We start from the raw sequence: 143326 nt of genomic DNA, 5'->3' as shown, positions 1-143326 counted from the left end.
ATTGGCTTTCACTGTCATTTTCAGAAATGAACTAGTTGAGGGGTTAGTATAATAGATCAAATATTGTTACACTGACATGTTTGAAGTTTTGTGTCCGAAAATGCTCGAAAAAAACAAGAAAAACAAAAATGTTCAAGTAGTCTGGTTCCCTGACTCCACTAAAGATGAAATGGATAAATTTATAGATGCCGGAAAATTGTAAGGTAAGGGAACCAGTCTAGCTGGCCTGCACCCATTCATGAACATGTAACCAATAGCAAACACAATTTGAACTGAAACAAATATGGAGCAGTAGTTGAACAATAGTTAGGTTTTTCCAACGGTGGTCAGCTGACCACCGTTGGAAATGTATACAAAAATACCATTTTCTTGAAAATGACTTCACACCAGGTGCCGTAATTTTACAGAATGCTTGTGACTGTCATTTACCAACATCCTAGTAAGGTATTTCGTAAAAACTTATTTATTTTTCGATGTTTGCAAATGTTGTATATTCCCTTTAAAAACAAAGAGATTTTAGGAGCTAAACTGACCTGTGTTCCTAGCTCTATGTACTCTCCAGATCCGTGCTTGATCGCTGTGTCCAGGGCCACTGGTCCGATCGCCGCCTGTCAAATTATGTAAATTGAAACATTTGTTTATATTTAAACAAATAAAAAAAATACTTGGCTTTTCAAACTTATGTTTTAGATTTTTCCACTGGAATGGGTCATATTTTGTGCTTGGACATCAAATTTTTTTTGGGGGGGGGGGAGAAGGGGCAGGGGGTATAGCAATAAAAATATCAAGTTTATTGAAATAATTTAGCAGCACTACTTCTATCTTAATGAAAAGATTGTGTTCGAGTGAATTGGAATTCTGTATCAATTCGGGCGATTCACAATGCAGTGCGCCACCAAGAGTTTACCACGGAGAGTTCATTTTTTCCCAGTGCATTGTGGGAGATGGTCGACAATTGACAGCACGGGCTATTTGAAATTGTAAGTTTGTCCGATCAGTAGTTTCGTAAGCGTATGATTCGAGGATCTGTTTGCCCTTTACTTTTCTTTTGATCAATATGGTGTTTTTTGTAAGGCGGCAGAACGCTATGCCCCAATCCTTCACAAATTAGCTCAAGTTGCCTACTGACACTCAATCAAATGGGCCATGTTTTGTCGACCGTAAACTTGAAAACTGAACTCTCCATGGCAAGCTCTTGGTGGCGCACTGCATTGTGAATCGCCAAATTGAATAGAATGTTTGTGCACTCTGGGACCAGCTTTACTAGACTTGCCTAGTCTTGTTTTGATCAACGAGTTAGCGGTCTCATACCTGTACAGTTGCTTTAGGCAGCCAAGCGAGGGCGATAAACAACTTCTCCTTCAGATTCATCTTTGCTCTGCAGACGGCTAGGAACGACGCAAGTAGCCTGGCGGCCAGCCCGATGAACAGCGTTGCCAGGCCAAGCCCTAATGACAAGAAAAACAAGAAGTCAAACAGGACTGTCATCCAGGCTATGGGCTCCGTGCACAAGTACCCCCTCAACGGTGAGAAAGGGAGAGTTGGGGGAGACCACTGGGAGAGACATTCAAACATTGCTGAAGACACCCGATGCTCAAGCGAAGACGGAAAAAAACATGTGTGTGCTTCACTTCATACGAGTAAGGACAAGTGGTTACGAAGCTCAGTGGTCAAGTAAGACGTCTGCACTAGTAAGCAGGAGGTCGTAGGTTCGAGTCCCACCCGAGTACGCTTGTGAATTTTTGTAGCAAGCCCTTGGACAACAGCATACAGTGTTTTTAAAAAAAATGTGTCGGTGAAGGAAAAAAAAATTGAAAATACAATGTCGGCATTATTGACTTACCAATGGTAGCTGGCTGCACTGTTTCTATGGCAACTTCTGCACCAATCAGACCGAACAGCAAGGGTTCAAAGATGATCCACAGCAAATCAATGTTCTTCACAATAGGCTCCTATAAACAAAACAAGCATGTAAATTATGATAACAATAATGCAGCAATCTGCACAACAGTTGTTCAACAATGTAGAAATATGTGGACCTATAGACTCCATGCATAAGCACCCCCTCAACGGTAAGAAAGGGAGAGTTGGGGGAGACCACTGGGAGAGACATTCAAATGCATTGCTGACGACGTCTGACGCTCACGTGAAGACGCTATTAGTTTATGTACATTTAAAATAAAATTAGTGGTGTGTACTTGACGCCATGAGCATGAACCACAAAACATGCAAATCAAAAATTTGTTAGGAGAAAAAAACAACCATTTGAGTATGTTAAAGAGCAAGGTTAGAGATATTTTTTTTTTACATTTCTAAGTAATTATTTGTTGTTACTTTTCTGAACAAATGAACGAACCTTATTCTTTTTCCAGCCATGTCCGGCTACAAACGCCATCGTCAGGCAACCGAGGGCTCCCGCACCGGAAAACTTCACTGCAGCACTGCCGAAGACGGCAAAAAGCCCCCCACCAAATAGCAGCACGGTGCGTCGCAGAACAAATGCATTCTGGAAATTTGGATAAATCAGAGAAAAAAATTGCTAAAACTTTGACTCTCAAAACTCGAGCTGTTTGGGTGCTAGTCGTGTTCCATTCGCACGTATTCTACCAGTGCATCACATTCAGCAGATGAACGGGAAACAACATGTTTTTTTTGTAATTCACTACCTTACGGAGACATGCGTATAATAGGGAACAAAAGATTGAATTCGTCTCCACAGAGCAATTTCTATAGGTGAATACGTCTCCACAAGATTATCACGAAATAGATATATGGATTTTACTAAAAAACTAGGAATTTCCAAGGTGTGTTGATCGGTCGCAAATTGGAGTATTTTATGTAAGGGATATTAAGTTCGAATTTCAGCTCAGGAAATTAATTCTGGTTAAAATAGGAGCATTTTGAAACTAGATTTTCAAACCTTAAAAATGTTTGTACACAAGAACAAAGAAATGACTGTGTGTGCAAGAAACAACGTATGTGTATTGGTGCTGTGAGTACTTGTACATTATGTGAATATACGGTACACACACAGCAGACGTGTACTTAACATTAAATCGTCTGACATCATGGTCACAGAAGCTAGGGACAACGTCCAAGAAGGACACTTATAATCACCGCTGGAAATACATATGCGTATGCTTCAAAATGTCTTTACGACCCAAAAAACCTTCCCCATATTTTTTATAGACTGCCCTTTTCCATTCAAATGCCCCTTTTTTTCACCAGAAGAGTGCCCTTCTTTTGTTAACAAGTGCCTTTTCCTCACCAAGTGCCCTTTAAAAAAAAAAAAAAAAGTTGTCGCCTTTATTGTGCCATCGGCCGTTATAGGTTCCCTTTTAAAAAATTTGGGCTCATGTTTCGCCCTGAAAAGCACCATTGTTCGTTAGTGTGCATGATCGTCAGTTCTGAACAGCGTCCCCATCAACAAATGCTTCCATCCCCCCCCCCCCAATTGATTTTACGAAAAAAAACAAACATGTTTACATTTCAGCACGGATGTGCAAGTGCCCTTTTCATGAAATTATCACCACCCCCCACCCCAATAAAAATGACCTTGCTACGCCCCTGTCCTTACCTGAAACCGGTCTGGTAGGTACCACAGAACTACCCCACCGAGACAGCCAAACGCAACACCGACGACCAACTCCAGTGGCCCTCGTAGAATATTGTAGACAAGATCACCTTGACAAGAGAAAAGGCAAATGTATTGCATAAAATCTTATGAACAAGGAAAGATCCACAACTTCGCCTTGGCTGCCATTTTGCACCCATGGACCTTATTCAAGAGAAAGCCATTTTGGTTGTGTTCCCTGAATCTATTTTATAAATTGTAAACTGTTGAATGGGATGGTGCCAGACTATTTGATGATTGGAGTGCACGCCAAGCCTCACTTTCAAATTTTTTTTTTTTAAATGTGGTTTAAAACATTAGGGTATGTTTAAATCACAAATTTAAAATTATTTATCAGAGCAGACTGGTATTAATTTGTAATGAACACTTTTATTTCATTGTTTTTATTTCGACTCGCAAGTTCCAAAAATGATGAATTTAATTCGCTTTCAATTCAATATGGCCTTCTCGTGAATAAAGTCTATTGGGTGTAAAAAAAAACATCACGCCGGGAAATTATGTAATGGGTTTCAGCAGAAATCTTAAAATGAAATTCAATGACTTTTCCGTGACTTTTCCAGGACAAAATTAAGGCTTTCCATGACCAATTCTTGAGCTGTTTTGGCATCTTAGGAGCCTATTTACAATACACTGGCCAGTCATCACACTGAAAACAATGATCTATGCAGTGTGCGTTACCATAAGATGGCCCCCACCTCCCCTGATAGCAATCCTCCTACTTTTTCATGTTCAACTTAGGTGTCATTAAACACTTACAAGGCCTCTTATCACCACATTCCTAGCATTTGTAGTAGTAAAGTCTGTTGTGAGCCAATGTGGCCCATCAGGCCAGCGTTCATCTCTGGTTTCAGTAGCATGAAACGACTGAGAATATTTCTATTCCCCCTGGATGGGATGCCAGTCCATCGCAGGTTACTCCCCAGCTAATGCCAGTACCCATTTATACTCCTGGGTGGAGAGAGGCAAGTGGGGGTGAAGTGGCTTGCCCAAGGACACAATATATGACCAGCTGGATTCGAACCCCGGACCCTCTGATCATGAGTCACGAACCCTAACCACTAGGCCACACACTTCCCAAGCATGTATAGAGCACATGCATAAAGAGGAAATACAGGGTGAGTAAAAAAAAAAACGAAACCCAAGTGTCGGGACCATTGTTCTACATGTAGCACTTTCAAAATCTAGGATATGAAAGCCCAATTCATATGCTTTCTTTTAGTACAAGAATCATTCAAATCACTCATGTACTTTTCATGTTAACGATTTTTAAACACAACCACCGTTTTAAAGTTCTGTCCACGTATCACAAGAAGGTAAGTGTTCTTTCAGCAAAACGAAAACAAATCACATGGGGATGTGTGTGAATTGTTTTCGTTTTGCTGAAAGGACGCACACCTTTTTTTGTGAGTTTTTTCTTGGAATATTAACTTTCCATGACTTTCCAAGATAGCTTTAAATTCCACGATTTTTTCCCAAGATTTTCCCATACCTGTTGCAAAGGCAGCACCCAGTATCACTCCGAAGGCACTTATTGCAAGGACGTCATCACAGCTTGCCGCCGCGATCACTAACGTAGGAATGCCCTTATCGATACCGTAACCTCGCTTCTGGAGGGACAGCAATGAAGGGACGATCACGGCCGGTGTGACTGCGCCGAGAACAAAGCTGGAAGAAAAAACAGAATTTAAAGAAAATGATGAAATTTGGCCAATCCATTTAATTTAACCCTCGCCTGTGGCTGGCAATTTCAACAAGGCCAGCCCAGCAGTCAAAATAAATCAAGTGACTGTTTGTAACAGTTGAGTGCTCCCTGCCTTCATAACGCAGGATTGACTGGCTGTGATTGTTATGAAACCTGATAACAGCTGTACTTTGACTGTAGGAGATTGATAAGCTGGCTGTGCCCACCAGTCGCCTGCTTTTGTCAGTTGATGGAATTTGACTAGTCACAGTGCTTGCTTGAAACATGATCTGACTGTTGGTGACTAGCTTGTGTTAAAGCCGGAGTCCATCATTTGCAGCTATCCAAAAAAGTAACTGGCGTAATTATTGTTGAAAAACAAACTTGGTTGAAAGGTAGTAAGGGAACTAAACTTCCTGTGAAATTATTCCTTCTGGGAAGCTGTCATTTTGAAGTAATCAACGAAAAAGGCATTTCCAACGGTGATTCTTAAGAAGCTCCGTAGGAAAATTTAAATTGTAGTTCATTTTGTTATTCAGCGCAGCGCACACAAGTATTGGAACGACGCACACGCGCGCGCGGTTGTTATAATTCGTCGGATCAGTGCGCTACGTCGCGTATGGCTGCAATTCAAAACAATTCAAAACATGATTCAGTAACTTTTGATTTGAAATTGAGATCTTAGAATGCTGTTTTTCTCGATATGTACAGCTGAAGCTTAGCTGAAACTTCATCAGGTTAGTTGTTCAGTATCCTTCATTAGATTTCGAACCCTTTTGTTGCTTCAAACGAACAAAATGCACAAATTACAAATGATGGACTATAGCTTTAAGCAGCCCTACCTTGGGAGACTTTTAAGGCTTGTAAATGGAGACTAGCATTAAAATACAAAACAAAATCTACCCTTACCCCAACATAAAGCCCCAAACCCATGGTAAACCAAGTAGGAAGTGCGACACCACCCCAGCCACGCAGGCCTCCACCAGACACGGCAAGAAGCACAGCCGGACGCACACCATGCTCAGGCTCCGTAACGCCTTGGCGTCCAGCCCCAGACCGGCCTGCATCAGGATCACGACCAGCGCCACGCTCCGGAGTCCCGACGACCACTCCTTGTCAATATCCACGGCGATGTTGATGCGCGGGACGTTGCGAAGGATGAAACCGACGATCAGCATACCTGAATAAATGTCACCATGGGGGATCATTAAAACTTAAAATTTTCTTTTAAAGGGTATTTTTTCATTTTTAATTCATGTTTGAAAGCAAATCACAATTTGCAAACGGGCAATCCCGTAAATTCGGACGTATAAGTCAGACACTTTAATGAGCTGCTGTTGGAAACGTGAATGTGATACATCATTAATAATGTGACATCTAATGAGTAGTAAACAACTACAGACCATGTGGTCGGACGTACATTTATGGAACTTCCCCAACGTTTGTTTCTCAAGTAATAAAAACGTTTAGCTAGGTATGTTTTTAATATTAACGTAACACAAATATTTTGCCATCAATCAAACCGTGACCAACTTCATTGTTTGAATTCGTTTCATGCAAATTTGCAGCGCATATACTTGCTGTAATGTTACAAATTTGCATAAATTTGCATTTACGTTTTTGCAGACTATGAACTGATCTTAGATCATTCCATAAATCTGCGGTCCAAAAGTGTGATATTGGTTTGTGTCCCTGTTACACCTAGCTTGGGTAATTTGCCATGCAAGTATTATTAAAATTGACTTTAACCCCAACTCCCTAGCATAATTTACTAGGAACCGGGGCCAATTTCATAGAGCTGCTTAAGCACAAAATTTGCTTAAGCACAAAAACGTCTTGCTTAATAAAATCAGGTTACCGGCCAAAACGTCATGCGATTGTTATGCTAAGTAAACAACAGCTAAATACCAGTCACAAGCAATGTACATCACATGGAGTTTTAGCCGGTAACCTAATTTTACTAAGCAATGTTTTTTCGTGCTTAAGCAAATTTTCTGCTTAAGCAGCTCTATGAAATTGGGCCAAGGGCTTCAGCTGGCAAATTCCAACACCCCCATGGGAAATCGTACGCACACACTGTTGGACTTGGTTTCTGGAGGTAAGCCAACCCCAGTGTAAAAGACCATCAGTTTAGGGGTACTGTGCCTCTCTCAACAGATTTCAACAAAACCTGTTGTTGGGCTTTGACGGGTTGAGTTCAGTTAGGGTTAAACTATTTTTTATATGTTTGGCAGGCACGTTTCTTTACACAATCACTCTCGGAGAGAGATTGCATTAAAGAATGTGCCTTGAATTTACAAAATCTTATATCAGATGTAAGGCCAAAAAAAAAAATATACGGTCTCTGGTCAGACCAAAGTTCCGGAATTGACGCGGCCACGCGGCTTTTCTTTCTTTTTTTCTTCAAGCTTGGATTGTACAGACAAGGTGGGGTACTATTTTGCTTTTTTGGTGTCCTCATGTACATTGGTGTCCTCCATAATTTGCCTCGGTGCTTTCGATCATTTGCCTTGGTGCAATTTCCCATTCCTTGGTGCTCTGTGGTAAAAAAAATTGAGGTGCGGAAATAGAGGGCGCTGTTGGAGCTACCGCGGAACATTTTGGAAAAAAAAAAGATCGACATGCATGATTAAAATCGACGAGCGTGCTGACCATAGACCGACTTATTTTTTTTTGGGCCTAACAGGGACATGAAAAAAAATGGACCCAACTTTGTCGAATGATCCTTTTATACCTAGTAAGGGCGGCAGTCGAACAAGTTTCACCAAAAATCCTCCAAGAATGCAGCAAATGGTCAGCACGTACAACGCGAAGAAGGTTCCCCCTGGCAGAGCCGCATCCCCCGTCGCACCCCACACCACACCCCAGGACAGAAACACCAGCAGAACCAACGTCAGATCCCTAGACATGCGCCCGTGGGGTGGGCACAAGAGGGCGTGCTTTAGGCGAACGCACAGGGACGGGTTGTCCGGCAGTGGATTATACTGCGCCATGCATGGCCGCAAGACGGCTTTACACGGTTCGCAGCGACCAGGACAACATTCGCCAGAGTCCTCATCGGAGTCGGTTTCGCGATCGTCCGAGTCCAGATCAAAATGGGGGATTTCCGGAGGGGTGCGGTCCCAACGCTGGCTGTCCCGCGACGTCTGAGTCTGGTACCCGTCCCACTCCATGACGGGCGAACCAGGCTTGCTGCTGTGCACCGGACTAGTTGTCCGACTGCTCTCGTCAGGTGTTGCGTACACATTGGCCTGTTGCGGAGCATCGTACACGTTCGCTTCGCCCGGTGTGGCATATATGACTTCTTCCTTCACATGCTTCGTGTCTTTGGGTTCTGAATACTCGGAAGTCTTCGGCATAAGACTAGTGGCACCAGCGGCGACTGGGGACGCTGCGGCACCACTGGTCCGTTTGCTGGGTCGTGGTTTCGGCTGTGGTTTTAATCTCACAGGGGACGCCATGATGTTGATTATCTGTCAAAAAAAAAATTAACTAAAATGTATACGGCAATGATTCAATTTGATTGTAATTTGTATTTCTGGATTCTAGGGACCCAAATTGAATTGGGTAAAAAGTAGTGAATTGAGAAATAGGCCTGGTCAGGCTTTAATGTAATATATAATTTCATCGAAGAAAAAAGAATTTAACAGTTTAATTATTTGTTTTCTAAACGTTGAACTTGTTTTTGACACACTCTGTACCGACTTTTTTGTACTCCAATCTGCGCTCTACTAGTACCACGCACGCATGCATCACGTCTACGCGTCTAACGTTTACAGTTTCACAAAAATCAGTACACCATGAAAGTTTACCAACGTTGTTTACGTGGCCCCAAAAGATACCATCTTACAATTAATAATACTTTGAAGGACTACATTACTTATGCTTAACATCATTGGTACATTTCTCAGCTGTATTTTCATTAATTGCCAGAATAAAAGATTTTAAAAATGAAATATTTAATACCAGGAAACAAGATGACCATCACCTCACCTGAATGCGCTCGATGTTTAGAACCAGACTAAACACCTCGTCCACATAAGTCAGTGAATAAAAAAACGAGAAGAACAGGATACCATACTTTGCTAGTCTTCATTGCAGCCGTCACCTTTTTATCGTTTACTTATTAAAAAAATCGTAGTTCGTTGTTTACAAACTTTGTTTACAACAAATAAGAATTACCTAAATTTGTCGTAATTTTGATTCGTAAACCTTAAGGGATTTTGAATGAATACTTAATGTAGGCCTGTCACTGAGTGGTGGTGGGTTAAAAAAAAAACCAAAATAGCACAAAATAAATTAAATAAGATTGATTTAAAACTTTAAACTTGACTTTCTATAGCCCTTTTTCTCAAGAAATTTTCCAAAATAAAAAAAAAGCCACAAAGAAAGTGAAACTGTCTGAATGCACGTGTACTGTAATTTTTATGGTTCAAGTTCTGACTAGCACACTTTGAACAAAGATATTGACAAAATGGAGAACCACAAACATTACGGGTAGAGCACCGAAACGGCACTCCACAAGTCTCAGGTTCAAACCCCGCGCCAGCAGTTTCTTCGTTCAACTTCATATTTTTTTGTCCAGAAAGTGTAAAATCAGTGTATAAACTGCAATCTAACCCTTTGCATGGACCGGTAAAAGTACTGAAAATGTGTATTTTGTGGCTTGACGCTTTAAAAAAAAATGTGCCCATGTCAAATTTGAGAGTGGGTCTTTCAACCTCTGACACTGACTCCCCCCCCCCCTGCCTGAGCTTATCCCCCACTTAATCAAGGGAATTCTATTTTTGGACATATGTGGAGGGGAAGGAGGGGGGGGGGGGGATGGCAAGGGATGTGACCCCCCTCCCCCGCAGCTGCGCCCCTGTCTTTTCGCCATCTTCCACAAAACGGCCCATACAAACGGAGGAAGGTACTTCTCAAGATGAAATCTCTTCATCGTCATGGTTACAGGCTCATCTGTAACCTTCCACGCCCATCTCTTTTTTCAACTCCCTTGTTAAATTTGATCCTAGCCTGAGATTCAACTGTTATTGTATTCTCCCGTATTTGTATGCTTATTTCAATCCTCAGATTTTTAATTTGATATTTATATAAGCATGGAGCTAAGTAAGGAAATTCTTAAAGAAAGCGAAAATGTTTCCCACGATGTGTAGATGTAGCAGTGTATCTCATGTTGGTTGCTATTAGAGATTACCATCCGGGAGCTTTACAACTCGGCCCATATTTTTCAGCTGGTACTCTTCCATAGTTTAATGCACATTAACATGATTAGCGAACCAGTGAACTCAAAAGTACGGGAAAACATTCCGCAGCGATTTCACCGTATCTACGTGCGGGAAGCCAGCGAGCTCGAATCCATGACACTACTTCCGCAGTAATTTCTTACATTTCTTGGACGAAAATAAGGAAATAATGTGCGACTTCATATCATGAGAGTGTTCTTGGCCTCGTAACAGAATGTGATAGGAGTAAAAAGGACGTTTGGAGTGGTAAACGGGTGTCAAACTGGCGTGGGAAAAATGACACCGACCCCTGAAATCGACTCCGAGAGAGAATTCATTCCCACACAGGCAGCCGAGCTGACGCGGCGGAGCACTTTGATGTCGACAGCCAACATGGTGCCTCATTTAAATGCCACATTTTGGGTCAGTTAAGGGCACCTTAGCAGAGCCATGGATTACTTTGAGTACCCGGAATACGCAGACATTATGGAACTCTTTATAGAGACTCTGACCGGCACGGTTTTTGAGCTGCGGGTGTCGCCTTTTGAGACGGTGATTTCGGTGAAAGCCAAGATTCAGAGATTGGAAGGTATGAAATTGGAGATGGATGAATGAATGTTTCTGTTGCTGTTGTGAAGGTCCTTCAGTGTAATGCTAATTAGCTACTTATTATAGTTGTTAATATTACCTGTATCCCTGTATGTTTTGTTTTGATTAAAAACCTGATGTTTATGTACCATGCGTAAATTAAGTTAGGTGATTCTCTGACTGGTGTAGTAAATTGACACAATTGATTGGGGGTCAGACAAGTCGACCGTTGAGACAACTCGACTCGGGACAAGTCGCCCGTTGAGACAACTCGACCGTTGAGACAACTCGACCGTATGTGCGATAAATGAAAAGACAAGTCGACCGTTGATACAAGTCGCCTCGCATGTTTTTGGGCCTAGTTTTGGGGATAGCACCGGGGATTTTGACGGCGGCTGATCGCCGTTTGGGAGTTATGACACGTAACAGAGCAGAGCCGATATAGCGCAGCGTGATTGTCCGTGCACATCGTTCGTTTTTGCCGGGCCTGTGCGCGCATCTCCGGTCAACCGCGTGGCCGTACCGTGCACGTGCCGTGCACGTTAGCTGTCTCAACGGTCGAGTTGTCTCAACGGTCGACTTGTCTCAACGGTCGAGTTGTCTCAACGGTCGACTTGTCCCGAGTCGAGTTGTCTCAACGGTCGACTTGTCTGACATTCCAATTGATTTACCTATGATTATTTTAAGTAGGCCCTATTTTATTAATTTTTACCATGTCCATGTTCATGTTGGGCGATCGGTCGATTGCGTTGTGCGATGGGTCAATTCTGTAGGATATCTCGGACTTTACTTGCCTTTTAAAAGTAAAAAAAATAAATAATCCTCCAGAGTTGTGAATTAGAAAGAAAAGGTGTTCAACTGGAGGCAGCGGGATCGACCGAAAGCGTCATGAATACTCGACCGATGGCGCAATGCGATCGACCCATGGCGCACATCGAATGAACGCACCCAACATTCACACTATTATAATTATTCCTGTCATTTTAAATGTATTTTAAATACGGTAATCTTATAATTTTGTAGACTGCAGACGATTAACATAATTTGCGTGGCAATTGTGTAGAACTGTACGGGCCCCTCAAAAAGAGTCAAAGGTGTTTTTTAGCAATCAAAAATGACCTTTTTAACCTTAAGCAGACTTCTCTTAATAAGACTAGTGCAGGGCCAGTCGAAAATGTGCGTGTTGGGAAGGGGCAGTTGAGAACTGCAGCTCAATGGTGTGAACGCACACTCGCAAGTTAAACGCACAAAATGTCGTCACCCCCCGGCACTGATATTTACCCCTACTGGACAATATGGTATCGCCCAGACAGGGCTCTGGAGTGCTCTGAAACGTGCAAAACTAAATCAGGCCAACTTTACTCACAGTTTAGCCAGCAAATTTCTCCAAAAATTCCACGTGGGCAAAGAAAATGTCCTCAGAATTTCACCAACCAAGTTTGCAGACCAAATTCAATTTTTAAAGGAGACATTTCTTCAATATTTTACACATGAGAGGGAAGTCAACTGATTTCAAAATGGGGCTAAATACTAGACTGGTACATGTCCAACCATGGTCCAACTATTTGAAAAGACTGACCTCTTCATTCAGTGTCAATAGACAATAGTCTGGTGGCTTGACTATGGAGAAATGTGTAGTAAATTGAGACTAGTTCCCGCTTCATGACACATGTTTCTTAAATTCTTTTGGCATGGTTGATTGATGCAGTACTGAAGCTGTGTTGGACTGGTTGTTTTAGGCGCCAATCTATTTTCTTGTTTTGCATGTTTTCAATACCTTAAGTTTTGGGACTCTCATACACAGTATTGAGAGTCCCAAATTTTCGGACTAGGTATCGCCCTACAACTGTAGGGCGTAGTTGTAGGGGGATACCATATTGTATTTGCTCAGTCGACCGCCTACATACAGTGCAGTGACGGTTGACTACAAAATCCATGTGCCCGTGCATGCCACTCACGTATTTTATGTACGTACATGGTGTGCAGTGCTATCGCCCTACAATGTGCCCGTCCTTTTTGCATTGTTGCCGTCATATTAAGCACGCGCGCTTTAGCTCAAACATGACGTAAACAATTGAAAAGAACATCAGTGCGCGGAGTTCTAGGCTATATTCTGGCGCACTAGGCTTCAGAAAATACTGCTTTTTGCAGCTTTTTCGATAACCCCTCGTCCAAACCACTTCAAACTTGGCACTGCACATTCTGTTGTCCCGAGCAACACACCCGCCGATTTTCAACTTCATACGGTGCCCGGTTCTAGGTATAATCGATGGACAGACAGACGGACAGACAGACAGACAGAGATTCCTGGAATTATAGTAAGGACTAGTGCAGGGCCAGTCGAAAATGTGCCTGTTCGGAAAGGGCAGTTGAGAACTGCAGCTCTGCAAGCAACGCACATTATTCAATGGTGCTACCACAGGTTGAACGCACACTCGCAGGTTAAACGCACACATGTCGTCATCCATTTACCCCTACTGGACAATGGTATCGCCCTACAGTAAGGGTTACTTAGTCGACCGCCTACACCGTGATGGTTGCTCAGTCGACTGCAAAATGCAGTTAAACGTCACCCCCCCCCCCCCGGCACATACAGTGCAGTGATGGTTGCTCAGTTGAGTACAAAATGCATGTGCCCGTGCATGCCACTCACGTATATGTACGTACGAAGACATAGTGTGCAGTGCTTATCGCCCTACAATGTGCCCGTCATTTTTGCAGGGCCCGTCAAAAAAATGCACCTGTTCGTTAGGGGCAATTTCAAAATGCTCATATCATGCAAACAACGCACACGATTCAATTGTGTTGTTTTCACATGTTAAACTCACACTCATAGGTTGAGCGCACTTTGTACATGTCGCCAGGCCATCCCCGGCACTGATATTCACCAATACGCCCGTGCAGCTACTCACCTACGTGAGTAAGGTTGCTCAATCCACCGCCTACAATAGTGGTTCAATCGACTGCAAAATGCATGTGCCCGTGCAGTCATCACGTACGGAAACATATGGTACGCAGTGCTATTCACCCATACTGGACAATGGTATCGCCCTACAATGCACGTGCGCGTGCTCGTCCTTTTTGCATTGTTTGCGTCATATTGAGCACGCGCGCTTTAGCTTGAACATGACGTAAACAATTGAAAAGAACAGCAGTGCGTGGAGTTCTAGGCTATACTCTGCCACGTTGAGTCTCAAAAAATGCTGCTTTTTTGCAGCTTTTTCGACAACCGCTCTTCCAAACCCCTTCAAATTTGGCACTGCACATTCTGGTGTCCCGAGCAATACACCCGCCGATTTTCAACTTCATACGGTGCCCAGTTCTGGAGATAATCGGCGGACAGACAGACAGACAGACAGACGGACAGACAGACAGAGATTCCTTGAATTGTAGTATAGATGTTTCACGGTAATATGCGCCATCTTGCCGATGGGGAAATTTAACACGCGTTGCTGTGTATGCATCGTCAATGGAAAACTTTGGCGCTTCCAAGTCATCATGCGGTCATTCCAAAATGTGCCCGCGCCTAACAACGCTTTTTCTTTTTGCACTGTGAACAAGATGGCACATAGACTTACCATGAAAAAGTCTAATGACACCTTAAAAAAAAAAGAGTTTGAATAGTTTCTTGGGGTAGAAATTACAATTTTCGTGCGTGGTTTACAGACACGGTTATCAGTATGACCGATCCAAGCCAAAATGCCAAAAAAATGAGTTCTAGCGCCCCAGTTACTGGGTACAGGAGCCACAACGTGTGTAACGTCCTTAGAAAAGAAATAAAAGAAAGCAGTACAATTTTGGCCTGATAACATATTAAAAGGAGACATTCTCTATTCAAGTCCGAGAGCCACAATTCGTTGTAGACACGTTAGTCGTTGATTCGCGTTTGAATGGTGAAGCAGTGACATCGTGCAGAATGTGCCCAGTGTTATTGTGAGCCCGAAGAACAAGAACGTAAAGTGATCGCGGACGCGTCTTTCTATTGTGCATTTCTACATCACTATCCATTTCAAATAATTGTTCTTCCCGTCATTTTAATATCCAGGAATCCCCATAAGCCAGCAACACCTTATATGGCAGTCGGTGGAACTGGAAGACGACTACTGCTTGCATGACTATGGGTATGTTGAACTAACACAAGCTCAAATCCCTGGTTTACCCCAAGGCCAAAAAAACAACAATATTTCTGCTTCCAGTTTCCCTACCTACCCTATTCTGACCACCCTTACCTTAATTTTGTTATTGGAAAAATGAGAAAAAAACACCCAAAACCATCAATTTCTACCTTTTACCCTTGACTACACGCAGACGCCTCCATATGATCGTACACAAAAAAATGGCCTCCCCCCAAAAAAATCCCTACCTACCTACCCTATTTTCAAATGCCATGTAATCGGAAGCAGAAATATATTTTTTTTGGCCTACCTCCTAGGCCTTTTTGCTAGGATGCATCTTCAATCCTTCAAAACCCTCCAACTGCATCCGTGTTAATATTGGATACTGCCTCAGTCCTCCAAAATCATCCGTTATTTCTAGATTTGTTTAGTAGAGGGATGACCTCCATCCTTCAAAATCCTCCAACAACCACTGTAATTGACCTATTGCGCTAGAATGGCGTCAGCGCAGCTTGTGAAATATTGTCCAATTGCATGTATACAAAATGGATGCGGAACGCGCAAAATCTGAGACACACAATTCTTAACGTAGAAAATTCCAAAGGGTTGTCTAAGGGGCGTGGCTAACTCGCAAATGGCCATATGTCAATACAATGAGGCAGTACGGAATATATCCAGAAGCAGTGTGGACGATATCCAGTATAAACTGGGCCTCAATTATGCATGGCTGAACATAAACAATGCTGGGTACAGCCTATGAACTCGATACATTGCATCCTCCAAAATCAACCGACAGTTTTTTTGCCATTCAGCTTCAGTACTCCAAAATCCTCCAAAACAGCCTGGAGGATTTTGAAGTATTGAGGAGGGTTAGGGTTGATCCAAAAAACACCACCAAATTTGTTGAAGAGCGTTATGAACGTAAATAAGTAAAAGGTATTTGAATGGAAACGCACATTAGAAAAAAACCTGTAAGGATAAGTTTGGTGAATTGTAGTTGAAGAAGCATTCTTTTCTAACAACAATCAAACAATGGCAACACTTTAGTTCTTGGTTTGATTGAATGATTAGGCCCCCCAAAAATAATAGTTTTACCCTACCTACCCTATTTTGACAGCCCCTACCTTAATTGTTTTTGGGAAAATGAGGGAAAAAAACCCAGAAAATCATCAATTACTACCTTTTACCCTTGACTACATGCAGACACCTCCATATGATCGTACACAAAAAAATTGGCCCCCCCCAAAAAAAAAATCGCTACCTACCTACCCTATTTTCAAATGCCATGTAATCAGAAGCAGAACTATTGGTTTTTTTTGGCCTTACGATTGAACTTATGAAGTTTGTAAATTATTCCTAAGCAAACATTCTATTTCTAAGCCCACTGTGTTTACATTGTACATACAGGTACACGCAAATCCACACCCAAGTTTTTGATACAATTGTAATCACTTTTGTATCATTTAAAAGCCAGTCAAACCATGGTTGATCATTTACATGTTTATCGTGGCTCGCATTGTACACTTAAGCGTTCAACCTCATACATAAGGGTAAAATACACAGATTTTTTTTTGTTGGTCATTATCAGTTATTTACAAAAAAAAAAATGCATAAAAGTGCACTGTGTCAGTAGGTTGGAGATTCAGTGTATCCAAAGTGTGACCAGTAGTGCATTTGTTTGAGTTTGTGGGTGGTCTTGACATATTATGCTTCCTGCTTTTTTTTTTGTATTTTTTTTCCTGGTATTTTGTTTCCTGCATTTTGTTTTGTTTTGTTTTGAAGTTAAAGCCTGCCGAAACATGATGTTAGATCGTTTAAATGGGGAAAAGTATTGCCAAAATTTGTCACATTTGTTTGGAATAACTCATTTGATTTTTTCCTTCTTTTGTGTGTAAGTCTAAGTCTGAGAAAAAAATTGTGTTTTAGGATAACGGCCTAAAAATTATTCAGGTACATGTAAGTAGGTCGGAAAATAATTTTATTTTGTAACTTATAAAAAAAAAAGTGCAAACATTCAAATATTCGATCATCAAGTAAATATAATATTCGAATAGCTTTTTGCGGGTTTGAATATTGGAATTTTTAAAATAAAATACGCACATACATGTATACATGCATGTGATGTTGTTTTATTGTAATGATTTATTGGCACACTTTATTGTTACATGCTACTTTTTTGTCGACGGTAAACAAAAATAAGAAGAAGAACAAGAATTTATAAAGCTTCTTTGCCAAAGGATACAAAGCGTTATTGTTGGTAACTTTTTTGTCGGCGACAGTAGATCGTATACAAAATCCATACTTCACTTTAAATTATTCACGCGAACACATGCGGGATATTGGCAATTTTCCACTTAATTATGCAAAAGATGACAAATGTCAAGGTAAACGTTGAGCATTTAACATTGATGTATTCTGTGTATGTAACCAAATTCCAGTATTGACACTTGCACACAATACATGTAGGTGGTAAAAGAAATTATCGGTAAATTCGTGTCAACTGCACACACATTGCACAATGCAAAAATGTCAAAGGCCGCTTTTTTTAATTGAGGCGCAGCGCATCCCCAACGCGAGGGAGCCCTTTGTCTGCGAAGAAGAGAGAGTCATTTATCAAGTCCGCGCCCGGACACCCTTCAAAACCCGGATCATTTGTCATTCTTCACACATTCTTCACACATTGTGCGGCAATGCGGGACGGTCACATTAGCCTATTTGTCACGTTAACCCATCAGCGGAGTTTATCAGAAAAAAGAAAGAAAAAAAAAAAATCTCAGTATTTTCTGCAGATTAGATAAAACTCTCTGAGAGAACCCAGGTGTGTGACATATCTGTGCTAGTGTTAAAATTGCTTAAAATAGATGTGGTGTGATGTTTAAATTGGGTAAACCGAGTTGGTATACATATAATGAATGTTTATGAGTGTAGTGGTAAGAATTATTTCATGAGGTGACAGACAGAAAGTTTCATTTCACGAGGCAAAACTGAGCACGTTGTAGTTGAGCACAGCTCTGTGCTGTCAAAGACGACAAAGATTTAGAAACAGACATTTTGAATTGAACTGAGAAGAAAAGTATGCTTTCCTTAAATTACAAGTTGTGAACTTTGCTTTTCTGATTCAATTTGCCTTGAAAGATGAGGAATCTACACAAGGGGTAAACTGCTCAATCCAACAGGCTCCATCGGGTATGTGACATAGTTGGATCCTGTTGGATTCAGCAGGGCTAGGGTGTCACATATGAGCTGGCAATAGTATAAATATCACTCACACTCACTCACTCGGTCGCCCACAGGCGGGCTAAAATTCAAATGTCTGAATTTGTGCAATCTTTAAAATGATTCTTCTCCGTTCTTAGAATTCCTCCTAGCAGTTCACTCAAGTTGGTTCTAGCCATGAGAGGTGGGCCCATCAACACCAGGAGAAGTAAGTGTCAAGTGATCATTGAAAAGCCATCATTTTTGGACTAGCATATCTGAGTTTTTGTGTTCTAACTTCATTTTAAAGTTGTCAACCCAAGTTACGCTCAGCTAGTGTTTCTCACAAACTACATGTAAGTTGATACTGCCTCAATCCTCTAAAATCATTCACATGCAGTATGAACCGGCCATGAAAGGATTAGAGATTTCAGTATTAACCAAGGTGACAAGTACGGCCACTGATTTTCCATTCCACCAAAAAAAAAAAAAAACACCAAAAACTGACAGAGTGCACCTCTTTAATTTTATTAGGCTTTCAGAAAATACCCATTATAATGTGTGTACAAAAAGACATTCAAAACATTGTTCAATAAATGATTCCTGTAAACATTTAAATTTCAGTCATCATTTGCAGCTTTGGGCAGTTTTTTTAAAATTCTGTTTAAAAATCCTCTTGTAATCCTGCTTTTTCCCCTATTTCAGTTCCAATGGAGGATCCGGCCATACGCGAGATGGCCGAATACATGGAAGCCAACAGGGACGAGATCTGGGAGAAGCTGCCCGGTAACCGTCAGGTCACGCTACTGGTGTTCAGGGAGGGGGACCAGCTGAATTTCTTCCGGGTGGTTGACCGGGGCGACGGCACCCTGACGCCGCTGTCAGAATCATTGAGGTGAGAACTCTTAAAGAGTTAAAAAAAAAGAGAAGTATTTTCAAGATTTGTCCACTTAACCCTGACTCCCTAGGCCTTTTTGCTAGGATGTGGCCTCAATCCTGCAAACTCCTCCATTATTTCTTGATTATGGTCCGTGGAGGGGTGATCACTGCCTGAATTCTGTAAAATCCTGCAGCAGTGACTGTCAGTATGTTGAGGCATGGCCAGTGACATCCTGGAGCAGTACGGAGGATTTCAAGCATAATCCAGGCCTATATTTATGCATGGCTGAGCAAAAACAACACAAGGTCCGGCCCAAGACCTTCACAAAGTGCATCCTATGAAATCAGTAATGCACTTTGGCCATGTAACCTCAATCCTCCATATTCCTCCACTTCGGCAAAGAGGATTTTGAAGGATTCTTGGTGGTTAGGGTTAAAGGTCTATAGGAACATTTGTTTTTTGTGCATCTATGCATTTGAAGCAACAAAACTGTTTAAAGCTGTAGTCCATCATTTGCAGCTATCCAAAAAGTAACTGGCGTAATTATTGTTGAAAAACGTACTTAGCTGAAAGATAGTAAGGGGACTAAACTCCCTGTGAAATTATTTTTTCTGGCATGCTGTCATTTTGAAGAAATAAACTAAAGAAGGCCTTTCCAACGGTGCTTCTTAAGACGCACCGTTGGAAATTTCTGTTAGTAGTTTGTTTTTTTGTAAGAACGTGTCTCGGACGCTGAATTCAGGCCTAATTCAAAACATGATTCAGCAGCTTTTGATTTGAAATCGAGATCCTAGAATGCTGTTTTTCTCGAAATATACAACTGAAGCTGAGCTGAAACTTCCTCAGGTTAGTTGTTCAGCACCCTTCTTCAGATTTTGAGTAGGTGTGTTGCTTCAAACGAACAAAATGCACAAATTACAAATGATGGACTATACCTTTGAAAGCTTAAGAACGGTGTATATAACAACTACCTTGTTGAAGTTTCAGCTGTGTGGATACTATACATGTTGAGAAAACAAAATTTTTGGGTCTTGTAACTGGATTCCTTTGCTACATGTAATGCACGTAAAAATGTGTGTCTGTGGGCACACTTTTTTAAAAATCACCTTGAATCACCTTCAGTATTTGTTTTCTTTCAAAATTTAAATCATTGGCAATTCCCCGTAAACGCACCTACTAATTTAATGCGAAAACCCTTGCTCAAAGTGAAGATAGGGAGAGTACCAAATACCCTGTGAAATTATTCCGCCTGATATGGTATCGTTCAAAAGAAAAGAAAAATAAATGATAAAGGTGATTTTAAAAAAGTGTGCCCGTGGACACATGAAATTTGGCCGGCACCAAAGAAAGCCTCAACTGTTGATCTTGATTCGGTAAGAATTGTACATTAGTTTGCATTTTATGGTTGGTTTTACTTGCGGTTGAAATTACTAAATTTTCTGTCACCGTGTAAAAAAGAAATGGGTGAAATTAGCAGGGTGTTTAAAAATGAAGCTTGATTTTATAAATTTGACTCCTTGAGATATTCATGGCGATTTTCTGGTTCGCCAATGTTTGTACCACAATTTTCTTCTTCGCCAGCCAGAAACTAGAAGTTAATTGAATAAAAATCATCTTGTTTGTCCTGCATAAATGCATGTTTGCCAATGGGATTTTATTTGGTGGAAAACACCATGTTATCTCAAATTTAAGATTGCAAGGTTTGCAACCACTTAACCATTGACCCTTTTTACGGCCACCTCCGAAAGAGTTACATGTAGGTAATACACTGGTCACTCTGAGGAGTCCATTTGCCTTTTGTTCTCCACACCTTGGGGTCCTGGGGGGTGTTTGACAGAATATTGATTTTCCTTTTGTGTGCGGGATAAGATTAGGCTCTGTTGGCCATTGTTTGTCGTAACCTAGCGATATGGCGGGATTTGTTGTGGCTTTGAAGTGGGTTGTTTCTATGTGCGGGGCAAGCGGCCCATGTGTTTCTCATTTGAAGCATTTGTGAGCAAGAAACTTATAAAAAGTATGATAGCACATGTATTTTTTTTTTTATTGTGGCCCATTCATGTATTCCTCAACTGTTTTCCTCAGTTGAAGTGCAAAGAAAAACTTTCATATAATTTGGTCATAATTGGCTAATGCTTAGGCCAATAGATTTGCCTTTTTTAAAATATACATTAAATAAAACAAAATATTTTTAACTAGTAGTAATTAAAAGATACTGAATTAATTTATTTTTAAGTTTTATATAATGATGAAGGCTTTTAAAAAGGGATCTTAATCATTAGAAAAGCAGTTGTATATAAACATGAAATATTTACTGAAAGGAAATTTAAATAAACAATAGGGGAAACAATTTAAAAGTTGTTCTTTAAAAAAACCTAACAGTGTTCGTCAATAAAGTTGAAAAAAAAAAATATTCTGGGATATCATATCATAACGTTTGAAGCAACAACAGTATAATATTAGTTTTTGTTTTGAGGTTTTGTACCTCAAGTATGCACTCGTAAGGGCGGGGCTTTGCTGCGTCATGTTCCGTTTTTGAATGTGATGGCTACAAGACCTAAGATTTGTCAGAATAGTCGGGATCTTTTGGTCTGGGAACCAGACTAACAGGTCTTAATTACCATGCGCAGAAAGCATTCCCGATGCCTCACAGGTCTCAATTACCATTGGCCTTTATTTTTACCATTAATTGATGTATTGCATTGTGTTGTTTTCAGTGGCGCGTCGATGTACAATAACATGTATGATGAGGAGGAGGAAGAACGAGTGCCGTCCCAGGAGCAATCGGTAGAAAACGACGTCACTATGAGTAAAATGAAACTCCTCCGTGCCAAGATGGAGACACTATCAATCGGCAAAAAGGTCAGTAAATGCTTCTTTAACCCAAACCGCCCTGAATCCTCCAAAAGCCTTTTTGCAAATTGGAGGAATTTGCAGGATTGAGGTTACATGGCAAAAGTGCGTTGCTGATTTCGGAGTACGCACTGTGTCAAGGTCTTGGGCCGGACCTTGTGTTGTTTATGCTCAGCCGTGCATAAATTTAGTCCTTGATTATACTTGACATCCTCCGCACTGCTCCAGGATGTCACTGCCTCTGCCTCAGCCTATTGACAGACATAGCCGGAGGATTTTGCAGGATTCAGGCAGTGGTCATCCCTCCATGGACCATATTCAAGAAATAACGGAGGAATTTGCAGGATTGAGGCTATATGCTATTTTTCCATGAGGCCAATTGGAGGATTTTGCAGGATTGAGGCTACATCCTAGCAAAAAGGCCTAGGGAGTTAGGGTTAAAGGTATAGTCCATCATTTGTAATTTGTGCATTTTGTTCGTTTGAAGCAACAAAAGTGCTCAAAATCTAAAGAAGGGTACTGAACAACTAACCTGATGAAGTTTCAGCTCAGCTTCAGCTGTATATTCCGAGAAAAACAGCATTCTAGGATCTTGATTTCAAATCAAAAGTTGCTGAATCATGTTTTGAATTGGGCCTGAATTCAGCGTCCTATACATGTTCTCACTGAGCCGATTGCAGCTACGCGATGTCGCGCACTGATCCGACGAATTATAGCAACCGCGTGCGCATGTGCATCGTGCCAATGCTTGCGTGCGCTTCGCCGAATAAAAAAACGAACTATTAATTTAAATTTCCTACGGTGCTTCTTAAGAAGCACCGTTGGAATGGCCTTCTGTTGTTGATTACTTCAAAATGACAGCTTGCCAGAAAGAATAATTTCACAGGGAGTCTAGTCCCCTTATTATCTTTCAACCAAGTATGTTTTTCAACAATAATGACGCCAGTTACTTTTTGGATAGCTGCAAATGATGGACTCTGGCTTTAATAACCCATAATTTGTACCTGTTCTACATTGAGTTTATTCACTCAAGATTACCTTCAACTCCCTAGGCATGCTTGCTAGGATGCAACCTCAATCCTGCCAAATCCTTCATCTGCCTACATGTGAAAATAGCAGGAAACCTCAATCCTGCACAAATTCTCCGTTATTTCTTGAGTGTGGTCCTTGGAGGGGTGACCACTGCCTCAATCCGGCAAAAGCCTCCGGCAATCACTGTCAGTATGTCGAAGCAGAGCCAGTGACATCCTGGAGCAGTGCAGGGGATTTCAAGTATAATCTAGGCCTAAATTGATGCACGGTTGAGCTTAAACAACACAAGGTCCGGCCCAAGACCTTGACACAGTGCGTCCTCTGAAATCAGCATCACATTTTTGCCATGTAGCCTCAATCCTGCAAATTCCTCCAATTTGCAAAGAGCATTTTGGAGGATTTGGGAAGGTTAGGGTTAAAAATCAATAAAAACCATTCAGTGCTCGGGCAGTTTTGGATTCAGTCATTGAAAATCCTTGAATTAATGCACTGACATGGAAAGTCATGATATTTTGCTCTTTAAAACAAGGAGTCGTGGAAGGTTGATATTCCAAGGAAAAAGTCATGGAATCCTACACAACCCATGCGTGATGATGGCTATGGCCGTCTTCCAGTTTGCATTCCAGTTTGCTATACTTCCTATTTATGCGTGTATGCTCTATACTTGTTGAATGTTCAGTGCACCATTGTGATGCCTTTGCGGTGCTCAGTGGTCTTGTGTCAAACAGGAAGGCTGAAAGGGAGTGGCGTCCCTTGCCTCAGGGTGATGACTGGCCAGTGTATTGTAAATTGGTTCCATAGATGCCAAAACAGCGTACGAATTGGTCATGGAAAGCCCTAATTGTGTCCTGGAAAAGTCATCAAAAATAAAATTTAAGATATCTGTGGATACCTCGATTTGAAGTTGTAGCACTGACTATTTCATCAGTTACAGCAAATTTGTCTTTTTCAGAAGCATAAAACGCCCCATCCACCTACCACCACCCGGCCAAAGAGCACGGCCGTCAGAAGGCGTCTACCAGTGTCAAAGAAGAAATCGCCCCCTCTACTCAACAAGAACAATCCCCTCCCGCCCGTGGGTGCACTCAGTGCAGCAGCGCATCATTCCATGGACGCCAGCGCTAAATTAGAATCCCCGAAAGGCAGCCTGGACTGTGAGTTGGCAGGAGGGTCCGCCAGTCGGGCGGAGCGACGGCTCCTCACCGCCGATAAACGCCACAGCCCGGCCCCGCCTGCTACTTGCCGCACCCTCGAGTCGCTAACAAGCGCCCGCCTCCACCGATCCTACACCAATCTAGGGAACATGTTACCCCCCTCAACGGCCACGGTCGTGCCCGATATGCGTCCCAACACTTCTTCCAAGGTCCACCAACAGGTGCTAACGTCGGCGGACGCCCGCGGGAGGGAGCGAAGCGGCGTCAAGGCCGAGGCCCGCCTGGTCACGGAGCTCGTCAACCAGGCCAACAGGGACGGCAAAATCAATGACATTGTCTGCGGTGCTCCTAGGGACTTACACACGGCTAAGGGGAGCGGTAGGGCAAGGGGTGCGTCGGGGGCGTTGGCTCTCAGCCAGGCTTTGAACACAACGTCGTCGGCGCTGAAGAGTGCCAGTAACGGGGACCGGATTCGCACCCCTGATGGACGAACTGCTCTCATTGTAAGTTTTAACTTTTCCAAATATAAATTCAAAAGTGGGCCTTGTCCTTCACTGACATATTTTCATAAACACTGTATACTCAAGTGTGGTCCCCAGTGGTTGTGAGCAAAAATGTCACCAGCTTACTCTGGTGGGACTCGAACCCATGACCTCCTGCTTACTAGTGCAGACATCTAACCACTCGACCACCGAGCTTGCTGGGGTCGGCTGGCTGGTTCCAATCTGATATAGTAGGGGTTACTGGAATCAAATTTTCTGATATACATGTACCTTGTGCTATATCACTATACACTGACAACTTGACGAATATGTTGGGCATGGTCGATGGATTTGCTCGATTGTGCAAAAATGCACCCTGTACAAAATCTCAGACTTGACCTCCCTTTTTTAAATCGCAAGTGCGATCGACCGATGGTGGCATAACCGGCCGATGGTGACATGGTTGACCGATAGTGCGGCGCGATTTGACCAATCGCAGAAAGGCATTTCTGCGTGATAGCTTAAATTGCGCAGTTCCACCGATCACGCCCAACAAATACACTTAAAGTGGGATTTGCTTTTTATGTGTCTATCGTTCATGTCTTGTTTGTCCTGCTTTCTTACTTTCCTGCAGTCTGCACATAATATACGAGGTAGAATATCGGGAACACGCGACGGAAGGCTTTGTAAGTAAAAACAGTTTTTGTCAATCCGTTTGCATTTATTTTAATAGTTTGAATAGTTTTTTAAATAATAATGCCTGTATGGTCTAATAGTCATGTTTAATAAGAGATGTCTGTTTTCAATTTTTTTACAACTTTGTTTTAAATTTAGTTGAATTTATTTATATAAAAACATTTCATAGTCGTCCATTGTTTATTCTACATGGACGTGTATAACTGACTCCATTCAATGGGAATTTTGATGCATTTTGAACAAAAAACCATGAAGTGAAATATAAGGATCAATTTTTGCCATTTTCTGACCAACAGTAAGTTCGTAAGTCAATTTGACACTCAAGATTTGACAGTTCAAATCTTGTTCAGTTTGCCAGAGCAGTGTTGTGTCTAATGTCAATTAACACCTCTACATAAAAAAGGCAAAATACAGAACTTGCCCAAATGGTATTTAAATTACATGTAGATGATCCAACCTGTATTTGTGTCATTGTCTCTCGTCCCTGTTTATACATAGATATCTGTGATTTTGTCATTCTGATGCACTCCTTAATGCAGTCATCCTCCAAGAGTGATTATGAATAGCAAACTACCCACCCAACAAATAAGAAATAATTTGAAGTCATTCTTAATGATACTTGAATGGCAAATTACAAAGTACAACTGTACCAAGGTAACAGGGACAGGAAAAATATCACACTTTGGACGCAAAATTTATAGAATGACGTTTATTTTCTATTTGCCTGCAGTATCACCGAGTCACCGGCTCCCACCAGTCAGTAGTAGTAGTAAGCCAACCCCGCTAGCAACGACCAAGAAAAAGACAAGTAAACGGTGCTCATTTTGCAACAAAAAGACTGGTCTGGCAACCAGTTACCAGTGCAGGTAAACTCACAATTCCAGATCGTGGCTAGTTTGAGTTGTTTGGCTTTAAGGCATATAGGATCATTTGCGTTTCATGTGTTTTGTTCGTTTCCAATAATAACACCCTCTCAAAATCCAAAGAAGAATGTTCAAAACCTAACCTGTTGAAGTTTCAGCTCAGTGGATATTACACTTTTCGGAGAAAACGGTGAAAAACCATGCCCAACATTTTGATCACGAAACACGAGTTTGTCCATAGCTCTCTTTATTTCCAAAAATCAGTCAATTGACTGATCGTTGCAAATCACCTACATTCCTTGATTTCTTCTAAATGACAGCAAGCCAGACGGAATAATTTCAGGGGGTGTTTAATCCAAGTAAGCATTTTGATAATAATTTGGTAGGTTACGTTTGGGATAAATGCAAATGATCTTATATGCTTTTAAAATCTGAGAACACAATTATGATAATATTTTAGAACTTTTTACTAAATGTCTCATAGCGTTTCACAATTATTACCCCTGTTCACCAGACCATGATATCAGTTTTCGGCAACAGCTCGAGATCAACACAATCTGGTTTCTATCCTCACAGGTACACATTTACAGATGGAGAGAGACAATTGTAGTAAAGTGTCTTGCCCAAGAACACAAAAATCATATTCGTGTCAGGGTTCTAACCCACGGACCATTGCACATGCGTTGGCCACCATAATCGTTTGACCTCAACACTCCATTAACTTCAGCGAATGATAGTCTTCAATAATTAGTGCTAATTAATTAGTGCTAAAATTGACTAATTAATGCTAATTAGTGCTAATTCAACTTGCCACTTGATTTTGCAGATGCGGACACAACTTCTGTGCAACCCACCGCTACGCCGAGGCACATCACTGCGGCTACGACTACAAGACGGAAGGACGCAAGATCCTCGAGCAAAGCAACCCGCTAGTCAGTGCCCCAAAGTTGCCCAAAATCTAGGCCTTAATTGTCCACATTTTTAACAAAAAATGCAAACGATAATAGTAATTTTGTTTTTATTGATCGATCACTGAAGTAGAGATAATGTGTAAGACACTTGTATACCTGTGTGTGAACGAAATTTGAACATGGGGTTTCGTGAAAAATTCATGGCACTGAAGTCTGTTTCTATTGCTTTGGGAAAATTTCTCGGTTTTCAAATGGCATTTCATTTGTGTTGAATTTTTATCAATTATTAAACATTTTAAACGAATAACATCGTTAGATATAGACAATACCACTGCTGTATCTGGGGGGGGGGGGGGGGTCGTACAGTAAATGTAATTGAAAAGTGCATTTCCAAGATAAATGCAAAAACTAAAATGTACAAGATATTTTGGTATTTGTAGTTTCTACAGAACACATTATTGTTGAAATAGTCGAGTAACAAAGTGCCAGTAATGTTTTTTTTACATTGCATGCTTCCTGAATTCTGAACCACCCTCAAATGTAGAATAAGGCTTTATTATTACTCTGAACTTTTTACATGGACGATAGTGCGCACTCAACGTGCATCTTGTCTCTACTTCAGTCGATGTGGTCATCCTAAAATTGAAATAGTGTACATTATATTTGTACAGATACAAGCCTATTACGACTACCTTATCTTAGCCAATTTTCAAGTTCGTATTTTATTCCTTTACAATTCCTACAGCGATTTTCTTTTTAATTCTGGTTTTTATTGTAAAGGCAAAAACAATGACATTAATCATTTTTTGAATTTTTTTGGTGAATTCGGTACATTTTTGGCCCAAATGTGTGGCATTCTTCAACTTTGCGGTTCGCGGTATTTCAATCTAATCATGTTGTGTAATTCAAGGCGGAGTGGTTTGCGTTGAAATGTAACCAAAAAAAGGCAATCATAATTTATTGATATATATTGGTTTCAAACAGTCTACATAGCCCACGTGTTTGTACATTCAAAAATATAAGCATTGAGTTTAATATAAAAGAAAATTATGTTTTTCATGACAAATCTTTGGGAAAAATTATATTGTGCATCAGATTAAATTGGTTAAAAATTCTCGTTATTCTCAATTCAATTTTAAATGAAATCGAGCAGAAACAAATGGAGATTCTTCTTTTCTTATCGTTGACACCAGTTGCAAATGGTTCAGAAAAGATGAAAAATCAAAACGGATCTTAAGTTTCCACGTCTTATTTTGTATAGATCGGGGCGGAGTGATGTCATCCGATGAAAACATGTATTCATTGCGCACCAGTTTTCATCAGTTGCTATGCGTTACCATTCAGCACTCCAGACGCGAGAACCATTGAGTTTCAAGAACATAGGTCTGGGAGCTAGACGAGCCAATGTAAAAAAAAAATCTGGGATGCCCGCGCATACCTATAGGCTGCAAAACTAGCAAAACAACAAAAGATGCAAGTTATGTTTTCTAAATTCTGCTTATAGATTTCAAATTAAAAATTCTGTCTCATTTTAAGAATGCACAAACACCAAATAAATCGTGTATTTTATTTTGACATACACTAATCCATGCATTAAATTTTAATTCTCTATACTTCAAGAGATGTTGTTCCATTGAAATCATTATTTCTTCAGTGACAAGTTTTTTTCTTCAAAAAATTGAGTTTCTAGTCAGTTGGTATTACTTTCATTCAGTAATCATGGCATTTGTTACGAGAGCGGCCTTTTTAGGTTTTGAAACTGTTTACATTGTTTTCCATGTAATGTCACAGAATATGCGTTTTAAAAGTACAAAAGAGCTTCACAAAAGGTGTTTAGTTTTTCTGTTTTAGTCCAAAAATTATTTGGATCCAGTGTTTTTTTTTCTCAGTATTAATTCTTGAATTGATTGGAATTTTAAATTGATTAATAAAAGCAAGGCCTTTTATACTAAAAAAAAAATGTGGTCTCTGTGTGGAAAACTTTTTGTTTAGTCCTCGGTTACCCAAAGAAGGTGGGGTGGGGTGGGGGTGGGGTGGGTGGTGCTGGGGGAGGGGCTGACTGAGGGGAGGGGCTGGCTGGGGGGGGGGGGGGCGTTGGGGGTTCACACGCAAATGTCGAGAATAGGTTTTGTTACTTTTTTATTCAACATGCTGACAAAAGATTCTGACCATAAAATCTGACCTTAAGATTGGACAGAAATAGTCAGAATCTTTCGGTCTGGTAGCCAGACTACCAAGACCTGACCTCAGTGAGGGCGCCCTACACAACGCCTGGGGTGGATAACTAATAGACTTGTTCCAGTCCCTCCATCATAGATTCTAACTTTAGAGTAATTCACTAGACAACTTTAGGGCACACATTTTCCCATCACGGAAATCTTAACTGAAGAAAAATGGGAGGAAAAAGTCTGCGCTGACGGAATACAGAATCCATCCCTTTATTTGTCACTTTTATTTGAGAGCGTTAAAAAATGACAGCGCCACCTTCAACATAAATTGTGTCTTTGGCTACGGCTAGGCTACGCACGAAAAAAAATCGTGTGTTGCCTAGCCGGCCGGCCGTAGCCAAAGACGAAATTTATTACCTTTGATTTCGCAATAACTAGCCAGTCTGATCCTAGTCTGAGCCCAAGTCAGTTTTATTATATACAGCTTATTCGATGCGATGAAGTACCAGACCATTATGCTGGTAATCGAATGCTCCGTGCTTTAGCGTATGTGTACGCGACAAGTACCAGCAGTTTTCTATAAAGTGATGACAAACACAATGACATCATCACCACTCGCGCAGAAAGCGAATTCGACGGCCAAAATTTACGATTTTCTTGAGTTCTTCACACTTTTGTAGACGGCAGTATATTGCTTTGGTGGTGAGTAACTGTTCAATTGTTCCTCTGTATTTGAGCTTTTTAACTCCTTTTAATTCCGTACTTTAGTTTCGTAAAATATCAAGTGGTTCAGCGTTTGGGCCCAATTGGGGATTTCCTACCAAATGAAAGTGACATAGGCGCAGGTGTCGGATTTCGGCCTTGATTTTGGAAAGATTTAGGTAGAAATTTGGAAAGAATAAAACCGCCTATTGCCGGTTATTAGCCCCACTAGTGTGGCCGTCGGTATGCTGCGCTGAACCTCTAGCCACACACCGTGGTACCGCGCGCTACTGAGGACGAAGTTTCATAAAAGGCAGTGGCTATTGTTACGGCAGCCGTAACGCATTTCCCATTTTCTATCGTTACGGTAGACTGCAACCTGGCAACTTTTATAAAAAAACATGACAAGAAAATATAAAATTAGAAGGAAAAAAGTGAATTTGAACTTTATGAAATTCGGACTTTATTTCCCTTTTAAAAAAATCCTCCAAAGCCTCAGGTTAGAAAAGGAAACAAATTCGAGTGCAAAACTGAGATTCGAACCCGCAACCTCGCGGTGCAAAATCCTACCCTCTATCGGCTGAGCTGGCGCACTGCTCGATAAAACGTGGGGAAACAAATAATTATATACCTGCGTGCGTATCAAAAAAATATCGTAGAGGGCGCTAAACAACGAGTGCCGTAACGATAGCCACTTCGTTCATAAAATCTGCGGTCCGTTTCTTACATTCTCAGTTTCTTACTTTCTTATGGTTGTATTCTATGATGTTTCACCTATCACTTCTGGGATGCTTAGGTCTAATGATGTTCCATTTTCCGAGATATTCTTCAATCTTTCTGGAGCCCATATGCACTCGTGAAACGTCTGGTGATGGCAGCCATTTTGAATGGGACAAGAGATGACCTCAAGCTGTGACGTCGCGTTTATGCAAATTGCTTGTCGAGCGCGCGAGGGCGCGAGTTGCAAATGCGACGGCTGTTTCCTGTGCCGTAGATCCTGAATAGAGATCGGTGCACGTGGCCCCCTGACGATAAATACATGGTACAGGAAACAGCCGTCGCATTTGCAACTCGCGCCCTCGATCGCGCGCTCGACAAGCAATTTGCATAAACGCGACGTCACAGCTTGAGGTCATCTCTTGTCCCATTCAAAATGGCTGCCATCACCAGACGTTTCACGAGTGCATATGGGCTCCAGAAAGATTGAAGAATATCTCGGAAAATGGAACATCATTAGACCTAAGCATCCCAGAAGTGATAGGTGAAACATCATAGAATACAACCATAAGAAAGTAAGAAACTAAGAATGTAAGAAACGGACCGCAGATTTTATGAAACTTTGTCCTCAGTAGCGCGCGGTACCACGGTGTGTGGCTAGAGGTTCAGCGCAGCATACCGACGGCCACACTAGTGGGGCTAGCCGGTTATGTGCCCCAGTTTCGAACAATGTAAACCCAGTGAAGGTTGATTGATTACCTTCATTGTTAATGAAAAAAATAAGACTGGGTCTACTTCTGAAATCAGAAGGCTTCAGAAGTAGCCTGGGTCTTGGCTGTAAAATAAAAATAAATAAAGGCCTAGGGCCAGGGGCCTACTCAAAATTTTCAAAATTACTGTGTGTGACTGTGACATTTGACAAGTGACTAGAGACTCGCTGAAAATTCAACATTCACAAACCTTTCTTTTTAATTGTATTGTGATTGTTTACAAATAAATATGTCTGTTGAATTCTTTCTCCATCTTCTCAACCCTGTACAGTGTCATTGTTTTGTTTGTTAGGCCTATATATTTCGTCTAACTTATCCAATTTAATTTACATTATCAAATAGAGGAAAGGGTTTGAATTTTTTAGAGAAATGTGAGGGTAAAATGATGACGACAACAACAAACGCACCACGAAAATAAAGATGGCGATCACTGCGATGTATCGGGAACACACAATACCGCGCCGAGTCGCGTGACACCAATGGTATTAAACGCGTACAAAAATCACAATTTCTATCCCAAGTCAGAGAGTGTTCAAAATGACAAAAAAAGTTGTCATTAGGCTACTCCATTAGAATTGAGAAAAATCTGTTTTATGTTGAAAACATCATTTTGGAACGATAAAAACACTCTTGACTCTAAGTCTAAGGCCAAAAAAAAATAGTTCTGCTTCCGATTTCATGGGATTTGAAAATAGGGTAGGTAGGTAGGGAAATAATTTATTTTTGCCAATTTTTTTTGTGTATGATCATATGGAGGCGTCTGCGTGTAGTCAAGGGTAAAAGGTAGAAATTGATGGTTTTGGGTGTTTTTTTCCTTATTTTTTCCATAAAAAAAATAGGGTAAGGGCTGTCAGAATAGGTTAGGTAGGGAAATCGGAAGCAGAACTATTATTTTTTTTGGGCCTAATTTGATCATAACTACATGTACAATGTACAAATACATGTGCACATGTACATGTACGGTAAAGAGGGCCCTACACTACACGATCACCCCACCCTGCAGGTATATGTACGGTGGACTATTGAAATTTGTAAAAAGGAAATCTACGCTTGACATACATACCGTAACCCTGCTGAATCCAACAGGATCCAACTATGTCACATACCCGATGGAGCCTGTTGGATTGAGCAGTTAACCCCTTGTGTACATTCCTCATGCAAAATGTTGGATTCAGCAGGCAACTGAACCGCATTATAACGCACTGTTGGACTCCATTGGAGTCAGCAGACAACTGAAAGTGAGGCACAGTGGATTGAACAGGAAAGTCTGGTTGGACTCTGTTGGATTTAGCAGGGAAGTCCTGAGGAAGTACTAGGAAAAAATCCTCTTTGTCAAAGTGGAGGAATTTGAGGCTTTAGGTTACATTACACGGCAAAAGTGCGTTACTGATTTCATAGGATGCCTTTCGTTAAAGGACTTGGGCCGAACCTTGTGTTGTTTTTGCTCAGCCATGCATAAATAAAGGTCTGGATTATGCTTGAAATTCTCCGTACTGCTCCAGGATGTCACTAGCCAAGCCTCAAAATAATTTTTGACAGTCACTGCCATGCCGCAGCATTTTGCAGGATTCAGGCAGTGGTCACCCCTCCACGGACCATATTCAAAAAATATTGCAGGATTGAGAGTACATGTACCCTGGTACATCCTAGCAAAGAAGGCCTAGAGAGTTAGGGTTAAGAATAATGTTATTGCAGTTTTTTAATGCTTTGTAAATGTTGATTGGATGAACAGAATGAATTAATATTCCTGTTTATACATGTATACAATGTTTGCAAGTCCGCAAGTCTGCAAGTCTGAAAAATGCTATCACCGTTTTTTAATGCTTTTATTTTATATCAGGTTTAATAGTGAACACAGGAATATTTATATTTTCATTTTATGGACGGTGACACAAAACGATAAACATTAACCTAAATACACATGTAAGCAAGCATTTTTCGTCAACACTTCAGACTCTCGTAAACTCCGAACTACATACGTGTACAAACATCCTGTTTGTTTTTGATCGAGCGATTAGTTCAGTTTCATTTTCCCATTGACCGTGTGGTATTTCAAAGAACAACTGCAACTGGATTCTTCTATACTGACTCATAAAATATTGTTTTGTCTGTTTATTTGTCTTTCTGATTTTTGGTTATCTTTTATCTCCATGTACGTGTTTTTTTCACCTCATATGCGTACATCTTGTTACCAGATGGCGTAATAATTTGCATATATCTTGCATGAAAACAAGTTGTTGATTCCTCATTGTGTTTACATGTATGTACAGTACAGTAGTACACAACTGTGTTTTATAGGGAAAATATAACATTTTCAAACATCAAAAAATAAAACTACCAAATCATTTTGAAATACATGTACCTTGCTGTACTGTGTAAAGCATCCTGTAAAACCATGGCACCTGGTATATTGTCATTTTCAAGAAAAGTGGTATTTTTTCCAACGCGTTGGAAAAAAACTGGCTTTTTTCAAATACTGGCCCCAATTGACCATCGCACTTGTTTGCAATCGATTACACATCTATGAACGGGTACAAGCCAGCTAGACTGGTTCCCTGACCTTACAATTCCCTAATGTATGTAAACTGCTCTGTTTCTTCTTAATGGAGTCAGGGAACCAGACTACAGGAAAATGATTGTTTTTCTTGGTTTTTATAGCATTTTCGAACCCAAAACCTTAAAAAAGTCAGTTTAAGGCCGTCTCTGGTCAGCGCGCGCGTTGATTTTAATCATGTGCGTCGATCTTTTTTTTTTCAAAAATGTTCCATGGTAGCTAATCTAATTTTTACATTCTCTTACTAACGTCTTGGTCATTTTATAGCTCTGGGGGCATGGCCATTTTGTGTAAATAGGACCGTCTGTATAAATTCGAACAAAACGGCAGTTCCTACATGTATTTGCCGCAGTGGTCGCGCCCTCACACGGGCCGGGGGTGTCACTGCGTCGCAAGTGTTTACAACCACCGGCGAGCCGTTGCAATTTCTCGATCGCTGATTGGTTCCCTAGGAAAGCGAATGATGCTGGGTCGCCGCAAGTACATGTGTACATGTATAGCCTAGCCCGTACTATCGGGCAAGCCATTGAACCATATTTTCTCGATCGCTGATTGGTTCCCTAGGAAAGCGATGATGCTGGATCACGGCACATATATCCCCCGTATGTTTACAACCATTGGACGAGCCATTCAACCATTCCTTGATCGCTGATTGGTTCCCTAGGAAAGCCTAAGGAGAAAATGAAGAAAAAGTTAAACCGCTGATACAAAATGGCCAAGATGTTAGTGCGAGTAGGCCCGCTGGTCCAATTGTTGTGCCATTAGAGGGCGCACCACCGTCCACTATCGATCACTAGCGCCTTGGGCCAAGACTAGGAATCAAACTGATCGTGTTTCTAATTGGTCCAGAAGGCAAGTGGTAAAATGCCTTACCCGTCGCAGGGCTGCCAACTTTGAGTAAAAGCTGAGAGAATTTGGCGACGGAGCTTGATCAGAACTAAAGCGAGCGCAAAGCCGGCACGAAGCCCTAAGCCCCATTGGTGTGGGTTTGGGGCTCGCGTAAGGCCCCCTAACAACTTTGGATTCTAGATGGATCTTTGGATTGCTCTGTTGTGCGATCTGAGGCAATTTCTTACCACTTTAACAAATTGTTGTTGAACAAAAGATGATTTAAACATCATTTTCGAGTTTTATCTATTTAATTGTTTTAGCGTGAGAAATCTCATGTGTGTGTGAGAGCATGAGAATAACCTGAAATGCGTGAGGCTCACGCTCAGCGCATGAGAGTTAGCAGGCCTGCTGTAGTAACTCTCCTTTTGTTTGATTAGTCACAGACAGTCAAAAATTTAAGGCGCAGCTGGCCTATCAATCTTCTACAGTCAAAGCGCAGCTAAATGTACAAAGTATATCAGATTTCATAACAATCCCAGCCAGTCAATCCTGCTTTATGAAGGCAGGGGGCACTCAACTGTTAAAAACAGTCACTTGATTGATTTGGACTGCGGGGCTGGCCTTGTTGAAATTGCCAGCCACAGAGAGAGAGAGAGAGGGCATTTAGATTCAAAAGCTCATACTGGTTTGACCTTGGAATTTTGCCAAATACTGTTATACATTTGTATACTATTGTAACAACTGGAATTTTCCGTTGGTCATGCTTAGTTGATTCTCAGTAGGACAGATCTATTGAAAGCGCCGCTGATCAGTGCTGTTGGGACTGATCGCAGCCTTGACGGTCTGACATGCGTGTTCAACAGTCCGTCATGTGTGCACGCGTGTATGACGCACGCAGCTTCAAACTGTAGTGTTGCGCAAGAGAGGTGCACATGTTGTCGCCCACATGCTAGTGGGCGGGGCTGAATGGGTCGGGCTACTTGTGGGCGGGTCCAAATCCATTAATATACTAACTTTCAAGTGTACATGTAAATGTCGCCAATGTGTAGGCAGCGAAGCAGATAATAGGCCTAATGCTGGTATTAAAATGAAAGTTTGACTTTCAGTTGCATGTTTGTACACATACATACACGTACGTACGTGTACATGTACGTACACCTACAAGACAGCTACATTGTACATGTACATGTACTTTGTACATGTAGGCTTGTAAAAGTAACAGACAAGAAGTCGTCACGTGCCAAGGAAAAGGACCCACCTTCTATGCAAACATTCTGTGCCAAGTTGTCCTTTCACTTTCAGTCAAAATCAATCAAGTGACTTTTTCAACAGTTAAAAAATTCCAAGCCTACATAAAGCAGGATTGACTGGCAACTTACAAAATGTGCATGTAACTTGATACAGCTGTGCTTTGACTGTAGGTGATTGATACGCCAGCTGTGCCTACCACTGCTTTTGTCTATTGACTGAATTTGACCAGTCACGGTGCTTGCGTGAAATATGATCTGACTGTGGGTGACTAGCCTGTGTAAAAGGCATGGCAGGGGAACGGGATTGATTTTTTTCTGTGACTGTTCAGATACATGTAGCAGGAGGATTTTAATGTCAGTACTAATAATTGAACAAAAAAAGAGTCATTAAAAGAAGCAGTACAGCACCAGACACAAATTTACATTAAAGGGAATGTACATCATTGGCTTTTGCTGTAATTTTCAGAAATGAACTATTTGAGGGGTTAACATTATAGATCAAATATTGTTAAACTGACATGTTTGAAGTTTTGTGTTTGAAAATGCTGGAAAAACCAAGAAAAACACAAATGTTCAAGTAGTCTGGTTTCCCTGACTCCACTAAAGATGAAATGGACCAATGTATTGATGCCGGAAAATTGTAAGGTAAAGGAACCAGTCTAGCTGGCCTGCACCCGTTCATTAACATGTAACCAATAGCAAACAAAACTTGGACTGAAAAAAAATTGTAAATTTGGAGCAGTAGTTGAAAATAGTAAGGTTTTTCCAATGGTGGTCGGCCGACCACCGTTGGAAATGTATACAAAAATACCATTTTCTTGAAAATGACTTCACACCAGGTGCCATAATTTTACAGTATGCTTTAGACTGTCATTCACCAACATCCTAGTAAGGTATTTCGTAAAAACTGAGTAGTTTTATTTTTCGATGTTTGCAAATGTTGTATTTTCCCTTTAAGTACATAACCAGCAAGTATTTGTAATCCACAAGTGTGAACATGTGTACATGTACATTGTCCATGATGAACGCTGTACGTTGCATGTACCTTCCTCCTAATATTTTTTTTTTTGAATCCTATAATATTCATGAGCAAACAATTCATACTACCAGGACGATGTTTGCAGATATTAATTTTCTACGTCACGAAAGCCTTGAACAAATCCATTAATCAAACACTGAGATCCACGGCTGTACATCGGGTAAAAACCAGGCTAAGTTTAATTGCCCTATTTCCAGTATTGACTTTATAACAGCCAAATTTCCTGTAGGACTGTTTACTACAAACAAGGGCACGGTTTCAGCATATTTCAAGGGGAAAATGTCTGCTTTTGACCCTGATTATACATGTCAGTGTGTCTGTCACGTTCTGCCATATCAGGTCATTGTGCAGATTTGACACGAACTATGTGATATTCAATTTTGTGGAATGAGGTCACTAGTTTTAAAGGAGGTCATGCTTTGTACACATGACGGGTAAAGGGAATAAAGCGTGGTTGTATTTCATTTTCAGGGAATTGTCAAAAGAGATTCTGGTGGGTGAGTGAGTAATGATTTACTTGTGCCTCAGATTTTGATTTGGAAAAAAAAATAGTAGGAAAGAATGAATGTGAATTTATTTTAAAGATATAGTCCATCATTTGTAATTTGTGCATTTTGTTCGTTTGAAGCAACAAAAGTGTTCAAAATCTAATGAAGGATACTGAACAACTAACTGATGAAGTTTCAGCTCAGCTTCAGCTGTATATTCCCAGAAAAACAGCATTCTAGGATCTCAATTTCAAATCAAAAGTTGCTGAATCATGTTTTGAATTGTTTTGAATTGCAGCTACATGCGATGTCGCGCACTGATCCGACGAATTATAGCAACTAATAGTACATTGGTAACTAATAGTACATGTATCTGTATTTCATTGAAACATACTTTACTTCTGACAATGTTATGATCGGCGCATAACATACATGTACCGGTAACAGCCAAAAAGTTGAATGAACAATATTTTTTTTCTTAATCATTGTACTAACTGATAGGTTTTATCAAAATTGAAATTCACTTAATGACTTTTTATTATATGCACACTATTGAATTGTCAAAAATGTACATACACATGTTGTATGCGAAACTGCCCTGCGTTTTATTTGTATTGTACAATGTACATGTACATGTACATGTACAATAATGTACATGGTTCTTGATTGTACACAACATGACCAATGTACATGTACACGTTACCTAAATTGAATGTCCCTGTACGTGTATGATTTTGGTGAACATGTATGTCTCCAATTGTACAATGTGTGTAGGGCAAATGGAGAAAGTTCAGACTGAAATTCGCATAGAATTGAATACCCTATTCAATCAGTAAAAAAAAAAAATGGCCAAAAAAACAAATAATAATAATCCGACCTACATTTGTACCTAACCTATTTTTGAAAGGCATGTAATCGGTAGCAGAACTAAAAAATTTTGGCCTTATCAATTTCCTACGATTCTGGATAGACCAGTACAATCTTCCTGTATTGCTCATGCATTGAACAACAATTAAATATAAAATGAAAGATGTATCCGTGTAGTGTATTTATTTATTTCCTGTTTTATTTTACCAGGGTAGCCCCATCAGTTATCTAAGAACTGTTCTCCCTGGGGGCCCTGGATTAAAACAATACAAATTACAGGACATTAAAAACTAGTTAGTTATTCAAAAAAATATAGTTTACACATGGATAGTGCATACATTAACATTTTCCCCAACTGAATATTTGAGTAAGTGGAAGGCCCTAATTCATGATTTTAATTTCCCCCAGAATACATGTGTATGTATATGTGGCAAGTTGTATAAATATTTATAAGAAATTTATTTCTTAAGGTTATATGTCGCGCCGCTCAAATGTAAATCAACAATTTACAGGTTAAACCTTGACTTAAAGGGAATATACAACATTTGCAAACATCGAAAAATAAAACTTCCAAGTTTTTACGAAATACCTTACTAGGATGTTGGTAAATGACAGTCTAAAGCATCCTGTAAAATTATGGCACCTGGTGTGAAGTCATTTTAAAGAAAATTGTATTTTGGTATACATTTCCAACGGTGGTCGGCCGACCACCGTTGGAAAAACCTAACTATTTTTCAACTACTGCTCCAACTGTACACTTTTTTCAGTCCAAATTTTGTTTGCTATTGGTTACATGTTCATGAACGGGTGCAGGCCAGCTAGACTGGTTCCCTTACCTTACAATTTTCCGGCATCTATAAATTGATCCATTTTATCTTTAGTGGAGTCAAGGAACCAGACTACTTGAACATTTTTGTTTTTCTTGGTTTTTCCAGCATTTTCGAACACAAAACTTCAAACATGTCAGTGTAACAATATTTGATCTATTATACTAACCCCTCAAATAGTTCATTTCTGAAAATTAAAGCAAAAGCCAATGATGTACATGCCCTTTAATATTCTCATATTCTGAAGCTCATAAACCATGTATATAAAATTTAACTGTTGACAGTATTTGTACACTGTACAAGACCTTTCATGGTATAGGGTCCAACCTGTACATATACCGGTATGTACAGGTGTATGTAATAAATTATTCACAACACTGGTAGATTTTTTTTGTAGGAAAGTACAGAAACTGCTTCGTTCTGTAAAATGTCAAACTTGTGAGAAATCGGCCACCATTAACCCTAACCCCTCGAGCACTTTTACTGGGAAGTATCCTGAATTCCCCCAAATCCACCAATTTGTTCATGCAAAAAAAATGTTGGTGTCCTGAGTCAATCAGAACCCGCCAGTGAGTCCATCAAAATCCACCAGTGTAGTATCGTACATATACCTCACACAAATGTACAGACCAAACATACATGTATAGCCAAGGAGTTAAAAGTGTTGAGATCCTGAATCCATCAAAGTACCCTAACTACTCAATGTGGAGGTATCCTGAATCCATCAAAATCCTGCAGCACCGCTTGTTGTCCTTAATCCATCAAAATCCCCTAATTCTTTTAAGGGATTCCCAGAACTTATACTTTGGCTCTCGTTTCAGCTCCAGAAGATTTAACATGCGACTAGTTTGCACAAAATGAGTCTTAACAGCTTCAGGATTTGCTTTTACTTTTAGGTTTTGCATATGCAGTAGAGAACATTAACTGCTTAAAAGTGCAGTCCATCATTTGTAATTTGTGCATTTTGTTCATTTGAGGCAACAAACGTGCTCAAGATCTAAAGAAGGGTGCTGAACAACTAACCTGATTAAGTTTTAGCTCAGCTTCAGCTGTATATTTCGAGAAAAACAGCATTCTAGGATCTCGATTTCAAATCAAAAGTTGCTGAATCGTGTTTTAAATTGGGCCTGAATTCAGCATCCGATGTCGCGCACTGATCCGACGAATTAAAGCATCCGCGCACACGTGTGCGTCGTGTCAACACTTGCGCACCTTCGCTGAAAAGAATAAAATGAACTACAGTGTACTAACGGAAATTTCCAACGGTGCGTCTGTAGACGCATCGTTGGAAAGGCCTTCTTTCGTTGATTTCTTCAAAATGACAGCATTCCAGAAAGAATAATTTCACAGGGAGTTTAGTCCCCTTACTATCTTTCCACCAAGTATGTTTTTCAACAATGATTACGTCAGTTACTTTTTGGATAGCTGCAAATGATGGACTGTAGCTTTAGAGACTCATTGTTAGGTAGATGAAAATCCTGACTTTTCAATTGAGTTCCATTTCTTTCTTTTTTTGCCCACAGTTACTGCGTGCGTACACGTCCTTGACTCGACTTTGAAGCAGATTATCACTCCATTTACCACAAAACATCTTGGGAGCTCCGTTCCGCAGGACACGGAAGACATCTTGTTTTGTCCCTACGTGCCCTAAACGTAGCCATTAGAGATGAGGTTTCCAACAGCATGCGTGTGCTTGCTCTTAATAGCTGGTAAGTGTTTCCTCAAAGTTTGCCACAGAAACGGTCCCCAACCCATCTGATAAATTTTGATGGAGTTCCACTAATAAAATCATGTCATTGCATTGACTGATGAAGGCAGATTTATTTGGAAATTTGAAACGGGAGCTTGTAGTATTCCCGAGTTCATACAGAGTGAGTAAAAAAAAAGCAGAACCCAAACCCCCCAAAACAGATTTCATATGTAAAAAAATGTAGCACCAAAAATAATAATGACTGGAAAGCCAATTTCATTAGCTACTTTTTGATGTAAAAATTACTGAAATTGATCAATCCCTTCAAAGAATATCACCTTTTCAACGTAATGACCAAAAACCTGTCTCGTCCCAAAAAAAAAAATTGTGTGTTTTGACTGTTTGGAACAACAAAGAAAATGACACAAAATACTGTTTCAACAACTTTCAACAACTGTAGTACACAATATCTTTATAAACAACCCTGGTTAGGCAAACAATATGATTTATAAAATCCACTCTTTGTAAAAGACGGGCCTTCAAAAGGACTTTGTTGAATATTTCTATCTTTTAAACTGAGGTTTTATCGCTGGTGATGTTTGAAGACAATTGTGACGACGATTCTTGAAATCGCATTTTTGGACGAGACAGGTTTTATGGTCATAGTGTTTGAAAGGTGATATTCTTTGAACGGATTGAGCAATTTCAGTAATTTTTTCATCTAAAAGTAGTCATTATTACATATTTTGTTTAAATATGAAATATAATTGTTGGGGTTTGGGTTCTGCTTTTTTTTACTCACCCTGTACCTGCTCAACTGAAATGGCAATTGCACAGAGCGAATACTTGTTGTGGTGTCATAAATTTGTGTTGATGTTCACTATTGCGGCAAGTACTAACAAGCGTCAATACATGTTGGGAAAATGTTACCGTGTTTTGATTTTGATTTTACTAGTTTCCTCGAGGGGAGCTGCGCAGACGACTCAACCGCCAACAAAGCCACCCACTGTAACGCCTGCACCGGCTGGTACATCAGAAGCAGCAATACCGACAACGGCACCTAATCCAGCGCCGAACCCGACCGTTGCGGCACAGACTCCAAAAGCAGAGGTACCGACTCCATCGGCAATGGTTACACAACCGCCAAATCCACCCGAAACGGCGGCACCGACTTCGCCCGGAGCAGCGGCAACGGATCCGCCTGCGACAGCAGCGCCCCAAGTGCCGACAACAGCGGGACCTACCGCAGCGGCATCTGCGGCACCTCAAGTACCATCTTCAGAGGTACCAACACCAACTCCAGCGGCACCGACTGTGCCAACAACGGCAACGCCCCCGCAACCAACAACAGAGGTACCCACACCGACCCCATCAACAGCAGCATCACCGGCTACATCAGCAACACCAACACCAACAGGGACACCGACAACTGCTGCGCCGAATCCATCATCAACGCCGACACCCTCTTTGGCATCAACAGCAGTTCCTTCTGTCCCAACAACTGCAGCGGTGACGCCGCCCGCAACGGCCACACCCCCTCCGGCATCCACAGAAGTACCAACACCAACACCAACAGCGGCACCACTTACACCATCCACAGCAACAGTGGCTCCGTCAAAAACTGCTGCACCCCCGACAGCTTCAGCACCCCCAACAGCTTCAGCACCCCAAACAACTGCAGCACCTCTACCATCAACAGCACCACCTTCTCCACCATCAACGGCAGTACCGACTCCGACAGCGACCGCAGCACCATCCCCGAAACCGACGGCGTACCCCTCAGCGACACCCACTCCACAGACCCCCACCGGTGGCCCGGACAAGGACCCTAAAAACCCTGGCTCCAATTCCACGGGCGCCATCGTTGCCGTAGTGGTTTGCGTTGTCATTGTCCTCGGGCTGATTGCGGCATTCTTTGTCTACAGGCGGTAAGTACGCGACACAAGTTTCGCTTTTCTAGACCGTGACGTCATGCCGTGTTGCAACAGGCAACAAAGCCACTCAAGCAATTTTAGTGCAGTGCAGAATATACCGATTGTTCAAATTTTTCGGTTATTAACCCTAACTCCCTAGCATGATTTAATTACTAGGAACCATACCCATCCTGGCAAATTCCAACACCATATTGGAAACTGCACACACATATCTCTGACTTTGATTCTGGAGGTGTGCCCAACCCAATGTAAAAGACTGTCAGTTTAGGGGTACTGTACCCATCCTGACAGATTCCAACAAAAATGCCATTGGGGTTTGATGGGTTGAGTTCTGTTTGGGTTAACTGAATATCTGATTAGCATTTTTTCCAAATGTATTCATAAGTTCGAAAAATGTGAGTGGTCTCAAAAGATGATGAATAACGTCAACCGAGTGATTTTCAAGGTAGAGTGGGCCATTTATAATTTGTGCATTTTTTTCGTTGGAACCAACAAAAGTGCTCAATATCTAAAGACGGATGCTTAACAACTAACCTGATCAAGTTTTATCTCTGTGAATCCGTATATTTCGAGAAGACAGAACAAACATTACACAGTATTCTGGATCTTGATTTCAGTACTAAGTTGCAGAGTCATATTGCACCCTCTTGTGACGCAATCTTGAAATCAGCATTCGGGACATGATTCTCATTCAGGCCGTTGTCACCCATTCACAGACTGACCCAATTGCCATCGACCTACAACTTAGAATGCACGGGGACAGTTTCCTGAAAAAAAAAAAAAAAAATGTGTCTCTTGACACATCTTTGGAAATGACTTTTTGTTGCTGTTTTCTTCGAAATGACAGCATGCCAGAAGGAATAATTTCACAGGGAATTGTAGTGTCGTTACTGTCTTTAAAGGGAATATACATCATTTGCTTTTGCTGTAATTTTCAGAAATGGATGGAATTGGTGGGTTGGAAATATATAGCAAATATAGTTACACTGACTTTTTTGAGGTTTTGGGTTCGAAAGTGCCATAAAAACCAAGAAAAACGATCATTATCCTGTAGTCTGGTTCCCTGACTCCATATAAGAAGAAACAGCAGTTTACATACATTGGGGAATTGTAAGGTCAGGGAACCAGTCTAGCTGGCTCGTACCCGTTCATAGGTTTGTAAACGATTGCAAACAAGTGCGATGGTCAATTGGGGCCAGTATTTGAAAAAAAAGCCAGTTGTTTCCAACGCTGATCGGCCGATCAGCGTTGGAAATTGATACAAAAATACCACTTTTCTTGAAAATGACAGTATACCAGGTGCCATGATTTTACAGGATGCTTTACACTGTCATTCACTAACAGTCCAGCAAGGTATTTCAAAATGATTTGGTAGTTTTATTTTTTGATGTTTGCAAATGTTGTACATGTATTTTCCCTTTAAACCAAGTAACTTTTTTCACAATAATTTGGTGGGTTACTTTTGGATAGCTGCAAATGATCTACTCTGCCTTTAATCTTATAAGTTGCGTGCCACGAAACGTTGTTTTGTACTGAACCAGCATTTCCTCTGTTATTAGTTATAAAATGCAATATTGGCATGTGAAATATTATTTTAGAATTCCAGGATTCAGGAGTGAACCTCATATGCAACAATATATACTTTTTTATTTTCCTTCATTAGGCACAAACTGAGAAATAACTACGGTCGTTTGAACGAAGACACAGAAGAAAGTGGCTGGTCGGCCTTTTCCAAGAACCCCATCTACAGAGGGGACAGGGTGAGTACATTTGTAAATTATTTCCCACCTCTAGATTTCCATGTTAAAAAATGTGTTTTCCACGTCGGGATAATCGTAAATTCAGTTCCAAGCATAAAACTGTGCAAAAAAATGTGTTTCCATTACGTGTTTTATACTGTCATGTAGTTAAAGATATAGTCCCTCATTTGTAATTTGTGCATTTTGTTCGTTTGAAGCAACAAAAGTGTTCAAAATCTAATGAAGGATACTGAACAACTAACCTGATGAAGTTTCAGCTCAGCTTCAGCTGTATATTCCCAGAAAAACAGCATTCTAGGATCTCAATTTCAAATCAAAAGTTGCTGAATCATGTTTTGAATTGTTTTGAATTGCAGCTACACGCGATGTCGCGCACTGATCCGATGAATTATAGCAACCGCGCGCGCCTGTGCGTCGTGCCAATGCTTGCGCGCGCTACGCCGAATAGCAAAACGAACTACTAATTTAGATTTACGCACCGTTGGAAAGGCCATCTTTCGTTGATTACTCCAAAATGATAGCCTGCCAGAAAGATTAATTTCACAGGGAGTTTAGTCCCCTTACTATCTTTCAACCAAGTATGTTTCTCAACAATAATACGCCAGTTACTTTTTCGGATGGCTGCAAATGATGGACTATAGCTTTAATTTTGCTTGTGTTTCTATCATCAACAGGATTATACACCTCTTTGAAGACCGCCATCACCATAGAAACAACAGCAGTGTGTTGCGTTTGGAGCAAAGTCGCAGTCTGCAAAGGATTGGGTGTGAGATACGATGGATCTTTGCAACGGGAGGTTCGGGTCTTGTATTTACTGAAAAGATTTTTTTTAAAAGTTGGTCCAGATCTGTGATCAGGTCCAATGCCTGTTCCATTTTTTGGGGGGTGATTTTTGTTTTAAGGATGCAAACAGTGCCTTTTTGGAGAGATGGATGTGTGTGCCCAATTATAGAATGATTTTTGTGATGTTGGTCCTTTAAAAAAAACAAAAAATATTCTCTTTTGTGTATGTCCTTAATCGTTCGTCTTATTTTGTAATTTTTTTTGGTCAAGCAGCTTTTGCGTAGGGGTGTGTGTTGGAAACGGGTACCCGAGTACCCGACCGCTGATGTCAGGAACCGGTTCCGGATTATGGGATCGGGCACCCGCAACCAACTTTTTAAATTACTTAGTAGCTTCTCAGACAATGAAAAAGGAAGGTTTTGAACGCCATTTGTGGGGAGTTTTCGAAAATGAAAACCAAGCTAAAACGGAAAACCAAAGCACGTCTGTGTGCGTTTTAACACGCGACAGATGACGCTCGCGAAAGTTGCAGTTTACACCGTAAAGCTATAAAGCCTTCGGACACCGCCCTTCGGACTGTTAAAGTTTTATTAATACGGACTAGAGTTCCTGAAAATCGAAGGAATTTGATAGGACCGTCTTTTACGTATACCCGGGTACCCGTGTTTATTTCAGTAGGGTACCCGGTTGCCACACTACCCGTAAATGCACACCACTAGTCTTGCAACACCTGAATTAATATACAAAATCACAGGTGTTATGTTGTTACATTTTTGTCTTCATGTGTTTGTCGTCGTATTTTATTGTTTTGCTGTGCGTACACCATTGGTTGAAAATTTCAAAAATTCTGAAACTTTGCGTTGTTTATATTGTTTTTTGTTTGCTATACACGAAAGTATCGGTGATATTTTGTCATTGAGAAGTTCCTTCTCGAAATTTTTCTTACATGTAAGAATATTCTGCTGCATATATGTAAATTCTATGCTAATCTGTGTACATGTACAAGTACTTAAATACGTGTACTGGTACATGTTTGACTATTTCTTCAAGTCTCTATCGCGTTATGCGTATTTTTTGTTATTCGTTACCAGCTCCAGCAAAAGTTAGAAACTTAATGAAACATTAACAAAATATATGAGATTTTAAGCCTGTTAGATTAAAGGGAATATACAACATTTGCTTTTGCTGTAATTATCAGAAAATGATGGATTTGGTGGTTATTTTATAGCAAATATTGTTACACTGACTTGTTTGAAGTTTTGTGTACGGTAGATGCTGGAAAAACCAAGAAAAACAATCATGGTCTTGTAGTCTGGTTCCCTGACACCACTCATGATGAAACGGAGCAATTTATAGGCGTTGGGGAATTGTAAGGTCAGGGAACCAGCCTAGCTGGCTTGTACCCGTTCACAGGTGTGTAATCGATTGCAAACAGAATGCGGACTAACTAAATATAGTAAATTGGGTGCACTATTTGAAAAAAAAAAGCCAGGTTTTTTCCAACGCTGGTCGGCCGACCAGCATTGGAAATTGATACAAAAATACCATGTTTCGTGAAAATGTCGGCACACCAGGTGCCATAATTTTACAGGATGCTTTAGACTGTCATTAACCAACAGTCCAGTAAGGTATTTGATACTAATTCGGCAGTTTTGTGTTTTTTGATGGTTGCAAATGTTGTATATTTCCTTTAAAGCATATCTATGATGTCGTCAGAAAAGAAACAGAAGAAATACTTTAACTCCGGTTTAATCAGATTTCGAAATATTTGATGATTTCAATATTTGATCTTATCTCACACGTAATGGAAAATCTTGAAAATCGTCAAGTTTTACTGGAGCAGTTCACATTTTTTGTTCTGCGGGAAATTTTGTGAGTTTATTTTCTCGTTTTCAGTATTGTATTATGGCTAATATTCGTACATGTATTCTATAATTAGATGTTCGAGTTACGTTTTCATGTTTAACCATTTGTTTTTGTTTTTAAAGTCTTCTTTCTGTGCAGTTGATTGTTAACTTCCCGCAGAATTTGCAACAGATTCTTAATCTCATTGAGGCTGTACAGTATTAATGCAACGCGTTATTGGATTAATGCAACTTGATGGGAAATTATTCTCGTCAAGATTTTAAGGGGGAAGAATTAGAAGTAAACGGTAATGCATGTATATTTGGGGGTTTCATTTTGTTCGTAAGATGGAATTTTGTATCGGAGTGATGTAAATTCAACTTTGGATTTTTGCTCGTTGCGGTGTATTTTGCATTACTCGATGTTGTCCTTGGTGATTATGAGAAAACAAATTCATAAGCTAATACTCGGGTGGGACTCGAACCCACGACCACCTGCTTACTAGTGCAGGCGTCTTACCACTCGGCCACCGAGCTTGCTTGTATGATTTCATTCAGTACGAGTATTTCAATGGTGGTGCCTCCCCCCCCCATTACATTATATTATTAATTACTTATTTGTATTCAATATGTGCTTGCATGCTCAATGGAGTAGCATGTTTGAAAACTCTATATTTTTAAAATATTTTTGTCTTGAAAAAGTTTGTTTGGTAATTCTTTGGCTGATGTGCACGGCCTTTTCATTTTCATACATTGCTGCAGTGGGGTACAGTGGCCTATATAGATTGTCAGATTATCTAAAGACAGAAAATTAACTACATTAAAGACAAGTAATGAAAGTTTATGAGTGCAGTGGTAAGAATAATATTATAATGTGACAGATGGAATGGTCCATTTGTCTCATGGAGTGGAACAGTCCGTCTGTTACCTCATGAAATTATTCTCGCCATTGCACTCATAAAAATGCATTACTTGTACAATACATCGCCTGAAATTGAATAAATCCTCGTCATCTGATTGGTGAAAGTGTGACCGTGCAATGGAACTTCTATTTACCGTTGGATAAAAACTTATATTTTTGCTGTGCGGCTGAGCTGTAGGTTGGAATGAATAATTCAACGGCATGTGATCAACGACCCACCAATCAGCTGATGGGGATTTATTCAGGCGTGGTACAAATTGAAAATACTACATGGAGTGTTAAGTAACACACTGCAGATCATATGTAGATTGAGAACTAAAAAAAATTAATGTTCATAAAGTAGATTTTATAGTGCTGTTTATAGCTTCGTTTTTATCTAACAGAAAACATTATCGGGCAAAATAGCTGCATTTTATAGGATGTATTTAAACTTGTGGGATGAGTGAAAGAACAAACCAAAAACTATTTTTGACTTGCTTCTAATTACATGTAGCTAATTGTTCAATCTTTGATATTTTGTTCGCTCAGAAAATTCTTTGATTGAAATTTGAGAATTTAGTAGAAAAAAACCCACTTTATTTCAAGGAGTGAGCGTTTTATAGCAATAGTCCATTTTTGTCATTGTCTTTGTGAAATTGATATAAATTTAATGTATGGTGATTGTTCTTCGGTGGCTAGTTCACGGTGAAAGTAAAAGAATCTGTCAAAAGAGGGACAAGTTTAGAGCTAATGCCTCTTAGACATTTAATACTTGAAATTTGTGTTTAGGAGTCGTTTGAGAGCTAATCACCCAAATAATGAGTGATCTTGGTAAGGTAGATTTTCAAGAAATTAACATAATTATGCATCCGTAATTTTTGTAAATATGTGCAGTACGTAGATACATCTTGCCTTGCTCATTAGTATAGAGTACTCAGTTTCAGCCATCTTTGTCTGATTCCCTGAAGCCAAACCTTAACAATCAGTGGAAGGGCTCTTGACGTGTTCAGCACCAGACTGTTTTGGTTGATTAGCGCCATTGAAAGTTTCACAGGATGTTTAAGAAACCTGGCCTTCATCTCCAGGTTCGCCTCTATCTCTGGTTTATAAATAAATTAGAAGCTTTTTTAAAAAATATGATTGAGTGAAAGAACTTAAATGTCCAATAATCGCATGAATGAATTTCTTTAAAACCTGCATGTAATGAAAAAAAAATTGATTAATTTTGTTTATTAAGGAAGTAACTAAGTTACATATTTCTTAATTTCTCGTTAATGTTTTGTTCCAATTTATGTTGACTTCAAAGTTCAGAGTTCTTTTCAGATTCACTTATAATTGTTATAAGGCAAAGTGAAAAAAAAAAATAGTTTCTCGTCTGGGTTTTTTGAAGAAATGAAGACGGCGGCCTTTCTTTTTTGAAAAAAAAAATCCAAAAAATTCCAAGATGGCCTGTGGATTGTACCATTTTCAAGATGGCGAATGGATTGTACCATTTCCAAGATGGCCTGTGGATTGTACCATTTCCAAGATGGCCTGTGGATTGTACCATTTCCAAGATGGCTTGTGGATTGTACCATTTCCAAGATGGCCTGTGGATTGTACCCTTTCCAAGATGGCGGGTGGATTGTACCATTTCCAAGATGGCGGGTGGATTGTACCATTTCCAAGATGGCGAATGGATTGTACCATTTCCAAGATGGCCTGTGGATTGTACCATTTCCAAGATGGCCTGTGGATTCTACCATTTCCAAGATAGAACACGGATTCTACTATTTTCTCAACTCGTTTGCTGATATATTTTTGATATTTTTTGTGTAGAAAGGAGCTGTCCCGCTTTCTACCAGATTTTGAACTTGCATACTTCACTATAATTTTGTTGAAAATGAATAAAAATTAAACTATTATCGCAAAACTATGATTTTAAAAAAATGAAGGCTTGCGGGAAAAGGAAGCGAGTGGACGCAGAGACTCATTTTTTTTTTACTTCGCCTAACTCTAATTTAGTTTACGTAGTATTACTGTGTTATTCTTTAAAATCTTTAAGCCTTTAAGGCGATCTTTCTCCGCATGGAAATTTCAATTGTTTGTTAGATAATTTAATAACAGTTAACCCAGAACAAAAAAGTGCAAGATGTATTGATAATGATTAGTATATGCCAAATTGTAACAATGAATGTAATGTACTCGGAATTTATTATACCAGGGCTCGTATGAATGATTAATACAGCTGGATTTTAAGTGATTAACATCACAGTGTATGTAAAAGTAATAATAAAAATAATAATAATAATTTCCCAATTTCAATAAACTAATGAATGTATTAATGGTAATTAACCTAGAAGTCATGTTTTTGTTTGTATAAATCGGTTTAAGCTAGGTATATTCATATCATAATCAAATAATACAAAGAATGATAAAAAAAACCCTGGTTCACAGCTGAGTGTATTGCATTGGGGAAAACTGGAAAATGGCTTCAACTTTTAAGGTAAAAAGGGAAGAAAGCAAAGTTTTTCAATATTTGTTTAAATAAAAATTCGTGAAAAACATTATGCATTGACTTCATGCAAATTCATTTTACATCCAGTAATTTGTCTACTGTCCGTGCTGTTTTTGAGTTTTCACCCCGAAAAGAAAGATTTTGTTTTCAATTTTTTTTCTGGCAATACAAAAGTTATTCACTTTTTAATGAGACATCGACGGAAAATTTCAGAACAAGTTAAGTCATGCCTGTCATGGAATGATTAATCACTTGGCAACTTCAAGATATCGCGGCCCGACAATGAACCGAACCAGTAAGCACCGCCCTATGGTGTTCTGACCAATCACAGCCGTCATTTATGTCCGACGTGCGTGCAGAAAAGTCCGACATGCGTGCGCGCGCGTATGATGCGCGCGGCAGGAAAATGCAGTGTGGCATTTGCACGTGTTAATTTGCTCAGTACGCAGTGGGCAGGGCTTACTGGATCGGTCCATAATTCATTTCTTGCAGGGTACACAGATTTACGAAAGCCCATTAGCGCCACTGCAAGTATATATGTTGCGGATTATTTAATTCGTTATTACGGATTATTAATTCGTTATTGCGGATTATTTAATTCGTTATTACGGATTACTAATTCGTTATAACGGATTATTTAATTCGTTATTACGGATTACTAATTCGTTATAACGGATTATTAATTCGTTATTACGGATTATTTAATTCGTTATTACGGATTACTAATTCGTTATAACGGATTATTTAATTCGTTATTACGGATTATTAATTCGTTATTACGGATTATTAATTCGTTATTACGGATTATTTAATTCGTTATTACGGATTACTAATTCGTTATAACGGATTATTTAATTCGTTATTACGGATTATTAATTCGTTATTACGGATTATTTAATTCGTTATTACGGATTATTAATTCGTTATTACGAATTACTCATACGTTCTGAGTCATTACTCGGCAAGTATGGCACAGGAGTGCAAACGTTGTATGCAAAGATAGCGCCGCCTAGCGGCGCTATATACACAGGCCCCTGGTCACGTGCTCTCCACGTGTGAGAACATCAGACCTAATTCGTAATAACGAATTAATAATCCGTAATAACGAATTAAATAATCCGTAATAACGAATTAATAATCCGTAATAACGAATTACACAATCTGTAACATATATACTTGCAGTGGCGCTAATGGGCTTTCGTACAGATTCGTGGCGTCCCTCGACCGATTTTGAAGGGGGGGGGGGGGGCAAGAAATTTGCCGAACGTGCGAGTACACAATAAGCTCTGGCCGTCTTACATAAAAGTCTTGCATGAAATCTGTGAAAAGGATCCCCGCCGGAGCTTAAAAATGCGACACCCAAAAATGCGACCCTGATTGCACATTATGGAACACCACTCTAACCTAGATTTAGCGATTTGTGATAAATACCACGTGACCATAACATAACTGCACATATTTTGCCTCCGTTTACAATCTTTTCATAAACCTCTTTTTTTTTAGTTATATTTTATGGGAAACTTGGGGGCATTTTTTGGGTAAATTTTCAAGGAACATGCAGACGTACAGACGGGCTGACCGACCACCAAGTGACATGGAGAAGCTTCTTCCAGAGCTTACAAAGGAGGGGGGGGGGGGAGTGGAGTTGGAAGGAACTTTATCATGTATAGGTGGCGCTGTTCAAAGCGGACGATCTTTGCTCGGACAAGAACACGAATTTGCCGACAAAACAAATATGGTGGTGGGGGGGGGGGGGGGAGGAGGCATAATAGTGCATTCCATTTTTCATCTAACTCCTGCACCGCACGATTCAGTGCAAACCTAGAAGAAAACAAATAGTGGTTGGCTTTTCATCCATTTATTACTTTGTTAGGGAGTAAAGTTCGCTACATTAATTTTTTGAAGTCCTTTGATGTCTATTGACATCAGGAGGGAAACTGGCGTAGTATTGTTTTCATTGTAATGTTTGTGAAGAAAATGTGTCTAAGGGTTGCTCCAACCTACGCGTTGAGGTAGGGACTTTGCGCCCTGAAATTGTGAGTGGCATCACTTTTCTTGATACCTACGCATGTGTATCAAGCAGATTGCGGTCAATCAAATTATGACCACCCCCGCCACCAAGTGAGTTGGTCCACAAGTTATCGGAATCGCACAAAGCGGTGCAAATTCTAAAAGATAAAATATGATAATCCTGTCTGAAAAACAAACAAACAACTATTTACGATCAGTCTCCAAATGCACTGACGTATATCAAGCAACATTTTAGACAGTTTATTTGAAAGGAGATTCAGACGTGAGACGTTTCGGGGCAGGTAAGTGCACCGTCGATTGGAAATCATAAATTTGTGGGGAACCCCTTTTTGAAACGAAAACCTATGGTAATAAAATTTCACAATAGAGGACATTTATCAAAAGTTTTATGAGTATTGCTTGGTCTGGATTGGGCATTGCAAAACTTACAAAAACACGAATTGTGAATTCAAAAATCTAGATTAATATCAACGTTGCGATATTAATACTCCGAGTCAATCATGATTCGAGATATTTTAATATAACAACAAAATGTACCGATTGTATGTTTGCCAATTATTTTGTTCTAAACATTCAAGCCACGTTTAACTTAGTTTCTTTGTTTTTTTTATCATTATACACAGTGGCGAACTTTCGGGGGAGGGGGGGGGGGGTTGAGTCCAATATTTGTCAAGGGTGTGAACATTGAATCCAACGCACGTCCTGAATTAGCAACCAATCATCAGCAACTATTGAGTTGGCGAGTTTAAAGTTTTTTTTGTTTTTTGGTTTTTGTTTTCAATTTGAACAATCGAGCATTGACAAAATCGAGCCTGCGTGGGGAGGGGGGGGGGGGATCAGGCGGCCACCTAACCTTGGATTCGTCCCAATTTTATACACCTGACGACACTGGAACGCAAGTTTTTGTTTTCTTTTTTATTGCAGCGAATGCAAGTTCGACAGAAGGTACACGACTATTGCAGAAAAGTTCCCACTTTCTGGTTTGGTTGATTTCTGGGCACTCTGCCACTATTGTGTTTGACAAGGTAAGTGTAATATTCCCAACAGCTGTTTCGTGGATAAATTGATATTCGTGGAAACCAATGATGATACGATGTTTGGACTGAAGCCAAAAGGTTGGAATTAGTCAATAAGTTTTAACCACTCTCCTTGACCCTTTAGTCAGAGTAAACACTGGGGAGGGACGAATTAGGAACAGGGCATTGTTTACGTCCCGCAGGAATTGAACACGTGTTGTTTTTATCATTAGAAGTTGTTTTGACGTAAGAGGTGCACTGTTGGCAAAGGAATACCTCTTGGAATAATAGATAGGTCAATTAAGCCCCGCCCAATGGTATTGACCAATCACGGCTGCGATTAATGATCGACAAATGCGTGCACGCGCGTATGACTCGCGCTGCTATCATGCAAGTGCTGCATACATGCATTGGGGAACTTACACGTGATGTTGCCCACGCGCGTAGTGGGCGGGGTCTAAATGGATCGGTCTATTAACTCGCAGGTTTCGATGTAATTATTCAATAAAATAAAGGAGGAAAATGATAATGTAGAAATCAGTTTTGGCGAAAATCCTTGGGAGTGTTCCTCGCTAAATCAAACTGAAGTCAATGACTGAATTGCTTCTACTTTTTAACCACAATTCAGTTTTCCGAAATTTCCAAAACACAGGTAAGTATATTACTTTTTGCAAGAAAAAAAGTTCAATTATCATTTTGTAAACTTTGATATTTACTTTTAAGATTCGAGACAGGAAGAGTACAGAGTCATGGCTTAATCTTGTTAACAAACAAAATCTGTGTTTGGACTTTTGACTTTAAAAGTTCAAAAACACTGTCAAGGCTATAGGCCCATTGATAAGAGGGTCTCTACAGTGTAAATGTCAGTTTTGTTATACATTTTTTTATTCGGACAGTTTTTCTTTTGGAGAGTCGACAAGTCAGATCCGAGACTATGAAGACTCTGTTCTTGCTGGTGGTTTTGGGTGTGGCGTCCTCATCCAACGGACAATTTGAGGTACGTAAAAATGTGTTGAATGTTTAATTACTTTGATTTTCTTCTTTAGTTAAGCGCTCTAAAAATGTTGAACCCCGACTTTCAAACGAAATTCTAAATATAACTGTTCTTATATCTTGAGATTACAGACCCTTACAAAGTCTCGCCAAAAACAGACCAGAAACCTGAGGGGAAAAACAGACTTAACTGGGCCTTAACAGTTTACACCCGGGCGAAAGTCTCAAGATACTTAGCCTAGGTCAAGGCGCTAGTTGTTTTTTATCCGGCCGTAGCGCGGTAAGGCCAATAAAAGATGATGTTTCAAAACCACCAAACTCACTGGTTTGACTGGAATCATGCTGCTGCACAGTTTTAACGTGTTTAGATGGGGTTATGATCGAGAATAAGCTTTATGTGGCCTCTCTGGACTCCCATATATTTACACTAAGTTTAGTCGGGCACCATTTGCAGTCATCAGCCGACATTTGAAGCAAAACAAAATCAGGTAAAAAAAAAAGGCCGCGTCGCCGCACCACTTTTTTGGCAAGCTCCATACCAGAAACCGGAGCCTTTTTTTTTTACCTACAGTAATTCATGATTTGAATTTCCCCCAGAATACATGTATATGTGGCAAGTTGTATAAATATTTATGCATGCAGTCATCGTTTACGCGCCACGGCCGGGATGAATAACATTTAGCGCCTTGACCAAGGCTACAAGAAACTGAAAAATTCTGAAACAGTCTTGCTTCACTGCGCATTTATCGCCAAGTGGTGGCGTCCTATTTCTAAAAACCAAAACATCTGATCCAACGCCAGCGGCGCGGATAACTTGAAATTTGACGGCCTGAATTTTAGGTTAAGTAAAGTCATTATTTTCCTCTGTTTTTCTAATTTTATGTTTTGTATTAAGGCTGTGCGTGTAGTGGAAAGGAAACAGCTGAATGACATTGACATTCAAATTGGAAATAATAAATCGAGACGCCACTTCACTTCAGCGCGGCGGTTGTGACATGAAAAATGCCAGTCAAGAACATTTTTTAAGTATTTCCTAACAAAATTTGAAATATTTCTCAGATTCATGTCTTCATACTCATAGAAATGATGAAGAAAAAGGTGGTGTCAGGTTGCAACATTCTTTCTGTATTGTTCTTTTTATAGCTCCATGGCTGGTCTAACAAAATTGGAAACGTTTCTCAGTCCCACATTCATGTCTTTCCAACATTTTTGCAATGACTGACCTTCATTGAGATTTTAAAAGAAGTGGCATCAGGATGTTGAAAATTTTTTTCCCCCAAACCATTCAATATTCAGAATTAAATTTAAAACCCCAATGACTGTGTTCCTTATCATGTACCAACATTTTCTTTGGTTTTCTTTGCCTTCATTTGAACAGATACCTGAGCCTGAGGAGGAATGGGCAGGTAGGCCCTAAATATTGGTTGCAAGATCAAAATCTGAAAAACTTGAAATAAATTATGCGGTTATTTAATACAGTCATAGCTCCATGATACAGTAAATGCTATGTAGTCTTGTTCCCTAACGTGGCGCACTTCGAAGCTTACCCGACTTTCCTCGTGTAGTGTTGCCAAACCTCTTTGTTGACAAACCTCAAATTCATGCAGTAAAACTGGTACTTTTACCTTATTAATGCTTGCTATTTAACCTCTGTGAACAATTTTGGTTTCATAAAATTTAATCCGAAATTCAAAAGCGGTGGCGTCCAGAAATTGGGCACAAATTGGTGGGGTGTTCCCTAACGTGGTGCACTTGAATGAATCTCGGCAAATTCCAAATTAACATTTAAGAATTTCTGTATATAAACTTGATAAATTCTGATAAATTATTATTATCTCTACTTACATGCCCAGCCAGATGTGTTTGTCAGAAAATTATTTTCTTATTTTTCGGGGCATTTTCAAAGGGTTCACTTTGCACTTGAAAATAAAATGGGAAAATCAGGCCAAAATAAACTTTTCTTCTAACTTTGTTACGGGTAAATATACTTGCGATTTATGAACAGGAGTGTTTAGAACTTGATGAAATTTCCCTTTCTGTGAAATTTCAGTTAAAACTTTTGCTCTAGGTAGGCGCAACAGGGGGAAAATCAAAGTGCGCCACGTTGGGGACCGCGCCACTTTAGGGTACATCAACAATAATCAAAAAGAGAAAATGGTTGCCGACATCACAATGAATTATGTAAGGCCAATTGCTAACCATTAAAGAAGACAATTATTAAAAAAGGGATTAAAACCAAATGGAAACTATTTACACTTTAGAATCAGACTCCAAACCAAAACAATCTTCCCATGTTTAGTTCATGGAATGATTACTTTACAAAGTTAGTGTAATTGCCATAATGATTTTTGAGACTTTTGTCTGAAATCAGACTTTTTGAATCTGAGATAAAGACATTATCAGTATAGAGAGGAATGCATCTTTCAGACCTTTCATCCAATTTTCAGATCCAATTTTTAAAAAGCAACTCTCATCTTTATATTTAGGTGGATTGTCAGTTTTGGCTTTTAAGACACATAAGACATTGTAAGAGGTGCAAAATCAACTCAAAATGTTGGGCACTTCCAGGAGCCATGAACAGAAAATTAACATGCGAAAATTAAAAAAATTGCAATTACATTGGTGCATTGATTTCTCAAAAAAATCACCCTCGGAAGAGGCCTTTGTAAAATTGTTACTAGTTTCTCAATTTATGGAAACTGAAAAATCCCATGACATGCAAGAGAAATATCGTGCCCCAAAATGACCTCTCACTTCTGAAAATCTAACATACGTGTGGACTGGTGGAACTCAGAGCACTCGTACAAAGATGATAATTTATGAAATAATTTTATGGCGGTTATCGGGCGAACACTGAAAGTTAAATAGGAGACTAAGATGTCTTTAAGAATTATTCAGTTGTTTTGGAATAAACTTGAAGGACTCATTAGCATTTACAAAATAATCTAAAATGACCCCTGATAAGGACTGCATTCAAGCCAGCCCGACTAAATCTAGAATCCATTGGCTGTTTACGTCAGTATACATTTTCTTTCTCACGCAAGAACACGGTGTGAAAACAAAGGTGAATGAACAAGGAGAACTAGGAACAAACACATGAAGGTTTTTTGAGGTGATTATGGTTGAGAAATCATCCTTTCAAAAATTATAGCAAGAGAAAGGGCAAGCCGGGGTAAAATGCCCATAGGTGGGCCGAACCATAGTTCCAGAAGCTCATCGCATGACCTTTTACTTCCACGCTCTATTGAACAGAAAATTAACTGTGGAATTTTGTTGGTTCTCAGGTCCTGTGCCACCATGTCAGTTAGAAGTCAATGCGGCCGAACCTTGGGATGTCCTGCCTGACTGCGATGAGTCTGGCTTCCACGTCCCCAAGCAGTGCAACGCTGACCGCACCTTGTGTTGGTGCGTGTCTCGCTGCGGTGACCCGTTCATGGAAACCAAAGGCGGACCGGATATCGTCTGTGGTAAGTGACGAATAAGCTGGAAGAGCCGTAGTCTTAGTTCCAGTCTGGAATTATTTTTTTTAATCCCATTAACAGCCGGTCCTGGAAAGCGTGGGCAAGCCAATGCAGCGATAGCAGTTGCTGTCAACAAAAAAAGACTCCAAGCTAGTCTTGAGAACTTCGGCAACGTTACCCGGGAAATCCCGCGCATTCCTCACGCGTGCTGTATTCAAGCTAATGATGATCTGGGTTGTTGGCATTGAATTTCCCGGGTAGCGATGCCGAAGTTCCCAAACTTTTGATTATCTTGTTCATACATGTACTACTGCTGCATTAGCTTGACTGTGCATGCCGGGGTCCGGCTGTATTGAAGGAATAGAAAACAAATCGAGACTTGGATCAAGACTAGGAGAGCCCAAAAACGTCTATTCTGTTTGAATATTTGGTTAACTCTAACCCTGCTCAATCCAACAGGATCCAACTATTTTACATACCTGCCTGGTCCTGTTGGATTGAGCTGTAAACCCCTTGTATATATTCCTGTTGAAATCTGTTGGATTCAGCAGGCAACTGAAAACATTCAGAGTCGGATTCTGTTGGGCGCTGGTAAATAACGCCAAGTTGGACTCTGTTGGATCCAGCAGCAAACAGAAAAATAAGCCACAATTGGATTCTGTTGGAATGAGCACGCCAGTCATTGTATATTGTCAGGTACCCAACAACTTGGCAAGTTGGATTGTGTTAGACTGTGTTGGATTGAGCAGGAAACTCATTGAGTAACTGTCAGACTCTGTTGGATTTAGCAGGGTAGTCCGGGGAACTATATTTTGATCCAACTAAGCTATTCGAATATTTGGTTACTTGATCGATTATTCGGTATTTTTGGGACAGCCCTGCCATTGAGGGGGTGCTTGTACATGGAGCCCATTAGGGTGCACACCGGTAAATAGTCCTAAATCCATCCGCCAAGCTCATGAATAAAAGTTATACCCTCAAAATATTTATTAGAGAGTTCTGAGCGCCGTAAAATTGGGGAATTGAAGAGATATGGTAATGAACCTCTGGCCCGGACTTAGGGCTTCCAATTCTGAGCATTTTGGATGCTATTGGGCTCGAAAATGGCGCTATTTTGCCATGTTGTGGAGGGATCGTTTTTCAAGATGGCTACTTTTCCGCTTTGGGGAAAATAGGGGTCGTCTTCTTTGGGTGAGAATATCTCGAAAAGTCAATGGTCAACCCACCAAAAAATGAAAAGAAAACGAAAGATGACATGTTGATCATCATTTTTCTGTGCAGCTTGAATACCTGTGAGAGTTCTGAGTAATTTTAAAAGAATTTTGAAGTATGGGCATTTAGCACTAGTGTCTATGGGAATTTATTTTCAGGGTTGCATCCATTAGGTTTTGAAAAGAGATTGACTGGGGTGGGACTCGAACCCACGACCTCCAGAAATATTGTATCGAGTCTTCACATTTTTTCCCCCCATCAATTCAGAGCCGGATGACCCTCCCTGTACAAAGGAATTGGCAAGCGCCACCGGCACCGGGATGAGGTTCGGTAAATTTAAGCCCCGTTGCCACGCCAACGGATTCTACCATCACACGCAGTGTAGGGGGTCCGTTTGTTGGTGCACGGACCGCTGTGGTAACCAGATTCCATCGTCCAAACACAGCATCGGGACAAGGGGAGTTTGCGGTATGTATATAATGAGGGAATAAATGTGTGCTCCGGAGGTTTTTATCACTCTGTTTAAGACCACTTAGAGTCTGGGTGCTGAGCGGAGGCGAGGGTAATTATCAGCACCCAGACTCTAAGCGGTCTTAAATAGAGTGATAAATACCGACCGAGCACATATTTATTCCCATTCATAAATACCTTTCGGTAAAAAAATATCAAATAATTTGTTAAAAATATCCCAATTTGTTCAACAAGTTCACTTCATGCTTTTTGAAACATCCCTCTAGCAAAATAATGGAGTGTTCAGCTGGCGAGTAAGATGTAAACAACCCTTTTATGGAGATTGACGCGCGCGTAGCATGCTCTGCGCGTGGGGCGTTGCGTTTTGAATTAAGAACTATAAAATTCTGACTCGCTGGTAGTGTTGCGCATGCCTACGTGAGGATTGTGAACGTTCAACCAATAAAACGGTAACAGGCACTGGTTTTTTAGGAGTCCACATTTTATGTGACACTGAAAAAGTGTTTAAGACCAGCTAGCCATGTCTTTATCATCCGTTTAAGACCGGCCACGTGACGGGCTCTCGACTAATAGGAATAGCTAAACTGTCTGAGGTATTTATGAATAAGGGAATAAATGTGTGCTTGGGAGGTGTTAAACACTCGGTTTAAGACTGGTTGGAGTCTGGAATGCTGGTAATTACCTGAGGCGAAGTAGAGGGTAAAAATGCTCTCATTGGCTTAATACGGCCACATACTGACACAACAACGAATCACCAAAGAAAAACAAATTTACAACAGCGAAAAAATATCCAAAATTCTGGCAACTTTTTTGTGCTGAAATAGCTGTAACATTGAGGTTTCAGCCTGAAATGACATCACACTTTTGCTCAAGGAATATAGAAATTTGCATTGTTAAAACCTAAAAAAGGCATCAAAGTACCCTTGAAAATGGCAAAATGAAAATTGAAAATAGGTTAAATGGGACATAAACCTGCATTTTCAAGGATTGCATTTAAAAAATTACATTACATCAGAACTAAAAAATTACAGATGTTACATGTACCAGGGACAGGGGCAAAAAAGTGGACCCCAAATTTATAGCATAAAAACCTAAAAAAGGTACCAAAATACCCTTGAAAATGGCAAAACGAAAATTGAAAATTGGTTTAAATGGGACACAAAGGTGGATTTTCAAGGATTGCATTAAAAAATTACTTTGCATCAGAATTAAAAAGTCACAGATGTTACATACATGTACCAGGGACAGGGGCAAAAAAGTGGTCCCCAAATTTATAGCATAAAAACCTGAAAAAGGTACCGAAATACCCTTGAAAATGGCAAAACGAAAATTGAAAATAGGTTAAATGGGACACAAAGGTGGATTTTCAAGGATTGCATTGAAAAAATTACATTGCATCAGAATTAAAAAATCGCAGATGTTACATGTACCAGGGGCAGGGGCAAAAAAGTGGACCCCAAATTTATAGCATAAAAACCTAAAAAAAGTACCAAAAAATACCCTTGAAAATGACAAAACGAAAATTGAAAATAGGTTTAAATGGGACACAAAGGTGCTTTTTCAAAGATTGCATTAAAAAATTACATTGCATCAGAATTGAAAAAACCTCGGGTGTCGGATGTAACAAGGACAGGAGAAAATAGAATGGACCCAAATTTATAGAATAAATTTGGGAAAAGTCAAACGACACTGCAATAATGCACACAGCATAAGGGTAAAGAGCACAAATAAAATCTTCAAAATATCAAATATTATCACTCTATCAGCTGTCCAAAAAGTTTTAACGCCCCAGCCCCATGCGGACTCCTTTGTATGCAAATTTATGACTTAAACCAGCTCCACTTGTTTTTGGTAAACACGTTATCCCTGGAAACTGGGTCGCAGTGTCAAAGGTCAAGTTGGGATGGATTTGCCAGCTTGAGTCTGTGTAATTGATGGTATAAAAATGTGTCATTCCTATGGTCCATGTAGTGTAAATTTTTTTTAATGCAATTCTAGAAAATGCACCTTTGAGTCATATGTAACCTTATTTTGGACTTTGGACCCTAAATTTATAGAACGATCGACCCGAATAGATTATAGGGGGTAATGGTCCTGTTTTTGGCATTCGTATCACAATGTTGCATGTGAAGGCATTTAGGATCGTCGGGACATATCCAGAAAAAAAAAACCGTAAAGCTCAAAATAAAATTATTTTTTTTTCTAGCAACACAAAAGTTATTCACTTTTTAATGCGACATTGACCAAAAAAAAAAATCGACCCATGTTTAGTTATTGAATTTATAGTACTTTGCAATTCCAAATTATTGGCTGCCTGATAATGATTCTGTTCTCGTTGGATAGGCTGGTTCCCGCCCCACAATCAGTATTGATAATGTATGGACTGGGGGCTAGTCGCCTCTCAAAACGTATCTGTTCGTGCTCAAAACAAAAACATTTTTTTTCCCCAGAGGGTTGCAGACGGCCACAAAAAAAAAAAAGGGAAGATTTTTTTTGTTGGAATGAAATATCTTATACAAGGTGAAAATTTATTGATAGAACAAAAAAAAAATAACTTGTTGGAGAGTATGGGGAATGCAACTTTAAATTGAAAAGGCCTAATTAAAGGGAATATACAACATTTGCAAACACCAAAAAACATAACTACCAAATTATTATGATACCTTACTGGACTGTTTAGTGAATGACAGTCTAAAGCATCCTGTAAAAACATGGCACCTGGTGTGCTGACATTATCAAGAAAAGTGGTATTTTCGTATCAGTTTCCAACGCTTGTTGGCTGACCAGCGTTTGAAAAAAACTTTTTTTTCTTCAAATAGTGCTACCAGTTTATCATATTTAGTAAGTTCGCATCTTCTTTGCAATCGGTTACACAACTGTGACTGATTCCCCGACATTATACAATTCCCTGACATTTATAGATTGCTCCGTTTCACCTTAATTGGGTCAGAACCAGACAACATGAACATGATTGTTTTTTCAAGGTTTTTCCAGCATCTACGAACCCAACACGTCAAACAAGTCAGTGATGAAACACTAACCCCAGAAATCCATCCATTTCTGAAAATTACAGCAAAAGCAAATGTTGTATATTCCCTTTAAAGGTCACGAATGCAGTGTCGTAATCTGTTTTTTTCTTTTGAATATTCATGTTTCTGTCTTGTATCACGCTCGAGGACAGACACACAAAGGGAGAACAAAAGATCCTTTCAGTCCTCGAACGACGGTGCTTTTGTTCGAAACTGTCCTCGATCGTACGTTTATGTGTTTAGTCTATGGGAAAGTGTTAAAGTACAGGGACAAAGGGAAACACAATAGGTTGTCCTCAGGCGTATAGTAAAACACGACTTGTTGATCTTGTTTGTGTTTCTTGATGTGTACAGAATGCCCAAATGACGACTACGCCTGGAAGTGTACTACCAACCCATGTGACCTGGAGACTACTAGATGCCCTGCCCACCCCGACGCCGTTTGCAAGCCCTCTATGTGCGGAGGATGCGTCGCCAAGTTTTATGTTGAAGATAAGGAAGTCGAGTGTGCATTGCCAGATCCAGAGACGTTGCGTATGTACACCGGAAAAAAGGGTTGTGTTTGAAAAAAAATGTTGTGACGGTCTTGTGTAGTATTGTGAAGGTCTTAGATGGTCTTGTGTTGGTTTTGTGATGATCTTGTGATGATCTTGTGATGGTCTTGTGATGGTCTTGTGATGGTCTTGTGATGGTCTTGTGTTGGTCTTGTGATGGTCTTGTGATGGTCTTGTGTTGGTCTTGTGTTGGTCTTGTGATGACTTGTGATTGACTTGTGACTGACTCGTGATTGACTCGTGATTGACTTGCGACTAACTTGTGATTGACTCGTGATTGACTTGTGACTGATTTGTGATTGACTCGTGAATGACTTGTGACTGACTTATGACTGACGTGTGATTCACTTGTGATTGACTTGTGACTGACTTGTGATTGACTTGTGATTGACTTGTGATTGACTTGTGATTGACTCGTGATTGACTTGTTACTGATTTGTGATTGACTTATGACTGACTTGCAATTGACTTGTGACTGACTTGTGACTGACGTGTGATTGACTTGTGAATGACTTGTGGCTGTCTTGCCAGTGGCTTGTGACGAACCTGACCAGAACCCTAATGTCACATCTTTGCCATCTCGCAGAGTCCCAATGCACTGACTACAACGGCAATAAACACGAACCCGACGAACGATGGAAAATGGACAAATGCACGCAATGCGAGTGCATGGATGGGGAAGCGGTCTGCATGTCGCCCTCGTGTGCCGGTCCGCCGATGCGCTGGGAATACTGCTTGGTCAAGCCCGGGATGGAGGACGTCTGCTGCCCAGACTTCGACTGCATAGGTGGGTACCGATTCGGACATTTTGCTCTCAGAGGTTGGCTCCCTGTGGGAATAAGAGAGGGTGTACGTGTTCTACATAACCCCTGAGGACCGACACACAAAGGGAGAACAACAGATCCTTTCAGTCCTCGGGAGTTGGGTCTTTTGTTGGAAACGGTCCTCTGTAGTAGGTTTGTGTGCTTAGTCCAAGGGAGAGTGTTATATTACAGGGACAAAGGGAAATTAAGACAAAGCATTGTCCTTGGGAGTATAGTAAAACATTACTTTGTGTGCTTTCGAGTACCCCGTGAATGGGACATGCACACCATGTGCACGTTCTGGATGGGGCAATTCTATTTTGAGTGTGCAGAAAGACAGCGTGCCTTAGTTTTAAGAGAGGTAAAAAGTTGCACAAACAACAAAATGTGTTCCTAAGATAAAATTCATCTCACAGACAATTTAAACGGATGCCTGAGTTAAATTTTCAGTGTGATTGGTTCCCATCTCAATGTTTAGGCCAAAAAAAAAAGTCTCCGGTTTCTGGTATGCGCGTCGGCAAAATGAAAAAGTTTTTTTTTCAATGAAAGATGATGTCTCAAAACCGCAAAACTCACTGGTTTGTCTGGATTCCTGCTGCTGCACAATTTTAACGTGTTTTTAGATTGGGTTATGGTCGAGAATAAGCTTTATGTGGCCTCTCTGGTCTCCCATATATTTGCACTAAGTTTAGTCGGGCATCATTTGCAGTCATCAGCCGACATTTGAAGCAAAAAAATCAGGAAAAAAAAAAAAAAGCCGCGTCGCCGCACCACTTTTTGGGCAAGCTCAATACCAGAAACCGGAGACTTTTTTTGGGGGGCCTTAGAGTCATATTTTTGGCTGTTTTCAAGATACTAAAAAGGTTCATTCCCCCCTCGAGAAAAACCCCCATAGAATAACCCATTCTGTTTTAACCAATCATGAACTGTAACTGAGTTCTTCTCTCCCCTCTGATAGGTTGCCTGGACTCTGATGGAAGGACCCATTATGATGTAGGGGAGACATGGAGCGAGGGTGGTCCCAGCAGCTGCAATCTCTGCACGTGTAACGACAACAACAATGTGTCCTGCGTCAGGGAGCTCTGTCCCGGCGTCAATCGCTACATCCCCCCTCTCTGCCGATGGGTCATTCGGACCGGGGAGTGCTGTCCGAGGGACGATAGCCAAAACGGCATTGTTTGCGACGAACGTGAGTTGAGAAAACGTTGGTTGTTGCTGGGATTAAACCTGGGTTAAAGGGAATTTTCAAAAATACATGGATTTGCAGGATTAGTATGTTATAGTATACAAGTATTGAGTGGCTCAGCGTGGAATGGGAGGAATATTATTGCAAGGTAAAATCTGGACTTCTCCATTTCACGAGGCGAAGCCGAGTGAACTGGAAAAGTCCAGATTTTACCGAGCGATAAGATTCCTCCCATTTCACAATTTAAAGCCACTCAATATTTGTTTTATATAACTGACATATAGATCCTTGTCATTTGATATATTTGAACTTTTATTTTAGAATAAAATTGGTGGAAAATGTATTGCCCTCTTCCAAACCACCCCTTCACGAAAATGTTTGAACCCAACTCTGTAGTGCTTGGCTCTTTAGAACAATACGCGCTACCCGCAACGCTGAACGCGCACACCAGCATGCATTTGCACGCAAATACCACGTCACGGAACAAGAATGATCCAAACCGTTGAATAGTATTTCCCATTCCCAATGGGCGAATGGGACTTTTTGTGGCCCGGCATGAATGGGAGTAATAACGAATGTCACGTGATGTGAGTTCCACCAATCAAATGCTAAAGATCTGTATGTCAGTTATATGATGTCTAATTTGACCAAAACCAAATTTTGCCAAATTGGAAAACGGTCTCTCTTGTCTGTTTACAGCCATCTCTGCCTGCGAACCGGGCAGTGTCGTGATGCAAGACTGCCCCTCGGATCTCTGCCTAACAGCGACCTGCGACGGACACCCCGACGCTACGTGTAAAATCAGCCACTGCGGGACGTGCCACACCGTCTTCTACGACGGCGACGGCGCGAAGGTGGCATGTCAAAATGAGGCTGTAGTCATGGGTATGTATACATTGTATAAAACTGGTAAAAATCATGTACCGGTTTCACCGGGATTTTTTCATACCGCAAGTAGGGTGAACCATTCTGCGCTCAGAACGCACAGTCTCAGTTTTTCCAAATCGCTGCCAGATAAATCTGTATTCTGACCAATGACGGTGCATGGTTTAATTATACGCTATGAGCTTGCATAAATTTACATAATTCTAAACGGTTCTCTGTCTATGTGTAAACGTTTACTACGCGATACTAATGTTGTGTGTGCTTTCTGTTTCCACATTTTTGTGTGTTAAAATAAGCCCAACACTCCAATCTGACGTAAGTGGCAACTTTTTTCATCTTGTCTAGAGACATATGTTGAGCAGCGGAAAAAAACCCATTGGATTACAAGCCACAGTTAAAATAATTATTATTATTTTAATTTCTGGGAAATGAAACCAATGATTCCTCAAAAGCACCCTAGGCACTGTAGCTCGCAAGCCTGAGCGTATGTTGGCCTCATGGTTAAGGGCATTGGATTCGTGGTCTGTGGGTAAAGCTGCAGGTTGTGGGTTCGAGTCCAGCCCGGGGTCATGGTGCGTGTGCCCTTGGGCAAGGCACTTTGTCACTCATTGCTTATCCCCACCCAGGAGTAAATGGGTACCTGTGAGGGCAGAGATGGTTATTGTGATTGAATTAGCTTCCTTGCGCCTAACAGGCTGCATCGAGCTGTATACTCCCCAGGGAGCTGAGATGGTATATGGAATGTTTAATTGGCCCAATGATTAGGGGTAATAATAATGTAAAGCGCTTTGATCTTAGTTAAAAGTGCTATATAAGAACCTGTTATTATTATCATTAGGCCAAAAAAATATATTTCTGCTTCTGATTACATGCCTTTCAAAAATAGGGTCGGTCGGTTGGTCGGAATTTTTTTTTTTTTTGCCAATTTTTTTTATGCAGATTGAATGGGGTATTCAATTATATGCGAAGTTTTAGCCTGAACTATTTCCATTGCACTACGAAAGCTATACACGAAATGGCAACAAAAAGTGAATAAAACCTACCTTTAATTATTGTCAATATATTTATGTTCGATAATTTCAAAAAATAATGGAAAATTCAGGTCGTTTGCACCATATGCACAACGCTAGTCAAGACGCGGGGAGCTGGCCAAAACTCCGAGGTGTGTGATGCAAGCATGTGTGGCGAGCGGCCCGCCATGGGCCAACAGACCTGTTTTCACGGTAAAAAATGTCGGGAAACACGCGGCATGTATCACTCCAAATACGAGTTGTGCGATCTCAAAATGAACTCTTGAACACAGAAAATACATACACAGACAAGCTAGATCAATTCTGTAAATTAACTTGCAAAACTGTTCTTGGCATTTTTCACGATGTCGAATCCGACCAGTTGACAGTGGCCTGCACTGCTAGCGCGCTATCGGTTGCGATCGCATAGCTATGGACTGGTTACCGCACTTTCATCATGTCTTCTAAATTGGTCCCTGCGCGGCGCGGCGGGAACCAGTCGTCGCCACGTGATATAGTCACCATACGGACATCGTTTATATCGCGAAGCAAATTTGTAAAAATAACGGAGGTTTCTTTTGAAAAAAAGCGAATGTAAGTAAGAAAACAAATAAATACAAGCATTTTTTGATGCAAAAGGGTTGTTGAGAGGTATTTTGTGAAGACAGAAAAGACAACAAAATTTTATTTTTATTTATTCAATCTTTTTTTTTTTTTTTTTTTTTTGGAATTGCCGATAAAATTTTTAGGGTCGCAGCCTAAAAATAGGGTCGGTCGGGTAATCGGAGCAGAACTATTCTTTTTTTTGCCTTATTATTATTATTAAGAAACCTGCAGAGAGAAGACAATGAGAAGAAATTACAGTTTTAGAGGTGGGAGGAAAACCCCAGAATGACATTCTGGGGAACCGCATGGAATCAAGCAGGAATCAAGCAAGGTTTTTGAATTGTTGGTTATGTTTTTCTCATCATAGAGGCATTGTGCTCTGGATCAATGACCACCTGTATCGTGTCCCCATGTGACGCCGGGGCAGTCTGCCGTGATTACCCCGAAGCAGCCTGTCACGTTGAACTCTGCAATCAGTGCGACCCGTTGTTTTTCAACGAGAGAAACGAGCCGTTGGTTTGTGGCGAGATCAGAGGTAGACTTTACAAAATTAAGCAACTTTGTTTCATGGTTGTTGAACTAAAGCTTCTGATTGGGCTTGTGATTGCTTGTGATTGACTTGTGATTGACTTGTGACTGACTTGTGATTGCTTGTAATTGACTTGTGATTGACTTGTGATTTGACTTGTGATTGACTTGTGACGTGACTTGTGAGTGGGTTGTGATTGACTTGTGATTAATTTTAATTGGCTTGTGATTGATTGTGATTGACTTGTGATTTGACTTGTGACTGAATTGTGAGTGGCTTGTGACTGACTTGTGATTGGCTTGTGATTGAATTGTGATTCAGTTGTGATTGACCTGTGATTTGACTTGTGATTGACTTGTGATTGACTTGTTATTGCCATGATATTGACTTGTGATTGACTAGTAAACATTGATGGACTTGTGATTGACTTGTGATTTGACTTGTAATTTGAATGTATTGTTCAACAATTGGGAGTTTAATTTCGAATGACATTTGATGGACTTGTGAGTTGACTTGATTTCAACACAGTCTTTTTTCACTTGAGAAAAATGGCACCGGTAATTATCAGCATCCAGACTCCAACCAGTCTTAAACAGAGTGTTTAAAACTGGCCAAGCACAACCAGTCTTAAACAGGGTGTTTAAAACCGGCCAAGCACAACCAGTCTTAAACACAGTGTTTAAAACCAGTCTTAAACACGGTGTTTAAAACCGGCCAAGCACATATTTATTCCTTATTCAAAATCAGGTTTCCATGCTTCCACTGCAAAATGACAATAAAATACTGAACGTGATATTTGTTTGCAGAGATGTGCGATGAGACTCACGCTGTCGGCGACCATTGGGAAGAAACCTGTATGACCTGCGAGTGCCATCAGAGCGCCCTCATTGCCTGTATACCGCACGAGTGTGGCCTGGCCCCGCCCCTTCCCGTCCGATGCCGCTGGGCTAAGCGAACCCCCGACGAGTGCTGCCCGTCAAAAATGGTCTGCGAAGAACGTAAGGAAACACACTTTGTATTTGAAGATGTAGACTTTCTAAAGAAACTTAAAAAAAGGGTTACTTTCCACAGCGCGTCCAAAAATATCGGCAACTTTTTTTTCTGGCGAGGCTCTAGCTTTTGTGATTTAGAGACGGCATAAACAATGTACACTCTCTGCGTTAGTTTTACTGAGTATGCTAAATAGGAATTGTTCTGTGGTCACATGTGTGACATTTTGATCTGATACACTGTGCCCTCTGGAGACATGCACACAATAGGGAACAAAAGATTGCATACGTCTCCACAGGGCAATTTCTATAGATAAATACGTCCCCACAAGGTTTTCACAAAATAGATGTATGGATTTTACTCAAAAACTACGAATTTCCAAGGAGGGTTGATCTGTCGCAAATGGAAGAGTTTTAGAAAAGAGATATTAAGTCCAAATTTCGGCCCAGGAAATTAATTCTGGTTAAAATATGAGCATTTTGAAACTACACTTTCAAACTCGGAAACTTTACAACACGAGAACAAAGAAATGTCTCCACAAGGATACAAATTTCAGTATGTGTGTTCAGTCACGTGTGTGACATTATGAAATTATGCTAACTAACGCACAGAGTGACCAACTTATGGTATATCTTAAGAAATTTACATCCTTACTTAATACTAGCAACACTTTATAGTGAACAATAACCATTTGTATTTCATAGCATAAAAAAACCCATTTTTTATTCTCCCAAACAAATTAAGTTAGTTTCAATTTCTGAAGACTCACCCTGATTTACACTCAGAAAGACAAACTTATGAAACTGCTTTCCTGAAGCTAAAAATCTATAATCGCACTGTTTTAAAAAAAAATTGTATTAACTCATTTCGAGTACTTTTGAGCATTTTGAGAACTTGATTTTTATTCGTTCTTCCAGCGCTATCTGACTGTCCGTTCAGTGCATCGGTCGCGTCGTCCTGCCCGGACGACCTCTGCGACACGACCTGTGAAGGTCACCCCAACGCGACCTGTCTCATCAGCAGATGTGGCGGCTGCTCTGCCAAATTCTTCGATCAGAACAACCAAACGGTGCAATGCGAGGGTGGAACACTGCGTGAGTAATGGATACAATGTGTAAATCACATTCTGGGCAGTTGTCAAGTTACAGGCCCCGTAAGAGAAAAACCACTTTTAGCTCGTGTCACTTACCAAGTAGTTAGTGATGTTTGAAACGGGACTGTTGAGGAACGACGGCAGGTTTTGTTTTTCTTGATTTGTCATAAAAACGATGATGAAAACAACAACACGCAACATGAAAAATAAAGATGGCAATCACCGCTACACTATTCAGAGAGGCTGCAAAATGTTTACTGGGAAAACAAACATTTTTAGGAAGTCAGGCTGCTCTTACAAACCCCTTATTGAACACTGCTTGTCAAAACCATAGAGCTATATTAAATTACTAGAGTGCTAACTCGATGTACAAAGTAATGCCTGATGGGCGCATCCATGTTTGCGCACAAACCTATGGAAAACTCGAAATTTTGTACGGCTTTTGTACGGCTATTTGCATTTGTGTTTCATACCAGTGCGTCATCGAAGCCGATACGCCCAAAACCGAAACGCACGATCAGCAAATGAGCGTTTCATTTTGCTCTACGCAAACAGCGCAACGTGTGCGCGTCCCCCTCTGCTGCAGATGCTATTCACCGTGACGTTTCTTGAACTTTATGACGCGCTTAAGTTGTTTGCGTATCTTCTACTTGCGCGTTGCATTTAGAGTACACTTTTAAAATTCAATCCATCTATTTTGATTGTGTTCTACAAACACGCACATAAATTCAAAATGTCTGCGCCCAGAGCGGCTTCAAAGCGTCTCCGCGTGCAAGAATGAGGAGTTAGCGCTCTAGTAATTTAATATAGCTCTATGGTCAAAACATAGCCACCCCCTAGCACCCCCCCCCCCCCCGACAATTCACTCACGAATTTCTCTTTGCATTTGAAAACTCAGAAGTGGAGCCCAAGTGCCCCACTGACGTCCCCGTGTTGACGTGTTTCGCGTCGCCGTGTGACGTCAAGACATGCGATCATTACCGGTTCCCCGACGCAGTCTGCCACGTTGACTACTGCCAACCCTGCACGGCCGTCTTCCATTGCCCTTGCAACAATCTGCTGGATTGCGAGGAGAAAGGCAAGAAGGATACTATCGGTTGGTTCAGTCTTTCTTTTTCCCAAACCCTAAACATAAAGATGATTTTTCCGTAATAAATTGCTTATTTTCATAAATGTTGTGGAATTTGAATACAAGCTGTCGGGTAACGCAATGTTTACAATGCACAGACGCAAAATCCGTTACTAAAAATGTTCATCCCACGGTGAGAAATTCATTAAATCTTGAGACAAATGGCAGTAATGTCGCTATACCGAACATCGCTATGCTGAATATTCGGCCATAGGCCAAAAAGAAAAAATAGTCGGTCTCTGGTCAGCAAACGTGTCGATTTTAATCACGTGCGTTAATCTTTTTTTTTCCAACATGTTCCGCGGTAGCTCCAACAGCGCCCTCTATTGTCGCACCTCCTCATTTTTTTTTACCAAAGAGCACCAAGGAATGGGAAATTGCACCAAGGCAAATGATCAAGGGCACCAAGGCAAACGATGGAGGACACCAATGTATGCGAGGACATCAAAAAAAGCAAAATAGTACCCAACCTTGTCTGTACAATTCAAGCTTGAAAAAAAAAAAGCAAAAAAAAAAAAAAAAGTCGCGTTGCCGCATCAATTCCAGAACTTTGGTCTGACCAGAGACCGAGTATTTATTTTTTTTTGGCCATACTGAACATTGACCTTGGCTCCCGATTTTTGTGTTCAAAATGTACCGAACATTGTTGTTGAAAAATGTCAACAGAAGAGCGACAAGTGGCTATTATTTCCCAAAGGAACGGAAGGGGAATGCCACCCTGTGCTGTAGGTAGTAAGCTCAAAAACTACGTAATTACATAATTCAATAGTCGGCACCTGTTCAAAGTCGGCTTTCAGTAACCACCAAAGCCTGCAGGGTGAAGTTATGAAGGGCGCTATTTATTGAAAATTGAGTACCGGAGCACCGGCAGCCTAAAATCGCTATACTGAACGATCGCTATAACGAACAATTTGTGTGGATGCTTATGGGCTGTGTTCGTTATGGGCTCCGTGCACCGACGAAAGAGGGCGCCCTTTTACCTATCAACGACGTTCCATGGGCGGGACACTTCACTGGTTGACGCGCACTGTTCCTTGTGTGTGACGCACGTAAACCAGGGGCTTTGTACTATGTACACGCAGTGGCCGCGCTTCGCAGCAAATGAATTGCAGTCAGGCAAGATGGCGTCGGTCGGTCACCCCCAACTGTACTTCCTTTGCCGGTGAGGGGGTACTTGTTAATGGAGTGGATAGCGGCTTTCTGTCGGCATGACTTCACAGCTGACATTTTTTGGTTGATTTTTGTTCAGAGTAAACATGAATTGAGTTATAAACTTCTGCAAATATTCAAATCAATAAAAGTAGACAGCGTAACGTTTCCAACCCCGGCAGGACCTTTCTCAAAAGGCAAAACGACATTTATGGTTTTTTTTCAGAATGCAAGGATTCCTCCAATAACAAACACGACCTGGGCGAGACGTGGCTGGAAGGCTGCAACGAGTGTACGTGCGAAGAGACGGGTATCCCAACATGCCGAGCTAAGACGTGCGACGCCGGTAAGGGTGATAATCAATGCTCCGATACCGCTGAAGCCATGCCTATTCGCCAGTTCCTCGTCTGTTTCACTATACGCTTTTACGCATGAGCTTGTTCTTAAACTTGAAAAGCCTGATTTATACTCGTCACGCATATCTCCTGTATATCTCGGGTATCGCAAAGAATGCTTCCATGTGAGATGGCTGTCTTTATCGAGCTCAGATGTTTTTACATTCAGCGGCTATTCTGTACTTATACAGGGTGAGTCGAAAAAGGGGAACCCAAACCCCCAAATATACATTTCATATAAAAAAAAATATGTAGCACCAAAAAAAAAAAAATGACTGGAAAGCCAATTTCATAAGCTATTTTTTTAGATGAAAAAGTTACTTAATTTGCTCAATCCGTTCAACTGTTCAAAGAATATCACCATTTAAAAGCAATGACCCTAAAACCTGTCTCGTCAAAAAAAACCCAACAATTGGTTGTGTGTTCTGACTGTTTTGAACAACAAAGAAAATGGCCCAGAATACTTGTTTCAACAGCTGTCAGCAAATGTAGTACACAATATCTTCATTAACAACCCTGTTCAGGCAAACAATATGATTTATAAAATCTACTTAATTTTTAAACACAAAAGGGCTTCAAAAGGACTTTGTTGAATTTTTAACGTTTAAACTGAGATTTTATCGCTGGTGATGTTTGAAGACAATTGTGATGACGATTCTTGAAATCACATTTTTGGACAAGAGAGATTTTAGGGTCATTGTGTTTAAGTGGTGATATTCTTTGAAATAGATTTACCAATTTTAGTTTTTTTTTTATCTAAAAGTAGCTTATGAAATTGGCTTTCCAGTCACTTTTATTTTTGGTGCTACTTATTTTTTTAAATAGGAAATAAAATTTTTGGGGTTTGGGTTTCCCTTTTTTCACTCGCCCTGTATAAGACAAAACGATAAGATAAGAGAAAAAAGATCAGACAAAATGAAGTAACAGCCACATTTTGAAGTATTCACTCTGCAAATTTTCTCAAGTTGAACACATTTAAACGTTTTATTTTGTGGTGCACAATTTACGTAGCATTTCCGCAAAAAAAACCCCAAATGGCGTAAAGTCTTCAATCTTTTTTTAAGCTCTTAACCTAGCCACCTGCGAAGGGGGTCACCGCGTGGGTGAAATTTGGGAAGGCTCCTGCATGACCTGTGAGTGCTCCCCCTCTCTGACCCCCGTCTGTATACCCCATGAGTGTGGCCGGGCCCCGCCCATCCCCGACCGATGCTACTTGGCCAAGCAGACTCCTGACGAATGCTGCCCTAGCAAGGTCGTCTGTGAAGAAGGTAAAAACTAAGTCGCGGAGCTGACTTACCAGCGAATCCCGACCTTTTTGGCGTTTTTGAGATTTTGTCATTTTTGTGGTTTGTAAAGGCTGCTCTTTCAAGTATTTATGCAAAAATTCTTAATTCTCTCTGGATTTTGAGATTCGGAGCCCGCCTGTGGCGAATCAGTCATAATAACAAATCCAGAATTTGACATAGTGACGAATACGAAATTTGGCTGGTAACCATCTTGATCTACGTTCAAAGTAGCAATGAAAGATGTGCTACTGTTGTCAAACGTCGCGTGAAAGGTGTTTTTTTAAGACTCAATGCAGTTTGCACTTATCTATTATGATCAAAATAATATTGCATGCTACATGTAGAATGCATAAAAGTTAAACGAACTACATGTAGTTGTGCGATATGTTCTTATTTGATCATAAACGGATTCGTCAGTTTGCCAAATTACAAAATCTCCAATAGCCAGTTGTTCTTTACACTGCTTGTATACTATTCATCGGTGTGTCGGATCGCAAGTTTATCGAATTGATTGCAAGTTTATCGCAGAGCTGCGCAACAAGCTTCTTCCGTGAATACCACGCATGGCATAAGTTTGACGCCCTGTCTCGTGAAATGGGCAGCTTCTATCTGAAAAATACGATGAGGAACATTTTACAAAAAAAGAAGAAGAAGAATTCAAGAGTTTTGTGACTGTTTGGTTGCCAGCTCTTTCGCTCTGTCGCGAGGGTACCGCGGTGGCGCCATCTTGCCCGGACGACCTCTGCGACGCGACCTGCGAAGGTCACCCAGACGCCACCTGTCTCATCAGCAGATGTGGCGGCTGCGAAGCGAGATACTTCGACGAGAGTGGACAACGGGTCCCCTGCGGGCAAGGGCTAATTGGTAAGTCAAACAAATTTATTCGTCTCGTAGCAGTTTTTGAATTGCCCTATTAAAACAGAATCGGAAACTTTTTCCCAGTTTTTATTTCTTTTCGTGAAGATGAATTTTGAAGAAAACAATCTTAGGGAAATTGTCGGGGAAATTTCACAAATTTCATGAAACTTTGATATGATCCATATATCCATGATCAACAAAAAAGTCGTACTTCATACATTGTAGTCTTAAGGCTGACATTTTTTGACATTATTTTGACAGCTTTTGACAAGATTTGACAAGATTTTGACAAGATTTTGATAACAGTCTGACATCATTTTGACAACATTTTGACAATGCTCGTATCCCCCGCAAAGCCATCCAATATATAATTCTTCTTTATTCGACTTGTTTTCATCTCTCAGTATCCCAGCCAGTCTGCCCGGAGGACACGCCCCCGGTAACGTGCCTCATTGTGTTCTGTGAACTCCACCCGTGTGTGAATTACCCGGATGCCGTGTGTCACATCGACTACTGCCGGCCGTGCGAAATAGTCTACTACGATGAACTCAACCAGAAGATCGACTGCTCAGTCGAAACTAAGGTGGACGAAATCGGTAGGTCACAACAGTGTCAGATTAGTGGTGGGGTTGTTGTTGGGGGTGGAGGGTTGGGGGTGGTGGGTCGGGCAGGGAGGGGCCCTTTTAGTGGAACACATCCCATCTGTTTAGAACAAATTTTTAAGATTAAGACGTAGTAAGAATGGAGGACCCTAAGGCCTTCGTCAGGTCAACCTTGCGACGACACAGATCAGTCGGCAACTGACTTCAGCTGTGCCTGACTACGACCGCTGCATTTGCTGATTTTCGTGTAACTTAGCAAAAATATCTTGTAACTGGGACGATACTAGGACGATTGGTATCAGTCGGCGCTAAAAAAAAAAAGTTACAAGAGTACAAACAAATTCAACAGTGCCCACAAGAAATATGATCTGACTGTTGGTGACTAGCCTGTGTAAAAGGCACGGCAGGGATACAGGATTGAATTTTTGACTGTCCGTGACTGATCAAACAAAGGAGGGTTCATTCATGTATTTTGCAGAGTGTAAGGATTCCTCCAATAACAAACATGACGAGGGCGAGACTTGGATGGAGGGATGCAACGAGTGTACGTGTGAAGCGACGGGTATCCCATCATGCCGAGCAAAGACATGCGACACCGGTATGTACACTCGTCATGGCAAACCTTTCTTGGTCAATTTTGTTCATCAAACTTGTGGCAACTCTGCCAATTAACTTTGGTGAAGTGAAAAAAGCTTTAATTGTATGGTGAAAATATCCTTTATTTGTGACCCCTATTCCAAAACTAGGCATTTCTAGCAAAATTGTCTCACTTAGAGGTATAGTCCATCATTTGTAATTTGTGCATTTTGTTCGTTTGAAGCAACAAAAGTGCTCAAATTCTAAAGAAGGGTACTGAACAACTAACCAAGTTTCAGCTCAGCTTCAGCTGTATATTCCGAGAAAAACAGCATTCTAAGATCTCGATTTCAATCAAAAGTTGCTGAATCATGTTTTGAATTGGGCCTGAAGTCAGTGTCCGATACACGTTCTCACTGAGCCCATTGCAGCTACGCGATGTCGCGCACTGATCCGATGAATTATAGCAACCCCGCGCCCGCGTGCGTTGTGCAAATGCTGGAGCGCGCTTTGATGAATAACAAAACGAACAACTAATTTGAATTTCCTACGGTGCGTCTTAAGAAGCACCGTTGAGAAGGCCGCCTTTTGTTGATTTCTTCAAAATGACAGCTTGCCAGAAAGAATAATTTCACAGGGAGTTTAGTCCCCTTACTATCTTTCAACCAAGTATGTTTTTCTACAATAATTACGCCATTTACTTTTCGGTTAGCTGCAAATGATGGACTCTAGCTTTAATACATTGTAGTCTTAAGGTTGACATTTTGACACAAGTTTGACACTAGTCTGACAACATTTTGACAACACTTTACTTTGACATGTTTGGACAGCTTTAGACATTTTGACATTTTTTTTCTTTCTCCAGCCACCTGCGAAGGCGGTCAGCGCGTGGGTGAAATGTGGGAGGAATCCTGTATGACCTGTGAGTGCGCCCCCTCTCTGACCCCCGTCTGTATAGCCCATGAGTGTGGCTTGGCCCCGCCCATCCCCGACCGATGCCACTTGGCCAAGCAGACTCCTGACGAATGCTGCCCTAGCAAGGTCGTCTGTGAAGAAGGTAAAATGTTCGTCACGGAGCTGACAAACTGGCGATTCGACCATTTTGGCGATTTTGAGATTTTGTAATTTTGTGGTTTGTAAAGGTTGCTCTTTCAAGTATTTATGCAAAACTTCTTAATTCTTTCTGGATTTTGAGATTCAGAGCCCGCCTGTGGCGAATCAGTCATAATAACAAATCCATAATTTGACATAGTGACGAAAACGAAATTTGGCTGGTAACCATCTTGATCTACGTTCAAAGTAGCAATGAAAGATGTGCTACTGTTGTCAAACGTCGCGTGAAAGGTGTTTTTTTAAGACTCAATGCAGTTTGCACTTATCTATTATGATCAAAATAATATTGCATGCTACATGTAGAATGCATAAAAGTTAAACGAACTACATGTAGTTGTGCGATGTGTTTTTATTTGATCATAAACGGATTCGTCAGTTTGCCAAATTACAAAATCTCCAATAGCCGGTTGTTCTTTACACTGCTTGTATACTATTCGTCAGTTTGTCGGATCGGAAGTTTATGGAATTGATTGCAGGTTGATCGCAGGGCTGCGCGATAAGCTTCCTCCGTGAATACTATGCATGGCATAAGTTTTACGCCCTGTCTCGTGAAATGGGCAGCTTCTATCTGAAAAATACGATGATGAACATTTTACAAAATAAAGAAAACAAATTCAAGAGTTTTGTGCCTGTTTGGTTGCCAGCTCTTTCGCTCTGTCGCGAGGGTACCGCGGTGGCGCCATCTTGCCCGGACGACCTCTGCGACGCGACCTGCGAAGGTCACCCCGACGCCACCTGTCTCATCAGCAGATGTGGCGGCTGCGAAGCGAGATACTTCGACGAGAGCGGACAACGGGTCCCCTGCGGGCAAGGGCTAATCGGTAAGTCAAACAAACTGATTTGTCTTGTAGCAGTTTTTGAATTGCCCTGTTCGAACAGAATCGGAAAGTTTTGCCCAGTTTTTATTCCTTTTCGTGAAGATGAATTTTGAAGAAAACAATCTTAGGGAAATTGTCGGGAAAATTTCACAAATTTCATGAAACTTTAATATGATCCATATATCCATGATCAACAACAAAGTCGTACTTCATACATTGTCGTCTTAAGGCTGACATTTGACACTATTTTGACATTATTTTGACAGCTTTTGACAAGATTTGTCAAGATTTGGACACAATTTTGATAAGTTCATTTTGACATCATTTTGACAATGCTCCTATCCCCCACAAAGCCGCCTAATGGTTAAGTCTTCCTTATTCGACTTGTTTTCATCTCTCAGTGATCCAGCCAGTCTGCCCGGAGGACACGCCCCCGGTAACGTGCCTCATTGTGTTCTGTGAACAATCCCCGTGTGAGAATTACCCGGACGCCGTCTGTCACATTGACTACTGCCGGCCGTGCGAAATTGTTTACTACGATGAACTCAACCAGAAGATCGACTGCTCAGTCCAAACTAAGGTGGACGAAATCGGTAGGTCACGACACTGGGTGGTTGCTAGGGGTGGGGTGGTTGTTGGGAGTGGAGGGTTGGGGGTGGTGGGTCGGGCAGGGAGGGGCCCTTTTAGTGGAAGTTGGAACACATCCCATCTGTTTAGAACAAATTTTTAAGAGTAAGAGGTAGTAAGAATGGAGGACCCTAAGGCCTCACTCAGGTCAACCTTGCGAAGACACAGATCAGTCGGCGAGTGATTTTCAAGATTAAGCTGCCCCTGAGCTATGAGGGCTGCATTTTTTAGTGACCTGAACATCACTTGGACGATACTAAGACAATTGGTATAAGTTGTGCCAAGAGTCGCAAGAGTATAAACAAATTCAACATGCCACAGTGCCTACAAGAAATATGATCTGACTGTTGGTGACTAGCCTGTGTAAAAGGCACGGCAGGGGAACAGGATTGAATTTTTGACTGTCCGTGACTGATCAAACAAAGGAGGGTTCATTAATGTATTTTGCAGAGTGTAAAGATTCCTCCAATAACAAACATGACGAGGGCGAGACTTGGATGGAGGGATGCAACGAGTGTACGTGTGAAGCGACGGGTATCCCAGTGTGCCGAGCAAAAACATGTGACACTGGTATGTACACTCGTCATGGCAAACCTTTGTTGGTCAATTTTGTTCAACAAACTGGTGCAACTCTGCCAATTTTGGTGAAATGAAAAAAGCTTTAATTGTATGGTGTGAATATAATCCTATATTTGTGATCCCTATTCCAAAACTAGGCATTTCTAGCAAAATTGTCTCACTTAAAGGTATAGTCCATCATTTGTAATTTGTGTATTTTGTTCGTTTGAAGCAACAAAAGTGCTCAAATTCTAAAGAAGGGTGCTGGACAACTAACCAAGTTTCAGCTCAGCTTCAGCTGTATATTCCGAGAAAAACAGCATTCTAGGATCTCGATTTCAAATCAAAAGTTGCCAAATCATGTTTTGAATTGGGCCTGAAGTCAGTGTCCGATACACGTTTTCACTGAGCCCATTGCAGCTACGCGATGTCGCGCACTGATCCGATGAATTATAGCAACCCCGCGCGCGCGTGCGTTGTGCAAATGCTGGCGCGCGCTTTGATGAATAACAAAATGAACTACTAATTTGAATTTCCTACGGTGCGTCTTCAGACGCACCATTGGAAAGGCCTTCTTTTGTTGATTTCTTCAAAATGACAGCTTGCCAGAAAGAATAATTTCACAGGGAGTTTAGTCCCCTTACTATCTTTCAACCAAGTATGTTTTTCTACAATAATTACGCCAGTTACTTTTCGGTTAGCTGCAAATGATGGACTCTAGCTTAAATACATTGTAGTCTTAAGGTTGACATTTTGACACAAGTCTGACAACATTTTGACAATACTTTAATTTGACAAGTTTTGACAGCTTTAGATATTTTGACATTTTTTTCTTTCTCCAGCCACCTGCGAAGGCGGTCACCGCGTGGGTGAAATGTGGGAGGGATCCTGCATGACCTGTGAGTGCTCCCCCTCTCTGACCCCCGTCTGTATACCCCATGAGTGTGGCTTGGCCCCGCCCATCCCCGACCGATGCCACTTGGCCAAGCAGACTCCTGATGAATGCTGCCCTAGCAAGGTCGTCTGTGAAGAAGGTAAAATGTTCGTCACGGAGCTGACAAACTGGCGATTCGACCATTTTGGCGATTTTGAGATTTTGTAATTTTGTGGTTTGTAAAGGTTACTCTTTCAAGTATTTATGCCAAAATTCTCAATTCTTGTCTGGATTTTGAGATTCGGAGCCCCCCTGTGGCGAATCAGTCATAATAACAAATCCATAATTTGACATAGTGACGAATATGAAATTTCGCAGGTAACCATGTAATGTAAGGTGTGCGTTCAAAGTAGCAACAACAGACGTGCTACAGTGGTTGTCAAAATGCCACGTGAAAGGTGACTTTTTAAGACTCAATTCAGTTTGCACTTATCTATGATGATCACAATAATATTGCACGCTACATGTAGAATGTATAAAAGTTAAACGAACTACATGTGGTTGTGTGATATGTTCTTATTTGATCGTTAACGTATTCGTCAGTTTGTCAAATTACAAAATCTCCCATAGACGATTGTTCTTCACACTGTCTGTATGCTATTCGTTCAAGTAAATGAATTGTTATATTAGCTGTGACAGTATTTTTAGAGTTACGGCATGATTCCGCAGAAAGTTGGGCAAATGTATTTTCATAATGATGGGAGAGGTGATTCAAAGACCTTTTTTGACCAAAATAAAACTCTTATCCAAATAACCATCGTAAATGCTGTTATTATCCTCGACCAAGATGTTTAAATTATTTAAAATGTTGCGTAGCTTGGCCTTTTTGTGAAATTGATCGCAAATTTATCGCGCAGCTGCGAAACAAGTTTCTTGCGTAAAGCATACGCATGGCTTAAGTCACGCCCTGTTTCGTGAAATTGGTCGCTGCTGTCTAAAAAATGCGATTGTGAAAAAAAAGAAAGGAAGATAATTTCAAGAGTTTTGTGTCTGTTTGGTTGCCAGCTCTTTCGCTCTGTCGCGAGGGTACCGCGGTGGCGCCATCTTGCCCGGACGACCTCTGCGACGCGACCTGCGAAGGTCACCCAGACGCCACCTGTCTCATCAGCAGATGTGGCGGCTGCGAAGCGAGATACTTCGACGAGAGCGGACAACGGGTCCGCTGCGGGCAAGGGCTAATCGGTAAGTCAAACAAAATTATTTGTCTTGTAGCAGTTTTTGAATTGCCCTATTAGAACAGAATCGGAAAGTTTTGCCCAGCTTTTATTCCTTGTCGTGAAGATGAATTTTGAAGAAAACAATCTTAGGGAAATTGTCGGGAAAATTTCACAAATTTCATGAAACTTTGATATGATCCATATATCCATGATCAACAAAAAAGTCGTACTTCATACATTGTAGTCTTAAGGCTGACATTTTTTGACATTATTTAGACAGCTTTTGACAAGATTTGACAAGATTTTGACGAGATTTTGATAACAGTCTGACATCATTTTGACAACATTTTGACAATGCTCGTATCCCCCGCAAAGCCATCCAATATATAATTCTTCTTTATTCGACTTGTTTTCATCTCTCAGTATCCCAGCCAGTCTGCCCGGAGGACACGCCCCCGGTAACGTGCCTCATTGTGTTCTGTGAACAATCCCCGTGTGAGAATTACCCGGATGCCGTCTGTCACATTGACTACTGCCAGCCGTGCAAAATAGTTTACTACGATGAACTCAACCAGAAGATCGACTGCTCAGTTGAAACTAAACTGGACAAAATTGGTAGGTCACAACACTGGGTGGTTGCTAGGGGTGGCGTGGTTGTTGGGAGTGGAGGGTTGGGGTTGGCAGGTCGGGCAGGGAGGGGCCCTCTTAGTGGAACACATCCCATCTGTTTAGAACAAATTTTAAGATTAAGACTTAGTAAGAATGGAGGACCCTAAGGCCTCACTCAGGTCAACCTTGCGAAGACACAGATCAGTCGGCGACTGCCTTTTCAGGATCAAGCTGCGCCTGAGCTACAACGGCTGCATTTGCTAATTTTTTTAGCGACTTGAGTGTAACTGGGACGAAGCTGATTGGTATCAGTCGGTGCTAAAAAAAAAAGTCGCAAGAGTACAAACAAATTCAACAGTGCCCACAAGAAATATGATCCAACTCTTGGTGACTAGCCTGTGTAAAAGGCACGGCAGGGAACAGGATTGAATTTTTGACTGTCTGTGACCGATCAAACAAAGGAGGGTTCATTAATCCTTCGCGCAGCAAGCTCGCGATAAATTCTCCAAATTTTTCCAAATACAGGCATAATTTTTTTTTCAATGTGCCAATTAGGCCAAGCTTCCATGTAATCCTCTCCCTAACTATACACTACAAGCCTGTAGACTCCCATTGGCCAGACCCTATAGCCACTCCGGAGTAAGGAGTGTTGAAAGACAGAAGCCAAGATGGTGCCTAATGCCTTTGTGCAGTAATGCGAGATCTTAGTGGCCAACCCCTAAGTGCCGCCGATCCCTTCGTGTCAAACCCTCGTGCCGCCCGGAGCTCAGACAGGTTGTAAACAATCCTTGGCCATGTGAATGACCTATATCTTGTGCATTTACAGGCATGCCAGGGTTAATGACAGTATAAACACGTGGTGATAAAATTCTCCATGTGGCCGTTCCACGTAAAGTTTTTGGGCTTGATCCATGAAGGGTTTTTATTTTGCAGAGTGTAAGGATTCCTCCAATAACAAACATGACGAGGGCGAGACCTGGATGGAAGGATGCAACGAGTGTACGTGTGAAGCGACGGGTATCCCAGCATGCCGAGCAAAAACATGTGACACTGGTATGTACACTCGTCATAGCAAACCTTTATTTGTCAATTTTGTTCATCAAACTTGTGGCAGCTGTGCCAACTTTGGTGAAGTGAAACAAAGCTTTAATTGTATGGTGTGAATATCCTTTATTTGTGACCCCTATTCCAAAACTAGACATTTTTAGTGCAATTGGTTCACTTCAGGCTTTGTTGTCTTAAGGTTGACATTTTGACACTAGTCTGACAACATTTTGACAACACTTAAGTTTGACCACTTTTGACAGCTTTAGACATTTTGATATGATTTCGACAACATTTTGACATTTTGTGAACAAATTGACATTTTGACAATGTTTTGACAATACTTTGACAAAATCTGACAACATTTTGACATTTCGACATCATTTATGACTTTTTACAACATTTTGGTAACACTGACATTTTGACAGCTTTTTGACAAAACTTTTTGACATTTTGACATTACTTTGAAAATGTTTTGAAGACACTTTGTCAAAATTATGACATCTTTTTGACTTTTGAAGTTTTTAAAACATGACAACTTTTGACATGATGACTGACTAAGTTCCTCATATTCTGTTGCGTCAGTCATTTTACTCATTCCGTGATAACTACTAACAGCCACAGTAATCAGCTCAGTACACTTGGGCGCTGAACAAAATTTTGGTATTTTCGTTGTCAAGATCCAATGCCACAGTGCAACCCCGATGAGTACCAGGAAAGCCCGCGAGGTGTCCAGACTCTCCACCGCTGCCTGAAGAACGGCCAGTTCTCCCCCAAGCAGTGCGACACCTCCGGTCACTGCTGGTGCGCCAATCCGGACGGTTCTGTTGCGACCGAGCAATTTGATGTGCCAACAGGGAAAGAGTTGGTCTGTGTTTCAGGTGCGGTTGAATATAAGATCTCTATTTGTGTTTTTCAGATGGGGGTGGGGGTGGGGGATTTGTGTTTTGTCACATTGGGGGTGGGGGATTGAGGGTGGGGGGGGGGGTATGGATGGTGGGCAGGATCGTAGAGGGCTAGATCGCCTGCTTATTTCCTTGTATATTTCTCCTTCAAAAAAGTTCTAAAAATTTGCATCTGTGTGAAAAAAAAAATGAAAAAAAATCGAGCAACTGTTACATTTTTGTATGTGGCTTGACAAATGGTAAAATAGACAAAAAAAACCCAACTCTAGCATTCCAAGTAGCAGGCTTTTCAAGAATTACTTCCAAAATTGGAGGCAAATATTTGACTAAAAAATCTGGCCGAAGAAAATTAAATTTCCCCCCAAATTCTACTTTTACAGGGTGAGTACAAAAAAAAAACCCCCCAAATGTTGGGACTTTTGTTTTAATGAAGTTCTGCAATCTAGGATATGAAAGCCCAACTCATAAGCTTTCTTTTAGTACAAGAATCATTCAAATTACTTACTTACTTACTTTTAAGGTTATGGAGTTTTAAACACAACCACCGTTTTAAAGTTCTGTCCATAAAAGGTGTTCAGCAAAACGAAAACAATTCACACACATCCCTATATGTGACTTGTTTTCGTTTTGCTGAAAGAACACTTATCTTTTTGTGATCTGTAGGCCGAATTTTAAAACGGTGGTTGTGTTTAAAAATTTGTAACTTGAACATTAATTGAGTGATTTGAATGATTCCTGTACTAAAAGAAAGCTGAAGCATTGGGCTTTCATATCCTAGGTTTTAAAAGTGCTACATGCAGAACTGCACTAAAACAATAATCCCGACATTTTTTTTTGTTTTACTCGCCCTGCATTTCAAACTGATTCTTTCATTGAAACAGAGCCGCCCTGCCACAGAGAGCTCCTGAACAACAAACACAAGACCGAGAGGGGAGAGGTCGTGACCTCTGACCCCGTCTGCAGCTCCACGGGATGGTACGAGCCGGCCCAGTGCAGTCCCGCGACCGGCGAATGCTGGTGCAGCGAGAGAGACGGAACGGTGGTGATCGGTTCCATCAGACGGCAAGGAGAACCACTGGATTGCAGTATGTTTTATACCGTTTTTTTTTTGCCCTTTCAGTTTTGGTTTTGTTTTTGTGAGTTGTGGCTTTGCAGCTGTCCAAAAAGTCAATTACTGTTGAAAAGCATACTTGGTAAGACTAGTAATGGTACTATACTCACCGTGAAATTCTTCTTTCTGGCGTGCTGTCATTTGAAGAAAACAAAAGACACATTTTTTGGAAATTTCTGTTAGTAGATGTTTTTTTTTTCGTTATACAGCAAACGTTGAACGCAAAGTCGATTTATTTTGATGATAATCCGACGCATTTTCGAAAATTTTGATATTGCAATATTTCGATGATTAATAAATTTCTATCGGCGATATCGATATCAATATAGTACCGAATCGAGTGATATTTATATATCGACGATACTTAAAGCTATAGTCCATCATTTGTATCATTATTGTTGAAAAACGTACTTGGTTGAAAGATAGTAAGGGGACTGAACTCCCTGTGAAATTATTCTTTCTGGCCAGCTGTCATTTTGAAGTAATCAACGAAAGAAGGCCTTTCCAACGGTGCGTCTTAAGACGCCCCGTAGGAAAATTTAAATTAGTAGTTCGTTTTGTTATTCGGCGCAGCGCGCGCAAGCATTGGCATGACGCACAGGCGCGCGCGGTTGCTATAATTCGTCGGATCAGTGCGCGACATCGCATATAGCTGCAATTCAAAACAATTCAAAACATGATTCAGCAACTTTTGATTTGAAATTGAGATCCTAGAAAGCTGTTTTTCTCGGAATATACAGCTGAAACTGAGCTGAAACTTCATCAGGTTAGTTGTTCAGTATCCTTCATTAGATTTTGAACACTTTTGTTGCTTCAAACGAACACAATGCACAAAATACAAATGATGGACTATATCTTTAAGTACACCTCTTTAGATTTGGAACAGTTTTGTAGCTTCAAGCGAACAAAATGCACAAATGACAAAATGATCTACCCTACGTTTAATACCCTTGTTTATGAGCAAATTTGAAATGATTGATTTGAAATGATTGACACTTTGTCAATCTTTGTAATTTTGTTTTCTTTGCACTCCATCAGATGCACAATGTCTCGGTGATGCAAGTAACATTGTTGCCAGCATAGTTTGCTCCAAGCAGTACAACGGTTGCCCTAGCGACGCGTTCTGTCACATTCCGCCCAATCACACCAAGGGCAAATGTTGCTACCTACCGTCAAGAGCCATGCGTGAGTACAGTTTCCTTTCCTTTTAAGGGAACACACTGTAGTTACAAAAAAAGGTTAAGGGGACGAACCTGTGTTCACAGGAACGGAGTGCCCATCTCTCTTTCGAAGCGATTGGGCCAGACTCATTTGCTGCTGTGGGGGGATCGCCACACCTCCTCCACAGCGAGTCTGTTACCTTGCCAGCATTGAATAATGCTGGTACCCATTTAACACCTGGGTTGAGAGGAGTAATTGAGGTAAAGCGCCTTACTCAAGGGCACAACACGCATGGCCACGGCAGGGCTCGAACCCACAACCTCACGATCATGAATCATATGCACTACCATTAGACCACACATGCAAGGATCATTTTCAATTAATACATTATTCGGCGAAGTCCTATCACCTGAAGTATATTTGGGTCGACGTCAACTGCGCATTATTTTATTTCTGTCCGATTGTTAAAAATATTTTGTTTTTTTATTTTTCAGCTTGATTGCTTGTAGACAGATTCTGAGCAGACTTCGACAACGTTTTTGTTTCCAATTATATGGACAAGTAACTGTAATACACAAAAATCTTAACCTTAAATCTACTTTCTTTGATGTTCGTTTGAGTGTTGATGTGATCATTAATGTGCCTAAATTTGTAGTTGTAAACATGTAGGGTAATTCCAAATGGTAGATCTAGCATTGCACAAACCAGAGGACTGACTTTTGAAGTTCAGCGTAGAAGTACTTTAAATTTTTTGTACATGTATGTAAACCCAAAGTGGCTATGTACATGTACTACTACTTAACAATTTTTTATGAAAGAAAAATAGATATGAGATTGAAGTGTGCTTATTTACTGCATAAATAACTTTTCCATTCTGCGATTCTTTGATTAAAAGCAATGTCCACAAAATTTAAAATATCATGAAATATCCTACTTGATTGTAAGTAAATAATAGGATCAAGCATCCTGTCAAATCGCTGCGCCTGGAATGCTGTCATTTTCAAGATACAGGAATTATCGTCATTTTCTCTTAACCAGTTCATGCTGGGATTATTGCGACAAGAACGGAACCAGGCGTGGGATTATTTTTCACTTCACCCCAAGCCAGGCGGGTTGAAGCCATCACCCTCGGGCAGCACCCTCATATTTCCGGCCTCGCTCGCTGTGAGCGGATCACTGACAGATATTTCTGGCCTCGCTCCCTGCGTGTTTCATTTGTCATCCGTTTCAAATACCACAAAACTTTGGCGTGTGAACATGGCCTCAGGCGCGAACTGGTCAATGGTCATGACCAAACCATCGCAGGGGGAAAATAAACTGATCGAATTCGTGAATGAGAATTATTTTCCTGGGTGACAAATTGGTATCATACCGCATGAGGGCGCAAGTAAAAATGTATTAATGAACATTTTGGAAGAAAGAGCTTTCAACGGAAACCCTGCTTTGAATCAAGAAAAAAACAAAGTGTTTTTACACTTTTTTCACAATTTTCCACCGAGCTGAAATTTTGATTGTTTACTTCTTAATAACCTGCTTCAGATTTTTTGTAATGTTCCTCGAAGTGGCAAAAATATGTATTTTTGTTTAGCAAATGGTGCCCATTACCTTTTAGTTAGTTGTTTGTCGTATTTTATTGTGGTATATTAAAAGATTAGATTAAGAGTTACATTAGATTGAGTTACATTAGATTTAATGAAGAAAAGTGCTTGCAACAGTAAAACAAGATTTCAGCCAACTGCAAACAGAAAGAAAATTGAAGAATCACACAGGTTTTTTTGAAATGTGAAATTCATATGTTTTCAATCTCTTTTATTTGGACGTTTTGTAACAAAATTGTTTACTATTTTGTTTGCTAATAAAGGACGAGTTATCATGGACAACAAATGTGTCATTTTGTGTCATTTTAAAGCTACGCAGAAACATTGCAATTACCGGAAAAGTCTCAAAGTGAAGATGGGACTGTTATGAAATACCCTGTGAAATTATTCTGCCTGAAAAGTTATTGTTTGGAAGCAAAACTATTATTCAAGGCGTTTTTAAAAAAGTGTGCATGTGGGCACACTTTAATAAACATTTTTTGACACTGCGTACATTTTCTCCGTTTTGTCAAAATGTCCACTGAGCTGAAACTTTAACACTTTAGGTGTTATGCAACTTAAAATCTTGAGCAATTTTGTTGCTGCAAACATAAAAACTGTGAGTAATTGGCCATTTTGTCAAACATGCCAAAACAGCCTTTGTTTTTGCTAAGATTTGTTTTTCCCTTTGTTTTCTTCTTCTTTTTGAAGTTCTTCTTTTTGAAGTTTGAAGTGACATCACGATGACGTCATTACATGACATATTACGTCATTAATTTTTCGAAGGCCTATATCAACAAAACTATGTCCCGATTGTGTTGTAACTTGGTATGTACCTTCGTTAGGATGTGTAATACATACAACTATCGGTTTATAATTCGACTTGAACATGCATTAACGAAATGCCGAAAAAGCCAAGTGTTTGTCCACAAACATAAGTAAATCTAGTTTACAATGTATCCATATTAGATAATACTAACTTGGGTGGACAGAAACTGTGAATAAACGTGACTGAAAAGATCACCTGGTATAACAATACAAAAGCTCTATGACATTATTTGTTGTTTAAAAAGGGACAAAAGTCTGGCTGTGTTATGTCTCTGGTGCCCTCTGTTCAGGTTTGTTTTCTTCTACGGGCTCCTCGTTCTTCGTATCTTTCCTCTCCCAAATCTGAAAAATTACAACAACAAAGACAAAAATTCAAGAAGTTTAACTACATTCAGTGTGATGCATGCATATTACAGTCTGTGATCATCCAACTTGGCATTTACCAATTACTTTTTTTGTATCACCAAGAAAAGAAAAGTATGCGCATTTCTTAATGGGTTGTGATTAAGATATGAACGAAACAATATCGTACGGAATACATCCATTTTTTATTCAAACAAATTTGTAAAATGGTTGGTGATTGTCCAATGTTTCGTCCCTGACTTCACCCTCTGGCAAAACTGGCCCCAAAAAAGCCAATATGGGCAAAAAAAATGGCAAATCTGGCAAAAAAAATGGCAACACGTGGCAAATCTGGCAAAAAAAAAATGGCCAAGACGTGGCAAACTGGATAAACATGGCAAAAAAGTGGCAAACATGGCAAAAACAAGTCAGTCACAAAGAACCAAGTATGGACATGGATTTTAATGTATCCTACCACTGTTCCACATGTGATTTACCTGTATGTATGCTTCTGACAGCGTGATCATCTGTGGTAGGATGTCAGCTACGTGCAAGTCCTGAATCTCATGCCACTTGCCTGTACTCTGAAAGACAATAAAACAACATCCAAAATTAACTCATTAGCACCTGTAATACATTGTATTACATTGGTAATACATTGTATTACATTGTGTCTATTCACTAATGAATACATAAAACTATACGAGTGCCCAAAATCTTAGTAATGGTGCATAACAACTGCCCTGACGAACGTTCAGCTTATTTGCAGTACATACTATTGACTTGTGCCCAATAAGTTTGTTTTGGTCTTGTACAAGTGGATTCAGTTGTTAGAGCTTCCAATTCGCAATTTGCCATTTTCACATTTTGATTTATTAATAAAACATTGGTACTGATTCTCATTCACACAGCGTATGGAGGTCGAGGTCCAAGTAGATGGGTAATCTTCGCAGTATTTAACAAACACTGTTAAATTATAAAAAAGTGTGCCATCAGGCACACTTGTACAAAGCACCTTTAATTATTGCTTCCTTCAATATTATACCAATTCAGGCGGAACAATTTCGCAAGGTGTTTGGTACAAGTCCTATCTTCACTTTGAGCAAGGATTTTCTCATAAAATTGTTGGGTTCGTATCTGGGTATAAATTACCAATGTTTGTACGCGCCTTTAATTTAAGGTAAATGGGCCATCAGTGAGATTAATGGGGATGATTAAGTGTCTAATTCTACAATTTTTAAATTTCTGTGCTGAGCCTAACAAATCTGGGCTTCAGAAATGTGAGAAGTGCAAAATTAGCTGGAATTTTGGCCATTTCGCTTTTAGGGCTTACTTTGTGTAGTACATGGACCTTGTAGATGCCCTTTCCCGAGCCCGGCTCCCCTTCATGTACGATGTTGGCGATCAGGTCGTAGCTGGTGTACGGATTTCTCTGACGGACCTCGGCATCGTCCAAGAGATACTCCGTGAAATCCATGTTCCTGAGGGAAAATCGTTGGTGAATAGCATTGTGAAAATTGTTTTGTTTATATTGATTGTAAGTTTATTGGCCACGTTGGCATCAAGTTACATCATCATCACTGGGCGGCCGCAGCCGAGATGGATGCAACCAAACTCTTCCAGACTCTCTTGTCCGCCACGGCCGTGGTGATGTCATCAACGTGCTGGCTCACATCACTGCATACAGTGTCGACGCAGTTGAGGGGTCTCCTCCCTCTGTTGGGGCAAGGCAATCTCCTGCAGATGAGGTCAGAGACAACTTGCTCTTTGGCTCTATCCGGTTCGTTAGTAAAAACGTCATACACGCGCGCGCACCACCGATTCCTAGCGCCCATTGGATAAACGCTCGAGGTGCGTTAACTTCCGGTTCCACTCGTGCTATGCTACACCGTGTGAAGTACGCATGGTTGAATTGAGATGACGTCACACTAACGAACTGGATAGCAACAGCCGGCAAGGCAAGCTCTGCGTTGTGCTACTGTAGTTGAGATAGGTGGGATGCTGCCGTATATTTCCTTTGCCTTTGTCTTATGTTCCTTCCAGGAAATAGTTTTGCGCTCTCATGAGGAGGCGAGTGTCGGTGCCATCTAGTTACAACTACTAGTTACAACTACTAGTTACAACTACTAGTTACAACTACAAGTTACAACTACTAGTTACAACTACAAGTTACAACTACTAGTTACAACTACTAGTTACAACTACTAGTTACAACTACTACCTACAACTACTAGCTACAACTACTAGCTACAACTACTAGTTACAACTACTAGTTACAACTACTAGTTACAACTACTAGTTACAACTACTAGTTACAACTACTAGTTACAACTACTAGTTACAACTACTAGTTACAACTACTAGTTACAACTACCAGTTACAACTACCAGTTACAACTACCAGTTACAACTACTAGTTACAACTACTAGTTACAACTACTAGTTACAACTACTGGCCTTTGAACTTTTGGAGACATGCACATCGGCTGCCAAGTATCGGCCACATATTGAGGCTTCAAAAAACAGGAAAACAATGAAATGTTTTACTCACTTGACAGGGAAGTTGACAATCGTTCTGTTCTTCTCAGTGAAGAAGAGGTTTTTGTTGAAGCGTTTCATGCAGAGTATGAGATATGGAGGCAGCCTGGTTAGATGGAATCGCTTGATGGTTGAATCTTTGTATGTCTTGTACTCCTGTTTAGCAATATACAATATAGGAAAATGTTCTAAGACTAAGAAAAGAACCAATTTTCTACTGTTTGGGACGCTTCTGCGTTGTAAAAAATTACACTCCTTGACATGTGCTAGTACTCATACTTGTGGAAAGTTTGAGTATGGACTTGTGGAAATGTAGTCACACTCGCACTCATGGGAAAACCTGCAAACTACTTGTACTTGTACTGATACTCATGGAAAACTACTTGACTACAACACTGGACTAATACTTCTGGGAAAGGTTTTTTAAATGAAGAATGATTATTTGCAGTAGATTTTTGAGTCTTACTTTCTCTGTCGTACCGTCAAACTTGGCCAGGAGGGAAGACAGCGGGATCTGAGGGATGATGTTCTGTTCAAACTCGTCCTTGAAAAGCGGGGCCTGGGGTATGTCCAACGTCAAGTACAGGAAGGGGGTCTCCGAAACAGTCTCTGCCAAAAAACAAAGGGTTATATTAATAAGAGAAAGTTGGCGGTTGCACCTCACGACCAATCACGAGGATTCGAACCCGCCACCCCTTTCAACAGAGGATTCGAACCTGCCAGTGTCAAATTCCCTGAGTTTTTCCCTGACTGGAAAAGTGGAATCTCATTTTCAAAGTTTTCCCTGATTTTCCAGGGTGACTGGAACCCTGCGTAGGTTATCTTAGATAGTGAGGATTCGAACCCACCACCCCTTTCAACAGAGGATTCGAACCTGCCAGTGTCAAATTCCCTGAGTGTTTCCCTGACTGGAAAAGTGGAATCTCATTTTCAAAGTTTTCCCTGATTTTCCAGAGTGGCTGGAACCCTGCGTATGTTATCCCAGATAGTGAGGATTCGAACCCACCACCCCTTTCAACAGAGGATTCGAACCCGCCACTGTCAAATTCCCTGAGTTTTTCCCCGACTGGAAAAGTGGAATCTCATTTTCAAAGTTTTCCCTGAATTTCACAGTGGCTGGAACCCTGCGTAGGTTATCCCAGATAGTGAGGATTCGAGCCCACCACCCCTTTCAACAAAGGATTCGAACCTGCCAGTGTCAAATTCCCTGAGTGTTTCCCTGACTGGAAAAGTGGATTCTCATTTTCAAAGTTTTGCCTGATTTTCCAGAGTGACTGGAACCCTGCGTAGGTTATCTTAGATAGTGAGGATTCGAACCCACCACCCCTTTCAACAGAGGATTCGAACCTGCCAGTGTCAAATTCCCTGAGTGTTTCCCTGACTGGAAAAGTGGAAGCTCATTTTCAAAGTTTTCCCTGATTTTCCAGGGTGGCTGGAACCCTGCGTATGTTATCCCAGATAGTGAGGATTCGAACCCGCCACCCCTTTCAACAGAGGATTCGAACCTGCCAGTGTCAAATTCCCTGAGTTTTTCCCTGACTGGAAAAGTGGAATCTCATTTTCAAAGTTTTCCCTGATTTTCCAGAGTGGCTGGAACCCTGCATATGTTATCCCAGATAGTGAGGATTCGAACCCACCACCCCTTTCAACAGAGGATTCGAACCTGCCAGTGTCAAATTCCCTGAGTTTTTCCCTGACTGGAAAAGTGGAATCTCATTTTCAAAGTTTTCCCTGATTTTCCAGAGTGGCTGGAACCCTGCATATGTTATCCCAGATAGTGAGGATTCGAACCCACAACCCCTTTCAACAGAGGATTCGAACCTGCCAGTGTCAAATTCCCTGAGTTTTTCCCTGAATGGAAAAGTGGAATCTCATTTTCAAAGTTTTCCCTGATTTTCCAGAGTGGCTGGAACCCTGCGTATGTTATCCAAGATAGTGAGGATTCGAACCCACCACCCCTTTCAACAGAGGATTCGAACCTGCCAGTGTCAAATTCCCTGAGTGTTTCCCTGACTGGAAAAGTGGAAGCTCATTTTCAAAGTTTTCCCTGATTTTCCAGGGTGGCTGGAACCCTGCGTATGTTATCCCAGATAGTGAGGATTCGAACCAGCCACCCCTTTCAACAGAGGATTCGAACCTGCCAGTGTCAAATTCCCTGAGTTTTTCCCTGACTGGAAAAGTGGAATCTCATTTTCAAAGTGTTCCCTGATTTTCCAGAGTGGCTGGAACCCTGCCTAGGTTATCCCGAACAGTGAGGATTCGAACCCGCCATTCCTTTTCCAATACCTTTGTACTCCTCCGTTTTGAGCAGTTCTTCCTTGTCTTTCTCCGGGGTTTCCATGGGGATGACTTTCCTCGTGGAGACGTTCATCCTTCCTTGGAAGGTGGTGTAGAGGATGCTGCTTTTGGCTTTCTTGGTGCCGCCAAGCGAGGCATGCAGGGCGTTCAGAAACCAGGACAAGAATTCCACTGGATCGCCTGTTCAAAGAATGAGGATAACTACATGTTTGTGGACAGACAAGTGGCTGTTTCGGCAATTTGTTTTTGTATTTTTGTGTCATTTTATAGACTGATAGGACATAGATGTGCAGTAGAAAGTTGCATAGTGATCAGTTCCAATAGTTCGGTAGCTAAAGGCTTATAATAATGCACATTTAAAGTGTCACATTTAATGGGAATATACATCATTTGCTTTTACTGTAATTTTCAGAAATGGATGGAATTATTGGGGGGTTGGAAATATATAGCAAATATAGTTACACTGACTTTTTTGAGGTTTTGGGTTCGAAAATGCTATAAAAACCAAGAAAAACAATCATTTTCCTGTAGTCTGGTTCCCTGACTCCATATAAGAAGAAACAGAGCAGTCTAGCTGGCTCGTACCCGTTCATAGGTTTGTAATCGATTGCAAACAAGGGCGATGGTCAATTGGGGCCAGTATTTGAAAAACAAGCCAGTTTTTTCCAATGCTGATCGGCCGATCAGCGTTGGAAATTGATACAAAAATACCACTTTTCCTGAAAATGACAGTATACCAGGTGCCATGATTTTACAGGATGCTTTACACTGTCATTCACTAACAGTCCAGCAAGGTATTTCAAAATGATTTGGTAGTTTTATTTTTTTGATGTTTGCAAATGTTGTATTTTCCCTTTAATGTGATGACGTCATCGAGACGTCACTTTAATTTCATCTATAAAACACCCAGGTCTAGGACCATACTAACTTTCAAACCAATCAGACCTGTCGTTCTGTAGATATTGGCCTTCAAAATATGCACTTTTAATATGACGTCACATGTCAGGTGATGACGATATTATGACGTCACTTGAATTTTCATCTATAACACATCCCGGTCTAGGTGTATACCAATCGGACCTGTAGTTGTGGAGATATAGGCCTTCAAAATATGCACCTATATTGAGACGTCACGTGACTCGTGACGACGCAAAATTTTCAGCACACATCTTCTGATGCTGGTCTAAGTATGTGCCGAGTATAAAGGCAATCGGGTTGATTTTAGTGCCCAAAGTGCCTTCCACGATGAAAACGTTTTCAAATGTTATGGACGGGAGTCTTAAAAAAAAAAAATTAAAAAAAATTGGAACAAAAACAAAGGCTGTGCCACAAGAAATCTTCAAAAACAAAAACAAAGGCTGTTTAGGCAGGTTGCCGAAACAGCCAATAAACTGCTTTATTGGACGAATCAGGTTTGTGTTTAAATGGTAATATTCTTTTAACGGATAGAGCAATTTCAGTAATTTTTCCATCTAAAAGTAGCTTATGAAATTTGCTTTCCAGTCATAATTATGTTTAATACTACACATTTTTTTAAAATATGATATATATTTTTGGGGTTTGGGTCCGTTTTCTTGACTCGCCCTGTATGTGGGCAATTTTTGAGAGATTGTTGACTTACCCTGTTTAGTGATCTGGAATCTCTTCTTGCTGCACAGGACGACCGACTGCAGCATCTCGTGGGGGCTGACGTGGGCCTTGAAGTTTCTCGGATTCCACATCTTGCGCATCAGCTCGCCGAACCGCTGCGACAAGAGGCACATGATGTCGCCCGGTGGCAACTTGATGTTGATGTAGTTCTGCTCCTCCAGAAAGTAGTCCCGAAGGGGGACGATGTGTGCCAAGGCCTGTTGATGACAAACCTCACTGGGTCAATTTTGGGCCTTGTGATGGACTTGTGGTAGACTTGTGATAGACTTGTGATGGACTTGTGATGGACCTGTGATTGGCTTGTGATGGACTTGTGATAGACTTGTGATGGATTTGTGATGGACTTTTGATAGAGTTGTGATGGACTTGTGATGGACTTGTGATAGACTTGTGATGGACTTGTGATGGACCTGTGATTGGCTTGTGATGGACTTGTGATAGACTTGTGATGGATTTGTGATGGACTTTTGATAGAGTTGTGATGGACTTGTGATGGACTTGTGATGGACTTGTGATGGGTTTGTGATGGACTTTTGATGGACTTGTGGTGGACTTGTGATGGATTTGTGATGGACTTGTGATGGGTTTGTGATGGATTTGTGATGGACTTGTGATGGACTTGTGATTGACTTGTGATAGACTTGTGATAGACTTGTGATGGACTTGTGATTGGCTTGTGATGGACTTGTGATAGAGTTGTTATGGACTTGTGATGGACTTGAGATGGACTTGTGATGGACTTGTGATAGACTTGTTATGGACTTGTGATAGGCTTGCGATAGACTTGTGATAGACTTGCGATAGATTTGTGATGGACTTGTGATGACTTGTGATGGACTTGTGATAGACTTGGGATGGACTTGTGATGGACTAGTGACAGACTTGTGATAGATTTGTGATGGACTTGTGATAGACTTGCGATGGACTTGTGATGTACTTGTGATGGTCTTGTGATGGACTTGTGATTGACTTGTGATAGAAAATAGCAATTTAATAAATCAATCTATTTTTCGGAATGAAACTCAAAAATAGCACGTGAGATCAAATTTAAACTACCTCTTTTTCCTAAACAGTTATAAAGTTTGTTCTACTTGCTAGCAACTTAAAACGACAATAATTTCATGCTTACGTGAAGAAGTACATTGCAGTAGTCGTTGGCCTTGATGTTGTTCAGCCCCACGATGCCCGGCAGATACGTAGTTTTATCGTAGGCTCGAGATAGCTTGGTGTTCCTGTCGAGGCTTTCAATGTGTTCCTTCTTAAACGTTGGCTTCAATACATACTGAAAAACAGAGAAACGGAAATTAGATCTTGTGGCTACAACCTTTTTTACCCTAAAACACACCATAAACATGTACTATTAGGGCAGTTCAGCGGTGTCAGACATACATTTTGGACAAAATCAACGGTGTACGTAATAAAAGTGATAATCCAAAAGTGGATTTGAATTCTGATAATACGCATCAGTTCCCCTCCCTCTCTGGCTGGCAATTTCAACAAGGCCAGCCCAGCCGTCAAAATACATCAAGTGACTGTTTTTGACAGTTGAGTGCTCCCTGCCTTCATAAAGCAGGATTGACTGGCTGTGATTGGTATGCAACTTGATACGTATGCTGGTGATCCCCGATGAATGGGTTTCTCCCATAAACCAGGTGAGGCCAAACCTTGTCAAATCTAATGTACAGGGTGAGCATAAACAAAAAGCGAAACCCAAATGTCGTGACCATTGTTTTAGTGAAGTTCTGAATGTAGCACTTTCAAAATCTAGGATATGAAAGCCCAATTCATAAGCTTTCTTTTAGTTCAAGAATCCTTAAAATCACTCATGTACTTTTCAAGATACAGACTTTTAAAAACAAGCACCATTTTTAAGTTCTGTCCATGAATCACAAAAAGGTAAGTGTTCTTTCAGCAAAACAAAAACAAATCACATACGGATGTGTGTGAATTGTTTTCGTTTTGCTGAAAGAACGCACACTTTTTTTGTGATCCGTGGACAGAACTTTAAAATGGTGGTTGTGTTTAAAATTCCGTAACTTGAAAAGTACATGAGTGATTTGAATGATTCTTGTACTAAAAGAAAGCTTATGAGTTGGGCTTTCATATCCTAGATGTTGAAACTGCTACATGCAGAACTTCACTAAAACAATAGTCCCGACATTTGGGTTTCGTGTTTTTTGACTCGCCCTGTAGTAAACTTACTGTGATGTCTTCTAACGAGGAATCGACGATTTCATAGTTGTCGGGCAGGCAGTAAAACTTGAGGGTGTGTAGGTTGAGGAACACGTGGTGGTTGATCTGGACGCTGTGGGTGTAGGCGTGGGACTTCCGGCCCCGCCCTAAACAGGCGTGGCAGATGAGAACATTTTAGTAAGCCGGAAAATTTACACTCAACAGAACTCAACCCATCAAACCCCAACGGCATGTTTTGTCAGAATCTGTCAGGACGGGTACAGTTAAAACTGACAGTCTTTCACATTGGGTTGGCACACCTCCAGAATCAAAGTCAGAAATATGCAGTTTCCCATATGGTGTTGGAATTTGCCAGGATGGGTATGGTTCCTAGTGAATCATGCTCGGGAGTTAGGGTTAAAGACTCTGTTTTATCATGTTCTGCTTATTTATTTGAAGAAATGTTGCAGATGTGGATATTTGGTTCCATTACTTGAAGTTAGCAAAATAGAGTTTTAGACCAAAATTCCAATCAACGTTCTCTTTTCCAACCGACCAAAGTTGGGATGATTTTAAAAAGTCACTTGATTTTTAAGTGTGATAAAAACAATTCCACATTTTATAAAACAACAAAAGGATACTAACAGGTGCATTACAATTATTTCTAAAAGTGGAACAAAATTACTTTCGGGAGTGGGGTTTGAACTTGTGACCTCCGCATTGCTGTTCCGGTGCTCTACCAACTGAGCTATCCAGCCCTATGTTGACGGTTCCCCATTTTGTAAATGCCTTTGCTCATGGGGCACTAGTCTTCTCTGAGTGATCCCCGTTTGCTATTTCCCAGGTTTGCAGCATTGCTTATGTTGCTAGCATCGTGACTTTGGGCGTGATCCCTGGCTACATGGGTTTATGGCTTCTGATCAGCGTCCCTTGATCAAAGACATTGACAAAATGGGGAACCGCCAACATAGGGCTGGATAGCTCAGTTGGTAGAGCACGGGAACGGCAATCCGAAGTGGCAGATTCAAGCCCTACTTCTGTCAATTTCTTTGTTCAACTTTACAACAAAATTTATTTTCTTTATTCACCAGACCTGCAAACTAATCTGTCTTTACCATAGATCTATATTGAATTACTAGAGCGCTAACTCCTCATTCTTGCGCGCGGAGACGCTCTGAAGCCGTCCTGGGCACAGACATTTTGAATTCATGTGCATGTTTGTAGAACATAATGAAATTAGATGGATTGAATTTTGAAAGTGTACTCTACATGCAACGCCAAGGAGAACACACGCAAACAACTTAAGCGCGTCATTGACGGTTACAAAAAACGTGACAGCATTTGCAGCGAATGCGAGCACGCGCTGCGCTGTTTGCGTAGAGCAAAATGAGACGCTCATTTGCTGATCGTTCGTTTTTGTTTTGGGCGTATCGGCTTCGATAATGCACTGGTATGGAATACAAACGCTGATATGCAAATAGACGTACAAAAGCCGTACAAAATTTCTAGTTCTCCATAAATTTGTGTACAAACATGGATGCGCCCATCAGGCATTACTTTGTACATCGAGTTAGTGCGCTAGTATTTTAATATAGCTCTATGGTCTTTACCTTGAAAATACTTTCCACACACAAGGCAGGCATAGACATTGAGGTGAGATAGCGACACCGAACACAGTTTCTCAAAGTCAAAATCCAGCAAAGTCCTAAAATACAAAGGAAGAAGATAAAAAAGTATTGTCATGAAGCTGGAGTTACCTCAGCCCTATATTTTATCATTGGTTTGTTATAATAGGAATGGAGTGAATTGAAGCGCACACCCGACAAACGTTTGTCGGCCAACTTCGGCTGCCGTTCTACCGCAGCCGTGATGCGACAAGCCTCATACTAGTGCAGCAGTGGCACATCAAACAGTCGTCGGGCGTGCGCTTCAGCGCCAGTTGCCAAGTTTGACTGGTGCGCGCTAGCGCTGTGCATGGTAATCGACCGCGCGACAATGTACAATATACCTGTTGATTGTGTCGAGGTAGGGACAGCTTCTGCTTTTGTCGATCTTGGGATCCTTCACAGGAGCTGAAAGCAAACAAAGTCAAAACGTGAACAAGAAAATTGAAATGAGGGCAAGCCATAACATATGGCAGTGTATTTGGACCATGAACCGGTCCCAGACTGTTTTGAGTATTGTACCTGCGCGGCACTGAACATGCGCAGTGACTGTTTTTAGGGGACTTTTACCGTGAAGAATCTTTGTCTGGTTCCCAGCTAATATTGTCGTTGTGACTCTGTGTTAAAGAGACGAGAATCAGACCTATACTTTTGGACTTTATTTCCCTTTAAAAAAAAAACCTCCAGAGGCAAAAATTTAGAAAAAAGAACACGAAACATTCTGCAAATTAAATGTGGGATTCAATTTAAAACAATAACGGAAGACAGCCCTCATTTTGGGCACGTTGGGGTAGACCAAATAACCGGGGGACTAGAACTCCTTTTTGTTGAATTGTGGATTTGGTCTGTCGTTCTAATTCGACAGACCAAATCCAAAATTTGAAAACAGGATTTCTTAAAAGGAATATACAACATTTGCAAACATCGAAAAATAAAACTACCAAGTTTTTGCGAAATACCTTAATAGGATGTTGGTAAATGACAGTCTAAAGCATCCTGTAAAATTATGGCACCTGGTATACTGTCATTTTCAAGAAAAGTGGTATTTTTGTATCAATTTCCAACGCTGATCGGCCGATCAGCGTTGGAAACAACTGGCTTTTTTTTCAAATACTGGCCCCAATTGACCATTGCACTTGTTTGCAATCGATTACAAACCTATGAACGGGTACGAGCCAGCTAGACTGGTTCCCTGACCTTACAATTCCCCAATGTATGTAAACTGCTCTGTTTCTTCTTATATAGAGTCAGGGAACCAGACTACAGGAAAATGATCGTTTTTCTTGGTTTTTATAGCATTTTCGAACCCAAAACCTCCAAAAAGTCAGTGTAACTATATTTGCTTTATATTTCCAACCCCCCAATTCCATCCATTTCTGAAAATTACAGCTAAAGCAAATGATGTATATTCCCTTTAAGTATGACAGACCAAATCCAACTTCGAAAAATGGAGTTCCAGCGCCCCAGTTAGTGGGTGAAGCTGGGGGAGGGGGGGGGGGGGGGCGGAGGGAAGATTCATTCATTCATTCATTTCGGTTTTATTGTTAAAAAATGGTGACCAAAGCAAAAAAAGTCCAAGGACTTAAAATATTTGGTTGACATAATAAGCCTACTACTAAGTACTATCACTACCAGTAGGCCTAGTAGTAGTGTCACGCCCCAACTATCGCATCGGTCCCAACTATAGTTGGGACTGTCCCAACTATAGTGCGGCAGTTGGGTCGGCCCAACTATAGTTAGGACTGGAGTTGCGCCGGATGCTTCATGCTTGATAGATCTTGTTGGATTAAATGTTCCGTGGCGCTGGCACCGTGCATGCTGCAAGGCTGGCCGGTCACGTGGTACTGCCTAGTTGGATGAGTTGTCCAGCTGCTGGGTTTTATTATCCAGCAACATTTTGCAAAATTCAAAGATTGCCATGGCCGGCCAACTATAGATGGGCCCCACCCATAGCTAATGTCAAAGGTCCCAAGTCGGGACATGTAAGCAGAGCTGTAGGGAATGTTTTATAATCGTACATCAATGTAAACTATAGTTGGGACTGCCAAATAAAAATATTGCGGTGGCCCAACTACAGATGGTCCCCACCCATAGATCATTTCATTGGTCCCCAGTAAAGTCAGATGTGTATTAGAGTTGTAGGGAATGTTTTATAATCGTACAACAATGTACACTATAGTTGGGACCGCAAAATAAAAAGATTGGGGTGGCCCAACTATAGATTCGCCCCATCAAGAGCTAATTTCAGTGGTCCCCAGTAAAGTCAGACGTGTATCAGAGCTGTAGGGAACGTTTTATCTCGGGGGCTTGAGCCCCCTCCCCCCGGCCCAGGTTATCAATTTTTTTTAGGGGGGAAATTTTTTTTGTTAGTCCCACGATTTTACCTATTTTCGAGTAGTATAATAGGGGTGTAAGTGGCGCCACTAACGTCAAAATAGTCCGCTCCCCGAAAAAAAACTTACAATTTTTTTCTGCGAGTGCGACCAAAAATTCTGGGCAACATTTTTTTCAAAAAAATTGAGACCCCCCCAAAACCAAATCCTGGGTGCGCCACTGAGATCGATCGATCGATTGCGTTGAAGCATTAATATTGCAACTGTCAATTCGTAATAAAAAACAACAAAGAAATAGAAATTATCACGTATTGAATGCAATACAGATTTGCGATACAAAAGTTGGGTACCGTAAAAAAAGGAAATTCATAGCACAATCCATTGACTTCCTTTGGTTACCCCATTTTGCAATAACAATCTGCAACGAAGCATGTCGCCATATTTACCAATTTCATCGTCGCTGTCGGAGAAATCGTCGGGAACATCGACAAGTTTGCGTTTAAGTCCAACGCCGCCGGAGACCGCCATGTTTTCAAGTAGATCGAGGACACTAATGTCCAAAACCCATGTTGTAAAAGGAGTACGCAGTTGTCCAACAAAACTAAAATTTTGTTTCTCCTAAGAATCCTGGAGGAAAAACACATTCCATTCTCAATGCACAACTACGTCAAATACGTATCATCACATGTATTTTGAAATTAAAGACAAAATATAATACTTAATTGTGTAGCTTTATTTAAACTTTTATGAAAAAATAAGTTAAATAAATTAAAACTGCACCATTAACATAAAACAACATGGGGTAACAATCCTTATTTTTTCTGTTACCAAAGTAAATACACCTTGTACTGCATGGATCTTGTACTATCAAACTGGTATGCAGATTCATTTGGCGCAGGCCAACCTTGTTGAGAAAGCCTTACTACTTTTGTGTCAAAATGTCGGTTTTTAGACCGTGTTTGCGATCATTCCTCTCCAAAAAGAATGCCTTTGGGTCACTGAGTGCCTCAGCGTTTCATAGAACATCTGTGAAGTATGTATTATCCAATTAATACTAAATAGGCCCTAACAAGTTTGTTTGTACATGTAGGCATGGACTGGTCATGCTGGTGGTGGTGGGGGGGGGGGGGGGGGGGGGGGGGGGGGGGGGGGGGGGGGTACTCCTAATATGCTCCGCTACGCGGTATGGCCTCTGCTCACGCGGAGCATCATCTGGGAGAGTAAGGGGGGGGGGGGGGTTAAAATCATTTTGGCAAGTTGAAAGTTTAGCCTAAACTTGTACTTGCAGGCCTTTACTTTAGAGGCAGAATCACACAATTATAAAAACTGATTATTGCATAATATTTAACTTTGAACGGACCTTTTGAAATTATTTGATTTGGCCCCTCATTTTGGGGATCAGTTTTAATCGCACTCAAGTAACAAAATTCACAGTTATCTAGGCCTATTTATTAATTCATTTAGCCTAGGCTATTTTTTTCTTTATATAATATTTTGCTTTGTTTTTGTCAAAGAAGTGTAAATAAAACATTAAAAACTTCCCGTCTCCCCATTCACCCCCTCCCCCCAGATGGTAGATTTTTCCAAGATGGCAAATGGATTCTTCGCATTCTGTCGTTATTTCGAGGATTACGTCGAAGTTTACCTCGTTTACGAGGCTTTACCGGATACCCTTGGGTTCAACCTCAAGTTTACCATTCATTTAATTTTTGCATTCTTCCCTTATTTTGTTAAGCTATGCAGAGATTATCAATACTAAGAAGATTTCCATGAGGTGCAGGCAGAGCTAGGTCGCAGAGGCCATACCTCGAGGTTTACCTCGTGCTTTACCTCAAAGTTTACCTCAAAGTTTACTTGGAAAGTTTACCTCAATGTTTTACAGTTAATGTTTTACTGGTTACCACGGGATTTTAATCTCAAGTTAATGTTTGTTTAATTTGCACATTCTACCTATAATTTCGTTAGCCATGCAGAGATTATCGATGGTAAGAAGATTTCGAAGAGGTGCAGGCAGAGGTGGCAGAGGCTATACCTGGAGGTTTACCTGTTCCACAAGGTTTTACGAGGTTTTACCGGGTACTCTGATGCTCAACCTCAAGTGACTGCTCATTTAATGTTTGCATTCTTCCCTTATTTTGTTAAGCCATGCAGGGATTATCGACGGAAGGAAGATTTTCAAGAGGTGCAGGCAGAGGTCGCAGAGCCAATACCTCGAGGTTTACTTTCAGATTTACCTAGAAGTTTACCTTTAAAGTTTACCTCAAGGTTTTACTTGTACAAGTTTTTACCTGTTACCCTGTGGTTCAGGGTACCTGGAGAGATTATCGACAGCAGGAAGATCTCCCAAGAGGTGCAGGCAGAGGTCGCAGGGGCCGTACCTCAACGTTTCCAACGAGGTTTACATGTACCTCGGGGTTTTACAAGATTTTTTCCGGGTACGCTGAGGTTCAACCTCAAGTTACAGCTTGTTTAATTAATTCTACCCTGATTTCGTTAGCCATGCAGAGATTATCGACGGTAAGAAGATTTCCAAGGAGGTGCAGGCAGAGGTCGCGGAGGAGGTGAAAGCGTGGGTAGCAAAAGGCCATCGACCCCCTCACCTGACTGCCGTCCTGGTAGGCGAAGACCCTGCCAGTGCTGTCTACGTCAGGAACAAGATGAAAGCAGCCCAAGAATGCGGTGAGAAATTGTCAAAACATTTTTAATTGTATAATGGAGTTTTGCGTTTGGAGATGTGATTAAAAAAAGAGAGAAAAGATTAGCAGTGCAAAAGTTAACCTCCAACTGTCTGAGCAGTCACAGACAGTCAAACAGTCAATCCGCTCCCCAGCTATGCCTTTTACACAGGCTAGTCACTAACAGTCGGATCATATTGTGGTAGGCACTGTGACTAGTCAAATTCCGTCAACAGACAAAAGTTAGTAACTGGTAGGTACAGCTGGCTTATCAATCTCCTACAGTCAAAGCACAGCTGTATCTAGCCCCATAAATGTGGCCTATTTACTGGACTACCTCCATAAACATAGGCCACACATCCACATGTACAAAAACATGTCGCACTTTGACAAACTTTGATTTTCACATTTAGGCTTAGTTTGTAGGTTTTTTTTGCTTTTGAAGCATACTCACCCTCTTTATAGGCTAATCAGAAAGTGCTGCCTTTTTCAGATGTCTATTTTTGGTGAAATTTCCAGATTCATTTGCACACGTTTGCGTATCAAAATTTCAACATGAAATTTCACAGAAATTAGACATCTGAAAAAGGCAGCACTTTCTGATTAGCCTATAAAGAGGGTGAGTATGCTTCTAAAGCAAAAAAACCCCTACAAACTAAGCCTAGATGTGAAAATCTAAATTTGGCAAAGTGCGACACGTTTTTGTACATGTGGATGTGTGGCCTATGTTTACGGAGGCAGTCCAGTAAATTGGCCACATTTATGGGGCTAAGCTGTATCAAGCTCAAAGATTCACAGGCAGTCAATCCTTATGAAGGCTGGGAGCTCTTAAAGTTTAAAACAGTCCCTTGATTGCTTTTGTCTGTTGATGGCGTTGTTGAATTTGTCAGTCTGGAAGGGAGATTTCAGTGATTAGGGCTGAGTCAATTCGAATAATTGAATATTCGAATATTCGACCTTCCAATCGATCGAATATTCGAATATTCGGTTATTTGGCCATTCCAAATTTCCTCAAAAGCAAAAATATGCCATACATGTACATGTAGTCAACGTACGTGCGCACGTCAGCATGATTTCTTCACAGGTAAGTCAGGTATTTGACAACAATCAGTTGTTCTTCAGTCGTCAGTAATTTAAAAATTAACAATAACCAGAGAAGCTAGAGTGAAGGATTCCTTGCTTGCATGGGGGACGTATTAAGCCGTGAACCCCAAACACGGCGGGTGGCGTCAGCTATTGTGACTCTCCGACCCTTAACTCACAACCAGGAACCGAGCATATCTATTACTGGAAGCTTCTTGAAGTCTACAAAACGGTGTACTTCCTAGTCACAGTATTGTGGATAAAAATCACTTTTATAATAATAACTCGCACTTTTTGTCACCAAGAATTGAGGAAATGATTTTATATCATTTTAAATAAACTTATTCTCAACAACCAAAAACTCCAAGAAAAAAACCTATGATATTTAATGTCTTTATTCAATGAAATATGGGTCTTTGAATTGTAAATGCATATTTAAGTTTATGCAAATAATGGGCGTAAGCGCGGCATACACACGCCCCAGCTTGACACGTGCAAAGCAGTATTTCCTTGTTTACCCACAGGGGATGTATTATAAGCTGTGTACCCAAAACACGAAGGGTGACATTTCAGCAAAAAAAAAAAAAAAATCGCCAGCCGAGCTCCGGCGGGCGCATTGTTGGCGGGCTAATTAGGGCACAGGTGCGCTGACCCGGTTCTTTTGTCTGGCTAAGTGCGTGCTCTGGAGATAACTTTCTAACAAATAGGACACTAAAAGGTTTGGATATTCCAACTTGTAACATTTTGATACATTTTATCTAGCTGTGGTTTTCTATGCTGGGAATCAGGGGTACGGTGCGGTGAGTTGACCGCAAAGTCTGTCTGGCGAAATAAATGAGAGCCCTTTTGAGTTTAAAATCCTCTCTGTTGTCTGCCCTTTTTCTTGCGTTTTGCTCAACTTGGAGGACATAAGCCAGAGGTTCCCGCTATTATTACTGAAATTATAATTGCTGAACTAGTTTTTGAAGTGTTTATGTATGTTTTATTTGTGCAAATATTGGGTGCAATTAGCAGACTAACCCAGCGAACAAAGCTGACGGACAGCGAACGAAAATGTGTTCGATAAAAGGGTGCTCTGATCAGTTGAGAGAACTAGATTATTTTGTACATGTACATGTATATAATTACGGAGGCATTGAGGCGAACATCTAACAGCCATAATAAATTTACCCCTAAAAGTAAACAAGAAATTCTTTTAGAAAAATCCCAGAGTCCGTAACGTAAATGAACCAAGGTTTTCAAAACGTTTTAATGTAATGTTGGGGTTCATGACAAGTTTTCTACAACACCGCCACGTGCTGTGAGCAGCATACTGCGTGCAAGGCGATTCCCTATAACCACGTGCATTCGACACGATTGAACAGGCGATGGAAAACTTTGGGGGGAATTGGCTTTGCTGTATCAGTGTATAATGTACCGCTTCTTGTGCGACCCTGTGCGAGCAGTACGTCCTCAAAATAAGTACATGAAAACGGAAAATACAAAGGCCCACACAGAAAAAAGAAAGCAAGTTCTTTGCATGAGATTGCAGAGGTCTTCTACATCGATGTTGGCATGCCATTTTCGCGATGTCAATAGCCGATCCAGTAAGCCCCTCCCACTGCGCACGTGGGCAAATTAACACGTGCTCCTCTCCAATGCCACGCTGCATTTTCCTATGCTGCACACATGTACATGTAACACCAACGCGCGGGGAAACTTGCCAGGATCGCATCGGGGAAAAACAGCGGCGGTTTTCTTTTGAAAGTAGGGATTGTAAGTAGGACAACAACAAACAAAAATACGGACAGCGGAAACGTTACTACTCATGCTAGAAGTTTGATATGAAAAGGTGTCAGGAAGTGTTTTGTAAAGACATGAAAGACAAAATGTCTTGTTTATCTTGTCGGAAGAATCAGCGATTGGTGTTGCAGTCCGGCGTTAAAAAAATGGGTTGGCTTTACTGCAAGCACTCCCAAAGCAGAAGTAATATATGTATGGCATTATTGCTTGGCATATATACAAGCTACTTTTATTGGTTTTTTTGGCAGCAACTTGAAACTTAACTTTGAGAATACACTTTTGTTGTTAAAAAAAAGGAGTTTTTTTCCACCTTTTTATTTCATTGCATATCACCACCGAATATTCTTATTCGAAAATAAATATTCGAATATTCGTTTATTGATCGAATAACCGAATATCCGAATATTCGGCACAGCCCTATCAGTGATCTAAATTTAGTATGCTGTCATTTCGTAGAAAGGAGGAACTAACATTGATTCCTTACCATAGTAAGAACCAAACCGTCACGTTTTCAATGGCAACTTATGCTTTGTGTCGAGATTAACAATATGCATTTTCACAGTTTTATCAAATAGTATGATATCTACTGAGCTCAGATTAGTATTTAGATTAGTTAGATGAGATTAGTTAGTATTTGAATAACCTGCTTCAGCCTTATTGTATTTTTGTTGCTTGAATCGGCAAAAGCGCATTTCTTTTTGCAAATGGTGTCCAATATCTTTAAAAAGAAACATAGAAGTTGACGGTTTATTAGGAGAATATTTTTTTAGCAAATGTTGAAGTGTCTCAGAGGGTGTAGTAGACAAGACTTAAATGAGAACGAATATAATCTCTAACAGTGTGACCTTTGACCCTGACTAAATAAAGGCATCACCTCCGAGACGATCCGCGAGCCAGATACCATGACAGAAGCAGCACTCCTCTCCCTCGTTGACGACCTCAACAAGTCGGACGCTGTCGACGGAATCCTCGTCCAGTTGCCTGTCCCCCCGCACATGGACAAGAGGAAAATCTGCGACGCTGTCTCGCCCAACAAAGACGTGGACGGCTTCAACATGGTGAATGTGGGTAGGCTGGTGCTGGACTTGCCCACGTTGCTGCCTGCCACGCCATACGGAGTCTGGGAGCTCATCAAGAGATCAGGTAGTCATCAGTTGATCGTTGAGTGTAATTGAGGAACCAGTTGGTGGATTATTGAACTAGTGGATCAGTTTTAAGGGAATCAGGAAATCAGAGGATAAGTAAAACAGTGGAGGAGGGAAATGGAAATTAGTGGAATAGTGAATCAGTGGATTCAGAGAATCAGTGCATCAGAGAATAAGTGGATCAGAGAATTCTTAAATCAGTGAATCATAATAATAATAACATTAATAGTATTTATAAAGCGCAAATTTTATGTAACATATGGGTCATTCCATGTCAGACCAACGCACTTTTTTACCTCATGTCTTCCGATTTTGATAAAAATTGCTGTGCTTGTAGGTCCTAATGAGCAATGAATGCACACCAATTTTTAGCCCGATCCGACCTATTATGTGGTCAGGGCAGAAGCCACAAAAAAATGGCTTACTATTCTGTTTCTAAAGTTACTAAAATATATCTTGGTTTGTGAATTTCTCATTCTGAGGGCTGATGAGGTCTAACCAGACTCATAGTGTAAATTATCAGCAGTGGCGCACCCAGGATTTGGCTTTTGGTGGGGGGGGGGGGGGTCATAAATCGTTTTTTGTTCAAATTTCTGTAAAAGATTGGACCAACAAAAACTAGCCTAAAATCAAACAAACAAATTGACAATGTTTGGGGTGGGTTCAAGCCCCCCCCCCCCCCCTCCTGGGTGCCACTGATAATTAGTTATCCCACGAGCGCGCTTGGAATATGAAATAATGCAATGATGCTGTGACCCATATGCCACTCGATGCACTACATAATTCCGTGTTCCACGAGCGCAAGTGGGATTTATAACCAATTTATCTTCAAGCAAACTTGATATCAAATGCGTACACGCGGTGAAGATGTACGTGCATACATGTAGTGTATTGGTCCGTTCTGCAGGAAATAACACAACATATGTACACGTACATTTTTAATATCTGGGGTGCAATATAGCTGTGCAATATAAAATCACACAGTTGTTGCTATAGATGGACTAATCAGGGTCTAGGATTCAAGTTTGCTTGAAGATAATACTTAATATTACAATCAAAGTTCAATCTTACTCATTCATCACTGTGCTTCTTGAACTTTAATGACTCTCACAGACTTGGCATTTTGTTCCTTTGAGATGAATTTCACCTGGACGTGAGTCCGCTGTACTGGGTGAAGGCCTGGTTACTGTTAGTAGTTAGCACACTTCCGAGTCCAGATATTCTGATTAGACAGTTTCTTTTGAATCAGAAGGTAGAATTTTGTTTTTCCTGGCTTTGTACTTTATACATAAAAATCTAGATTAATTTGAAATACACCACTTACTATTCTGTTTCTTAAGTTACTAAAATTAAATGTTAGTAACTTAAGAAACAGAATAGTAAGTTGTGTTGGTGTTTTTCTTATGTAAAGTCTATAAATTGACTCATTTGTAACCTACCAACTGTACAAAAATAGTCGTAAAGTTGTAAATTTTGAAGACCCCAACTGATTTTTAGTAGATTCTGATAGAGGAAGACATGCTCTAGCAAGTTATTTTTATTTCGTTGATTTTCGGAATGATACATTATTACAAAAATTGGGTCAAAGGTCACGATAGCATATTAAAGGTCACGTGACCTACTTTTCATAAAATTTAATTTTGACAAAAGAAGTGATTTGAGCATGCAATCCTCATTATTTTAATACCAAATTCACATATATTTGATGAAAATTGCCATAGTTTTGATATATTTATAACAAAAGGGTGGTATTTTACTCTAAAAATGCCATTTTTTTGTGGCTTCTGCCCTGACCACATGGTAGGTTGGATCGGGCTAAAAATTGGTGTGTATTCATTGCTCATTAGGACCTACAAGCACAGCAATTTTTATCAAAATCGGAAGACATGAGGTAAAAAAGTGCGTTGGTCTGACATGGAATGACCCATATATTCAAGCCGCTGTACAACAATAAAACAATAAACCGGGTATAAAAGCTAGTGTTGATTAAAATTCATTAAAATCACCAGATAAATGAAATCATAGAATTAGTGGATGAGTGAATCAGTGGATCAGGGAATCAGTGGGTAGGAGAATCAGTAAATCCATGGATAATTGACTCGGTAAATCATTGGATCAGCTGATCTGTGGATCAGAGAATCTGTAAATCATTGGATCATTCAATCAGTGGATCCGAAAATCAGCAAAGTAGTCATTAGTGGATCAGATGATCAGCGGATCAGATGATCAGTGAATCAGTTGGTAAGAGAATGTGTAAAGAACTTGCTATCTGAACATTATTCCTCTAGCTTTTGTTGTCTTATCAACCTTCAGGAGTTGAGACCGTGGGGAAGAATGCTGTGGTGATGGGCAGGTCCAAGAACGTTGGGCTTCCGTTGGCTCTGCTACTGGCTGCTGACCAGAGGAACAGTAAGACCACCAAGACTTTCAAAGATCTTCAAATTATATCACTCAGTTTCAGTTTTTTTTTTTATTAATGGAACAATGGTTAGTTGGAGGAGTTTTAAATGTTAAGTTTGAAACAAGTTAGGGGCTGGTTGCCGATAATGGCCTGAGCCAGCGTTCCAGATTTGATTGATTCCAGAATTTAACTCACAAATGGATTATATCGCTTGGCATGAATCGCCATCTTTCGTACGAGTACATTTTTGTTTAAACTTCACCCTTTTAACTTTCCAGCTCTCAAGATGGGTCTGAACTGCAACGTGACCATCTGCCACAGCAAGACCTCCCCCGAGATGATGCGCTACTACATGACCAACGCCGACATCATCGTAGCGGCGGCAGGGCGCCCTCGGATGATCACGGCCGACATGGTCAAGGAAGGCGCTGCCATCTTTGACGTGGGCATCAACCGGGTCCAGGACCCCAAGACGGGAAAGTATCGCCTCGTCGGCGATGTGGACTACGACGGTGAGTGAGATTCGGTGAGATCGGCCTGAAATATTCATCATGTGCGTATAGCCCGCAGTGGTGTGCATTTACGGGTAGTACGGGAACTGGGTACTGGGTACTGGGTGCTGGGTACTGGGTACTGAGTACTGGGTACTGAGTACTGGGTACTGGGTACTGGGTACTGAGTACTGGGTACTGAGTACTGGGTACTGGGTACTGAGTACTGGGTACTGGGTACTGAGTACTGAGTACTGGGTACTGGGTACTGAGTACTGGGTACTGGGTACTGAGTACTGGGTACTGGGTACTGAGTACTGGGTACTGGGTACTGAGTACTGAGTACTGGGTACTGGGTACTGAGTACTGGGTACTGGGTACTGAGTACTGGGTATCCGTAAAAGAAACCCAACCCCACAATTCAAATCCCGGAAGTTGTCTGAAGGGCTTTATAGTTTCACGATATAAACTGCCACATTCGCGAGCGTCATCTGTCGCGCGATCACACGCACGTAAATGTGAAATATCTGTTTTGGTTTTCCAATGAGCCTGGTTTTCATTTTGAACATTTCTCCAAAAAAAAAAGGCATTCAAAACCTTTCTTTTTCATTGTCTGAGAAGTTACTAAGTAATTTGTAAAGTTGGTTACGGGTACCCGATCCCATAATCTGGAACCGGTTCTTGACATCAACGGTCGGATACTCAGGTACGCACGACTTGTTATATTCTGAATTAAGTTTATGTTATATTCTGCGTTCGAATTAAGCCTTAGTTCGAATGTCTCTCCTAGTGGTCTCCACCAGCTCTCCCTTTCTTACCGTTGAGGGGGTACTTTTGCCCGAACCTCTGTACTGCCTGTTACTTACTAGCAGTGTTTTCGATATATTTTGTTTGCAGGAGTCTTCGACAAGGTTGGCCATATAACACCGGTACCCGGCGGCGTGGGACCAATGACGGTAGCCATGTTGATGAAGAATACCCTCCAAGTAGCCAAGGGCGAGATTTAGGTTGCACACTAGAGGGCGCTGTACACTGTGTGTATCAAGTCATGCGTAGAGTTTTTAAAAGGCTTATTTGCATGTGCGATTTTGATTTGTAACATTTGCTTTTTTTCCTGTTCACAGGAAAATGTTATCACCAGAGAATTATCTTCTTGAGCAAGTTGAACAAAGAAATTGAGCGGAACCGGGTTTGAACCTGCGACCTCCAGATTGCTGTTCCAGTGCTCTACCAACTGAGCTATCCAGCCCTATGTTGGCAATTCCAGATTTTGTCGATGACCTTGGCTTCTGACTAGCCCCCGTTGAAAAAAGATATTGGCAAAATGGGGAACTGCCAACATAGGGCTGGATAGCTCAGTTGGTAGAGCACCGGAACGGCAATCCGGAGGTCGCAGGCTCAAATCCCGCTCCAGTCAATTTTTTTGTTCAGCTCAAAAAATTATTATAATGCCCGTAATCAGTAAGCTTTCCTGTGTGGTTTATTTGAAAAACCAGAGAATTATGACAAAGAAGAGATTAAAATTGAAACCTTTGACTATTTGTTTTAATTGTTTTTTAAATTGGTTAAACTAGAAATTATCTTTTGCTATTGCAAGTGATTTTGATATTTGATTCATAACAGATTCAATTTTTAATTCTTTTCTCTAAAGAATAACACCAGTGGAGAATTTTGTCCACCTAAATTATTATATATCACACATTCATTTATGCTATTTATCATTGAATTTGCAAATTGAAAATAAAAAAGGCACTGAATTGGACAGGATTGAAGAGTTAAGATAGCGAAGCGGTCACTTCGACATGTGATTGCTTTGGTACCTTGCATGAACAAGAGAGGGCGCTTTTTTTCCACTTTGGAGAGCCCAGTGGACGGAATTCACTGTGTGCGCGTACTGGTTCGCAAACCAGTAGGGCGCAATGTCGAACGACGTACTTTATTATAAATGTGCGCAAAGCCATACCGTCTTCGCATGAGCATCAGGTTTCATCGGCAGTGCATTTGAATGTCTATCCCAGTGGTCTCCCCCAACTCTCCCTTTCTTACCGTTGAGGGGGTACTTGTGGGCGTACACATACACCCCGAGGACCGACAGACAAAGGGAGAACAACAGATTCTTTGTTGACCTCGATTGTTCATCTTCTGTTGAAAACGGTCCTCGATTGTGCGTTAATGTGCTTAGTCTATGGGAGAGTGTTATATTACAGGGATATAGGGAAAGACAATGCCTTGTCCTCGAGAGTTATGTAAAACACGACTGTATGCGCGGAGCCCATAGACTGAAAATCGAGGAACAAATATTTGAAACTTCATTTGCATGAATAATTTTTCTGAATAATATTAGAGGAGATAATTAAGCCAATATATTCACAATGATTTCTGTGTTACATTGATAATTTTATTGAATATATAATATATGCTTATATATGCAAAGAAAGTTGGATAAAAATGAACTAATTTTTTTAATAGTTTATCCTTTTTCAATATACAAGCGGACATTTTAACAGATACATGTATCCGGAGAACAGCTTCACCGACGAAGCCGACACAAGGTCCGGACCTACACTGTGGAACACAACACCTGGCCATATCTGAACTCTGGACACTGCTTGGTCACTCCAAAGCAACTTAAATACACAATTATTTACAATTTCATTAGTCGTTATTATTGGTTGTTAAAATAATAATATTTATTTTGGCAAATATGAACAAACATACAGTGATACACAAAAATGAATTATTACATGTATATACAAAGCCAAGGATAACCCAAAAAGCTGTTTCTATTATAAAGGCCAAAAAAGAAAGTCTCCGGTTTCTGGTATGCGCGCGCGTCGCCGTAGCCATGAAAGATGATGTCTCAAAACCGCCAAACTCACTGGTTTGACAGGAATCCTGCTGCTGCACAATTTTAACGTGTTTTTAGATTGGGTTATGGTCGAGAATAAGCTTTATGTGGCCTCTCTGGACTCCCATATTGCAGTCATCAGCCGACATTTGAAGTAAAAAAATCATATAAAAAAAAAACAAAAAAACGCGTCGCCGCACCACTTTCTGGGCAAGCTCCATACCAGAACCGGAGACTTTTTTGGGGGGCCTAAGATGGCTTATTTAATTTCCAACGGGGTCCTTAAAAGAACCCCCCAAAAAACAAAAAACAAACAAACATGTACATTACTAAAAAAAAAAAATTACACAGGAAATGGCAAAGAACGTTGTTGCTCAAAGCGCATGATCAAGATGGAATTAATGGCGCTAAAGAAATCCTGTATTATTATTTTTCTTCTGAAACACATTCTCTCGTTTCTTTATTTCAAAAGACCTTTCCTTTTTACACTCTTTTTGTTCAGTTATTTAAGTATCCTTTTCTCCTAACTTATTTGCATTATATTTTCTCGATCTCGTCTGAAAGAAAACACCAGGAACCATAATACTTCAAGAATCTCTTAGACGTTTCGCTTTGCTTAATATTGATCTACAGCGTGATCCAATAAACATTGTGCATGAAGAAATCGCTGATTTTCTCAAAAGTTGGTCAGACTAGCTGATCAAATTTTATAGCATTTTCAAGCATATGGTCTTGTTTATAATTGATGAAATAAAATCATGAAAATCCAACCATGCAAACCAGAGATATCATTGATTTGGTAAGGCTATGTATTTTTCGACCTGCACAATGTAATTTCCACACTTAGCTTGTATACCAATCATTGGGCTATTGGTATTCGATAGGCAATACGCATAGGCCTATGTTGCATTAGATAAGGGTGTTCACAGATAACATTTTGGGTACATAACATTATGTAATCAATTCTAATACCACTTGGAATGCCTTATATCGGGTGTTTAGTCTTTGACAAAGATTTTGAAAGAACAATGAACATGCAATCTCCTATGACAGCTGAGATGTATTGGCCTAAGCTTAATTGCATGATTCGACCTGTGCAGGAGGAAAATAATATAGCTTTACAAAATCAACGATATCGCTGGTTTGCATTGATAGATTTTCTTCATATTTTCGCCAATTATAAACAAGACCATAGGCTTTAAAACAATATGAAATTTGATTAGCTGGTACAACCACCTTTGAGCAAATCGGCAACTTCTTCGTGTACAGTGTTTAGGGACACGCTCTACACGTACTAGTTTTCAAGTTTTGACCCGAAAGTTAGATTTTGCTTTTAAATCGCTATTTAATTCTAGTGTTTTACAAATGTTATTCACTTTTGAATGAGACAACGAACAAAAGAATTGTCTTTGTTATTAGTTACCAAAAGAATTACTTTCCAATTATCAAATTGAAATATCAATAAAAACCTATGATCGATATTACAAATTGCCCAACCATTGGGAGGTGTCATCATGTACATTCTTTATAAGCATGACCTCTTGGTACGAAAATGTACAAAAACATGAATAAGGAGCATATTATTGTAAACCTTTGTCTATAAGCACAAATCGTATTCATTGAAGTTCTGCATGTAGCACTTTCTAAATCTAGGATACCATTCGAAAGCCCAATTTGTAAGCTTTCTTTTAAGTACAAGAATCATTCAAATCACTCATGTACTTTTCAAGTTACGGAATTTTGAACACAAACACCGTTTTAAAGTTCTTTTCACGGATCACAAAAAAGATAAGTGTTCTTTCAGCAAAACGAAAATAATTCACATGCATCCCTATGAGAATTATTTTCGTTTTGCAGAAATAATACTTACTTTTTTGTGATCCTCAGACGGAACTTTAAAACGGTGGTTGTGTTCAAAATCGCGTAACTTATAAAGTACACGAGTAATTTGAATGATTCTTGTACTAAAAGAATGCTTAATGACTGAGCTTTCGTACACTAGATTTTGAAAGTGCTACGAGCAAAACTTCATTCCAAAATTGGTCCTGTCATTTGAGTTTCGGGATTTTTTTTTTTTTTTTTTTACTTTCCCTGTGTTTGCTCTGAGCAAAGACTTAAAGCCACTCACAACTTGGAGCCCCTCACTTCAGCGGATATGATTGCTAGACTAAAGGGTGCATTTCCGGATAGACTTAAGTCTTAAAAGGCTATTCTTGTTTTCAAAGTCTCAACAAAATGAGTCTTTTTTTTGTACGTGAATCTTTTCACATCGCTCACACTGATTCGTGAAACAAGACAATCAACTATAATAACCTTAAGGCACTGAAAGTCCCTTTCGCCAAAAAGGAATGCTATGCCACATGTTTCGCTGTGAGTGGTGCGAATATATAGAATAATTTGCATGAATAATAGAACTAAAGATTCCTTAGATACATTCAAATCAGGACTACGAGCCACCAACTTGTGATATTTCACCAGTTCAAAATGCGCTAATCTACGAAGTTAGTTACTTGATTTCCACGGCTATTTGAAGCCTGATCGGGAATTTTACAATTGTTTTTCTCCTGAAAGGGTCTAGCAGAGTTCTCGCCCATCCCTTATTCAGAAATTCACGCCTTTTACTTGAATGTTTAAATGAACTTGTGTTTGTGTTTATAGATTGATATCTGTAATATTTCTGAAATACTTGTATTTGTAAGTATTCATGATCGTCGTCTGTTTCACTAATGCACCTTTTCTTATAAGTTTTAATTTATAATATTATTTAATAATTTGGAACGTATGTAGGGCCCAAATGGAAACCAGCTTTAAACTATTTGGGCATTCTCTGGGTAAAGAAAATGAATACAATAAATAACGGTACAGGGCTGCAAGAAAAATACAAAATAAAAGTAGGTGCTCAGGAAAGGAATGAACATTTCTCCTAATCAAGCAAGAAACAAGCACCAGGCAAGCAATTCCAAAGAGATGCAGCACGTGGAGAAAAGCTATTGGAATAACCTTTTGTTCTACATCTTGGTAATTGCAACAGTATATGGATGAGAACAGGCAGAAAGTCGGGTTTCTCTCTCAAACACTCTGATTGGAGGAACCAAGTTGGATTGTCTCCATCCTTGTTATTGTGGTTTTACTTGTGTCTGACTTGGGACTTGACTTGTGATTGACTCGAATAAAAGTCTGGATTGGTGTCGATGTTCATTGCGCTTGGGCCGGTGATTCTTGAGCGGCATTTGCTGGTGGAATCGCTCGAAGTTCTATCTGCTCCGTCTGCTGCGGTCGGCGGCCGTGGCGGCACTGTCGAAGGAGCTTGGCAAGCGGGGGGAAAGCCTCCAAGAAAGCCGCTCGATACTGACTGTTCGTTACGCTGTACACCAGAGTATTGATGGAGCTGTTGACGAGGCGTATGATTCCTGCGCAGACCGACACGTCGGTGATGGTCCAATAGATATCAATGACAGCTTCTGCTCCTTTGTGAAAGAACAGCAGTACAAGGTACATGATCTGTAAAGCGCTGTCCGTCAAACTGAGCACGAAGAAGACAGCAGTGTTGATGACCAGCATGCGGACGACGGGGTAAACTCGACGGGTTTGGCCTGCTTGACGCTCTCGGTCACTGTGGCATAACTTAATAACGATGTAAATATACGAAGTAATAGTTATGGTAAACGCAGCCAGGTAAATCAGGAGAACGATGACAACATACATTTGAGTGAAAGCTAAATTCCTGACATAATTGTAGTCACTTGCGAGTCCACTCAAAACGCCCATGACAACTGCCGCAACCCAGACGCCTGCTGATAACTTGGCTGCTCGTGACTTGCTCGCTCGCACTCTCTGGGTTAGCGGTTGGCGTACGGCGGAGAATCGTTCGACCGCTATGACAGCCACGAAGCCGTACGAAGCAATCTGCATCGTTGTAGAAGCTATGCGCACAGCTAGGGAAGTACATGTACCTGAAGCTATGTGTGTATATTCTAATGCCCAAGCTACTGACATGCATATAATCAGATAGGCAGCGTCAGCCACTGCTAAATTCGACAGATAGACGTTGATGATCGTGTGCATGGACTTCACTCGAATTACTACGAAGAGAAAAATAGAGTTCAGCAGGATTCCAATGGGGGCGATGATTTTGCTAAACTGACGGATTATGTCGTCGTAGTCTTGCCTATGAGTTTCGACATCACGGAAAAGCTGCCTCTCATGGGCTGTCAGTCCGTCGCTATGTTGTATTGTTCCATTCATCTTTCTTATAGGCCTATCAGACGTCTTGACAGGACTGGTTCACAAGTCGAAATGTATCTACATTTACAGCCAGATTATAACTCGTCTTGGGACCGAGCAATGTGAAACAAGAAAAGAAAGCGATAAACACTGGGCATGCATTATAACCAACTCACTCTTTGCGTCTTAAATGGGAATGTCGAACACCTAGTTTCAATTTCGATCAGCAAATCCAATGGAGTTAAAGGCGCTATCTCGTGAATTGTGTATTTCTAAACTCGCTCCAAGGGTGAGCTTGAACCTCTGGAGTATGGGTTCGTGCAGTTCAAATTACCCCTATGGGATTTTGTTTTATAGCATGATTAACAATAACAATGTCCGACAATCTTAGTCACGTGGTTGGAACCTAATTACACCCTACATCCCCCACGCTGCCCCACCACATCCCCACCCGATCCCACCCCACCCCAAAGTTTGGCCAAAGATATTATGCACACATTTGTAATGAACCTAAACTCCCGAGTGTTAGCTGTATAGACCATGTAACATTTATTTACAAATTGGATGCTGTGGTCACGTGATGTCAACTTTCAGCAAACTGATCTCTTCCGCACTGCATGCGTATCCCTTGAAATGTGATTGGTGTAAAAGTGGTGACGTCAACTGTTTAATGTCGGCAAAATAACATGCAAAAGATGCTTAAATGTTTGGGTTGCCTGTCAGTTGCCCGTTGGTATGACGTCATAGGTAACACGGTCTATAGAACTAAGCCAATAGAGACAAATCCTAATTTCTGTACCTTCCGAATTTAATTTTTTTTTTAAAGTATGGGATGCGAGTTGATGAAATTCCATTTTAGCTCTTAATTAAGTTTGACTTGAATAATGATTTAGCTTACTGTTTGTATACAAACAATGCGTAACTACATAAATGTATTGTCTGCAGTCAATTTAAACATCGTCCTTGATCCAACGTTTGGAATCTTATTTCCTGAACGTCAGAAGTCTCAATTTTTCTGGCTCCTTTTCCGCCTAAGTTTCTGGTTTACTTGAAAAAATACTAGTGATACCAAAAGTTCATTATCGAAACACGATTGTGTTTCCTCGTTTGTATACTCATCACTGTCACATGATGAACTCTCTATTCTGAAGGGATTCATAGCTTCAAAGTCATCACGTGAACTTTTCACTGTAATTTCTTGGCCATGATTAGGGGGTTTATTCTGATCATTCAGCGGGCGCCTTCCATGGGGTCTTCGGTAACCTGTTGTTGTATTACAAAAAACATGACAGCAAGTTTACCAATCAACAGCTGAGGCCGAATTGCCTGCTGGAAATGACGTCACATTTTCTAAAGTGGACTCCGATTGGCTGGCGCGCGGGGTTTCCTAAGATGTGCATGCTCACATAATTATATCAAACGTTGTTGCTGAGTTTGCAGGCTCCGGTGAACAACGGCTGATACTCAGACTATACAGAATGGGAATCTGACAAAACTGGACGGAGTTACAGGTATACTCAGTTTCCAAATGAAAAGTTCAATGGAAAGTTTTTTGTCTAAAAATCAGAACGTTTGTCATTTAAGTTTTTCAAATGAACTCCTTAGGATGTTCACAAATTAGCTTCATTGAAAGGGAGCCATTTGAATCGTTGCTCTAGCTTCTAACGCCTAGATCTGACTTTTGATAATTTGTGTCTGTACAGTGAATTATTACTCTGATGATCAGACATTCACGTGTGTAGAGCCACGGACGAATGTCTGATATATCCTAACGGGCAAATTGTATGCGACAGCACGCGCCAGCCAATCGAAGTCAACTTTGGAAAACTATGACATCATTTTGATCAGAAATGTGGACTAAGCTGTAGATTGGTCAATTTTTATGTCATGTTTTTTGTTATACAACAACGGGTTACCAAAGACCCGATATAGAAGGCGCCCGCTGAATGGTCAGGATCTCAAGGTCAAGACGCAGTCTCGTTTTGCATAATTAATCACCGAATCTGCTCGCATATCATAGACCCTTGCTGTGCAAGGGGATATTCCATGGACTAGGTTTTGTGCCGGAGGGCAATGACCAAACTATGAGTTCGATGACTTTGTAGCTATATTATATCTCTCCAAGAATAAATCATCAACATGTGACTATGAGTAGTGTGCGAACGAGGAAACCCAATCGCAGTTTTCGTTAACTAGCTTTTGGTATCACTACTATTGTCTTAAGCAAACCAGAAACTGTATAAGATAATGCTGGGGGAAATGCGCAAGCAAATTGAAACTTCTGACGTTCAGGAAATAATATCAAATGACTGCAGAGACAAGCTATTACGGTCACGCAAGTTTCAGCAAAAACTTTCATTATTGAAATCAAATGGGAATTCCTGACGCCGCATGCAGGAGATACACAGGCTGTGCAGAAGAGTACAGTGGGCTGAAAGTTGGCATCACGTGACCACAACACCCAATTAGTAAACAAATGTAACATGGTCCATAAAGCTAACACTTTAGATTAGCTTTGGCTTGAGGAGTTTCGATCAATTGCAGTGTGTGATCTCTCGTGTATTTTTGGAGATAATCGAGTTAAAAATTTAGTGATCTCCTTTCTCAATTAAATATCACATAAGGCTGAATTGTTGACTCATGTGATTCGTTAATATTTGAAATAATATTGTGCATTTCTATTTTAAAGCATTACTTCATGTTAAAGTTATTTATATTTGTATGCTTATGTCCTTTTACCCGGAACCCCCTGCCTTAAACGGGCGCTTAAGCAGCATGTTAAACCATTACGTCTTTTTGCTGGGGAATAAACTTGGCTTTTACCTATCCACTTCAGTGGGACGTTAGCGCACTTGGAACACATGAGGTTTGCACTCTAACTTCCTTTTGCCGGAGAAATAATAATGAAAAACCTCTTGCTGTCTTTTTCGTACTGTTATTTTACGTCAGAATGACGTAGCATCTCCAGACAAAATGTATATCAAATGAAAGATATTTCCATGCTCTATCGATTACCCGAAAAGACCGAATATGACCCTTCGATCGACCCATTGTTCGCCCTGACGTCCTTCTTCCACTCAAAACCAACGTTTATTGTTTGCCAAGGTGTACAGGCACGTTGTGAACAAAAGATGTCCACACACTGCAGGTAGTGAAGACGGTGTGGACTTACCCACGTCCACACAAGGTCAATTACGAACCGTTTAATTCAGCGCAGGATGGAAGATTTTTAGGACGCTTGGTGGCAGCAAACACACTGGCTCCTTTTCTGTTGTTTGCTTCATTTTGATCATGTGCGCATTAGCTTAAACATGACGCAAATAATTCCAATAGACCGGTGTGTTGGCTGCCCTCAAGCGTCTCAAAAGTCTTCCATTCCGCTAAGCACTTCAAAAACAGGTTACCAACCAACATTTATGTCATGTTTTTTTTGCTGTCGACTGGTACTTTGCCAATTTCTGTGGAACACCGAAAAAACTACCCGGAAAGCGTAATTACCAGCAAAACAGTTCCCTACTCCCCCCCCCCGATTTGTTCGTTGTTATTAGAATTTTTGTTTTAATTGAAAAACAAATTCGACACTTTGTAAGTTGAAAAACGAGGCAAAGATGTAACAACACTACAGCTTGAATCAAGTAGGCTTTTTCGCGGTTGTTTTTATTCAAGATGGAAGATGGAAGATTTATATATTGTCATGCTTAAAAAGTACATGAACACTGAGTTCCCAGTGTACATGAATTAAAAACAGGTATAAAATACATTACATTGAAAATTACCATACAAAAAATATGACAAAGCAAAACAATCAATTACTGTACACAAATACACAATTACTTTATGTACAATACAAAACCAACCCTTTACCACTAAGAGGTAGAGAACAGCCAATAAATCTTAACGAAAATGCTTATTTGTAAGGAACTACACAGATACACAGCCAAACGTGTGATGCAAATCAAAATGTTTATGGTTGCAAATAAGCGTTTTTAAACTGCATATAATCGCATGTTTTTTTTTACATGACGTATTTTATGTACAATAATATTCACACAAGAAAGCATTAAAAACAGCGCCACCTAGTTTAAATCGTGTCCACCCCACCGCTTTTCAAGTTATTTTACAACGTCCGATGTGGTGCAAGGATTTTGCAAGCATTCCTCCCCCCCCCCCCACTTGTCGACACGAACTTTTATACGCCACTGGTTATGATTCCAAATTCAGGTAGGCGTACCCAAAATGTAGGTCACGTCACGAAGTTTGTAACGTAGAAATTGTCAGATGTGTCATCCAGTTCAAAACACATTTTGTACAACTTTCTTATCCTCTTAAAAGTATGAAAACTATTTGGCATTTCTTTTTTGGGCTACTTTTATTCAGAGAAAACGTCTTTAAACATTTCGAATTGTCCATGCTTTTCTGGACAACTGATGGCGCTGTTGCTGTGATGTCATTATTAGGAAGACACTATTCGGTTTTGGGGAATTTCTGTTCAACTTGTGGCCCAAAAAATGTGTTCATTGAAAACGTTAATGTGAGAAAAGGTTGCTCATTGGCTTACTGCCATGTACTTACACAACAACAAATTACCAAAGAAAAGACAATTTACAACGGCAAATATCAACAATTCTGGCGACGTTTGGTGCTGAAATTTCAGTAACATTGAGGTATCTGCCTGAAATGACATCACACATTCGCTCATAAACATGGAAAATTGCATCAACATAAACACCAAAAAGGCACCAAAATACTATTGAAAATGGCGAAACGAAATCAAAAGTAATGTTTACTTGGACACAAACGTCAATTTTCAAGGATTGAATAAAACAAAAGCAAATCTGGCCTTTTAAGGAGAATCTTCAATCCAGTTACCGTCACGGAATATTTCATCGATGCGTGACTTTTAGTAAAGATCTTACAAAATCCTCACAAAAGTCAGTCGCAATAAAATCCTTCGATCTAAAATACTCACAAGCTATTCCAATTAGATTAGGGTTTCTTATGCATTTGCCCCGAACAAGACTTGGGGCCACTCATGGAAGAGGGTTAAGTGAAAAATAAAAAGCAGAGTAAATACTCAGGAAAACTGAAGGTAGGAATTAACACTCCTCTTGAAACAGGACAGATCATGGGTTGGAGGGAAACAAGCACCAGGCAAGGAATTCCCAAAGAGATGCAGCACGAGGGAAAAGCTATTGGAATATCCTATGTTTACACATCTCGGTAATTGCAAAAGTATATGGATGAGAACAGGCAGAAAGTCGTGTTTCTCTCTCAAACACTTGAAATGGAGGAACCAGGTTGGAAAGTCTCCATCCTTGATATTTGTGGTCTTACTTGTGTCTGACTTGGGACTTGACTTGTAATTGACTCGACTAGATGTCTGGATTGGCGTCGATGTTCAGTTCGCTAGGGCCGGTGATTCTTGAGCGGCCTTTGCTGGTGGAATCACTCGAAGTTCTATCTGCTCCGTCTGCTGCGGTCGGCGGCAGCGGCGGCACTGTCGAAGGAGCTTTGCCAGCGGGGGAAAAGCCTCCAAGAAAGCCGCTCGATACTGACTGCTCGTCACGCTGTACACCAGAGTATTGATGGAGCTGTTGACAAGGCGTAGGATTCCTGCGCAGACCACCACGTCGGTGCTGGTCCAGTAGATATCGATGAAAGCTTCTGGTCCTTTGTGAAAGGAGAACGTCATTACAAGGTTGATGATTTGTAAAGCGATGTCTGTCAAACTGAGCACGAAGAAGACAGCAGTGTTGATGACCAGCATGCGGACGACGGGGTAAACTCGACGGGTTTGGCCTGCTTGACGCTCTCGGTCACTGTGGCATAACTTAATAACGATGTAAATATACGAAGAAATAGTTATGGTAAACGCAGCCAGGTAAGTCAGGAGAAGGATGACAACATACACTTGAGTGAAAACGAAATTGTCGTCACTTGCGAGTCCACCCAACACGCTTGTGACCACTGCTACTACCCAGACGCCTACTGATACCTTGGCTGCTCTTGACTTGCTCGCTTGCGCTCTCTGGGTTAGCGGTTGACGTACGGCGGAGAATCTTTCAACCGCTATGACAGTCACGAAGCAGTACGAAGCAATCTGCATCGTTGAATAAGCTATGAGTAAAGCTAGTAAAGCACCTGAAGCTATGTGTGTGTAATCTATTGCCCATGATGTTGACATGCCTAGGATCAGATAGGCAGCGTCAGCCACTGCTAAATTCGACAGATAGACGTTGATGATCGTGCGCATGGATTTCACACGAGTTACTACGCAGAGAAAAATACAGTTCAGCAGGATTCCGATGGGGGCGATGATTTTGCTAAACTGACGGATTATGTCGTCGTTGTCTAGCCTATGAGCTTCGACATCACGGAAAAGCTGCCTCTCATGGGCTGTCAGTCCGTCTAGTGTTCCATTCATCTTTCTTATATAAGACTAGAGACGTCTTGACAGGCCTGATTCACAAGTCGAAATGTGTCTACATTTATAGCCAGATTAAACTCGTCTTGGGACCGAGCAATGTGAAATCAGAAAAGAAAGTGAGAAACACTGGGCATGCATTATAACCAACTCACTCTTCGCGCCTTAAATGGGAATGTCAGAAAACGTAGTTTTCATTTCGATCAGCAGATCCAATGGAGTTAAAGGCGATCTCGTGAATTGTGAGTTTTTTAACACGCCACGAGGGTGAGCTTCAACCCCTGGAGCATGGGGCTGTGCAGTATCAAAAATTACCCCTATTGGATTTCGTTTTATAGCAATTAATTGGTTTAAATAATGTTTTAATTTAAAAAAAAATAGTGACTATAACATTTACATTGCCTGCAGTCAATTTAAAGGTAAAAAATACTTTTTGAAAACAACACAAAAAAACTACTATATAATTATTAAATACCTTACTTGATTGTATTAAAGTGACTAATAGTCTCAAGTATCTTGTGAAATCATGGTACCTGGTGTACTCTCATTTTCAAGAAAAGTGGATTTTTTAATCAATTTGTAACGATTGTCGGTTGACCATCGTTGGAGAAATAGTTGGTTATTCAACATTTTGTTTGGAATTGGTTACACATCCATGACCTGACAATTCCCCGACGTCTATAAACTATAAACGTCATATGGTCAGGGAACCAGACTCCAAGAACAGCATTTTGGTATTGTTATTTTCCCATGTGTATGAACGCAAAACTTTAAACATAATTATCAGTTTAAAAAAAAATAGCTGTAAAAAACCGACCCCCAAATACATCCATTTCTGGAAATAACAGGAAAACAAATGTTGTATATTACCTTTAAGCATCATCTTTGATCCAACTTTTCGGAATGAATTTAATTTCCTGAACTTCAGAAGGTTCAATTTATTTGTGTTTTTTTCTTCTCCCAGCATATTCTTAGACAGTTTCTGGTTTGCTTGAGACAATAGTGATACCAAAAGTTCATTATCGAAACACGATTGTGTTAACTCTTTGGCACGCTGATCACAGTCACACGTTGAAAGATTTATTCCCAGAAAGGTTTTACAGCTCCAAATTGATCACGTGAACTCATTACTGTAACATTTTGGCCGTGATTTGGGTTTTATTATGCTCACTTTGGACCAACTTAAAAAGTATATTTTGGGCTCATTGAAAAGGACATTGAATCCAATTTCCAATGATGTAGGTTTACAGAATATGGTCTGTGTCAACCTCGTCCCCAGTGCTTACTTTATTTCCAACCGCGTTTCCAATAGTAAACCCTGGATAGGAAACTTTCTTCCTGTATCCTGATTGGATACCGCAATTGGCTAGTAATGGATTTTTATCGTGTACTTGGTGCTATATATTCACAACGTGCAGTACGTGTTTTGGCGATCATTCGTCCACGCCTTCTCAAAAATACTAATTTCCTTTCCAATTTGCTCATATTAATATGAAATATGATTCTGCATGTTGTCTCGATAAGATCGTAAGAGTTTGATTTCAAAAATCGTGTTTTCGTAACTCACGCCGTGCTCGCGCTGCTACGAATTGACTCTGTTTTTACCCCAGACACCGCATACAAAAACAAACGCTAATGTGTAACGCATATCCAGGCACCAGACTGTTCCTCATTTGCATACGTGTGCAAAAATCTTGCACATGCAAATGATCCAATACCAGGGTGAGAGAGCAGGTAGTGATGGGCGCGTACTGTTCGACACCCTGGGTACGAGGTTGGGTCTGTGTGTCTATGATATGTAGGCAGATTCGGCGATTAATTATGCAAAACAAGGCTGCGTCTTGACCTCGGGATTCTGACCATTCAGCGGGCGCCTTCTATCGGGTCTTCGGTAACCCTTGTTGTATTACAAAAACATGGCAGCAAGTTTACCAATCAACAGCTTAGGCCGAATTGTCTGCTGGAAATGACGTCACAACTTATAAAGTGGACTCCGATTGGCTGGCGCGCGGGGTCTCATTAGATTTGCATGCTCACATAATTATATCAAACGTTGTTGCTGAGCTTGCAGGCTCCATGAACAACGGCTGATACTCAGACTATACAGAATGGAAATCTGACAAAACTGGACGGAGTTACAGGTATACTCAGTTTCCACATGAAAAGTTCAATGGAAAGTTTTTTGTCTAAAAATCAAAACGTTTGTCATTTAAGTTTTTCAAATGAACTCCTTAGGATGTTTACAAATTAGCTTCATTGAAAGGGAGCTATTTGAATCGTTGTTCTAGCTTCTAACGCCTAGATCCGACTTTTGATAATTTGTGTCTGTACAGTGAATTATTACTCTGATGATCAGACATTCACGTGTGTAGAGCCACGGACGAATGTCTGATATATCCTAACGGGCAAATTGTATGCGACAGCACGCGCCAGCCAATCGAAGTCGACTTTGGAAAACTATTACGTCATTTTGATCAGAAATGTGGACTAAGCTGTAGATTGGTCAATTTCGATGTCATGTTTTTGTAATACAACAACGGGTTACCAAAGACCCGATAGAAGGCGCCCGCTGAATGGTCAGAATCTCGAGGTCAAGGTGCAGTCTTGTTTTGCATAATTAATTGCCCAATCTGCTCGCATTATCATAGACCCTTGCTGTGCAAGGGGATATTCCATAGACTAGGTTTTGTGCCGGAGGGCAATGACCAAACGACGAGTTCACGTGATGACTTTGTAGCAATGTAAGGCCCCCCCCCCAAAAAAATATGTCGGTCTCTGGCCAGCGCGCGTGTCGATTTTAATTATGCGCGTCAACCTTTTTTTCTCTTCAAATTGTCCGCTGTAGCTACAGCAATGCCCTCTATTGCCGCACCTCCTCAAATTTTTGTACCAAGGGATGGCGAAATTGCACCAAGGCAAACTATGGAGGTCCCAATGTATATGAGGACACAACAAAAGTAAAATAATACCCACCTTGTCTGTGCAATCCAACCTACAAAAAAAAGGCCAAACCCCCCCCAAAAAAACCGCGTCGCCGCATCAATTCTGGATCTTTGGTAAGACCAGAGACCGAATATTTTGTTTGGCCTAATACCTCTCCAAGAATAAATCATCAACATGTGACTATGAGTAGTGTTCGAACGAGGAAACCAAATCGTTTTTCGTTAACTAGCTTTTGGTATCACTACTATTGTCTTAAGCAAACCAGAAACAGTATAAGATAATGCTGGGGGAAATGCGCAAGCAAATTGAAACTTCTGACGTTCAGGAAATAATATTAAATTACTGCAGAGATAAGCTTTTACGGTCACGCAAGTTTCAGCAAAAACTTTCATTATTGAAATCAAATGGGAATTCATGACGCCGCATGCAGGAGATACACAAGCTGTGCAGAAGAGTACAGTTGGCTGAAAGTTGGCATCACGTGACCACAACACCCAATTAGTAAACAAATGTAACATGGTCCATAAAGCTAACACTTTAGAATAGCTTTGGCTTGAGGAGTTTCGATCAATTGCAGTGTGTGATCTCTCGTGTATTTCTGGAGATAATCAAGTTTAAACATTTTGTGCTCCCATTTCTAAATTAAATATCACATAAGGCTGAATTGTTGACTCATGTGATTCGTTAATATTTGAAATAATATTGTGCATTTCTATTTTAAAGCATTACTTCATGTTAAAGTTATTTATATTTGTATGCTAACGGCTTTTTACCCGGACCCCCCCCCCCACCGCCTTAAACGTGCGCTTAAGCAGCATGTTAAATCATGACGTCTTTTTGCTGGGGAATAAACTTGGCTTTACTTACCCACTTTAGTGGGAAGTTAGCGCACTTGAAACACATTAGGTTTAAGCGCTAACGTCCTTTTGGCGGGGAAATAATAATGAAAACCCCCCTGCTGTCTTTTTGGTACTGTTAATGTACGTCAAAATGACGTAGCCTCTCCAGACAAAATGTATTTCAAATAAAAGATATTTCCATGCTCTATCGATTCCCCGAAAAGTCCGAATTTGAGCCTTTGACCCATATTGTTCGCCCTGACGTCCTTCTTCCACTCAAAACCAACGTGTTTATCGTTTGCCAAGGTGTACAGGCACGTGTAGACCTGTGAACAAAAGATGTCCACACTCTGCAGGTAGTGAAGACGGTGTGGACTTACCCACGTCCACAAAAGGTCAATTACGAACCATTTAATTCAGACTTTTGGGACGCTTGGTGGCAGCAATCACACTGGCTCCTTTTCTGTTGTTTGCTTCATTTTGATCATGTGCACATTAGCTTAAACATGACGCAAATAATTCCAATAGACCGGTGTGTTGGCTGCCCTCAAGCGTCTCAAAAGTCTTCCATTCCGCTTAGCACTTCAAAAACTGGTTACCAACCAACATTTATGTCATTTTTTTTGCTGTCGACTGGTACTTTGCCAATTTCTGCGGAACACCGAAAAAAACTACCCGGAAAGCGTAATTTCCAGCAAAACAGTTCCTTACTCCCCCCCCCATTTGTTCGTTGTTATTAGATTTTTTGTTTTAATTTAAAAACAAATTCGACACTTTGTAAGTTGAAAAACGAGGCAAAGATGTAACGACACTGAAGCTTGAATCAAGTAGGCCTTTTCGCGGTTGTTTTTATCCAAGATGGAAGATTGAAGATTTATATATTGTCATGCTTATAAGTACATGAACATTGAGTTCCCAGTGTACATGAATTAAAAACAGGTATAAAATACATTACATTGAAAATTACCATACAAAAAAATATGACAAAACAAAACAATCAATTGCTGTACACAAATACACAATCACTTTATGTACAATACAAAACCAACCATTTACCACGAAGAGGTCGAGAACAGCCAATAAATCTTAACGAAAATGCTTATTTGTAAGGAACTACACAGACACACAGCCAAACGTGTGATGCAAATCAAATGTTTATGGTTGCAAATAAGCGTTTTTAAACTGCATATAATCGCATGTTTTTTTTTACATGACCTACTTTATGTACAATAATATTCACACAAGAAAGCATTAAAAACAGCGCTACCTAGTTTAAATCGTGTCCACCCCACCGCTTTTCAAGATATTTTTCAACGTCCGATGTGGTGCAAGGATTTTGCAAGCATTCCCCCCCCCCCCCACTTGTCGACACGAACATTAATACGCCACTGGTTTTGATTCCAAATTAAGGTAGGCGTACCCAAAATGTAGGACACGTCACGAAGTATTTAACGTAGAGAATGTCAGATGTGTCATCCAATTCAAAACACATTTTGTGCAACTTTCTTATCCTCTTAAAAGTATGAAAACTATTTGGCATTTCTTTTTTTGGGGGGCTGCTTTTATTGAGAAGTGCACTTCTTTAAACATTTCGAATTGTCCATGCTTTTCCGGACAACTGAGGGCACTGTTGCTGTGATGTCATTTTCAGAAAGACGCTGTTCGGTTTTGGGGGTTTTCTGTTCAACTTGTGACCCAAAAATGTGTTCATTGAAAACATTAATGTGAGAAAGGTTTGCTCATTGGCTTACTACCATGCACTTACACAACAACGAATCACTAAAGAAAAGAACATTTACAACTTACAGGAAAATATCCAAAATTCTGGAAATGTTTTGTGCTGACATTACGGTAACATTGAGGCTTCTGCCTGAAATGACATTATTTGCTCATGAATATGGATAATTGCATCAGCATAAAAACCAAAAAGGCACAAAAATACTATTGAAAATGGCGAAACGAAATCAAAGTAATGTTAAATTAGACACAAACGTGAATTTTCAAGGATTGAATAAAACAAAAGCAAATCGGGCCTTGAATCTTCAATCCAGTTACCGTCACAGGATGTTTCATCGATGTGTGACTTTTAGTCAAGACCTCACAAAATCCTCACATAAGTCAGTCGCAATTAAATCCTTCGATCTAAAATACTCACAAGCTATTCCAATTAGATTAGGGTTTCTTATGCATTTGCCCCGAACAAGACTTGAAGAGGGTTAAGTGAAAAATAAAAAGCAGAGTAAATACTCAGGAAAACTGAAGGTAGGAATTAACACTCCTCTTGAAACAGGACAGATCATGGGTTGGAGGGAAACAAGCACCAGGCAAGGAATTCCAAAGAGATGCAGCACGTGGGGAAAAGCTATTGGAATTATCATTTTGTTCTACATCAAGGTATAGCAACAGTATATGGATGAGAACAGGCAGAAAGTCGGGTTTCTCTCTCAAACACTCTGATTTGAGCAACCAGGTTGGATAGTCTCCATCCTTGATATTTGTGGTCTTACTTGTGTCTGACTTGGGACTTGACTAGTGATTGACTCGACTAAAAGTCTGGATTGGCTTCGATGTTCAGTTCGCTTGGGCCGGTGATTCTTGAGCGGCCTTTGCTGGTGGAATCGCTCGAAGTTCAATCTGCTCCGTCTGCTGCGGTCGGCGGCAGCGGCGGCACTGTCGATGGAGCTTTGCCAGCGGGGGAAAAGCCTCCAAGAAAGCCGCTCGATACTGACTGCTCGTCACGCTGTACACCAGAGTATTGATGGAGCTGTTGACGAGGCGTAGGAATCCTGTGCAGACCAACACGTCGGTGGCGGTCCAGTAGATATCGATGACAGCTTCTGCTCCTTTGTGAAAGGAGAACAGCGTTATAAGGTTGATGACATTGAGAGCGATGTCCATTGAATTGAGGACGAAGAAGACAGCAGTGTTGATGACCAGCATGCGGACGACGGGGTAAACTCGACGGGCTTGGCCTGCTTGACGCTCTCGGTCACTGTGGCATAACTTAACAACGATGTAAATATACGCGGTTACAGTTATGGTAAACGTAGCCAGAAATATCAGGAGAAGGATGACGACATGTACTTCAGAGAAAACCACACCCGTGACATAATTAGTATCAAATGCGATTCCACCGAAAACGCCTGTGACCACCGCCACAACCCAGACGCCTGCTGATACCTTGCCTGCTCGTGACTTGCTCGCTCGCGCTCTCTGGGTTAGCGGTTGACGTACGGCGGCGAATCTTTCAACCGCTATGACAGCCACGAAGCAGAACGAAGCAATCTGCATCGTTGTAGAAGCTATGCGTATAGCTAGGTAAGCACCTGAAGCTTTGTGTGTATATTCTATCGCCCAAGCTGCTGACATGCATAGAATCAGATAGGCAGCGTCAGCCACTGCTAAATTCGACAGATAGACGTTGATGATCGTGCGCATGGATTTCACACGAGTTACTACGCAGAGAAAAATACAGTTCAGCAGGATTCCGATGGGTGCGATGATTTTGCTAAACTGACGGATTATGTCGTCGTTGTCTAGCCTATGAGCTTCGACATCACGGAAAAGCTGCCTCTCATGGGCTGTCAGTTCGTCTAGTGTTCCATTCATCTTTCTTATATAAGACTAGAGACGTCTTGACAGGCCTGATTCACAAGTCGAAATGTGTCTACATTTATAGCCAGATTAAACTCGTCTTGGGACCGAGCAATGTGAAATCAGAAAAGAAAGTGAGAAACACTGGGCATGCATTATAACCAACTCACTCTTCGCGCCTTAAATGGGAATGTCAGAAAACGTAGTTTTTATTTCGATCAGCAGATCCAATGGAGTTAAAGGCGATCTCGTGAATTGTGAGTTTCTTAACACGCCACGAGGGTGAGCTTCAACCCCTGGAGCATGGGGCTGTGCAGTATCAAAAATTACCCCTATTGGATTTCGTTTTATAGCAATTAATTGGTTTAAATAATGTTTTAATTTAAAAAAAAATAATGACTATAACATTTACATTGCCTGCAGTCAATTTAAAGGTAAAAAATACTTTTTGAAAACAACACAAAAAAACTACTATATAATTATTAAATACCTTACTTGATTGTATTAAAGTGACTAATAGTCTCAAGTATCTTGTGAAATCATGGTACCTGGTGTACTCTCATTTTCAAGAAAAGTCGATTTTTTAATCAATTTGTAACGATTGTCGGTTGACCATCGTTGGAGAAATAGTTGGTTATTCAACATTTTGTTTGGAATTGGTTACACATCCATGACCTGACAATTCCCCGACGTCTATAAACTATAAACGTCATATGGTCAGGGAACCAGACTCCAAGAACAGCATTTTGGTATTGTTATTTTCCCATGTGTATGAACGCAAAACTTTAAACATAATTATCAGTTTAAAAAAAATAGCTGTAAAAAACCGACCCCCAAATACATCCATTTCTGGAAATAACAGGAAAACAAATGTTGTATATTACCTTTAAGCATCATCCTTGATCCAACTTTTCGGAATGAATTTAATTTCCTGAACTTCAGAAGGTTCAATTTATTTGTGTTTTTTTTCTTCTCCCAGCATATTCTTAGACAGTTTCTGGTTTGCTTGAGACAATAGTGATACCAAAAGTTCATTATCGAAACACGATTGTGTTAACTCTTTGGCACGCTGATCACAGTCACACGTTGAAAGATTTATTCCCAGAAAGGTTTTACAGCTCCAAATTGATCACGTGAACTCATTACTGTAACATTTTGGCCGTGATTTGGGTTTTATTATGCTCACTTTGGACCAACTTAAAAAGTATATTTTGGGCTCATTGAAAAGGACATTGAATCCAATTTCGTATGATGTAGGTTTACAGAATATGGTCTGTGTCAACCTCGTCCCCAGTGCTTACTTTATTTCCAACCGCGTTTCCAATAGTAAACCCTGGATAGGAAACTTTCTTCCTGTATCCTGATTGGATACCGCAATTGGCTAGTAATGGATTTTTATCGTGTACTTGGTGCTATATATTCACAACGTGCAGTACGTGTTTTGGCGATCATTCGTCCACGCCTTCTCAAAAATACTAATTTCCTTTCCAATTTGCTCATATTAATATGAAATATGATTCTGCATGTTGTCTCGATAAGATCGTAACAGTTTGATTTCAAAAATCGTGTTTTCGTAACTCACGCCGTGCTCGCGCTGCTACGAATTGACTCTGTTTTTACCCCAGACACCGCATACAAAAACAAACGCTAATGTGTAACGCATATCCAGGCACCAGACTGTTCCTCATTTGCATACGTGTGCAAAAATCTTGCACATGCAAATGATCCAATACCAGGGTGAGAGAGCAGGTAGTGATGGGCGCGTACTGTTCGACACCCTGGGTACGAGGTTGGGTCTGTGTGTCTATGATATGTAGGCAGATTCGGCGATTAATTATGCAAAACAAGGCTGCGTCTTGACCTCGGGATTCTGACCATTCAGCGGGCGCCTTCTATCGGGTCTTCGGTAACCCCTTGTTGTATTACAAAAACATGGCAGCAAGTTTACCAATCAACAGCTTAGGCCGAATTGTCTGCTGGAAATGACGTCACAACTTATAAAGTGGACTCCGATTGGCTGGCGCGCGGGGTCTCATTAGATTTGCATGCTCACATAATTATATCAAACGTTGTTGCTGAGCTTGCAGGCTCCATGAACAACGGCTGATACTCAGACTATACAGAATGGAAATCTGACAAAACTGGACGGAGTTACAGGTATACTCAGTTTCCAAATGAAAAGTTCAATGGAAAGTTTTTTGTCTAAAAATCAAAACGTTTGTCATTTAAGTTTTTCAAATGAACTCCTTAGGATGTTTACAAATTAGCTTCATTGAAAGGGAGCTATTTGAATCGTTGTTCTAGCTTCTAACGCCTAGATCTGACTTTTGATAATTTGTGTCTGTACAGTGAATTATTACTCTGATGATCAGACATTCACGTGTGTAGAGCCACGGACGAATGTCTGATATATCCTAACGGGCAAATTGTATGCGACAGCACGCGCCAGCCAATCGAAGTCGACTTTGGAAAACTATTACGTCATTTTGATCAGAAATGTGGACTAAGCTGTAGATTGGTCAATTTCGATGTCATGTTTTTGTAATACAACAACGGGTTACCAAAGACCCGATAGAAGGCGCCCGCTGAATGGTCAGAATCTCGAGGTCAAGGTGCAGTCTTGTTTTGCATAATTAATTGCCCAATCTGCTCGCATTATCATAGACCCTTGCTGTGCAAGGGGATATTCCATAGACTAGGTTTTGTGCCGGAGGGCAATGACCAAACGACGAGTTCACGTGATGACTTTGTAGCAATGTAAGGCCCCCCCCCCAAAAAAATATGTCGGTCTCTGGTCAGCGCGCGTGTCGATTTTAATTATGCGCGTCAACCTTTTTTTCTCTTCAAATTGTCCGCTGTAGCTACAGCAATGCCCTCTATTGCCGCACCTCCTCAAATTTTTGTACCAAGGGATGGCGAAATTGCACCAAGGCAAACTATGGAGGTCCCCAATGTATATGAGGACACAACAAAAGTAAAATAATACCCACCTTGTCTGTGCAATCCAACCTACAAAAAAAAGGCCAAAAACCCCCCAAAAAACCGCGTCGCCGCATCAATTCTGGATCTTTGGTAAGACCAGAGACCGAATATTTTGTTTGGCCTAATACCTCTCCAAGAATAAATCATCAACATGTGACTATGAGTAGTGTGCGAACGAGGAAACCCAATCGTTTTTCGTTAACTAGCTTTTGGTATCACTACTATTGTCTTAAGCAAACCAGAAACTGTATAAGATAATGCTGGGGGAAATGCGCAAGCAAATTGAAACTTCTGACGTTCAGGAAATAATATTTAATGACTGCAGAGACAAGCTATTACGGTCACGCAAGTTTCAGCAAAAAGTTTCATTATTGAAATCAAATGGGAATTCCTGACGCCGCATGCAGGAGATTCACAAGCTGCGCAGAAGAGTACAATTGGCTGAACGTTGGCATCACGTGACCAAAACACCCAATTAGTAAACAAATGTAACATGGTCCATAAAGCTAACACTTTAGATTAGCTTTGGCCTGAGACGTTTCGATCAATTACAGTGTGTGATCTCTCGTGTATTTTTGGAGATAATCGAGTTAAAAATTTAGTGATCCCCTTTCTCAATTAAAAATCACATAAGGCTGAATTGTTGACTCACGGGATTCGTTAATATTTGAAATAATATTGTGCATTTCTATTTTAAAGCATTACTTCATGTTAAAGTTATTAATATTTGTATGCTAACGGCTTTTTACCCGCCCCCCCCCCCCACCGCCTTAAACGTGCGCTTAAGCAGCATGTTAAATCATGACGTCTTTTTGCTGGGGAATAAACTTGGCTTTACCTATCCACTTTAGTGTGACGTTAGCGCACTTGAAACACATTAGGTTTACGCGCTAACGTCCTGTTGGCGGGGGGGAAAAAATGAAAAACCTTCTGCCGTCTGTTTCGTACTGTTAGCTTACGTCAGAATGACGTAGCACCTCTAGACAAAATGTATATCAAATGAAAGATATTTCCATGCTCTATCGATTACCCGAAAAGTCCAAAAATGACCCTTCGATCGACCCATTGTTCGCCCTGACGTCCTTCTTCCACTCAAAACCAACGTGTTTATCGTTTGCTAAGGTGTACAGGCACGTGTGGACCTGTGAACAAAAGATGTCCACACTCTGCAGGTAGTGAAGACGTCGTGGACTTACCCACGTCCACGCAAGGTCAATTACGAACCATTTAATTCAGCGTAGGATGGGAGATTTTTCGGACGCTTGGTGGCAGCAAACACACTGGCCCCTTTTCTGTTGTTTGCTTCATTTTGATCATGCGCACATTAGCTTAAACATGACGCAAATAATTCCAATAGACCGGTGTGTTGGCTGCCCTCAAGCGTCTCAAAAGTCTTCCATTCCGCTAAGCACTTCAAAAACTGGTTACCAACCAACATTTATGTCATGTTTTTTGCTGTCGACTGGTACTTTGCCAATTTCTGCGGAACACAGAAAAACTACCCGGAGAGCGTAATTTCCAGCCAAACAGTTCCTTACTCCCCCCCCCCGCTATTTGTTCGTTGTTATTAGAATTTTTGTTTTAATTTAAAAACAAATTCGACACTTTGTAAGTTGAAAAACGAGGCAAAGATGTAACGACACTGAAGCTTGAATCAAGTAGGCATATTCGCGGTTGTTTTTATTCAAGATGGAAGATTCAAGATTTATGTATTGTCATGCTTAAAAAGTACATGAACATTGAGTTCCCAGTGTACATGAATTAAAAACAGGTATAAAATACATTACATTGAAAATTACCATACAAACAAATATGACAAAGCAAAACAATCAATTACTGTACACAAATAAACAATTACTTTATGTACAATGCAAAACCAACCCTTTACCGCTAAGAGGTCGAGAACAGCCCGATAATCTTAACGAAAACGCATATTATTTTGTAAGGAACTATACAGACACACAGCCCAACGTGTGATGCAAATCAAAATGGTTACGGTTGCAAATAAGCGTTTTTAAACTTCACATAATCGCATGTTGTATTTTTACTTAACCTACTTTATGTACAATTATATTCACACAAGATAGCATTACGAACAGCGCCACCTAGTTTAAATCGTGTCCACCCCACCGCTGTTCAAGATATTTCACAACGTCCAGTGTGGTACGAGGATTTTGCAGCATTTCCCCCACTTGTCGATACGATTTTTAATACGCCACTTTTATCATATTTTAAGTATTAATCGTAGAGAATGTCAGATATGTTATCAAGTTCAAAACACATTTTGTGTAACTTTCTTATCCTCTTTAAAAAAGTACGAACACTTTTTGGCATTTCTTTTTTGGGGTACTTTTAATGAAAAGTGCACTGCTTTAAACATTTCAATTCGTCCATGCTTTTCCGGACAAATGAGGGAGCTGTTGCTGTCATGTCATTATTAGGAAGACACTGTTCGGTTTTGGAGATTTTCTGTTCAATTTGTGACCCAAAAATGTGTTCATTGAAAACATTAATTTACTTAAAGCCACTCATGGAAGAGTGTTCATTAAAAATATAAAGCAGAGTAAATACTCAGGAAAACTGAAGGTAGGAATTGACATTCCTCTTGAAACAGGACAGATCATAGGCTGGAGGGAAACAAGCACCAGGCAAGGAGTTCCAAAGAGAAGCAGCACGTGGGAAAAACTATTGGAATATCCTTTTTGTTTTACATCTAGGTAACAGCAACAATATATAGATGAGAACAGGCAGAAAGTCGGGTTTCTGTGTCAAACACTCTGATTGGAGGAACCAGGTTGGATAGTCTCCATCCTTGATATTTGTAAGCATGATCCCCCAAGTTGTCGACACGAGTTTACACCAGTTGTTAGCATTTCAAATTAAGCAGCCCGCAGTGTAGAACCCATTATGTTACACTAAGATAAAGTCAGATGTGCGGGAAACTTCAATCCAGTTACCGTCACAGGGTATTTCAGCGATGTGTGACTTAAGTCAAGACCTCACAAAAATCCTAAAATAAGTCAGTCGCATTCAGTCCTTCAATCGTAATCACACACAAGCTATTTAAAATTAACCGTGCTTACGTTTTTTTTTGCATATGCACCTAAAACAATGCTTAAAGCAACTCAAGGTACAGGGCAACAAGTGAAATATACAAAAGAAGAGTAAATACTAAAAAAAACCCTGCAGTTAGGAATTAACATTGTTCTTGAAACAGGACAGATCATAGGTTGCAGGGAAACAAGCACCAGGCAAGGAATTCCGAAGAGATGCAGCACGTGGGAAAACGCTATTTGAATGTCGTTTCGTTCTACATCCAGGTAATAGCAACATATACGGATAAGAACAGGCAGAAAGTCAGGCTTTGCTGTAAAACACTCTGATTGGAGGAACCAGGTTTGATAGTCTCTATCCTTGATATTTGTGGTCTTACTTGTGTCTGACTTTGGACTTGACTTGTGACTGACTCGACTTAAAGTCTGGATAGGCGTCGATGTTCAGTTCGCTTGGGCCGGTGATTCTTGAGCGGCCTTCGCTGGTGGAATCACTCGAAGTTCTATCTGCTCTGTCTGCTGCGGTCGGTGGCAGCGGCGGCACTGTCGAAGGAGCTTTGCCAGCGGGGAAAAGCCTCCAAGAAAGCCGCTCGATACTGACTGTTCGTTACGCTGTACACCAGAGTATTGATGGAGCTGTTGACGAGGCGTATGATTCCTGCGCAGACCGCTACGTCGGTGATGGTCCAATAGATATCAATGACAGCTTCTGCTCCTTTGTGAAAGAACAGCAGTACAAGGTGCATGATCTGTAAAGCGCTGTCCGTCAAACTGAGCACGAAGAAGACAGCAGTGTTGATGACCAGCATGCGGACGACGGGGTAAACTCGACGGGTTTGGCCTGCTTGACGCTCTCGGTCACTGTGGCATAACTTAATAACGATGTAAATATACGAAGTAATAGTTATGGTAAACGCAGCCAGGTAAATCAGGAGAACGATGACAACATACACTTGAGTGAAAACTAAATTCCTGACATAATTGTAGTCACTTGCGAGTCCACTCAAAACGCCCATGACAACTGCCGCAACCCAGACGCCTGCTGATAACTTGGCTGCTCGTGACTTGCTCGCTCGCGCTCTCTGGGTTAGCGGTTGGCGTACGGCGGAGAATCGTTCGACCGCTATGACAGCCACGAAGCCGTACGAAGCAATCTGCATCGTTGTAAAAGCTATGCGCACAGCTAGGGAAGTACATGTACCTGAAGCTATGTGTGTATATTCTAATGCCCAAGCTACTGACATGCATAGAATCAGATGGGCAGCGTCAGCCACTGCTAAATTCGACAGATAGACGTTGATGATCGTGTGCATGGACTTCACTCGAATTACTACGAAGAGAAAAATAGAGCTCAGCAGGATTCCAATGGGGGCGATGATTTTGCTAAACTGACGGATTATGTCGTCGTAGTCTTGCCTATGAGCTTCGACATCACGGAAAAGCTGCCTCTCATGGGCTGTCAGTCCGTCGCTATGTTGTATTGTTCCATTCATCTTTCTTATATCAGACGTCTTGACAGGACTGGTTCACAAGTCGAAATGTATCTACATTTACAGCCAGATTATAACTCGTCTTGGGACCGAGCAATGTGAAACAAGAAAAGAAAGCGATAAACACTGGGCATGCATTATAACCAACTCACTCTTAGCGTTTTAAATGGGAATGTCGAACACTTAGTTTCAATTTCGATCAGCAAATCCAATGGAGTTAAAGGCGCTATCTCGTGAATTGTGTATTTCTAAACTCGCTCCAAGGGTGGGCTTGAACCTCTGGAGCATGTGTTCGTGCAGTTCAAATTACCCCTATGGGATTTTGTTTTATAGCATGATTAACAATAACAATGTCCGACAATCTTAGTCACGTGGTTGGAACCTAATTACACCCTACATCCCCCACGCTGCCCCACCACATCCCCACCCGATCCCACCCCACCCCCAAAGTTTGGCCAAAGTTATGCACACATTTGTAATGAACCTAAATCCCGAGTGTTAGCTCTATAGACCATGCTACATTTATTTACAAATTGGATGTTGTGGTCACGTGATGTCAACTTTCAGCATACTGAACTCTTCCGCACTGCATGTGTATCCCTTGAAATGTGATTGGTGTAAAAGTTGTGACGTCAGCTGTTTAGTGTCGATAAAATAACGTGCAAAAGATGCTTAAATGTTTGGGTTGCATGTCGGTTGCCCGTTGGTATGACGTCATAGGTAACACGGTCTTTAGAACTAAGCCAAAAGAGACAAATGCTAATTTTGTAACTTCCCAATTTAAAAAAAACCTTGAAATAAGTATGGGATGCGAGGTGATGAAATTCCATTTTAGCTCTTAATTAAATTTGAACTGAATAATGATTAAGCCTTCTGTTTGTATACAAAAAATGCGTAACTACATAAATGTATTGTCTGCAGTCAATTTAAACATCGTCCTTAATCCAGCATTCGGAATCTAATTTTATGAACGCCAGACCCTTGCTGTGCAAGGGGATATTCCATAGACTAGGTTTTGTGCCGGAGGGCAATGACCAAACGACAAGTTCACGTGATGACTTTGTAGCAATGTAAGGCCCCCCCCCCCAAAAATATGTCGGTCTCTGGTCAGCGCGCGTGTCGATTTTAATCATGCGCGTCAACCTTTTTTTCTCTTCAAATTGTCCGCTGTAGCTACAGCAATGCCCTCTATTGCCGCACCTCCTCAAATTTTTGTACCAAGGGATGGCGAAATTGCACCAAGGCAAATTATGGAGGTACCCAATGTATATGAGGACACAACAAAAGTAAAATAATACCCACCTTGTCTGTGCAATCCAACCTACAAAAAAAAGGCCAAAAAAAAAAAAAAAAAGTCGCCGCATCAATTCTGGAACTTTGGTAAGACCAGAGACCGAATATTTTGTTTGGCCTAATACCTCTCCAAGAATAAATCATCAACATGTGACTATGAGTAGTGTTCGAACGAGGAAACCCAATCGTTTTTCGTTAACTAGCTTTTGGTATCACTACTATTGTCTTAAGCAAACCTGAAACTGTATAAGATAATGCTGGGGGAAATGCGCAAGCAAATTGAAACTTCTGACGTTCAGGAAATAATATCAAATGACTGCAGAGACAAGCTATTACGGTCACGCAAGTTTCAGCAAAAACTTTCATTATTGAAATCAAATGGGAATTCATGACGCCGCATGCAGGAGATTCACAAGCTGTGCAGAAGAGTACAGTTGGCTAAAAATTGGCATCACGTGACCACAACACCCAATTAGTAAACAAATGTAACATGGTCCATAAAGCTAACACTTTAGATTAGCTTTGGCTTGAGGAGTTTCGATCAATTGCAGTGTGTGATCTCTCGTGTATTTTTGGAGATAATCGAGTTAAAAATTTAGTGATCTCCTTTCTCAATTAAAAATCACATAAGGCTGAATTGTTGACTCACGGGATTCGTTAATATTTGAAATAATATTGTGCATTTCTATTTTAAAGCATTACTTCATGTTAAAGTTATTTATATTTGTATGCTAACGGCTTTTTACCCAGACACCCCACCCCACCGCCTTAAACGTGCGCTTAAGCAGCATGTTAAATCATGACGTCTTTTTGCTGGGGAATAAACTTGGCTTTACCTATCCACTTTAGTGGGAAGTTTGTGCACTTAAAACACATTAGGTTTACGCGCTAACGTCCTTTTGGCGGGGAAAAATAATGAAAAACCTCCTGCCGTCTTTTTCGTACTGCTAACTTACGTCAGAATGACGTAGCACCTCCAGACAAAATGTATATCAAATGAAAGATATTTCCATGCTCTATCAATTACCCGAAAAGTCCGAATATGACCCTTCGATCGACCCATTGTTCGCCCTGACGTCCTTCTTCCACTCAAAACCAACGTGTTTATCGTTTGCTAATGTGTACAGGCACGTGTGGACCTGTGAACAAAAGATGTCCACACTCTGCAGGTAGTGAAGACGGTGTGGACTTACCACGTCCGCGCAAGGTCAATTACGAACCGTTTAATTCAGTGCAGGATGGGAGATTTTTCGGACGATTGGTGGCAGCAAACACACTGGCTCCTTTTCTGTTGTTTGCTCCATTTTGATCATGTGCGCATTAGCTTAAACATGACGCAAATAATTCCAATAGACCGTGTGTTGGCTGCCCTCAAGCGTCTCAAAAGTCTTCCATTCCGCTAAGCACTTCAAAAACTGGTTACCAACCAACATTTATGTCATGTTTTTTTTGCTGTCGACTGGTACTTTGCCAATTTCTGCGGAACACCGAAAAAACTACCCGGACAGCGTAATTTCCAGCAAAACAGTTCCTTACTCCCCTCCCCCCATTTGTTCGTTGTTATTAGAATTTTTGTTTTAATTTAAAAAGTTGAAAAACGAGGCAAAAATGTAACGACACTGAAGCTTGAATCAAGTAGGCCTTTTTGCGGTTGTTCAGTTTATTCAAGATGGAAGATTGAAGATTTATATATTGTCATGCTTAAAAAGTACATGAACATTGAGTTGCCAGTGTACATGAATTAAAAACAGGTATAAAATACATTACATTGAAAATTACCATACAAAAAAATATGACAAAGCAAAACAATCAATTACTGTACACAAATA

At 40.7% G+C, this 143326-nt stretch overlaps 10 protein-coding genes across 17 annotated transcripts in view; 4 read left to right on the top strand and 6 right to left on the bottom strand.

Annotated features, from left to right (window-relative positions):
* LOC119731253 (sodium/hydrogen exchanger 9B2-like) overlaps nucleotides 1–9321 on the bottom strand; it is a 10644-nt gene extending 1323 nt beyond the window's left edge. Inside the window, exons 1-9 of the mRNA XM_038204344.1 lie at nucleotides 9282–9321; nucleotides 8050–8788; nucleotides 6225–6495; nucleotides 5124–5299; nucleotides 3578–3684; nucleotides 2357–2506; nucleotides 1844–1952; nucleotides 1312–1448; nucleotides 534–608 (exon numbers count right to left, since the gene is read on the bottom strand). Of these exons, the coding sequence (XP_038060272.1) occupies nucleotides 534–608; nucleotides 1312–1448; nucleotides 1844–1952; nucleotides 2357–2506; nucleotides 3578–3684; nucleotides 5124–5299; nucleotides 6225–6495; nucleotides 8050–8776 (1752 nt within the window). The 5' untranslated portion in view covers nucleotides 8777–8788; nucleotides 9282–9321. The remainder of the gene's footprint in view (nucleotides 1–533; nucleotides 609–1311; nucleotides 1449–1843; nucleotides 1953–2356; nucleotides 2507–3577; nucleotides 3685–5123; nucleotides 5300–6224; nucleotides 6496–8049; nucleotides 8789–9281) is intronic.
* Nucleotides 9322–10599: 1278 nt separating this feature from the next.
* Nucleotides 10600–29266, top strand: LOC119731197 (AN1-type zinc finger protein 4-like). The gene is made up of 9 exons (XM_038204270.1): nucleotides 10600–11129; nucleotides 15174–15249; nucleotides 18600–18667; nucleotides 19144–19333; nucleotides 22033–22177; nucleotides 24153–24857; nucleotides 25471–25522; nucleotides 26263–26398; nucleotides 27222–29266. Exons 1-9 carry the CDS (start codon nucleotides 10991–10993, stop codon nucleotides 27355–27357), a joined length of 1647 nt encoding a protein of 548 aa, XP_038060198.1. The 5' UTR covers nucleotides 10600–10990; the 3' UTR covers nucleotides 27358–29266.
* Nucleotides 29267–30037: 771 nt separating this feature from the next.
* On the top strand, nucleotides 30038–45731 carry LOC119731225 (mucin-2-like). Its single transcript, XM_038204310.1, has 5 exons — nucleotides 30038–30176; nucleotides 41043–41228; nucleotides 42165–43137; nucleotides 44807–44903; nucleotides 45578–45731. Exons 2-5 carry the CDS (start codon nucleotides 41186–41188, stop codon nucleotides 45593–45595), a joined length of 1131 nt encoding a protein of 376 aa, XP_038060238.1. The 5' UTR covers nucleotides 30038–30176; nucleotides 41043–41185; the 3' UTR covers nucleotides 45596–45731.
* Nucleotides 45732–53139: 7408 nt separating this feature from the next.
* Nucleotides 53140–89499, top strand: LOC119731107 (zonadhesin-like). Of its 8 annotated transcripts, XM_038204121.1 has the most exons (31): nucleotides 53140–53240; nucleotides 53884–53984; nucleotides 54872–54972; nucleotides 56347–56374; nucleotides 58253–58435; nucleotides 59909–60109; nucleotides 63496–63675; nucleotides 64282–64482; nucleotides 65457–65687; nucleotides 66384–66569; nucleotides 68553–68720; nucleotides 69521–69712; nucleotides 70622–70798; nucleotides 71696–71893; nucleotides 73302–73421; nucleotides 74535–74738; nucleotides 75444–75620; nucleotides 76019–76210; nucleotides 76695–76814; nucleotides 77658–77849; nucleotides 78550–78726; nucleotides 79125–79316; nucleotides 79801–79920; nucleotides 80751–80942; nucleotides 81848–82024; nucleotides 82423–82614; nucleotides 83542–83661; nucleotides 84333–84533; nucleotides 85439–85642; nucleotides 86707–86853; nucleotides 87324–89499. In XM_038204121.1, exons 3-31 carry the CDS (start codon nucleotides 54910–54912, stop codon nucleotides 87326–87328), a joined length of 4740 nt encoding a protein of 1579 aa, XP_038060049.1. In that variant the 5' UTR covers nucleotides 53140–53240; nucleotides 53884–53984; nucleotides 54872–54909; the 3' UTR covers nucleotides 87329–89499. The 8 variants fall into 8 exon arrangements, with proteins under 8 accessions (XP_038060049.1, XP_038060055.1, XP_038060048.1 ...); XM_038204120.1 differs by lacking the exons at nucleotides 53140–53240; nucleotides 53884–53984 and adding an exon at nucleotides 54416–54627; XM_038204122.1 differs by lacking the exons at nucleotides 53140–53240; nucleotides 53884–53984; nucleotides 54872–54972 and adding an exon at nucleotides 55759–55808.
* Nucleotides 88626–102811, bottom strand: LOC119731109 (U4/U6.U5 tri-snRNP-associated protein 2-like). The gene is made up of 12 exons (XM_038204128.1): nucleotides 102677–102811; nucleotides 100242–100305; nucleotides 99844–99938; nucleotides 98264–98400; nucleotides 97191–97343; nucleotides 96033–96258; nucleotides 94400–94591; nucleotides 92580–92722; nucleotides 92127–92269; nucleotides 90910–91057; nucleotides 90074–90160; nucleotides 88626–89576 (listed from the first exon to the last, which is right to left on the bottom strand). The coding sequence occupies exons 1-12, from the start codon at nucleotides 102756–102758 to the stop codon at nucleotides 89499–89501; spliced, it is 1548 nt and encodes a 515-aa protein (XP_038060056.1). The 5' UTR covers nucleotides 102759–102811; the 3' UTR covers nucleotides 88626–89498.
* Nucleotides 102812–103087: 276 nt separating this feature from the next.
* LOC119731110 (bifunctional methylenetetrahydrofolate dehydrogenase/cyclohydrolase, mitochondrial-like) lies at nucleotides 103088–113342 on the top strand. The gene is made up of 6 exons (XM_038204129.1): nucleotides 103088–103263; nucleotides 104728–104909; nucleotides 108638–108913; nucleotides 111229–111324; nucleotides 111595–111828; nucleotides 112705–113342. Exons 1-6 carry the CDS (start codon nucleotides 103169–103171, stop codon nucleotides 112812–112814), a joined length of 993 nt encoding a protein of 330 aa, XP_038060057.1. The 5' UTR covers nucleotides 103088–103168; the 3' UTR covers nucleotides 112815–113342.
* A 4508-nt stretch (nucleotides 113343–117850) lies between these two features.
* LOC119731454 (somatostatin receptor type 4-like) lies at nucleotides 117851–118900 on the bottom strand. The gene has a single exon (XM_038204623.1). It carries the CDS (start codon nucleotides 118898–118900, stop codon nucleotides 117851–117853), a length of 1050 nt encoding a protein of 349 aa, XP_038060551.1.
* Nucleotides 118901–124277: 5377 nt separating this feature from the next.
* LOC119731453 (somatostatin receptor type 4-like) lies at nucleotides 124278–125303 on the bottom strand. Its single transcript, XM_038204622.1, has one exon. It carries the CDS (start codon nucleotides 125301–125303, stop codon nucleotides 124278–124280), a length of 1026 nt encoding a protein of 341 aa, XP_038060550.1.
* Nucleotides 125304–131656: 6353 nt separating this feature from the next.
* Nucleotides 131657–132694, bottom strand: LOC119731452 (somatostatin receptor type 4-like). Its single transcript, XM_038204620.1, has one exon. The coding sequence runs from the start codon at nucleotides 132692–132694 to the stop codon at nucleotides 131657–131659; it is 1038 nt and encodes a 345-aa protein (XP_038060548.1).
* A 6523-nt stretch (nucleotides 132695–139217) lies between these two features.
* On the bottom strand, nucleotides 139218–140207 carry LOC119731451 (somatostatin receptor type 4-like). The gene has a single exon (XM_038204619.1). The coding sequence runs from the start codon at nucleotides 140205–140207 to the stop codon at nucleotides 139218–139220; it is 990 nt and encodes a 329-aa protein (XP_038060547.1).
* Nucleotides 140208–143326: the final 3119 nt, after the last annotated feature.

The sequence above is a fragment of the Patiria miniata genome, unplaced genomic scaffold, assembly GCF_015706575.1.
Source record: "Patiria miniata isolate m_02_andy unplaced genomic scaffold, ASM1570657v1 HiC_scaffold_23, whole genome shotgun sequence".
Lineage (NCBI taxonomy): Eukaryota > Metazoa > Echinodermata > Asteroidea > Valvatida > Asterinidae > Patiria > Patiria miniata.
This window is presented reverse-complemented; position numbering and strand designations above follow the sequence as displayed.

Excerpts from the sequence above, each read along its gene's own strand:
- LOC119731451 (XM_038204619.1), bottom strand. The coding sequence starts at position 140,207 with ATGAATGGAACAATACAACATAGCGACGGACTGACAGCCCATGAGAGG.
- LOC119731109 (XM_038204128.1), bottom strand. The coding sequence starts at position 102,758 with ATGGCGGTCTCCGGCGGCGTTGGACTTAAACGCAAACTTGTCGATGTT. Across the intron at positions 92,723-94,399 it reads CAAAACGGAGGAGTACAAAG|AGACTGTTTCGGAGACCCCC; the intron begins GTATTGGAAAAG and ends GTTTTTTGGCAG. Across the intron at positions 89,577-90,073 it reads TGTCAGAAGCATACATACAG|ATTTGGGAGAGGAAAGATAC; the intron begins GTAAATCACATG and ends GTAATTTTTCAG.
- LOC119731225 (XM_038204310.1), top strand. The coding sequence starts at position 41,186 with ATGAGGTTTCCAACAGCATGCGTGTGCTTGCTCTTAATAGCTG. Across the intron at positions 41,229-42,164 it reads GTGCTTGCTCTTAATAGCTG|TTTCCTCGAGGGGAGCTGCG; the intron begins GTAAGTGTTTCC and ends TGATTTTACTAG. Across the intron at positions 43,138-44,806 it reads GCATTCTTTGTCTACAGGCG|GCACAAACTGAGAAATAACT; the intron begins GTAAGTACGCGA and ends TTCCTTCATTAG.
- LOC119731107 (XM_038204120.1), top strand. The coding sequence starts at position 54,567 with ATGACTGAATTGCTTCTACTTTTTAACCACAATTCAGTTTTCCGAAAT. Across the intron at positions 58,436-59,908 it reads CGGACCGGATATCGTCTGTG|AGCCGGATGACCCTCCCTGT; the intron begins GTAAGTGACGAA and ends CCATCAATTCAG. Across the intron at positions 73,422-74,534 it reads AGCTAAGACGTGCGACGCCG|CTCTTAACCTAGCCACCTGC; the intron begins GTAAGGGTGATA and ends TCTTTTTTTAAG.
- LOC119731454 (XM_038204623.1), bottom strand. The coding sequence starts at position 118,900 with ATGAATGGAACAATACAACATAGCGACGGACTGACAGCCCATGAGAGG.
- LOC119731110 (XM_038204129.1), top strand. The coding sequence starts at position 103,169 with ATGTCGGTTTTTAGACCGTGTTTGCGATCATTCCTCTCCAAAAAGAAT. Across the intron at positions 111,325-111,594 it reads GGCTGCTGACCAGAGGAACA|CTCTCAAGATGGGTCTGAAC; the intron begins GTAAGACCACCA and ends TTAACTTTCCAG. Across the intron at positions 111,829-112,704 it reads CGGCGATGTGGACTACGACG|GAGTCTTCGACAAGGTTGGC; the intron begins GTGAGTGAGATT and ends TTTTGTTTGCAG.
- LOC119731452 (XM_038204620.1), bottom strand. The coding sequence starts at position 132,694 with ATGAATGGAACACTAGACGAACTGACAGCCCATGAGAGGCAGCTTTTC.
- LOC119731197 (XM_038204270.1), top strand. The coding sequence starts at position 10,991 with ATGGATTACTTTGAGTACCCGGAATACGCAGACATTATGGAACTCTTT. Across the intron at positions 15,250-18,599 it reads TACTGCTTGCATGACTATGG|AATTCCTCCTAGCAGTTCAC; the intron begins GTATGTTGAACT and ends CTCCGTTCTTAG. Across the intron at positions 18,668-19,143 it reads GCCCATCAACACCAGGAGAA|TTCCAATGGAGGATCCGGCC; the intron begins GTAAGTGTCAAG and ends CCCCTATTTCAG.
- LOC119731453 (XM_038204622.1), bottom strand. The coding sequence starts at position 125,303 with ATGAATGGAACACTAGACGGACTGACAGCCCATGAGAGGCAGCTTTTC.